This window comes from Numenius arquata, chromosome 2 (genome assembly GCF_964106895.1).
Source record: "Numenius arquata chromosome 2, bNumArq3.hap1.1, whole genome shotgun sequence".
In the NCBI taxonomy this organism is placed as follows: domain Eukaryota; kingdom Metazoa; phylum Chordata; class Aves; order Charadriiformes; family Scolopacidae; genus Numenius; species Numenius arquata.
Genome location: NC_133577.1, coordinates 43,255,882 through 43,400,060, shown reverse-complemented (window position 1 = coordinate 43,400,060; position 144,179 = coordinate 43,255,882). Strand labels below are relative to the sequence as shown.

The 144,179-nt window shown below is 40.7% G+C and overlaps 2 protein-coding genes across 2 annotated transcripts; one reads left to right on the top strand and one right to left on the bottom strand.

Moving 5' to 3' along the window:
* The first annotated feature begins 35,397 nt into the window (after positions 1 to 35,397).
* Positions 35,398 to 107,420, top strand: PTPN14 (protein tyrosine phosphatase non-receptor type 14). The gene is made up of 18 exons (XM_074167942.1): positions 35,398 to 35,571; positions 43,241 to 43,410; positions 67,856 to 67,953; positions 70,192 to 70,259; positions 73,059 to 73,129; positions 74,850 to 74,937; positions 77,406 to 77,494; positions 79,159 to 79,246; positions 79,960 to 80,042; positions 82,336 to 82,393; positions 85,754 to 85,832; positions 87,475 to 88,964; positions 91,688 to 91,831; positions 92,875 to 93,093; positions 97,086 to 97,214; positions 98,143 to 98,377; positions 100,574 to 100,734; positions 105,628 to 107,420. Exons 1-18 carry the CDS (start codon positions 35,398 to 35,400, stop codon positions 105,754 to 105,756), a joined length of 3,573 nt encoding a protein of 1,190 aa, XP_074024043.1. The 3' UTR covers positions 105,757 to 107,420.
* Positions 107,421 to 113,689: 6,269 nt separating this feature from the next.
* On the bottom strand, positions 113,690 to 143,368 carry SMYD2 (SET and MYND domain containing 2). The gene is made up of 12 exons (XM_074168121.1): positions 143,038 to 143,368; positions 140,063 to 140,126; positions 132,556 to 132,666; positions 130,866 to 130,926; positions 128,577 to 128,701; positions 124,935 to 125,002; positions 123,052 to 123,154; positions 120,554 to 120,664; positions 118,677 to 118,797; positions 117,723 to 117,897; positions 116,199 to 116,307; positions 113,690 to 114,106 (listed from the first exon to the last, which is right to left on the bottom strand). The coding sequence occupies exons 1-12, from the start codon at positions 143,217 to 143,219 to the stop codon at positions 114,026 to 114,028; spliced, it is 1,311 nt and encodes a 436-aa protein (XP_074024222.1). The 5' UTR covers positions 143,220 to 143,368; the 3' UTR covers positions 113,690 to 114,025.
* Positions 143,369 to 144,179: the final 811 nt, after the last annotated feature.

Genomic DNA, 144,179 nt, shown 5'->3' with positions numbered 1-144,179 from the left:
ATTGATACTTATGTGCTGCTGCTTCCCACTTTGTTGTGGTTCTTTCAGAGAACAGAGAAAGGCAATGACAGGGTTCTCTTGCAAATTTTCTTCCATGTGTCCCTGTTCCTTTTGGTAGCTTGATGCCCCAGAATGCAGGAGAGCATTATTGACACAGGTTAGCACTTAGCATCCAAACTTTAAGTATGTTCCTTGCTAGAACTAATTGTAGATTTCACTTCCAAATTGTGTTTTATTAACTTTCTTACTGACAAGCTGGAAATAAAAACTGCCATTTAAAGATGGAAGTTATTTTTACTTCTTACATATTCTAGGGCTTTTGGTATGCAGTTTAATGCTTCAAACTACTTAATGTTATGTAGAGAAAAGTGTTTAAATAAATAGAATGCTGCATATGGAGAGTTAGATTTCATTTAATAATTAATGTTTTTTAATTCCTCTCTGCATTGCAGAATGTGCTGGGTGCTTTACAAATAGGAAAAGACATAATACGTGTCTTGAATTACAATCTAAGGAAGAAGAGAAGAAAAGGTTTGGTGCAATGGGCAAATAGTGTGTTTATCTGTGGATTTTGGTTTCTTTGGTCATAGCCTGTCCCCCTCTATAGTTGGTTCGTTTCTCAGAAGTTTTTCTGGTTTCTGTATTTAATTGTTAAATTGTCATAAACATGTGCATTTAAATATGCAAATTTAGGAAGGCACATTTCCTGCAAACTTACAATTCAGTAATTAGGAGACAGTTGTTTCGGAAGGGAGTTACTGACACTACCTCAGGATCTGACCTTATGAAGTGATGAGCTTTTCCCTGGAGCAGGAAAGGAGGGAGACAAATTCAAGGAGAATACAGCAGCTTGGATTATGAGATCTCTACTTGCATATGACTCTTCACTGCTGAAAGGGTACATGATTAATGTGGGTAGAATGTGCTTTCAAGAAACATTAAACCTTGCCTAATGACGGCCCAGTTGTTTCTTCTGGTGTACAAATGGGTTTATCCAGAGAGACTGATACATTCTTACAGTTTTCCTAGAACCTGATTTAGGTATGAAGATTGTCACCGATGCACTAATTAATTTGTCAAAACATCTGAGAAGGGGTGGGCACACATAGGAGACAATTAGTCATTTTGTTCTGTTAGTCAGTAGGTAAGGTTTCTTTCCTACTTTTGTATTTTCAGCTTGCGTTACAATAGAAGTTTGTTAACATGTAGCTTAATTTTGTTAGCTTTATGTGTTCAGTGTCCTTGACAAGTACCACTAACTCTCTGCATACAGCTGTGAAATTTTGCACTTCCTTCCCACCCCCTGCACTCTCTCAGAGAAATACGCTGAAATGGGCATGGCAGGCAATAAATACAGTAACTTCCATGCAAGTAAATCTGTTAAATGAATGGGGTATTCAGCTAACATCAGGCAACACTGCCCACTGTTAAATACCACTTAAGTTTGCTTTCTCTCTTCTCCTTAGTAGTGTGGATTTATAATGTAACTTAATTTATATTTTACTCGGGATGGAATCAGAGCAAATGCATTTCTCAGGCTCTTCGTGTTGTATGTTGCAATCAGACAGAGCGACAGAGGATATGACAATGACAGGGAAGGATATCCTCACTTATTCCAATATTTTCTTAGGATGAAAAAAATGGACTTGTGCATGTTTATCTTAAAAAGGCTTTTCCCCATAGCCTGAGAGCACTGTGGCTGCAGTTTTGGAAAGCAGACCATGTTAGTTTTTGTTGAGTGCCTTTTAAAAAGGTTAAAATATGGGAATGAAAATAAAATAACATAAAACTTACATGCTGAAAAAGACTCTTTGGTAATACAGTAATAAAATAATTTTATAAGATTATGGCAATTACTAGTTTGTTTATAGAGAAAAACTTCCCGGTAATAAGCTCTATGATTTATTGAATTAATCTCTCAGGAATAGTAGCTCTGATGTGGGGGGGACCATGTTAAAATAACACTAGACAGTCCACTAGAGCATTTGGTGAAGGGTCTAAGTCTCCATCAGAGAAACAGACAAGGTTCTGGTTTGTAATCAGGTAGGTCTCTTTATTCATTGTGGTTTGAAATAATAAAGTATTTTTTAAATTAAAAGCACGTGATATTAGCTCCACTAATTGTTATTTTTCTGCAGGTCTATTAAAAATGAAAATGAGCTGGGTTACTGAACTTGGGAAAAAGTTGGGGTGGTTTGGTTTGTTTGTTGTTTTTGGGTTGTTGGGTTGTTTTTTTTTTTTTTTTTCTTGGGCATTTAATGTGTGATTTTAGCAAAGAATCTGGTAAAACAGTAGTATGAAAACAATCCAGAGATCTTTAAGTAAGTTGTTTTGAGAGTGTAGTATTTTGGGGCTTTCATGAACAAAGTGATCGCCTTTCCAATATTTCATACCTTTGTATCTGTACTTTGATACGTGCTTCATTTGCTTTGTCCTGGGGCATTTGACAGGCCATATGTACGTTCACCCGCATATATTCCTGCCCTGGCTATGGCTGTCTTGTGGTGTGATGTCTGAGCTAGTTTTACGCTAGCTATGCTGGGTGCTTTGTATGCTGGGTTTCATCAGACATCATTAGACCTGCTCTACACAACATGCTTTAAACAAGGTGGTAAATTCATCTCATGGAGAACCAGTGTGGATAGGAACTGCTTGTGTAATGACTTAAATGTAGATTTCCTCCAGTGCTGTCTCAGTGAAGTTATTTTACTGGCATGTGTGGCTATCTTTGTGTACAGGGGTCAAATCAAAAAGAATATGATCAGTGTTACAAACTGATAATGCTGGGTATCAAGTGCTAACTGCAGTGGAAGGGACTGTGCACCAAACAGTGCAGAATCTGTTCTGGATGATGTTGTCGGTGTCGGCTGTTTTATTAAGTCTTTATGCAGTGATTCTTTTGGCTGTTAGGAAAAGAGAATGAGGAGAGCTTGAAATGCTATATTTTTGTTTTGTTTTGTTTCTTTAAAACGTAATGTATTTCTCGTCCCTATAATGGTAGAGAAATACAGGAAAGGCAGATGAAGTTTATAAAATATCAAAGGTATATGGCTTAAGAGTAGTTCTGTCAACTGAGGAAAACCATTCATCTGCAGTCTTCCAAACGTGATGTGCTTTATTACAGGCTATGTGTGATTGCATTGTGTGTTGCCTATCACCACAACCGTTGTGGCATTTTGCATTGGAAAAGTGATGTCTAGACATGGCCGTAAGCGTTATTACCTCTGCAGTTTATATCTCTCAGGAGTTAGAAATGTGTCAGACAATGAAAAGTCCCCTTTGTATTTAAGCGGCTTTGAAATACTGGAATCAATTACAGTATTATATCGCAGTATTTATCTGTATATGCCTTTAAAGAATATGTGTCAAATCTTTTGTATTATATTTTCAGTGATTTGTATACTTTCATCTCTTCTTAAGAAATATGGCAATGAATGGTGGTTCTGATGATCTGGTGGAAGTGTAAGCAGAAGACTTTATTGAGTATGTGGAAGGAGTTCGTGTACTGAGTTTGTTTAAACACAGATGCGTTAGCTCACGAACAGTGAGAACTTTAGAAGCTTTAGAAGGACAAACTGCAAGGTCAGAGGAAATTAAAAACAAAAGAACACCCAATTGCTATGTCTGGTAAGACTGAGCACTGATTACTCTATCCTTGTCCTGCTAGGATCATGATGATGACAACTGCGTTGTACGTCATCTGACCAGGTAGACTATAAGGCATAGGTAATTGAGATTTGGTCAGCTTAAATTCAGATCTCTTCCTGGAGGTAGTTACGGAGCAGCATAATTAGACAGAAGGGGCTCAGAGTCTTATGCAAGAGAAGCCAGTACAATCCAGGAGGATTCTAAGGTGCGGAAGGTTAAGTGTTGCAGTTGGGTACATACTGGCATTGTAACACACCTCGCGTCGTTATGTTACATGCTAGGAGAGCGGAAAATTACAACTCAGTTATTCAAGACTGTAGTAAATCTAGTTAATAACTCATACTTCTGACACATCTGTCAATGTGGTATGGTGATTATTTACCTTGGCACTGTAAGCTCCAAGCAGGAAGTCCAGTTGGTGAGCGCTGCATCCCAAAGCCTCCAGCACATGCTTATCGGCACCGCTGCTGCCAGCGTAACCTGCTGCCCACTGACCAAACCAGAGCGCTCCTGTGAACAGGGCTTTGCAGGATCAGGGCATCAGCTTCTAACAGGAAATTACATTTCCAAAGGTGAGTGTGTGAAAAGGGTCAGTAACTCCTGACAGCTCGTTGCAAAGTAAGTTCTCTTGTATTAAACCTGGGGGATTATTACTTGTGAAGTCAACTGTTGTGGTTTTATTTTAAAACAAAAAGCTGCAGTGGTGAGACTGATGTGCTTAACCTGAATTCCTTTAGCACACACTTTTTAGCTAGATCTGGGAATAAGTAAACGCCTAAAATAATCTCTGGTTTTGTCATCTTTTTGGTAGCGTGCTTGCTTCCTGTGTTACGAAAGTCATCATTAGATTAGCTGAGTTTGAGCTTCCTGTCTCACCAGGGTTTTTTCCATTATTTTTAAAGTCTTTTTCAGGAGGTACCGATATCATGTTTCTGTAATAGAAGTTTCACTTAAATTATGCCTGTTGGAATTATTAATTTTTTTCTCTCCACTCTCTTTGTCTAAAATAACTTTCTAACTCGGATACTTTCTTAGATATTTTTTTTTTAATGGCAGATGCTATTGTAATAACATGCAGGCTAGGGAAGCATAATACTAGTTCTATCTGCAATTGGTGCTCTTTAATAATTTGTACAAAAATCTGAACAACCTACTTAGCTGTATTACTTCTTATTCTCGCTCCGTGAAATACCACAGGCTTTTAAATGAACTTTTAAGTATGATGTATGTGGTGTAGGAGCAGTGTCCTTCACTGTGCCAGAGACTGATGACTCCAGTTTGCGTGAGTCAAACGAGGTCCTTAGCATATGGCATCATGGTGTGGGCATTTTGGTTGCTTGCTTTCCGTTTGTTAAAATGTCTGTGTGTCAGGAAGAGGGGTAAACTCACCTGTGCAATATCTCAGGTTGGAAAATAAAAATGGCATGAACTGTGTTGCTTACCTACTCTAAGCAACCATTATGCTACTTTTCTTGGCCTCTTGTGGGGAAAGTGCTGCTGTTTAATGATGACCCTTCAACTGTGAACTCTGGCTGAAAAAATAAGTACCTGAGATGCACAGTGTCATGTTTGGTTCATCTAGGGTAGGGTTACTGAAATGCTCATTTACTTATCAAAGCAAAAGGTATAGATCATTACCTGCTCTAGTGGGAGGTGTCCCTGCCCATGGCAGGGGGGTTGTAACAAGATGATCTTTAAGGTCCCTTCCAACCCAAACCATTCTATATAGACATGAAATCTTACAGCAAAAAGCCACGCTCAGTTTTCAGAATAGTGGAGTAGAACTCGTCCAGGACAGTCCCACCTTAGTTAAACCACAGGCAAACATTTTGCCTTTGCTGCATACCCTGCTTGACCTTCTGTATGTCCCTTATGGTTAAGTCTCAGTTTCCTTTAATAGATGCCGTTTGCTTGCCAGGGTGTATATTTGCCTATACTGTTGGTGAAATTGCAACTTTTAGTGTAGGTAATGATTGAAGTAACACTTGAATGTGAAGGTCTTTAGGCTTGTCTTGAGGTTTTACCCCTTTGATTAACCTTTTTTGGCTTTGCAAATGCAGCTGCGGCCTTGCCAATTGATGTTTCTTTGTGGATTTCACATCAACTCTTGTGTTACTGCTGTAGAGGATGCATTACCTCCTTTTGTGTTCTTTTGCCTTAAAATGTAATACTGAATTTGGGAGTTATCAGGATAATATTTAGGTTTCTTTTTTTCATATTTTATTTTTTTGGATGCTAAATAGTTTCTTGATTCATTGTGTGCTAATTAATTGTTACCTACAATTTCCCATAATGGTTTCTGTCTGTGTTGATTGATTCCTTTATTGTATCATCTAGTCTCTTTCTAGATATGACGCTTGTGGTAAAGTTGGATGGGAGAGTTTGCCCCAATTGGACACCAGCATTCACGTTAATCCACTAACTCAAGTCTATGTTTTCCTAAGCTGTGACAGCAGCACTGTGGTATAAAATCTTGAACTTGCTTCATAATGACACTTCTTCTTTGTAGTTACTAACTCGCATTTAATTTATTTGCTTTTGAAAGCTACATATTATTTTAGTAAGTGCCAGGTTTGTGTTTTGCATTTTTAGTCTATGACCACAGTAAGAAGTAGCCCTTTCCTTTCCCTTAAAAGATAGTTTCAGGGTCATCCTAATTGATTGCTTTCACTCACTTGCTTATGTTGTGCTCTTCATTTGAGCATCATTGTCTAGATGGTAATGAAACAAAAGCCCAATTAAGTCTTACGCTATACTGGGAAGCAGCTTGCCAGAATTTGACAGTAGAACAAAGGACAATTCATGGACAAATTTCTTCAGAGGCAAATGTCTCAGTGGAGGTCTGTAAAGCAGCACACGTGATTTTAGGCACTTACCAGCTATCACTTTTGAATTACTTTAAATCTGTGTCTGAGCCTTCTGCTCTACTCCGAAGGTGTAACTCAGAACACTACTTGTGCTGGAGAGCTAATTTCCTTCCACCAGCAATGTGAGAGCCTCCTCAAAATGTTGTCTTCCCAAAGTAGGCGAGATGAAAGTAAGTGATCTCTTAGCTTCTTAGAATATTTCAATACAGAGCTATATGATAAAAATTAATTTAATCTTTGGGTTTAAAATTTTCTTTTTTTATCCAAAATATAACCCTGTAAAACCCACTAAACTGAAGCTGTCGTAGTTATTACTCTTAATATTTTTGTTTTAAAAGCTGTAAATCTGAAGAGTCACTTTAGGAGTGGAAAGAGAAGAATAAAATAGAACAATATTTTTTCCAAGCTCTGCCTTGTATGGCTCTTGGCGCTTGTCCTGCTGAGTAAAGTGGTTTGAGAAAAGGGAGGGAACACACAAGATGAAGAGGAAAATGGCCCAGAAGAGCCTGCTTCAACAGGACTCTTTAGAATAGTTACAGGACCACTGCCTTATTGCATGAAAACTTGTAAAATGTATGAAAACAGAATTTCAGTTGGGTCTCCAGCTTTCTCTCTCATTTACCGTTAACTTTTTTATTTGAATGCCATAGCTCTGTATCACTGTATTTCAAAACCAAGACAATAATTGTCAACAGTTCCAAGTACGTGTGTACATTATTATGTTTGATTTCCACTGAGCCATAAACACTCTTTGTCCTTTGCCTTTTACTAGATATTGGCTTGGCTATTCCTTGTGGACAGGAAAGCCATGTTTAATGCTTTGTGAAGTGGCCATCAGTTCCTTGCTTTTATCTCTATTCAGCATAAATTATTTTCCGCAAGGCCACAGAACTGTGTTGGCCAAGATTTGCAGGTGTCCCTCGTGGAGAGCTATTTCAGGATAAAGGCTTAATCTTACTGTTTCTTTCCTCCCCTTCTCTCTATTTCATCTCTCCTTGAAGAACGCTAATCCTGAACGATAGGAGCCCATGGTTGGTCTCCTCCCTCCTCCATGGCTCACTTTTGTTATTGTTTTTTGTCATGTTCAGAATTAACCCTCTACTGGAGAAGCTGAAGCATATTCTTTTACCCTTAAGCTTGGAAACTTGGTGTGCGCTGCCATTGCAATATTTCTACGGGGAAATTCAGCCTCTAATTATCAAATTAGATGCACATTCTGGTTCTTTGGCATGACTTTACTTCTGCCCATCTGTTAGGTTGGCACTCTGCCCTCTCAGAAAGTAGCCGACCAGTTTCAGCTGAGCAGAGGAGCCAACCAAAGATGGGTTAAGAGAGGCAGCCCGCAGAACACTTTATGTTCGATTCCTCGTGCCAAAAGCTCTTCCTGTTTGCAAACAATGTCAGCTTAAGCCCATATGCTTCATTACATGGGATGACATCTGTGGAGACAGATGCAGAGATGGCAATACAAATGACATTTGATAAGGAAGGGCATATGTTATGAAACCAGACACCGCTATGAGTTTAAGACCCTGTCTGTGCTGCACGTGTGTACACAGAAATATAGATTGCTTGTATATTTTGTTGTGTGAGTGCATTCATTGGCCAGGGTTGGGCCTTTGAAGAACATCAATGAAGTGCATCGATGTTTAAGGTTTGTGGTAGGTGTAACGGCAGTGGTATGAGTCGGTTGTTGCAAATTATTAGCCTAGGCCAGTATTTTGCTTTCAGTACCCTTTGAATGGTAACATGCATTAAAGGTCTGGTACTTTGCACCATGTAAGGAAACACGTTTGGATAATGCTAATGAAAGAGGAGTCTGTTGTAGACAAAGGATTCTGCTGTGGACTGCTTTCCTGAAGGATTTCTGTGGTATCCTTCAAAATGGCTTTTAGGGAATTCACTGATTTCAGTGTTTAGCTTTACATTATTTGGATGTGAATTTTCCATGTCTGAGCAGAAGAGCAGTAAAAAAACCTCCTTTTGGAGCAATCTCTTTGTTCCTTTGCTAGATCATGCTGCTTTTTCACCAGAGGTCAGGTTTGTATCTAAAGCTAAATCTCTAAATCTATCTAAATTTCATTTAAAAAACAGAAAGTTGATTTTAGTTATTGGAGACTTTTAAAGAGATACCATCAAATCAAGATCTAGTTAACTCTTTTAAACTGATTTTGATATTCTAAGCATGTCTGAGGCAGAGTAATTTATTTTTCTCCTTCAAAAATGTTTTCTGTTGTTGCTATGTGTATGGTACAGCAACATATGTGCAAACAACAAGAGGTGTGGTGTTGTTCTTGGAGCATTCCAGACCAGTCATGTCAAAGATGTGATGCAAAGTTACAGGAGAGAAGAAGGGAGCACAAGCAGTGGCCCTGGCACAGTGACCGGGGTGGGGGGCAATTGTCTATCCCGAAGGTGGGAGGACGTCAATGAGAAGTCATTTCAGAGAGCCCCCAGAGAATAGGAAAGGAAAGAAAGGGGTTCTCCATTACAGTGATTTTGTTTGCCTGTGCCACGGCTTCCAGAAAGTCCTGGATTACATTTAGCGGATGAGTGATTTTTGCAGTGACAATAAGGAAGCAGAAGAGTTATTAGTAGATGCAGAGAGAGTTGGCCTTAGTCACAACAGCACCAAGTAGGAAGGGGAAACAGCAAGTGAGGGTTCCCATCGGTTTGTGGCAAAATAGAGAGACCTTAGTGTATGTGGGAAAAGTGCCCTTCTCTGACTATGACATATCCTCACGTTGAGGGTATCGGTCAGTTATTAGATTCAGACCTTGAAGAATTAGCACCCTTGTTCTGTTCTCCAAATTGCTACGGCTGATGGAAAAGGAAGCAAGTTGTTCGTAAATAAACATTGTATATAATCCATTTTAACAAGCTGAAGAAAAAATATTTTTAAACGTTTTTGCTTTGATTTCTATGGCCAGCAAAGTGTTAATCAGAACAATCCCAAGCAAAATGTTTTGATTCTGAGGTGTAACATAATGCAATATTTGTGACATTCACGGGGGAGTTTATTTCTCTCTGCCAGATTTTAGTGTGAAATACTATTAACTTGGTATTTAATTTAAAAATTTCACATTGAGTAAATATATTCTGTTGGTTTAGAGCACAAGCAAAAAAACCCATGTGCAGTCTTTAGAATATAGGCCTCATTGGCCATACTTGAAAACTAAATTTTCAGTATTTGGGTCAATGGAAAACACACCTGTCAAAGAAGACGAAAAGGTACTAGCAAAGTGAATCCTTCCATTAAAAAATCAAAATAACTTGCAGATGGGTATGTTTTCCATATCCCTTTAATGGAGTTAATACTTGGTGTTCACAAAACTGAGAATGCTTTTTTGTCATTTTGTCTGGCTTTTTATTGAAAAGATTTATCCAAGTGAAATAATGTATTTATATATTTAGGTACGTAGGACTGTAATGAATAGTTGCAGAAATTGACCTCATTTCTCTAACAAGCTGTTTTGATAGTTTCGTATACATTAAAATCTTTTTGCCTTATTTGAGGAACTTGCTGTATTTTCCAAATCACGTCTGGTAATTTTGGAGAGTGGGTGGCTTCTAGTTTTTCATTCATGGAGGTTTATTTTTGGAGCATTTCGTGGAATGATGACACTCTTTCCTTGATAGCTTAAGGACAATGTTATATTTGCTATCTAAAAGAGCTCCTGAAGTGTATAGAGCTGTTAAACGCTTGGACCAAATGTGGTTTGTTGAATTTGCAGTGTTGTGGTGGGGAGACCAATCTGGAAGAAGAGGATTTCCTTAATCATACTGATACAATCACTTTCTCTGCACAGTGTTTTTTTGTGTACTTCCAGAAGGATAATTTCACTTCCAGTTTGGATCAGACAAAGGAATTCTCCAAAGTGTTGAGGGGTGTCAGTTTTTCTGGTTGGTTGGAGTTATTAAGAAACCTTGAATGCCTCCTTTCCACCTCTTACACATCTCTGTTGTTTTATATATAATAAAGGTTTAATGATAATAATAATGAGGATGGTGATAATAATATCTGATTTTTATTTCCCTCTCCCCCAAAGTACTACATCACCATGGTAGAAAAGATATTGTCAAGTATCTTTTTCAGTATCTTTTTCTATATACTGTAAGGTATTACTCACGTTACTTTCATTAACTCTTTCCTTAAAGTGCCTCCATCCAAAAGGTACAAATAAACACTTCACTATTTCATTTTGAAACTGGTTTAGTAGCTGCAAAATGAGATTTCTGATAGCTGTTCAGTCTAGATGAAAATTCAGTGCAAGTAACAGAGATGAAATTGCGGAGACTAAGATGTGTACTGGCATTTCTTTTTCTCGCTGTGTTAAGCTGCTAAAAATTGCATCTATTTGTAAAATGTTCATATTTAAATTAAATTATCCGGGTTTGCAGAAATACAGTGCTTCCGGTATGTTTAATGTCAGTGGATTTTATACAGTTTGCAGAAAAGTTGGCCTTATTTTGCAAGCGGTGGAGGATACTCTTATAATTCACTGGTACATTTTTTGGTACATAAAGCGTGGCTTACGTCTGCAGGGCTTTCAGTTATCAATGGATCCCTTTGTATTTACATCTACATGTACTTTTTCCTATTGAAGGATCAAAAAAGCTTTTTATTTATTTGGTTACGTGATGAATTGCATTAAGTTATTGCTTAGGCAAAGTAGCCAGAGGAAAGGCTTTGGCTTTGCTTGGCCTACGCAGTATTTAAACGGCACCATCGCTGGAGACAACAGGCACTACTAAAATGGAAGAAACTTGCTTGACTTTCCCCTTGTTTTGTCCTTTGTGGATTGATGGTCAGCGTCACTGCGCCTTCTGTATTTAAATGTTGCTACAGAGAGATATTCTGGGCTGCTTTTTTTTTTTTTTTTTTTTTTTGTGTGGCTTTTGAGGTTGGCTTGAGTTGGTGGGACAGGAAGAGGACTGCGAGGCACATGAGACATGGCCCATGGTGCTTTAGTAATGGGAATAGTCTCTTCTTTAGTATTTACTTTTAGACAATTGCTCTTCTTGCCTCCTTGTGTTGCTGTTAAGTGTTTTCAGTGTGTTGATTTTTCCATGCTAGCTCTGACATTCTGCCAGCCGCAGGATCAAGCTTTCCTGTTCAAGCCAACCATATAGGCCATTTGCTGCAGTTTTAGGATCAGCATGCAGAGAGTTCTGAGGGAATCCATTGCCTGGTGCTACCAGCCCAGCAGCTGCATTAGACTTCAAAGCTCTAGTCTGACACACTGAAGAAATAGTTTTCATTTGCAAGAACTCTCCTGTCAGTGCTCATTAGAGAGTTTAGATGTTATGAACTTCCTTAGGTAGATCATCTCCAGTAGTGATGGCTTGCTTTGAAAAGCCTGTTTGCTTGCCCCTCTGGTACAGTAGTGGCAGCTATCTCAAAAGGAGGAGTCGGACAACTCTGAGATACCATCTGGACCAACCTGGGGATCAAAACAATTCTGTTTTAGAGAAGCGCTGAAAGGAATTCCAAAACTTGAAGACTGCCACATCTTGCTAACCAGATGCTCTATGAGTGCTGAATACATTGACACCTGCCAGAAATAGGGGAAACAGTGAGGTGTACAACTTGGTACTTTTTTGAAATGTGCTAAATTAAAATGACAGATCTACTTCAAATAGATAGCACTATTGAATTTAGTTTTTTTAAAAAATAGGATAATGATGATTCCTGCATTGTAGTGGCTGGATAACAGAGCAGCAGGGCATTACTAGAAAAACGGGATTTCCAATAATCTTGGAAATTCTATTCCCTTAATTATTTTCTTTACAGAGACAACTTGCAGCTTAGCCCATTGTTGCTACAAGATTCAGAGTGGTTATGGCATCACAGATCTCTCGTAATGATATTAATCCTCACCATGATAACTAATGATATTAATCCTCTGATGCAAATTTTCTGCTACTGTGATCATTTGTGCACAATGCTTTGGAGACAGGGGAGAAAAAATGTCAGCAGCGAGAGGGTTACTTGAGGAACATGCGAGTTAAACACCTGACATCTGATGAGTCACCCTCCAAGTATGTGTGATTGAATGATGGTTAACCGATTGCCGCAGTTGATTAAGACCAAATGTATCTGAAACGTGAAACACTTTATTTTTGTAGGTAGTAAGAAGTGCACTGTAAACACCCATGGTTTACAGACCTTACTACAATTCAACTGTCTGCGAAAACCCCCACAGTTGTCCTCAGGAATGGGTTTGTGCATGAAGTAAGTGTCTGTTGTTGCCAAGCAATAATTGCTAACATTTTTAACACACTTTTAAAGTGTTGTTGTTTTTAATTGTTTTCTAATGATAATGAGCGTCGACGAGAATTGCTACACCTGGTTGTTTTCTGGTTGATTCCTTTTTAATGAAGCAACTTGCCTGTTTAGAAGTGTCTACATTATCTTGACTTAAAACTGTATCCGGGCTCTGATTATAAAAGCAAAATGTAAATGTTGTACCAACATTTTTTTATGGTCCACATGTTCAGCAAGACAATGAAAAGTTCGGTCTTCTGGCACAGACACTAAGCAGGTAAGATATTAGCATAAATCATGTTGAGATACATTCTGTAATGTACATGTGTTGGGAACACACAGAGTAGGGACTGAAGAAGTTTTGACCTATCTGATGCAATGGCTAAAGGCAGAGGTTGTTCATCACAAAGTTTCATTTAGCTGTATCAGCTTTTAAGAGAGAACAGAATAGCATCTAGTAAGCCTCGAACAACTGTTGTAAATAGTGAATCATTTCAAAATGTGATTATGGTTGTAATCCTGCAGGATGCAAGTTGGGCATTGACAAATAGGCATATTGGAAAGGCAGAATGCCACTTTGCCTCCTGCAGCTGTGTTGTCACTGACCATTAGTTGTACAAGTAGCTGGTCATTCAAGTGCTTAAATATAGATGGAGGAGCTTAGTAGTAAATAGCTATTTAAACGATCAGTGTTTCTAGTACAATAGGAAAGCCCAGATTTACTGTTGCAAAAGATGTCTGAGCAAACAGTAACGATACTGTGGATTAAAAAAAAATAATTAAATGAAAAGACAAATAGTGACAAAAGACAAATTTTGTGCTGAATTCACCAGCAGTAACTCATTGCTGGAATGTGAAACAGTAGTCCAAAATTAGTTAAAGTTTTTATAGATGGATTATTGAAATGATGAAGCTGTTTGGAATGTGGAGTTTTGAAACAACTAATCCAGGGCTGTGCTTTTGTTTTGATAGTTTTGTAGATGCTTTTGTATCTTTGGAAGGAGTTATGACCATTGTTTCTGGTATTGTACATACTTAGTGCACAAGCTTTTAGTAAATTACCATTGTTAGACTCGCATCTTGTTAAACAAACATAGATTGAAACAGATTCCATGCTGTAAAAACAACCGCATGCAAGCCAACTTCTTTGTGCGTGTGGGTTATGTATCATTTCCCCTCAGGAATTAACAACATACCTTGAACTCCGCTTCTTAATTTGATTGAAAGAGAGAGCCTTGCACACAGAAGAATAAAAACTCTTGGACTCTAATCTCTTAATCTCCATAAAATGCTTGAATGTTTAGCTTTGATAACATACGAAACAAATCTGGTGGTCCATAACATTTCTGATGTGCATTCCCTTTTTTTTTCAGCAAAAAGAAATCAAAGCAGATATAAACCAATATATGACAGATGAGTAGCTGTTGGTAAAAGTTAGCCCTCAAGCATGAAGAAATTCCAGTTTTAACTCTCCCTTCTAATATGCTAGTGGAAAGTCATTTTGGTGGCCTGATGATCATCCCTTTGCCAACGTAACATGGTCTTCCTGCCAGTGGGATTACCATGCACTTTGTGGTCTTCTGTATTAGGCCTTTCAATGCTAGAGAAGAGACTATCAAGAAATTGAACTTTTTTGGCTAACGAGCTTTTGCACTTGGAGGCAGATCTTCTGAAAAACATGTGGTATCTTCCTCATGCTTGGAATCAGGAATTGGTTGAGATTCAAAATGGGGCAACTGAAATGAGAAGATGCACATAGCAGTCCCAGCTCTAGCATAGCATTTACAGTCAAAGAAACAGCTTTACAAAAATAATCTAGGCAAGGGAGAGGAAGATTTTTCAACTCTGTTTCCTACATATCTTTCCAAAGGGAGATACTTCATGGGGTCCTGCAGGATCCAAAATGGAAGTTACTTCCTGAGCCCTGTTTTTGGCACATACTCATAGGTGAGGTGATCTCCAAACGTGTTGTAACTACTCTGCTATAATTAGTCCTAGTGCAAGGAGGTTCAGCTTCTGGATTTTAAGTCTCTGGGGCTGGAAGAGTGGTTTTTTGTTGTTGGTTGGTTGGGGTTTTTTTTAGTAGGTGCAGTGGTTTGATCTTTCCATTGTAAATATCTCATACAATGAGCATGTCCTGGTTTTCTAAATGGCAAAATATACATGTTTTAGAAGTGCTTTTAGCTCTTAAAGTACTTAAAGCTCTTAAATACAAATCTGCCCTTTGTATTGAACCACCTGTCCCTGACATTTTTCTAACCTATGGAATCTTACACTGGGATTTAAAAAAAATAAGTAAAATGGCCTCAGAGGAGGATTGCCTGCTTGAAAAGTCTGCTCCAGAAATGCTTGTAGGACCTAATCGGAATAAAAAGCAAAGAAAATACTGGTGTTACGTGATGTGTGGATTAGCTTGGCAGGAAACTGGACCATGGTTAACTTCACTCGTGTGTACTGAAAACAAACCGAACCCCACACCCACACTGTTGGTCTTAGTCTTTAAAGTTTTGTTGGCAAAGCTCTGCCTTTTAGGAGTGGGAAAACAAGTCATACCCACAATAGACATAGTTATGCTGGCAAAAAGCTCAGTGTAGTCTCTGCCAGTTGAATGAAATCCTTTGGCATATGTATTTTATTCCATTCAAGGAAGAGGCTTGGCTACCCCTTCCCTGCCCCCCCATCCCTTTTTCTCCAGCCCAGCACAAATTGTGTCTCCGCTAGTGGGATTCACAGAGGTAACGCTGCCGGTGCAGTCCCTTTTAAGTGTTGGTAAGCCATTAGAAGAAGCTGCCACAATCTCAGATCTTAATTTGTTTCGGTAGATAAAGAGAAAAATGGTATCAGAGGTGATAGAGAGATCACTTGGGTGTGGAAATTGCATGAAAAGAGTAACGCAAGTCCTGTCAGAAGTACCAAAGCCTCTGATGAGATTCCCTGGGACTTGTCAGTCTTAGTGCACCAACTTAACTTTCTCAGTGACATGGTTTTGCCTGGAGGCAGCAGTAAACCATCAAAATATAACAGGATATCCTGGCATGACAGGGAGAAGATCTCAGGGATCTAGGTGTCCCAAGGCTGTGACTGGCTGATGTAAACTATTACCAAGTGGAAGCTCCAGTTTTGGAGTGATTTTTACTTGTTTGTTTGTTTTCTTTTTTAAAAAGAAAAAGTTGCGTGTTTTTTTGCACACCAACAACTGCTCATGGAAGATAAGAAATTGCAGCAGCCAAAGCTTTAGATTTATTACTCTGGTCAATTTCCTGTTATTTTTAATAGGATACAGCCCCTCCACTTCTGAACTAGTGAGCTGTATCAAAGAGACTGTATCGTGTTTCAGTCCACTCTGGCTGTCGGTTCTTGAAAACATGCTCATGACTGGGGTTCAGGCTCCCTAAGCAACGTTTTATCTGGTTTAACTTTTTTGGTGTGTGTTCATGGACGTGTTTCAGTTCCTTGTAACAGGGATTCTTAGGGGCCTTTGTTTGGTTTGTTTTAAAGCCATATTTTTTTGAAAAGAAGAATTTGTGTCGAGGTTTGCTAAGCACAGACAGTGGAAAACAAGGACTACCTGATTGTCAGGGTACCTCTGGCCTAGCACTCCAGCCTGGGTCACTGCATGGGTCAGAAATTAGGGAATTCTTGGCTGGCTGCTGGGAGAGAGACTCAGACACTTTGCAGTGCCTGAGTGGCTGGGACAGGGGGAGGAAATCTGGCTGGTAAACTTTTAGCAGATAAAATTTGGGTTAAAAAGCAAGGTTTTAACAGAGGGAAACCAGTGTCATGTATCATTATTTTCCCTTGATTAATTTTATTTGGATTCTTTTGGCTATTTTCATTCAGAAACATTTTGAACACTGTAAGTAGTCAAAATATCCCAATGTTCTCATCTGTGATAAAAATAAGGAAACAGAAAATTGAGGCAGGCATTAACAAAGGACCACAGAGAGAGTTAGAGAAGGGAGATCAACTGCTCTGTAATTTATAAGGTCTTGGTAGGACTTTGAGAGGGGAGTGTTAGTACCCTGCATGGGATCCAGCGTAACTTGCTAAAATTGCGCAATGCGGTTGTGATTTGGCAAGCTAAATTCATAATTGTTCAGTGGTCATTTCTAGACTTCATAGTAAATTTCAAATCTGCTCATTAAAAGATGCTTTGTTATTTTGTTTTTCAGTTGGATTTCCTACAGAATTTTAGTTTTTTGGTGGCTGTGGGTGATTACTTTGTCCTTAGACCATCTACTTAAATGAAATTCATTTTAATTTTGTATACTTTAATGTTTTTATTAATCAAGATAATTAAACTCAAATCACATTGAACAGTAGGTGCATCTCTGACCAATATTTTACCAAACTTGAGGACAGGGTATATATCTCTTGGGATTTAGCATTAGGAGCTTCTTGGTTTGAACAATGAATTTTCAGTGTCCATCCTTAGAAAGTCATGAGTCTTGTCATACTTTTGATATCATGATAATCCTATTATTTTTCCCTTCTCTGTCCTTCTGGATGCTTTTGCCTTCTGTTAATGATATTTTCAACAAACAAAAACAAGCATTTAAGATCATCTGAAGATTGCTAATTTGATTTCTTGGGATAAATATTTGTAATTGGTACAATTCTGTGGAGAGTTTCTATGTACAAGAGCTGAGGAAGCAAAATAAACATGATTTTCAAGTCCGGGTGACCTGTAATGTTTAAATAGAATTCAGCATGCATTGAGGACTGGTAAACTTTTGTCTGCTGATTCTGGATAAAAGATCAGAAATGCAAGGCAGGTTTCACCTCTGAAGGTGAGATAGCTATTCTTGTTTTCAAGGATCTACTTAATACTGCATTTAAAGAATGAAAGTGTTTTATAAATTGCATAATGCTACCTGAAGGTATATCTGAATTATAAAGCTTGTTCATAATTGAAACTAGCTAACTCGGTTGCTAATTAGACAGTTTGTAATTCTGAGCAACCTTATTCTGTTGACAGGAATAAATTTTCCTAGTAGTGGAGACAAGTGATTCTTAGTAAGGAGAGCGTTACTACCTTTTACAGCTTCTTAAGGTAAATATAAGGGCTTTTTCATGTAGTTTTGGCACCAGTTTTCCATCATTGATACTCCATTTGTAGAGAGAGTCCAGCCTCCTGCTCCAGACCCCGTAACATATTGGGTTTTATCCGTTTTCACTTTTTAGGTGCTTGCCTTTAGTGTTTACTGGTACCTCTTTGTACAGAAACAATGTGTCCTATAGGGAACATAAATATTTTCCTTTAACGGTTTCAATATGTTTATTATGTTGTCTAAAACTAAAGTAGGAAATAAAGTTTAAAATTTAAGCACGCATGATTTGTTTTTACAATTAGAATAGGAGCGAATTTATACTCAGCGTCCAAAATATTTTGAAACAGCGTATCTCCAAAGGTTTTCTGTAGCTTTGTGTCAATAGAAAATGCATTCTCCACAGAAGCTTTTCTGTTGCTAGTTCTTATTTTTTTTAAAAAAAAAAAGCTACTTAAAAAAAAACCCAACTCTTTACTAGTGGTATTCTATGTTTCCTGTCTAGTTTTCTTGCTCAAGCAGATCTGTTGGCTGCTTGTAGTGTTCCAGACCATCTACATGTATATCTAGGTATTTGTTTTGAGAAATGTAACTTTCTTTCTTAGAAAAGAATCAAACTTCTGCTGGTTCTTGGAAGTGTTTTGTTTTGTGTTTCAGTCTGTATGCCCTTTGGGATGTTCATAGTACATTTCAGATGCTGAGTTTTACTCCTTTTTGGTTGCAAGAACTATAATATGTGATGAAGGTGTATTTGCATGCAATAAAACTATCTAGATGCTCTCTGCTTCAGATTCTAGATATGAAAATCTCCCAGCTAAGTTTCTGAGGACTTCTGCCCAGATTCTGTAAGCCAAAACCACAATGACTTTGGGAAAAAATGCAGATTTTGCAGTTCCCTTCATGGAGTTGTAATAATGCCAATCTTGGTGGTTACCAATATAGTATGGGGCTTCAGAGGCTGTAAAGGCATCATCCTTCTCAAAGCTTTTCCATTTTGGAAAAATTAGTTTATCAAGCTGGCAATAAGATGTGATGGCTTTGACTGTAGTTAGTCCATTTCAGATGCAGAGCCCATAGAAGCCTTGTTTCCCTCGTGGGCACTTGCCCAGCTCAGTCCTTTCTACCTTCTGCACACGTCATGTACTGTCATAGTTCCTTTCCATATGACTTGTAATAACTATTTGTTTCTTACCATCTTTTTCCCCACTGCTGGAGCAGGAGAACTGTTTGTCTTTCTAAAATTAGATATCCATGGATACATATAATATTTTTCTCTGTTTAAACTTGGCAGTTTAAATTGCGTATGGAAAAGAAAAGTGTGTTCCACTACAGGAAGTCTGTATGCTGTATTCTTCATTTACAGGAGAAGAAAATGTTACATGGAATATTTCACTCTTTGTTCTGTAGGAGGAAAACAAGACTTATAAAAGCAAGTTTATATTAATGTGTGTAGCCAAACTCTTCCTCGGTTTTCATTGTGCAGTATTCAGGGTACCACCCTATGAAGGGGAGCTAACTATATATGGGATATTGCTAAGGCATGTAATTTTAATACCACTTTAGAGTTTTTATGTTGTTCCTGTCTTGTTTCTCCAGCTGAAAGAGGATGTTCAAACCTCCTCAACTGTGTGGACCATTCTTTAATGTAGGTCTTCTTTCCAGAACACTTCCCTTCAATTCTCAAGATCCCAGACAAACTTGTCTTGTGTTTGTAATTTCTTAAGACTCCACAGGTAGCTGTAGTAGTGATAGGAAATTATGTAGTACGTTATTACTTTTCTTGGCTATAAAAGTAGTTAATTTTGTTTCTAGAACCCCTTAAGATGCATAAAGACTGTTCCAAGGTAAAGCAAAGTGAGGAACCAGGAGGCTATTTGAAGTCCAGGGTGGCAAGCAGTCTTGATTTCACAGTGGGCTGGCTTCACCATGTTAACTTCTTGAAACTAACATAATATTTTTCACATCTGTACACAAATAGATCATGCTCACTTCTGTGAGGTACTAGATTAACGGAAGTGAACCTTCAGGAGTCGAAAGTTCAGATAGTTGTGAACTTATTTTCATGGAGTGGTATAATTGCTCTCTTCCGCTCTCTGAATAATAACACGCATAAATGGATTAGCATCTTGAAAATGGGTAATGAGTAGTTGTGTTGGACCTCTGTACTGAAGAAGCTAAAAGATAAATTAGGGTTGAGGTGGTTTCTAGCTTTGTTTTTGGTCAATGGTATAAGTCCCAGATTTTTGTGCAGTTTTTTTTTAGAGCATAAGTTAGGTGAGTGAGAGTTGCTTTTTACTAGCTCACTACAAAAAAAAGGTAGATGAGCTTGGGCTGCAGTGGAAAAAAAACATACAGCCTGAACAGGCAAAGGAGCTTAGGAGAAGGGTCTAGCCTTCTAAATTATGTATGTTACATGGGATTCATGCCATCTGCTGTTTTATTTCTTCAGAACACTTTTGAAACTTATAAAAATTGGCCAACAGCTGGAAAGTTTTTTGCCCTTTCCTATCTGCGCTGAAGAAATGTTTTCTCTATGTTCTTTGCTTATCTTTGCCAACCTTTATTTTCCCTCCCCGTTCTCTCTCCACTTTGTGCCAGTGATGGCTTGGTTTGTTTTTTTTTTTCTCCTGTAAGGCTAAATACTTTCATACCTCATGGTAAGGAGAGGGTGCTGTTTGAGTCTTACTAGCAGGCAAAACATTGTTTAGCCCAGTGACGTGAAGAAAGATCCTGCAATATGAACTTGGTCTTGTGGCTCTACTAATTAATTTGTTTTAAGTTCAGTTGTGAAAACACGGTAGAAGAATTTGTGCTGCCCTTGTCACTGTCAGAAGATGCATATCTGTCGTGCATGCATCCTACTGCCAGTTAAAGTGACTGGTTTAATTGAGTGTTTAGAGGTAGTGACGAAGGACTTCGAAATCTGTCTGTCATGAGTAGCTGGTGTCAGGATGCTACATCTCCCAAGCTGGTGCACGCTTGCTCCAGTAAGAACGGAAGATACCTGTTGCATTTCAGAGTTTCATTCGCTGCCGGTTCTTGATGGTGCAGCTGGGTTACCAGTTTCGATAGCGGTGAACAGCTAATACTGTGTCCTGAAGAAGCTGGTTGTTCAGACGGGCTAACATGGTTAGAAAGGGGAACAAATCCGTTCATAGCATAGCGTTTAATGGTCCTCAGTGACACTTTATTGGGAAATTAATGATGATTGGTTTTCTCTACCAGAACACCTGATGGAGTAGAAGGATCACAAGAAACAGGTTCTTGGACTCTCTTTTAGATTTTCTTTCTGTGACCTTTTGAGATTTCCTGTCAGGATTCCCTGTCAGTTATCTATCTGTAAGAGTTTGTTGTTTGGTTTGATTTGGGTTTAATTTATTTTTTACCTATTAGCTTTTCTTCAAAACTCCACTTTTTTTTTTCCTTACTCTTTCTTGATGTAATGTTTATGCTTGGATATTTTGCAATATTCTTTTTCCAATTCTAGGCTTTGTGACTAATAGTTTAATATTATTTTTGGCATAAACTGTAGTATTACGAGCCAGCTATATTTTACTATGAAAACTTTATATATCAAAGTTTAGAAAAAAGACTGAAAAAATATAGCAGCTTGATTTTGGGATATGTAATCAATGGTTGCCAATGAAAACTGAAGTTATGAAATCTCATAAGAATATGGCCATATTCCTTCAAATCATCTTGGCTTGTGACTGAAGAGAAACACACAGGTATACGAGTAGTCATTTAGGTACATTTCTTGCTTCTAGAAACTTCATAAAAATAGCCGGGTACAGTAACAATACATTCATTATTCTTACAAGGGTGTCCTGAATTTGACATGCCGGTATATGACTTTGAACTTTAGTCTTACATAGAAATGGCAGTTATTTTGAAGATAGCCCTTCAGAAGGATTCTCCTATTTATGCTATGTGAATGCCTGTGTTATATTTAGGCACTGAAAATACTTTTGGACTGAGTGTCCTGTATTCTGCAGTGGGGGGAGAGTGGCTGGGGAAGATACGATGATACTTAAAACTCTTTTCCAGCACCTGTTCCATCTTAGAGAGTCAAGGCTGAACTCTGCTGCCTCCACTCTCCCTCCCAGAACAGCAGGTTATAAACTCTCCTTATGTTGAGGTGCGGGACAGTGGATTGTACTGCAAAGGTAGCCTTTATTTAGCTGAAAGGGAATACTTGAATTCTATCATAATTGAGCTGAATACCTTTCCAAACCAAAACAAGACAATGTCACTTCTTCATGAAATCTACCGTGTGGTGGGCTTGATTTCTTAATTTTTTTCTTCTTAAGTATCTCCAGTGTGAACTTGGAAATGGAGAACTGAAGGTCTTAAGTCAAATTTTGTATTGTCATTATAGTCTATCAGTATCAAGAGGGAAGAGCAGAGCTGATGCTATCTCTCAGCCGAATCAGACTTCACAGGGATTGTCAACAAATTGTGGGAGTTTCTCATTCCTTACTCTGCATGGTCTTTGTAATGGCTTTATCTGTTGCTTCATTCCTGGCATCAGTTCTGTAAATAATTACCCTGTGACCCTTTGGTCCTTAGTAACTCTTTCAAAAGCACAGCTAATCATTTAATAAAAAAGGCAAAGTGGTTAATTCTTGGCAAGTTTGTCTCAGAGCCTTGTCTCTGCAAATGGAAATGATGAACTTCAGCAGTAATAAACAGCTGGGATGGAATTGCAGCGCCCCGGCTGCTTGGCGGGGAGCGCTCCTCTTTCCCTTCCGCTGATACTGTTGCCCTGTAGGCAGTAGATGTTGCTGTAAGACAGCATCATACATGGTTTTGTCTGCTGTGTTTTTTTCATCCCATACAGCAGCTCACTATTCCATGAGTTTGTGTTACCACAGATTGGTCTTTTGAATAAAATGCACGCTAGTATCACATCTTGGTCTGCAGTTTGATTCCTGTCCAACCTGTTGCCATTCAGCCACTGGTTCTAGAAGGGCTGTGGTTGGAGACATGTCTTGCTCCTGCGCTCTGTAGGTACGGCTAAATTGACTTCACAGGAGTGGTGGCGGTACTTAACAGCACTTGAGTAGGCATGAGTGTCTTCACAACTGTGAAGGACAGACTTTACTCTCTTTTGTTTAATGCAACCAGTACATCCATATGGCATTGCCTACTTCTGCAGTAGAACTGGGGATTATGAAATTTGATTTCCTTTTTCTTCAGAGTGGACGTAAACATAAGGTTTCTTGCTATCCATCTCAGAGCTTGTGGGCTTGCTGTGCTAAATCATTTAGCTCCTTTAAGATGCGAGTGTGATCTTCTGTCAATGTCCACATTAAGCTGCAGAGGAATGTGAGTATCAGGCTTCAAGTTAAAGAGATGAGATGCTTCCAACTTGCTAACCAGAGACGGAATTACAGGAAGGGCTGTACCTCATGGGCTTTCTCCACTCATTTTATTTTTGTTTCTTGTTTCTTCTCTTCCTTCTTCCTGCATTCCAGTTAATGCTGTGTGTTACAGATATCTCATCTCCTTAGATTTCTGCAAGTCAAATTATGTGATGCCAAACAGGATAAAATGATACATACAAGAGAGATTGTTTAACCATTTCTTATTTTACTCTACCTTTTTCTGTTCTGTTATTCTTTATAAATAAGAAAATAAACTTAGATAATCTATATATAATATTTGTCTTTGCTTGCATTCAGTAGCACTTCAATGGCCAAAGGCCTGTTTGTGCCACCTTGATATGTATGTGCAACAAATACACTTACCTGTGGTCATACAGAAGATGTTTCGATTTTGTGCAAGTTGTGCTTAGATCTAGGTTTCTTTCATAAATCGTGCAAATTTGGAGTAACCTTACTGTTTTTCATATGAGAACTAGAAGTAAGACTAACTTCTCAGTTTTAAATCTGAATTTCTTGTAAAGAACAGCAAAATAAGAACATGTTAACATTAGATGATAATGTTTGTCTCCATTTTAATATACAAAGTCTATTTTGTGAGCTAGGGAGGGTCACAAGCTTACAACTCATTTTTAGCCTTTGTTACTCCAGTTGTATACTAGAACGTTAACATAAAAGGATTAATCTGAACAAGGAATAAATCTGTTTTATTATCTTCTCAGCTCATGAGCGAGTAAAAGTTTCTGGAAAGCATTTTTTCCCTCTGAAGTGGTTCAAAGAAACTACCTTTTCCAATAGGGTCAGTTATTAAGAATTAGGCTTTAATCTCATTAAAAGCTGATAACCTCAAGTATGATTCCAAATAAAACTATCATCATATGTAAAGGGTGAATATTTTGTCCAGACTTATGGGGAAAGGTAGTAAAGCATTTATTGTAGCACTACTGTGAAGCTGAGCAAAGAATGGCATGCCGCAGTTTTTAGAATTTATTACAGTGGTTTTGTGTATAAAGCTGCAACCTGCATTTTACACTCCAAAACTAATACAGTTTTACTAGCCTTCAGTGCAAACCTGTTCTCTTGAGTAGAACTGCAAATTGTATGTTAAAAGAAATAAGCAGCCAGTCTAAACCTATCTATTATAGTACTAAGTAAAAAAGAAAAATTATACTTTTGTACAATGAAAAAATATGGGATTATAGTTTTACAATTCCTTCCTTTGAATGCAATTAGCAGCACTTACTGGAGTTCTGTGGAAGTAAATTAATAATTTTTATCCAAAGCTCCTTTGAAAACTTTTGAAAAACTTACTAGTGCTGAAGGATTCATATTGATGGCTTGAGCGGTATTTGAGGTGTAAGAGTTTGCCTGTTAAGAATTATTAGAAGGAAACCATGACATCTGTTGTTAATAATAACTCAGTTCCTATGTGCTATCCAGCTCTGTGATAACCAGGTAATTGTTTTCAAATCTTGTTTATCAATACAGTCTGCAACAGAGATGAAGGAAGAACGCAGAGGGCTGCTCACAGAGAGGGGTCCTTTTGTAGCCTTGTAATTCTGAGACAACGGTCAAAGAAGTCAGTCGCTTCAAAGGTTCCCCCTAACCAACTCCTCTCCCCTCCCGCCTTTAGCCATAAATCTTACTTCTAAGTATTTTGACTGTTTCAGGCTAGTGTTTAAGCCCACACAGCGGGCACTGGAAAATAATCCTTTAATACAGAAAGAAAAGTACCATTAGCTCATTTCCGGCAGCTATTCTGTGTTTCAGATGAGGTGTTTTGCTGTCGAAACAAATGTAGTTATTCATAGACTGTGAATGCGTGATTTACATCAAGGCCTATATTCAGTAAAGATAACAGATTTACTTTCTTCATGCATGTTCCCACAATATAATCGTCCTTTGATAGAATTTGAAGGAATTTTTTCAGCATTTTTTAGCATCACTGCTTTAATGCATTGAGTAGTGCAGAAGCTTTTTTCCATTCAAGTTCAAAAGTTCATGTTATGATCTTGTATGAAATATCTACTTATGTAACTAAATGCGCCCAGTTATGGGTTAGGATGTACAGCGTGCATGTTTTTTTAATATTATTTTTCCTCTCTCTCTCTCCCTTCCCTCCCTTTCTCCTCCACCCCATCACACTTGCCCCTCATTGCTTATCTGCAGCCACACTTTCTCCACTGCATTATCCCGGTTTATTATCTAATACCTGAACGGGATTAATTGAGCCTGTCTTGGGAAGTAGACCATTCAGACTTCATGACACTTGACAAATTTTTATTCTTACTGTAAGCCTGCAGGTATGGTCTTGCTTTGCTTGGTGTCAGTCTGTGGCAGCAACACCAGATCTCATTCCCATAAGGAAAAGGGCAGACTTGCAGTTTGGAGGGGCCACCACGCGGTTTACATTTGATTTGTTGCAAGCTGAATGCTTCTTGCTGATCTTTCCCCTTTCCCCAAGTTGTACATGTGATTCTTTGGGTTTTACAAGACAGATTTTTTTTTTTTTTTTAAGAAAACATTTTCTTTCCCGATCAGCCAAGGAATCCCAGTGTGTGGGAACCTCCTTACATTAAATAGGTACCTTTTTGACTATTGCAATCTTTAGAGTTAGAGGTACTGTGGTGCATACTGGAAATTTGTAGTTACTTGAAAGACTTTATAATCTTATATGTGTACATATATATATTAAAGAAAGTGAAGGAGAATGGGAGGTAGACAGGCATGACCGCTGTTTGAGTAGAAATTGTAGAAACTCAGTTGTATGAGCTGTATTAGAATCAGAAGAAAGGCAGAAACAGATATGTCACACCGTTATTAAGTGCACAGGACCATATTTTGCCGGGGTAACGTACCTTTGCTGGCAGGGTCTCAGCTGAGAGCAGCATTGTGTGAACGCAGGTGGGCAGCTTCTAGTCTTCATCTGACTCCGGAGCAGTTGTACCTGTGTAAGAAGCTGCAGGCAGATGGTGCAGTCTCGCAAGCGTTGTGGCTATTTGCTGCTTAATCGCCAAGTGCTCTCTTGTCACCGTCCCATTGCAAAATCCCAATATGGGTGTGAAACTGCAGCCAGCTCTTGAGAAGAGGTACTTTTTTCATTAAAGCCAGATAGGTCATGTTTGAACTTTTTTGTCTTTATTTTTAACAAACTTTTTATTGCATCATTTGAAATTATAGAACAACTGGCACTAGTTTGTGCTAGTGGATGTTTAGCTAGTGTGAATGCACTGGGGGTGCATAATTTTACTCTGTATCTGATACTTGCCTGTATTAGAACTATTGCTTCTACTTTTCATGTTACCCTGTGTTTAGAACTTTTATTTTAGTTTTACTCATGTCTTTGTAACATGAGAGAATAATGAAAACACGCTGTAAGAAGTTTTTCTGTGGTTTTTACTATGCATATCTTTCACTGTTTTTTAGTGGTTTTGCATGCCTATCAATCACATTTAGCAGGAAGTGTAATCTCTTAAAATCACTAGAGCTCCGGCAAGTCTGAAGGAGTTGAAAACCTTTCACAAAGATGACTAACTGAGCGGAAAAGTAAATGGCACTGATACTATGTTGTTGAAGGATGTGCCAAAATACCAAAATGCCGGTCTCATTCTCTTCTGCATAGTTTGTCCATGTAGAAAACATAACCCATCTAGGTTTTGCAATATTAACTCCTCTTATGGACATTCAATTACAGAATAAATTGCTTTATTTTGAAAAAAATAAAATATATTGGTGTGATTTAAATCAACTGTCTATTTCAGAGAAAGTAGCATTTACTCTAAGGTAGTTTTGCCATACAGGAAGAATGGGAATGTGTTCTGGGGAGTTCCCTTGCCTGCTGAGACCAGGAGCCTTCCTTGGGCTGTGATTTCACAAACTGCTGAGCTGACCTGACCGAATGCTGTCAATTAAGGCAGAATTGCTCTTATTCTTCCTTCTCTGAGCTGAGTGGGTTTTCTCTCTTCCCTGTGTCAGGGCTCATGCTGGGCTCCACCATGGGCTATTTAAACTCACTAACCAAGCTGAAAAGGATCCTGTTCTTTTACTAAGTTAGGGAGGTGAAGTGGCTCAACCAGGAGGAGGTCCCAGCAGGTTTCCAGAGCTGGCCTAAGGCAAGCTGTGGCAATGTGCTCTGGAATTAAGGGGGTGGGGGGAAGAGCAGGACCTCCCTCCCATTCCTGGCAGTAGTCAGCTCTTAGATGAGACTGCCCCAGGTACAAAACTGCATCCTTGGACAGGTGCCATCCAGGCACCGATCACTCTTGGCTGTGTCTAATTTGAGGTCTTGCAATAACGTAGCCAAGGGGTGAGAAGGCTGTAAATGGTTAACTGCTGCACCCCAAACCCTGCCATACCAGAGAGGTGGAGCTGCTGCAGACACCTGGCATGGACAGACAGGCAGCATTTCCACTCCGGAAGGAAAACTACTGGGGTCTGGCATTTTGTTTTGTTTTGTTTTTAACTTTAGAACACAAAGTTCTACAAGGTGTACAAGTGAGGTGTAAAAACTCCAGCTTCATTACTCGTATTCTTATGGGTTAAAACTGATCAGACTGGCAACCCAGGCACCATTTAGGTATGTTACTTTATGCAAATGTTACTCCTAATGTGAAGGCTTATAGTAACTCAAAAGGAGTCCTTAATCAGTAGTTGCATTAGAAAGACCTGTTGGATTGTTGAGGGTATTCTGTATCAGTGAGTAAGGAAGTAATGGATAAGGTGCTAATTTCTAGTTTGGGAAGTTCACATCTGTGATAGAGACTCTTTGTCGGACACTGGCTTAGTGAGATATGCAAAAATACTTGGTACTCGTGCACCTAAACACAGATGAGTTATTAGGTGTCTGCCTGATAGATTTGTATCCATAAAACTCTATAGTTCTGTGGATGCACAAAAAAGGTGTTTTTACACAAAAAGAGTCGTGCTTTAGCAGGGGAGGAGGGATTAACAAAGGGTGCACCTACTAACATTTGTACACTTCAGAGTTAGTGAGTACGTACTCTTGCAGATATTGCAACAAAAGAGAAGAAAGAAAGGGTATAATTTTAACTGGTCTGAATTGGAGTGATTCTTTTGACTTCATTTAAACTTCTCTATATGTTTTTACTTGGACTATTGAAAGTAAAATCTGACCCAAGTGGGATACAGTGAAAACACAAAACTTAGATTAGGAAAAAATATCTGTTACAGCAAAGCTGGATCTGATGGGAAACAGAAATTTTCCCAGAAAGAGAAAGCTGTGATGCAATTGGGAAAGTAGAAATGTCTTTAGCCACTGTATATTGGTGTCTGGTGATACACAGTAGAAGTAACAGTACCAGTTGTCTTCTGCTTTGAACATCCTAGAGTCCTTGGCATCCACTCATGCACACAGGTACTGGATCTCTAGCTGCTTAGAGGCTTTAAAATTTCTACATAGGTTATTGTAATAGTTATAAAAATGAAATGAAAGTATAATTTGACTTTTTCCAGAATGTAGAAGTGAGAATGTTATTGGTTTTATTACTATTTGGATTAGGTTAATACTTAAATCCCCCTAGGAATTTTTAAAGATTTAAGTGCCTGAGGATGAGGTCCATGTCTTGCCAGGGACCGCATAAACAAGTAGTTGAAAACAGTGGCCTTGCAGCAGAAGGCTTATATTACATAAGGGTTAAAAAACCCTTTCATCTGTCTAGAGATGAATTTGACTTCTGAGAGTTTACCAGCTTTATGGGAATTCCACCCATAACTGGGTGGGATACAGAACCTTGTTAGGCACAGAAATAGTCCTTGCCATGCTCTACCTGCATGAAACTCTCCCATGAGAGCAATCACAGGAGAGAAAGCTATTTCACAGGGAGAGAACTCAACTAGATGGAGATGGACTGTGCCAGACGTCCTGTCTCCTGTACACTGTTATTTTTATTCTTCCCTAAAAATGTAGGCTCGCGCACCACTAGCAGCTTACATCCAATGCTGCGGTCTCAGCCCAGCCCAGGGTTACATACTTCTGCGAGGTGTGCTGCTGCTGCTCCCGCCGTGCTAGGAATGCTGGAGGGGTGCCACGCGCTGTTGGTAAATACAGGCTGCAGTTTGACAGTAATTGCTTTCTTCCTGGAGTTTCAGAAATTACATACAAAAGCAAATGAAGTGAGAGAAAGCATTCTGCTTTAAGTGCATTTCATATCAGATGGTTGGTTTTTTTTTTTTTTTTAATGCTCCTTTGAATGTGGTACAGTTAAATATATGAAGTCTGTAATAAAGGAGCAAGTCACATACTTGGAAATGTCCTGAGAGTTATTATTTATAAGCCTTTCTTCTCTCCTGCCCTTTAAATAAATTTAAGGAAGCAGGAGAATGCTCCATGACTGCAACGGTACCCTTCATCACGCAAAGCATCTTCTGCTGTATTGCCTCTTTCTCATGAAACACCTAGTAGCTTCCCTTGCTGCTTTCAGTCTGTCTTTTAAAACTACTAACAAAAAATTTGGCCAGCCCCAGCTGACTTTGGGAGAGTGAAGGAAGAGTTTTTCATATTTCTGGCTTCTTTTGGCTTTAGGTTTGGAAAAGGTGTAAAATATTCATTTATTTTTATGCACTTTTTGTGTACTAGTGGTTTGACCTAGTTTTGCTATAATGTCTCATAAAGAAAAAAAAATACTGTTTTGGAAAGGCACAGATTTTTATCTGCATCATGTAATTTAAACCCCTCAGGAGATTTCTGTATTTTATATAGACACTAAATAAATTTTCTTAAAAATCAGAAGCAATTCTGAGTTACGTATCACAGTGTGAATCTGACCTAGTTCTTTATGCAGAACTGGCCAGTGGAGAAGGCTGGTTGCTAATAGGTAGCGTTACTGCTCCGGGTCATGATAAGGCTTTTTCTCCCTAAACCACTACAGCTGTGCAATCTGCGGCTTGAAGGTGTTTCAGTTTGGTGCCCAGCTTTGTGCTTGGAAGATAATCTTGGTTATACAAGATATGTGTGTTTTTCTACCTCTGTGTATGTGAAAAACAGTATTCTGTTGCGAGACGATGGGGGAGTGGTACCTCTTGAAACCTCTTTAGTACAGGGAAGGATTTCTTGCAAGAATGCTCTGTGACTTCTCATCTCTCCCCTTGCAAGATGCAGTGGGGTTGTGGGGGAATCAAATGCTATTGGGAGAGATGATCCATCCATATCTGCTGCCTCTCTGCAGGCAATTTGCTGGTGAGGCTTCCACATGTAGTATCGAGTGAGGTAAGCAGGTCTTGAGCTGAGACATAGATGGTTTATATCAGGCTCCATCTTTAAGCTGGTTTCTAGTGAACGCAGTTAAGAGAACTTACGTTGTGCTTGGAATGAGATGGTGGGTTAAAGGTCTAGTTTTATTTTGTGTCAAATCTGGTTTGATTCTTTATCCTCTTTTGCCATCTTCAGTCTTCCCCGTGTTCCCCACAGCCATTGACTTTATCCATGTGGCGTCTTGAAGTAAATAATGTAAGAAATAGGATTCCAATGTCTATGAATGCAAAGGCATTGGCTCGTTCAGTTTTTTTTCTTGGTTTACTGAAACAGGAGACTATTATAACCTTTACCAAGAATTCACTAAGACATGGTATCTCTTCATCTTTGTACTGCTGAAACTGCATTTGGGATAGATGCTTTTTCAAAAAGCTGTTTTGATTTTACATTTTGTACGCAATGTTTGTCATCAAACTGTTTCAGACTAAACTTCATTCTGCAAAATATTTAGCTTTGAAATGAGCATGATTTCAAAGGAGTTAAAGGTTTAAAATGCAGTTAGAGTACTCAGCTGGCCTGGTCCTGCACCTGGAAATAATGTTGGGTGTGGGGACTGCGAGCATGCCAGTATGCCTTAATGGCCCTGATCAGCCTCACCTGGGGCTTCTCCCAATCCTCTGCCCACAGGTCTGGGACCACCATTTTAGATCAGCCCAGGGCTGTCAGTCCCTGTCTGAGCTCTGTGGTTGGTAGTCTCCAGCCCTGTTTCCTGCTGGGTGGCCCCTGGACCTGGTTCAACTGGGGCCGTGCCTGGGGCTGTCAATGGACCCATTTCTAGCACCCAGCTCCGCTTGTCCGGCTCATCTGCTGAAGGACTGTGCCGCAGCGGGTGAGTACAGTGCCCTGCTGGGGTCACCCTCGGGTCCCAGCTCATCACCCCTCACGGGCCAGGATGCTCCTGCTGCTCCCTGGCAGTGTTTGTGCTTTGGTACTGAACTGTCATAGGCGCACACCTGCCGAAGCTTTAGAAAGTCTTAAGTCTCTCAGGCCATTACTTTCTGAGGTACTTCAGAGATTTAATGCCAGGCTTTTGCTTTTTAGAGGGACCTTATTTCAACTTCTGATTTTGAGGTTTTACTTCTGAATTGGTATTCATATCAGGTATTATTGATGGCTCACTTATAGATGAGTGGTTAGATGGGAAGGTAAATTGTGTGTCTGCAAAGCCTTTCTTTTTTTCTTTTTTTTTTTGTAATTATGGTTCCCGGGACCTGGTTGGGGGACATATTTTTTTTGTTTTATATGCTTACAAAGTATGTACTTTAAACAAAGGGAATTTTTATTTAGCAGAATGTTTAAATTCCCCAGCTTATGCTCCTGCTAAAACCCCTGTTTAGTTTGGCACACTTGTTAGAGTAAGCTTGACTCACAGAGAGTAATTAATACATAAATTTGAAGTATGATGGTGGGGAGGAGAAGAAAGAATCCAAAATAATCAAAACATGGAACAAAAACAAAAAAGGAAAAATACCCAAGGTTCGTAAGAGTCTAGTTTCTTTCCAGAAAAATTAGTCCTTAAATAGAAGTCGTCAGTTTAAAAGATGTCACATCTGTCTCTCTCACACCTGAAATATTCTGAAAAGAAATCCTTTTTTAAAAGCCGAATGAGTTCATGGTTATCTGATGAGCTTTTTATAGGCTTGCTTTCATTTCATTTTTTTGTTGTTTTGTTTTAATTATAGTGAAAGTGTTAGTTTGAGGAGGGGAGTGTTGTGAATGCCTGCATAGTTTGGTTAACTTGGTTAGGGACATTGCTGCTCCTTGGCAGCCCTTTAATCAGGAAAGGAGATCCTGTAATGTAATAATCCTTCATTTGGAAGACCAAAACTCTTCTATCTGTAGTCTTTGCTTTTTTTAGTTGTCTACAAAGTAGCTGTGAATAAAAATGGATGGTCTGGTCCTGATGCTTTTAAGACTATACAAATGTAAAGAAGCTAAATACTCTGTTTCCTTTAGGAACCTGTACGCAACCAGGGCCTTTGAGATCTTATTTAGAAAGCTTACCAGAAGCTTTCTGAGTGTCAACTTAACAGAAGACCCAAGTGGGAAGTTGGTCAAACATCCAGAAGATGTATAAACAGAAAAGTTAGACATGTGCATTGAATTGAGAATTAATATAGTTGTTACAGGCTGGACCAATCGGAGCTGATTTAAACTGTCCCTGCCTCACCATCCCTATGCATTCTTTTATTGGAAACTAATTGAAGTGTGACACATCATGTAAAAAAGCCGTCATTGGGCATCCGTATATATTTAAGTGGAATAAAAAAGTAACTCAAACCCTGTTACACAAAGCACATCTGTTAACCCGTTTGTATGTCTGCATCTTTAGAAAATGGTCCTGATTGATTGCCCTTGGCAGAACTCCTTTTATTTTACTGCTTCTTGAAAAATGGAGGAAATATTGGCCTTGTTTACCTGAGCATATTATATAACTTGGAGCAATTCATTTGCAATCCATGTCCACATTTCTCTTACAGAGGGATCGGTGGGTTTATTCCAGAGGAGCATGTTTGCACACAAGTGTTCTGGGATGGCTTATCCTGCCGTAGCTGTAGTGTTCAGTGTGCCTGGTGAGCAAGGCCAAGCACTCTTTTACTAATCTTGATTTCATCTTTAGGCTACTATTAACTATACAATTACTTTATAGTAATATAGGCTCATGTTCTGTGAGGAAATATGTGCAACTAACAGTAATGCAAGATAAGATTTATTATTTTGTTTAATTAAATTGGCTAGCTAAAATTCTCCGTGTGTCTGACTTAGAATAATCTGCAAAGCTAGAAACTGAACAAAAATGCTATTCTTGATAAGACTTAGTCCTCCACACCCTTCCTTCTTTGTAATTTCCTTCCATTCTTCCCACTTTCAACTTTGTGCTGTAGTTTTGGATAGGTTGGTAGGCAAGGTAATTACCAAATAGTTGGCTAGGGGTTAAAGCACTAGCCTGGCCTGTGCGTTTTAGTACATAGATCTGCTGCCATTCTCCATAGTGATTCTGGACAAGCTGGCTAGTGTTTGTTTCAGTTCCTCTTCGGTGAGTCATGGGTAGCATGTCCCTGCCTCATCAGATTGTTGTGAGGATGTATTTATGTGTCTTTGATGGCTTCTGATATTACAGTGATGCAAGGTATAACAGCGCTCTCGTGCAGTCACGTGAAAATAATACGTTATGTCTGTACCCATGAAAGTTAGAAATGGAAGACTATCAAATTAACTGCTGTAGTTTAGGTTCTTTTAAACTTCAGTCAAATAGCATGTGCCTCTTCTCCAAGTCTCTAGGCTTTTCTCTGGTAAGGCTAGTAGACTATCAGGGTAGCTGCACACCTAAGCAGTGAGAGGTTGCTTGTGGTTTTCTGTTTGTGTGTGTTTTTTATTTTAAGTTGCTTTAACCCCCTAATAAATGGCAAGATATGCTGTCTTTAGAAAATACACTTTCTCAACTACGTGAGTTAGGCTTCTAGCATAATGATAATCACTGTAGTCAATCGGTCTGCTTCTAATAATCTCCATAGCAACTACATTCAGTAAAAAGTGAAAATAACTGATTCATGCAGTTCTGTGCCAAATGATACATGTGAGCAATGAACTATCTGTTTGAAATGTCACATCCAGCTAAATGATGCATACTCTGCTGGCAGTCCTTTCCATTGCTTCTCTTAAGAAGCAAGGAAATGGGAGCTAGTTTTTGTTTACAGTACTATTTGTTAAGAGAAATGGACTTTTAAATGTCAGTGTTGGTGTCCATCTCTTTCTCCAGAATATTCAAACAAAACCAGGAAGGCTTGGTAGCAAGTAATTTGCTTTTTATTTCATTCCTGTCTGCATGTGGACAGTGACATTTTAAAGCTGGTTATGCCACTGCAAATGCTTTGTTTTGGTTTAGCTTGAACCTGCTCCTAACTAAACTTTATTTTTTTAAAAAAGAAGTGGATTGCGCAGGTGAGGATCATAGCTTCTTAAATGTCATTATTTCTGCATCTCTAGTTCTTTTGTCTACTTTGGGTTTTGGCTTAACAGTTGCATGTGTCCCCGATAAGTTTTAGGAGTAGTAATTAGAAACAACATGTATAATATGTGTTCTCTTCCTCCCACGCGGTTTTATCCTGTTCTCTGACAGCTGCTCCTGCAGTTACTCATTCCACCTGAAAGGCTGAAATGCAGAATCGCTTTGGAGCGGAAAGTGAGCAAAATGTCAGGGATTGCCTCAGAGGAGCCTTCTCTGAAATGGCTGGGATGCTTCTTGCCTTTCACATGCATACTTTAGGTTTGATTTTTCAGAGGTGCTGAGCGCCTGCATTTCCTGCTGACTGCAGCCAGCCTTTCTTCTTTCAAAATCGCACCTCTTTTAAATGCCTCTATTCCTTAGCTTTTTAAGCTAGCTTTCAAAGCTGGCCTGAGGGCACAAAAACTTAACTTGAAGATTATGTTATAGACCCCTGTGGTGGGGGTAATGGTGGGAGAGTTAGCACCTCTGGATGCGTGCCCTGTAGAGTTGCTGTTTGTACCCAGCTTCTAAAAGAACGGCTTTGCAATTAAATCCGTGCTTTAAATTCAGCGCCAAAATAGAATTTGGAAAGATTTGTTGTGTAAGGTGTTCTTCTGGGAGATGTAGTAAGTGCTTGGCAATCCTGCGTGTAGAGGTGTTTATTTTCTGGTTTTAAATGTGACTCTTTCCCTTTAAGCTTTTTTCTTTTCCACTGATCTTTGGGAACATCTTATTTCACACTTAACTCTACTTTTTTGTATGTATTTTGCAGGAATCCCTTGAAGCCCGCCCTGGGAATGGACAGCTACCTCCATTTCTGGAGGAGAGTAGTGCCAACTGAAGAAGCCTTCAAGGCAAGTCGACAAGTGTGCTGATAAGTCTCAGAAGAGTACAGGAAAGGGGCGACCTTCCAGGCCATCAGCCATGCCTTTCGGGCTGAAACTGCGACGGACCAGACGCTACAACGTCTTGAGCAAGAACTGCTTTGTGACAAGGATCCGTCTGCTGGACAACAATGTGATCGAGTGCACCCTCTCTGTGGAGAGCACGGGGCAGGAGTGCTTGGAAGCTGTCGCTCAGAGGCTGGAATTACGTGAGGTAAGAGTAACCCGGGAAAGACCATCTGTCACTGTATAATTTGACACATTTTTAGCTCGGGCAGTCTGTTCGTTTGAATCATGTTATTCTCGGAGCTGGCCAGATATGATCAGCAGCTGGAGCTTGGACAAACATGTTCTGGTTGCATGAAAACCGAAGGCAGAACGGCACTCGGGGTTTTGTGCTGTTGCTCATTCATCATAGCTTTGAGAGTTCTTTGTAATACGAAGATGAGGTTTGTTCTTTTCTTAGAAAGCGACGGGTGTTACTTTCTGAGCCGGGATGCCAAGGGCCAAGTTACAGTAACTTTTATCTGACCATAACCCTGGTTTCACCAGCACTGCTGGCTGAATTATGCCAGTGGGAAGGAGACCACCGGCTTTTTAACATCCACCTTCATATAAATATATTCTTGGTAGTAACATCTTGAAAGAGGCAACAGTTGTGTTAATAGCAGGAACAATTAGTAACAGTTTGAGGATGGTGGGGTTTTTTCTTCCTTTTGTTTAACTGAAATATTTCACATCTGAAAGTCTGAAAGGCTTCTCTTACATTCTTAATGCTTCTGAAAAGGCTGAAGAAACCCAGTCTTACTTTATTAGTCTGAAATCCTTTATTTTCTACTTGTTGCTGTAGAGTTTAGTGTTTCAGTGTGGAGACCCTTTTAGAAATCTCTCTCCAATGTGCACGGGACAAATGAACTGTCTTTTCTTACTTACCTTCCGTGGACTCCTTACACATATCCTGCATGCTTCTAGGCTTTTGCAAATCACAAACTGAAAACCATTGCCTGGAAATTGCTGCGTTATCATCTGGCTATCCTGGCTGACACTTTCTGTAAGCACAGCTGGGAAACTTTAATAATCATGCAGTGTCTTACATTTGTTGGTCCATGGCCCTTTGTAACAGTGGCAACTGGAAGGTAGCATACAAATAACTAGTGCAGATGAAAACAAAACAAAACCTCCTTTTTGTACATCAATAATGATAAAGAATGAGAGAAGAATCTCACTGTGTGTGTGTGCAGAACAGTCAGGACAATATGCAGGCAGGAATAGGGCAGAGTCAGAGTATTGCATAGTGATTTTTCATACGGATTTTGGTAGAATCATCTTCCCCCTCCCCTTCTGGAGATGAAGATTTCCCAGTACTTACTTTTTTTCTTTTTTTTTTTTTTCTTTCTTTCTGTTGATGATGCTTTAAGGTGTCCTTACAGAGAGGTTAGGTCCTTCTCTTTCCTTCCATTGCAGAAAGGACTGAAATGAATGAAGTGATTCTCCTCGTATTCCTTCTGGGCTTATCTAATTGGTGCAGCAGAAGTCTGGGGCTTAATGATTCTCTCTGGAGGTCCACCTGTGTTTCTGAACAATAGCCATGTCAGTGGGTTAGCATTCTTTTCCAGAAAGAATTTTGTGATTTCAGAATGTGTTTTGTTCCACTTTGGAACAAAGCCTGAAGTTTCTAAATTTTCCAGAGAAAAGAGATTGGACAGTGGAGTAGCAAAAGAAGTTGCTTTGGTCAGTGTTCAATTTCATAGGGCTTTTTCTGTACTTTGGTTTTTTTCAATTTCAGAATTATTTGTATCATGCCAAAAGAAGTATGTCAGCACAAAAAGTTTGTGTTTCAAGATAAATATTTTAACACAGAAGAGAATGCTTTGATGTTGTTGGAACACTTTCCCCTTCTTTCATCACCCTCCCCACTTTTTTTCTAAACAAAGTTTTGGCAACGTTGAACCAATTTTGTAAAGTTCAGATTTCAACAGTACAGCATTTTTTGACAGAAGTTGGTTTTTTTTAGTCTCTCTTTCTGATTGATTCTGGTAGCATCCATTGCTGCTTTAAATGTTTAGGAGAGAAAAGAATTACTGACCTCTTTCAACTCTGAGACAGTCTTCCTCTATCCTTTTCTGCTATATATATTGGAGCTAGCATAGCTAGAATAATTGGAGCTAGCAAGATTGGAGGTGCCTGGTGCTGGGTGCTGTCCTTTCCCTCAGACCCAAAAAGTCTTCCTCCCCTCTAGTCTTCCTGTCATGGTCTGTAGGGAAACAAGGGCAATGCAGTTTTTGGTGACTGTCCCCTTCACTCTCTAGTCTTACCACTATTTTTGAACTTGCTGGCCGATCAAATTCTACAGAAGGGGTAAAAATACTTTGACAAAGCTCAGATTTCTGTAAGATTTGTGCAACTGGAGAGCTGAGTAGAGGAGAGAAGCCCATTAAGTGTACCGAGAAGAAAATCCTTGGAAGTGTTCGTACTGGAGAGAGACCTTTTAAATTCCCTAAATGCAGCAAAAACTTCAGCTGGAATATTTCTAAGCCTTTTCTTAGTGATCCTGATCAGCAAACTATCATGTGCAAGTAAGGAAGAAACTAAGTTTCATTAAATTCCACGCTCACAAAACAGTACTAGCATCCTGTTTGCCGCTCCCATGCAGTCTCAGGTAAGAATATGTGTTTTCTTAAAAGTAAAGATCAATTTTTGTTTGATACTTTAGTTTGGTCTTAAGTTTAAATAAATCCCAGGTGTAACTTTTACCTTTGTGTTAGGAATACATCCATGTTTCAATCAAGCCGATTTCTTAGAAATAAACAAAAAACCTGTCTAAACCCCCCCTGCTAAAAAGCAAAGTTGAGATGACTGTATGTATTGTTGTGAAGGTCTGTCGATCATTATACTACACATGACTGAAAAACAGTATCTAATGGATTATGCATATTTCTATTTGATCTCTGGGGAATGCAGCTCCCTCCCTGACTGACTCAGAGTTCAGGAATAGGTCAGTAGAAAGTGTAGCCATATAACTACTGTAAAATCTGGTTTTATCCTTTTCAGCAAAGCTTTTGACAAAGCATGAGGTCTTCTAGTTGAACAGTTACTGGGTCCAATAAAACAAGCTCTTATGCCATCATTATGTAAAAAGTGAAGACGAGAAGAGGGGAGGAAGGGAAAGAGGAGAAACAAGGTCAGAAATGTTGTTTTATAATCTTGTATGTATGTGCACAGATTAAAAAAAGGGATTTTTTTTTTTTCCCCAATATAATGGCATTTTTCCCTTCAAGTGAGACTAATTGAACCTGCTTGAAACAAGAGTAATCTCTACAAATTTGCTGTGAGACTTCATGTCTCTTTTCTCCTTTTTGTTCTCCTTAATTCACTTTATAAAATGGTAAGAAGTTTAAAGATGGAATTTTCTGATGTATTGTATGGTGGAGGGTTGGGTGGGTGATAGAGGGCAAGAAGGTCCTTTCCAACCAAAATTACTCTTCCGAGCTGAATTTCACAATGGTATCTCCAGCACTACCATGCTGCAAAACCCAAACCAAAATGGGAGGATGGCGGGTCAAGCACTGCAGGTGGGTGCTGACCACTGTGCAGGGGTGGCCATTTGCTGCCATTCTGACCTTTTTTTTTGTGCCCTAGAAGGTGTCCCCTCCTTGTACCTGTGTTTGGCAGCCAGGTTGCCTCAAAGTTTGGCTTGGTTTGACTCATCTTGCCAGCAAAGTTGGGATGGAATTCAGGCAGCGCTTAGACAGGAGACCTTCTAGGAACAATTGGCTGCTATAAATGATGCCTTCCTCTCTGGGAGAGTGCCCCGGGACACGGGGTTTAATGCTTTTTGCCTGGAGGAGCTGGAACTCTGCCTCTTCCTCAAGGATAAATATTTAGTTGGCCGCTTAACCAGATGCTTTAATAAACACCAAGCCTGTCTCATTGGATCCTTTTGAATGAGATTGGCTGGTTTAGTAAGCGTCTGTCACCTCCTGTTGTTGACAATGCTACTCTTTTTGCCCGACATAAAGGCAGGGGGTAGTTCTAGACTTGGGAATATAGCTAAGTCCAACTTTCAAATGAATACGTTGCCTCCTGAACTGGCAGCTGTAATTGTAGTCTTTTTTGAAGACTTCTCAGCACAGGTTTTGTATATCCAGTTTTCTGGCTCCCCGTATGTGGAGGATTGCCTTTCCATGTAGTGTCGTTGGGGCATGCAGGTGCTCTGGTTCTTGTCCGCTGCTTTAGCAGAGGACTGCAGTTCCTGGAGGAGCGTAAGCCAGTTTCAATTATGTAAACTCTCTTCTAACAGAGCATTTCGTGCATTTGCAAATTAGGCAGAGTAAAACCACTAGCAACTGAAGGTCTTTGTCTGCAGAATGGATGTGTGTGCATACGTTCAGCATTATGAAAAGCTTTCCTTCAGTGTGTATCAGCAGTCTGTCAGCTGTGGCTGGAAGAAAGATTTTTTTTTTTTTTTTTTTTTATTTTTTATTTTTCTTTTAGAAGTGAAAGCATCATTCGCTTTCTTTGCCCCTTTGACTGCTGATGTACCTGCTAGAGCAGCCCATGTTCAGAGGCTGCCAGGTGTAGGTGTAGATATTTACTCCATGTCAGTGGCTCACTTTGTAGAGAGAGACAAACAGACCAACTTTTGGAATCAACCTAGTTTTCAAACAGCTGCTGCTTATAGAGAAAAAGATCCAATTTTTATATCCCCTCATCTAATTTGTATGGTGTCTGTATTATAAAAATGTTTTTTGGGCTGGAGTGTATGGCAGCACACGACTCGGGTTCTGTAAGGCCTTCTGGACAGTCATATGCCTGGTCTTATCTTACTGAACTCGGTCGTCCAGCCATTTCCAATCCCTCATTCCTCCGTTCCTGTTTGGGGAATTACTACTGTTCCTAGGGGAGAGGGCGTCTCTTCAGACAATTGCAGTAGTGGCAATAGAAGTTCTTCCCCACTGTGGGTTGTTAAAAAATGCTAACGTTTTCAAGTAGTAAAGTTCCTGGCGACAGCGAGCTGATACTTGGATAACTGTTTGTTGTCTCTCCAAAGTGCATGTGTTTCTGACTTGAGCTCTGGTCTGCAGTCCCTGTGCTTCATCCGCAATTGCTCCATCCTCTCCAGGCTGCTTTCCAGGAAAACAGTCGTCTTTTAGTTGTGTGAGATGCACGGTCGGTCCGCTGTGTCTGCTGTAGTCTAGAAGCTTAAATGCTGCCTTCTCTTCACTTATTCTTGGAAGTGATTCAGGATTCTGGATTTGGTACTTGAAGAGCCTTTCTACTGTAGCAAATCTAAATTTTTTGTTGTCTCCTTTCCCCTGTTCAAAGGGGAGAGGCTATGCTCATTTGAGCTGTTTAATTGCAATACCCTTAATCCCTTGAATAACTCTTTTAGACTTCAGACCCCAAATCATCTTAGTTGCTAGATGTCTTACAAGTACTTAGCACTGCAAATTTAAAGTCCTAGATGATGTGAATGTTTACTTTTTAAAATAATATGGAAGATCTGTTTTCATAGCTCTGCACTGTTTCTTGCTGAGGGTGAGCTACCCTGCAGTGATTTTCAAGAGTTTGTGCATTAAAGGATTTCCCTTATGAGGTGGTAAAATCACTGTGCTTTTTCGGCCTTCACATGAATTTCTTCCCTTTGCTGTCTCCACTGTCCCTCCCTCTTTCATTTTAATCTAATTACTGTCATGGTGAGCTCATCAGAAAGAACATTTTATCCAGTGATGACTACGGTGGGAGAGCAGACATGTATCAGTGAATTGTTAGTTTTAAGTTTATTCTGTTGGAGGATGCTAACTCCTTGATTTATTTGTGCACTGCATTGATTGATTTGTTGAAGATACCTTTAAATTCTAGAAGGAAACACTACATTGATTCTCTTCAAAGAAAGAACTAGCTTGCGTCACTGTACCTAAGCTTAAAGAGAAAGGACTGAGCAGTGTTCAAGCTATACTGCAGGTTTGCCAGGCTCAATTGAGGAATCAAGTTGAATTAGTTATGACCGTAGTTAAATGCTAGTTTGGATGTTCTCCAAAGTTGAAAATATGTACATAATGAGACCCTAAAGTAAATACACCTGCACCTCAATTAAGAGTTTTTGCATATAATTCTCTCTTGCGTGCCCTGTAAAATAGTTGGAGCAGCATTGCCCCTGCTGACTTGTTGTCATTTCTAAGCGTTTTAATTTTTCAATATTGCATTAGGTGTCCTTGTATTGTATGCTAAGTCATGGTTATGTGCAATGGTGTTTAAAGAAGTATCCTGATCAAAGTGAAATAGGCTGTAGATGGTGGATTTTGCAAAGTGTAATGGTGGCCATTTTTCTGCTACTTTTGAAGACGACTTATTTAAAAGCACATTTGGCCATCTGCGAAATCCAGTTGGTGAAATCTTGATGGCTGATTTATAGGCAAAACTTTTTGAACATATTATAAGTAATTTCAAATGAAAGCTTTATAAAACAACAAACAGGGTTTTTTCTATTCTTTGTCTCAATTATTTAAAATGTGGTGCTGTGTACAAAGAATTGTCACTGCCTGTGGAAGGATTGTTGTCCAGGTAAGTTAAGCTATAACAACAAAATAAGTATTTTATTTGTTTTAGGGTTAAGGTAATCTAGTGGAAACTACTGGAAAGTTTTCATTGAATATGGAGTCAGTTGGATTAAACACGAAGAAAATTTATTGAAATAAAATGAAATACATAGAAATAGGAATGATGCAGCTTTCAGATCCTAAATCTGCTTGGTGTCTACAAAAGTTTATTTCACAGTTTCTATTTCATTCATTGCAGTGTTAGTACAGAGTAGTATTTTATATTGAAGGCGTTGCTGGAAATCTCCAGATACTGTCAGCTGAAATACTGAATAAAAAGATGTTGATACAAACTTCACAGTTAGGGCTACAGTCAGATTTTCAAGCAACTGATGTTGCTTTGCTAGATAGTTTCTTTGCTAAACATAAAACCCTTTTCTTTGCCTTCAGCTCTGTAGTCGTAGTACTTGCTGTTATTTATAGTATGTATTTGCCTGCAGTAGTAGATCAGTGTGTTTAATACAGTAGTGATTTAAGGGCTTTTCGATAGAATCCTTCATGATGGGCTATTCCTTCAGCTGCTTATTACCAGTGTGTACTATTTGAAGCTCTAGTTCTGAACACTGTTCCTTGTTAATTACTCTCCACCAGCAACAGTTCTATGTGGCTTGTATAGGAGGTACTATAGCCATTGAGATTTATACAGGATGGGAAATTGCTGAGGTTTTCAGTTTGGTATTTCTGTAAGAGCCTAGAGCAAACAACTTGTGTGTGTGATGCACATTTTAAGTGTAATACTTCTCCATCATAAAACCTTGTTGAGTGCATTTTAAAAAATAAGTAAACATGTTCTGTATTGGGTAAACGGTAGATATATTTTCACATATGCGTGTGGGTTTGCATTCTTTTTTATAGTTGGAAGGGTTCTTGTTCTTTGACTGCAGTGGGCCTGATACAAAGTCTCATGAAGCCTTTGTGCTTTGATTCAGACTTAGTGTTTGCTTTCTGTTCACAAGGCAGAGGTGTAAAAGAAAACAAAGACTCAGACACTTTCTGTAAATAATTTATGTTACCTGTGCCATCTCAGATAGATCTCTTTAATATGCATTAGGGAGAGATAGCAAGGGGCAGATAGTACTCCATGAAGCATATTACATTGCAGTATTAATTTCTCATTGTCTTCAAGATTGTCCTAAAAATTAAAAAGGACAGTAAAAAAGAAACTATTCTGATTTTGCATATGGAAAAAATTGCACAATGCCATCTGTTCTTATTTGCATTTGTGTCATTGATTGTGATCTATCTGAAAAAGGTAAACTGACACTATTTTGTTTCTTTGTCTAGACACACTACTTCGGCCTTTGGTTTCTCAGCAAGAGCCAGCAAACCCGCTGGGTTGAACTGGAAAAGCCTCTGAAGAAGCAGCTGGACAAATTTGCCAATGAGCCTTTGCTTTTCTTTGGGGTAATGTTCTATGTGCCCAGTGTTTCCCGACTGCAGCAGGAGGTAACAAGGTATGTGATTTCCCTCTGTTCACACTATTGTGATATAACTGGGAGGGAACGGACAGTTGCTCTCTTGCTGGCATTCAATATTTGCTCAGGTATCACCTGGTTCTTTACTTTCCTGATGATCGCTCAAATGGGGGAAAGTGAGAGAAGTCACCACTTGTTTATATGTGCTTGGAAAAAGAAAAGAAAAAAAAGCAGTATTGGTGAATGATTATACATGACCAACTGCAGAAACAAAAAGGGAATAATAGATACATGTTTAAAAACCTGACATAAATTTTAAAAGGGACCATGATGGCCATACTCTTTTTCTGTAACTTTCTACTGATTAAAAGGAAGCCATAGGCAAAGGACCTCTATATAGAGTTTTAGATTATTATTTTTATGTCTACCTCTGTTTTGCTGAAAGTGAACTTTGGCATCTTTTCTGGGATGGGTTTTGCCCATCCCACTCCTGATTTTTCCCCTTATGCTTCACAAAAGGATTAAAATTGTTAGAGGGCATTAGTACTTTAATTATGATCAAGGTGCACCTTTGCAAACAACTTCAGCGGGAATTACTCTTTTATTCAGAGCCCTGTGCTGCAGTTGTAATAATGCAACTGTTTTGAGGGGCTATTCTTGTAAACCACATCACTGTGTGGTTTTTGCACATCTGTGCTGTATTTAAATTAAAAAAAAAAAAGAGGAAAAAAAGCCCATGTCACCCAAAAAGGGGTGGGCTTGTTTTCTTTTTAACCAAAATTAGTTCATTTATCTGGTCTAGAGTAAAGTTGCATCAACACTGCTAGAGGTAAAGCCTGGAATAAGTGAGTGAGAGCTACAGAGTGGGAGAAGCCTTTCCACTGAAAATAACGTTCTGTTGCTGCAAACCTGAAATTCACCATGTGATCATCATGTCAAAAAAAGATGTATAAATAGTGGAGAAAGAGTAGCTTTAATTCTAGAAGGTGTGCAAGATGTGAAGTGTTTTTTATACTGCAGATTGTGTATTTTAAAGTATTTTTTTCTTAGCGTTGAACTGGAGAATCGACTTTGGTAGGATGCAAAAGATTTAATTTTTAAAATGGCAGCTGTCAAGAAGTCCCTTGACTACTGTATATGCAGAACTCTTGCCAAACGGTGGATCGAAAGCATTACAAAACTTAAATTTCCCTGGGAATAGACTGAACATCGATGCTTGTCTGTGTGTTCCTGCTTTGTACACATTGGGAGAGGGAAGCCTCATAGCTTTTCCTTCAGAATTATTTAACATGCAGTCAGAATGTCTGAAATGTTCTGTTGCTCACTTTTGTCAGCCCAGTCCTGGCCTAGTTGTGCGCAAGGAAGCATTGTAGCTACTTGGATGCTATTATCTCTTCAAGCTGCAGCCTGCAGTGCTGATTGCTCATTCATGGCTCACCTGCAGAGGTGTATTTGCTCATTCTGCCCAGGTTGGTAATAACAAAACATTTCAGTGACAATTGAACTTCACAGCACTCTCAGCTGGAGGGGCTGCTGAATTGTTTTTCTTTCTGAAGTGATTGATAATGTAAGCTGCAGAGTCTTACAAGTGCCTCTTAATGTTTCTTTAAATGTCTGTAGCTTACTAATGGATCTCAGATACAGAATAGCCTGTTAGGAGATGGTTTTATTTTTTTTTCTGTGTGTGTGTTTGAAGTGGAATTGCTTCACTGTAGATGCTGGCAGCAAACCTTCAACTGCAATTCTAGGTTGATGCAGCAAATCTCATGTTTGAAGCAATGAGTGGTGGGGACATGGAGGACTCTTCTGAAATGAATGGCGGAGAAAGGCTTAGTCCAAAGTGTGATTAGATGGACAGATGGCGATTTTTTTGTAGGTTTTTTTGGCTTTGTTTGCTCTTGGTAAACTGACTAAACATTTGTTTTGAAATTGAGACTGGCTGCTTTTAGGATTAGGCTTGATCATGATATGATTACCTGTGATGGTGAGGTAGGCACTAGACTCACCCACTCAGTGCATATGTATTTGACTTATATTTATGTACAAATGACAAATCTGTCTTAAACCCAAAACTCGTGATCAGACATTTTATCTCCTCCTGGGAAGCTGCAGAACCACCACAAGTAAACCCAACCCCAAAGCAAAACCATCAGCCAAAGGCTGTAGCTGCAAAGGTTGTGACAGCACTGCTAGCAGTGAACCTGTTACCTCTGTAACCTTCTCTTGGTGGAAACATCTCCAGCCCTGAGCTTACTTGTCCGTGTTTGGAGCTGTCTGCTCAGAGCAGGGTCAACTAGAGGAGATTGCTCTAGGACTGCCCCCCATTGGGTTTTGAATATCTCCATGGATGGAGAGACTCCACGGCTTTTTTGGGAAACCTGTTCCAGTGTTCAATCCCCCTTTCAATAAAGAAGGGGGTTTTATGTTCAGAAGGAATCTCTTGTGTTTCAGTTTGTGCCCAAATGACCTTATCATTTCAAAGGTGTGGATGGGTATGGAGTGACTGAGTGGGTGAATGGGTTACCTGGGTTAGCCACGTAACTGGTTATTGAGGACTTGTAGAGCTGCAGGCGCCTGTCATATAAACGTAAGCACAGCCATGATTAATGTGGGATGCCTGTAGTTAATTTGTAAGAGGTATTTCTGATAATATGAAAAAGAAGGGCCTGTGGGATCCTTGGGAAAGAAAATGAAAAGCCAAGACTGCCAGAGCAGTTTGTTCAGCTAACAGCTCTTTGAAGTCAGTCTCTGAGGCCTGCAAGAAAAAATGAGGCAAGGAGTACTCTGGGGGGACACATTAATCATTTTCGTAGATCAGATCTGACTCTGTGGCTTGCAGTTCTTCACTTCTTTTTTTTTTTTTTTTTTTTTTTACAAAATTGATGCTTGCTTAAAGATGCAAACATTAGCGGTGTGGGGTTTTTTTGCTCCTGAGACAAAGTTAAATGGAGCATTGGGACAGGGTAAGAAGCAGCTGCAGGACATTGTCAATCTTGTTTGGTTTGTGATTTTGAGTGCAAAAGGTGAAGCTTCTCAGGACAGCCGTGTTTCTTGACCTGTGACAGAAGCATCCTGCGGATGTCCTAGGGAAATGTTGGAAAGCAGCCCCCAGTTGTGGAGTACCTGTCTCTTCTTTCTGGTAATGACAATGAAATAAATGTTATTGCTATGCCTTCCTTTCAACGTAATACCATTGTGCTCTTGGCATTGGGCCCTCTCCTAAGGAGATCTATTTCCTACCCTCTAGTCCTTTTATTTCCCTACTCTTTCTACTCTCTTTCTTTTGTCTTGGGTTGAGACTCTTATTTGTACATAGCCCCTGATCTTAATCCTGACTCCTCCAAGATTTCAGTGATTCCAGCATCTCCCCCACCTCTAGTCCTAACATTCTACCTGTACCCAGTCCCACAAACGTCTTCCAGGAGGAATTATGAATTACAGCCCCATTATAATTTCTTAAGGTGTCAGTAGGAGTTTCACCATGTTGTAATTGCTATAATTTGAAATTTTCTAGAAGAATTTGTGATAAACGAAGTTAAAAAAAAAAACCAACCAACCAACCAAAACAACCCTCTCCAGGCCTGATGGCAGCTACAGCCGGAGCCATTTGGGTAGGAGTATGGGGGCTGGCACATTAGCAAAAGGCATTTTTCATGGGAGGCTACTTAAACAACCTCTTTTTAGTCATCCAGCTGTTCTCAGAGTAAGCAGCCATTGCAGGTGGAGATGCTGTGCAAGCTTTTGGCATATTTAAAGCACCTGGGATCTGCATACTGTCTGATATAAAGCAGTCTTTGTGATGCCCTGTAGAGTAGATATTTGCATATATTAGAAATATAAATCTACGTTTTGTTTTCTACTAACTCCTCAGAGGGGAGGCATCCTTTCAACCCATTCATTTTAAAAAAATAAGTCTTTGTACAGTGTCTAAAGTAAACAAGCTTGCTTTCACTGTGCTCTTGTTCCAAAAACAGAGAACCCACACACTTTCATGGCTTTTTGAAAATGTGGGTGCGATGCTGCTCTCTGCACAAGTATCAGACAATCCATGGCCTTCTTTTTTCTTGCAGTTCTAAGCGAAAACTGAAGTTATGTTTTGTTCCCCACAGCATCTTCACACGTGATACTGCTGTGCCTCCTGTGAAGGAACGAAGGTGTGCTTTCATCTGGTTTTCTTTTTTTCTGTCTTGGAAGAAGCTTTCATTATCTTACTATGTGGTCTGCACCCAGTAATATCCGATGGTGTTTGTGCTGTTGCAGGCTGGGGCATAATCCTGCAAAAGGAGAGCAGTTCCTTGTTTGGGTGCCTCCAGTGGGGCTGGGTCCCCATGGTGCTGTGCACGGTAGGCCTGGTAGGCACGACTCCATAGGGAGGGACATATTCCAGCATCTGCACTGGGCTGCATTGGGCTTCTGCCCCAAGTTCAGCTGTCAGCTCTTCATTTTTCCTGCAGAACGTGCTGTACAGCTTTCCTGTGAAAGAAAACACAGAGTGTTTGGAATGGGATAGCTGCACCTGCAAAGTGTGGGAATGAACGTGTTTGCAGGTGGAAAATTAGAGCCTGTGGCTGCCAGGCCTCTTTTCTGGAGGCCCTGTGAAAAATCAGCCTCAAACTTAGGCTTCTTTAACTAAGTGAACATTTATTTCCTCTGATGTTTTGCTGCCTTACCCTTTTCTTCACCATTTCTTGTAGCTGTTTTTTTCTGTTTGTCTTTTAAGGAAATATTTCTTCTTCACAATTCCCTGCCTTTCCCTTTCTTTATTTTCCTTCAAGTGTTAGGTGAAGAACTTTTAAACAGATGTTCTTCTAAAACATACAGAGCTACAGACTCTTAGGACTCTTACGAATTTTTAAATCATGTGAGGATAAAGTAGGGGGAAAAAAATTGTGTTTGACTGCTTCATATTTACAGGGGAAAATGTTCTGGCAAATCTCCTTTTTTCAATAAATGGTAGACTTTTCCTTCCCCTCAAAAAAGTTCTCTAAATGTCTCGCCTACTTGAGCTTATCTTTGCTTTTAGTCTGCTTTGCTTTACTCTTTTTTTCTGAGCAAGCTAAAGTTTCACATCCTCCTGTGTTGCTAGCTTTTAATACAAGTCCAATCAGCTGGAGTTTTATACCAGTCACTGATGTCTTTACATGGTGTTTTTAATTGCTGTGTTAAGGCAGGATATCACATATCCTCCTGTGCCAGCCTGGTTTTGTGGCAAGCTCGGTGATGTGGAACTCTTCTGGCTGTTAAGGTTGTAAGGTACATGAGGCTGCTTTGCTTTTCATGCTTGGTCACACCTGCAGCTTGTGGCTGCCTGAGAAGTCTCTGTGTGTACCTTTGAGTTCATGGTAGTTGATTTGACCACTGTGGTGGCTTCATTGTCCAAAATTTTGTATATCACAGTGTGTCAGAAAAAACAGCAAGATGTGTACCATCTGATTTTTTTCAGCACTGTGCTTGCCTGAAGTGACGGGTTGTGACAGGTTGTGCTTGTTAATACACCTCTGGTAGACCCATAGGATTTTTGTTATGCCAGTGGTTCTTAAAAATTCAGCAACACTAAAAAACCCAACTTCCTGTGAAAGTACAGAGAAAGATCATGCAGGATGGAAGAAGGAGAGAGATGTGTGGTTAAATTGGATTGGTTGGCAAATGAGCAAGAACTGAGTGATATATAGCAAGTGGGAAGATGGAGTATTTAAAAAACAGAAGGCCAGAGCTTGGTCTGTCACACCTGGAGATTTAAGTCAGGATTTCATCATTCAGTATTACTGGTGTAACTGAGCGGAAAATTCAGGTGGCGGATGAGTAACTGGCTTGCCCAAATTTGTCTCTTCTCAAGAACCTTCATCATTTTGTGTTTATGATGTACTTCCCAGCACATGTTTTAAGAGCATGCCTGCTCTCTTGGAAAGATAGTATCCAGGAGCAGGCTATGTAGCTTCCAGAGAAGTAAAGGCGACAAGTTTCTCATTGCCCTCTTTTCTGGGAAATGTCATGGCTACTGTGCCTCTGCCAATCGCTGTGCCTTGCTTATGGAGCAGCTCTGCCCACACCATGCAGGAAAGGCCATGACATATAGCCCTCTCTTGGCCCTAGAAAGAGTTGTGTGGCTTGCCCAACTGGGAAGATGATGCACATCTTCATGAAGAAGCAAGACCATTCTCTTCAACGCAAATATGATATTAATGATCCGAACAGTCCTGTGTTTTTAACTATTTCCAGTCAAAAAGTCTCTGTCAGTTCTCTTTGTCTATTTCTTATATTGGGCTGGATCCTTCTCCTTTCTTCTAACAGAGTATTTCCAACTTTATGATTATATATATTTTATATATCTCATATTTCTCTCTTACAGAAAGCTATACGTCAATGGACTGTATAGATTAGGGATGGATCTTCTGGAAAGCACTACTGAGGAAAAGGATCTGGGAGTCCTGGTGGGTAGCAAACTTTCCATGAGCCAGCAATGTGCCCTTGTTGCCAAGAGGGCCAGTGGGATCCTGGGCTGCATAGGGAAGAGTGTGGCCAGTAGGTCGAGGGAGGTCATTCTCCCCCTCTACTCTGCACTGGTGAGGCCACAACTGGAATACTATGCCTAGTTCTGGGCTCCTCAGTTCAAGAGAGACAGGGAATTACTGGAGAGAGTCCAACGTAGGGCAACTAAGATGATTAGGGATTGGAGCATCTCCCTTATGAGGAAAGGCTCAAAGAGCTGGGGCTCTTTAGCCTGGAGAAGAGAAGGCTGAGGGGAGACCTTATGTATGTTTACAAGTACCTAAAGGGTGGGTTGAAGGATGATGGAGCTGGACTCTTTTCAGTGGTTTCCAGCAATACGATGAGGGGCAGCAGGCACAAGCTGGAACATAGGAAGTTCCGTTTAAATATAAGGAGAAACTTCTTTACGGTGAGGGTGACAGAGCCATGGAACAGGCTGCCCAGGGAGGTTGTGGAGTCCCCTTCTCTGGAGATTTTCAAGACCCGCCTTCATGCAGTCCTGAGTAATGTGCTCTAGGAAATCCTGCTTTAGCAGGGGAGTTGGGCTAGATGATCTCTAGAGGTCCCTTCCAACTCTGACAATTCCGTGATTCCGTGTAATTTTAAATTATTCACATGAATTAAGACAATCACTGCTATACATGGAAGTCGTATCAAAGGAACAGAAAAGAACAGGATGTTCTGTCAGAATGGCAGACCTTAGAAATGGAAGATAATTTTATCCCATGAATCCTCTCAAACCTTTTGTTCTCAGTTCTGAATAATTTTTACAGGGGAATGGTGGGGGAATAACTGTGAAGTGGCATGGGGTGCCAACTGACCTATATGTGGTGGTACCAATCCTTTCTTTTTTAACTGAAGAATTAATATGCAGTGTTGTAGGTAGGTGCTGTGTTGTGAAACACAGTAAAAGAAGAGTTAGGACAAGTACCAATGTACATGTCTTATCCATGAGAATGTTCCTGAGACATTGTGGTGGGGTCTCCCAGAGGAAGCAGCGGGAACTTTGGAGCTCAAATTTTATAAATCGATGGGAAGCTAAGAAATTTCTGCTGCAACAGAATCCTAATTTGGTTTAGTCTGCAGTTGCCAGCCTGCCTGACCCTACAGGTCCCAGTCCTGATCATGGTCCCGGTGCTGATCATCTTATGACTGGAACTGCAGTGTATCTTCCAAGGCTGGGAGAAAGGCAAGCTCTGGGATTCATGGCTAGGTGGAGGAAGTCATGAAACCCCGGGGAATTCTAAGTCCCAGCTCTCTTCTGTTGGACAAGGCTGTGGATGGTAATGTCGGCCATTTTTGTCTTCTCTCCCACCTCTTCCCCCTTTCTTCCAGCTGTAGGAACTTGGAACTAAACAGCAATGCTCTCAGCCACCCCAGCTACTGTCTAGGAGCCTGTGTAGCCCAGGCAGGGGAGCAGCTCTGGAACTGCTCGCAAGCTGGATGAGTCTTAAGAGCCCTGGGTGGCCACCCAGGCTTAGACAGTCTGGGGTATTTGCATTTTGGTGCGCCTTTGATGGTTTTATTGTTTTGTTTTAATTATTAAACTTTTTTAATATTAGTGGCTACTGCAGCATAAAAAACACACATTAGGCTTGTAGCTTGCCTTGTCGTAAACAAGCTGATACTTAATTAGCTTTCATGTTGTTTTTAGAGGACAGCAACAACAAATAATGTGCAGTATTTGCTTGGGTCGTCTTATGTTCATATTATTGCAGCATATGCATTGTTTTGCTTTTCAGTAATATTCCTGAGTTGGTTCTTTTTGGATCTGTATTTTAGTGGATGTTTAAACTTTGACTTAAAAATAAGAACTCCTTCAAGGCAAACTTTAGATTCAACATTAATTCCCTGTTTATAAAATAATTTGCTGAGGAGGGCAAACCCATCTCCCAGCTGACTTTCTTTAGTGAATGGGGAGCTTGTTCTCTGTGTGTTGCTTATTGAAAGCTGAGCTCTTTGTGCCAGATATTTTAAGAAACTGTTGACGCTTAGATCTAATCTATTACATTATACTGTGCTTTCAGAACAGAAAGTGAATATGTTTTCATGTGTATGGTTGGGCAGTACATATGTAGCAATTCTAAAAAATAGTGTTGCATAACTATAAATACAGTGTTGGATACTTCAGCCTGCATTCATGTTTTAGTGTGCTTTGAAGGCAGTGGCTGTGATGGTTAGAAATGTTGCAAGAGGAACGTCTTCGCATTAGGCAGTATCATATTTACATCTGATCATGAGGAAATAATACTTATTTTATGTTCTGGGGCTTAGTCACGTGTTCTTACATATCACCGTCCTGATGGAACTATGTATGTTTAGTTTTAGTAGAACAGATACTTCTGGAGTACTCCAGACTTTTTAATTGGGCCCTTTTAAATGGCAGTAAAGGTTACATTTTGAGTTTCTGCTCTTCTCATAGGATAAAGATGCCTTTACACACAGTGCCAGAGCCTCTTCTCTGGTCTTAGGCAGACCAGCTTAAATCCTTCCATGCCAGTCATGGCGGTAGAGGCGTTTGAGCTTGGGAAAAGGCACTTTGTATCGTCCTTTCCTGTCCACCTGGGCACGTGTGCTGTTGGAGACACTTGCTGAACCTGTGCGTTGGTTGGGTGACCTGAGCTTGCATTGAATGCTGAGCAGCTCTTGCTGACTCCTGCTTAGGGGGTGAAGAACACGGATGGCTTTTACCATTGTTGGGAACCATAAATTATTCAGAATTTTTTGAAAAGTTCTGCACCTGGGTAGAATGATGTAACATAAGGATCACTGAGTCCAACTCCCTGCTCTTTTCAGGACTTCCTAAAACTAAACCATATGACTAAGAGCTTTGTCCAGGTGCTCCTTGAACTCTGACACGCTTGGTACAATGACCACTTCCCTGGGGAGCCTGTTGCAGTGACTGACCACCCTCTTAGTGAAGAACCATTTCCTAATGTCCAGTCTGAACTTCCCCTGACGTAGCTTCATTCCATTTCCTCGTGTCCTATCGTTGGTCACCAGAGGAAGCGACTGTTTATGATTAGGATGTGGCTGTAAACCACCATGTTAAAAATGTGTCTTGAATTGCATAGAGCAGTCAAGATTGAACGTTAATTCCAGAAGGAAGAGATGAAGGTCCATGAAACTGTTTGAACCTGGTACTTAAGACATTTTATGGTCCTTAAAGAGAAGGAAATAAATGAAGCATTTTGAAAGTTGCTTTGGAGATCTAACCAACTTCTGATGCAGGAGAGAGTCTTCTGCCTTCCTACAAGTAAACAAAAGCCTTTAGAGTAGCCTATATCTTTATTCTTTGATATCTCACAGTTGAAATGGTGCTGAGGCTAGAAATCTGGCCTTCTGTTTTTGTCAGTGAAGAGCTTGCTTTGTATATGAAGCTGTGTGCTTGGATGAGTCACACCTACTGCTTCTTGTTTCTCAGCCCCCAAGGAAGCTGTCCTCACTGCTGCTGGCGATAAACACTTGTGTTATATGGATAACTTGGAGCATCAGTTCTCTTTTATTTAAATGCTGCCCTTCTTGGCCCTTGGCTTTTCCCTGTTAGATTTCCAGTGTCACACACACATACGGTTGCATATTCTTAGCTATATTGTTAACGGTACCCATTTCATGTGTGTGTGTTTATGGAAAACTGGTTGATAGTCTGCTTGTATGATCTGAACATGTCCCCCTGCTACTGTTTTGTGTTTGTAGCAGGTAATCTTAAATAGTGCCAAAAAGTGATTTTAAATCTTGCTGTAATTGGCAGTAGAAAAACCTCCTGAAAACTGAACTTAATTTTTGGAATGAAGTGGAAAGTTGCATCCTGCTTTCTTTGAACTGCAGACTGTCTCAGGTGAGAGGGTGAGCGTATGGATAGCGAGCTGCTTACACAGCTGAAGGATTTGTCAGAAGTTGTATTTAACAATATGGCCCAGCTAGATCTACTCACACTTGAAGACTCTAGGTATTGGTCTTCAGCCTAGGTATTTACTCTCAAGGACTGTCAGGCTTAAGATAGAATATAGAGATACAAAATGACAAACAAAAAACAGACTTTGTTTTATTATAGTTAACAGAAATAATATTCTGTAGACTTGAAATTCAGGTCTAGTATTTCCTGACAGACAGGAGCATGCTGCCATCACCACGATGGACAAGGGGGTTCCCTGCTGCCTTCGTTGCCTTTTCTCTGAAGCAAATACTGAGCTTCGGTCAGGAGGTTTCTATAAACTTAGTGAAGAAGCTTCTGCTGTGGTGGCTGTTAGAATGACTCTCAATAGGATCAGTTTTGATGGATTTTGTTCCCCGAGGGTTTTTAATGTATTGTCTTCTTAAACCAGACAGACACAACTAAAAGCATGTAGAGGGATTTTTTCCTTTCCTGTAAGGCAGAATTGCTCCTTTCATTTAGTCTTCATGACATTCAGCATTGCATGAAGAGAAAAGATAACTTGAACTGAATTAAGTGTCACTAAATCTGGGGACGAAGTAGCTTTTTTATTTCTTGGTGCACATACACAAACAGTAAACTTCTTTAAAGCTAAGATACCTCTTTTTAAAAGAACTTTTCTCTTTGTTTCATTTACTACTGGCATCAGGAAGAGATTACAGTAGTTGATGAGGTTTTCCTGTACCTTAAAAATGAAACAGCAGCAGAGGCGGGAGGATGTAGTTCCTTGGCTTTGCTATGCAGCAGTTACAACATTTCAAAAATTTGTAAGGACTATATCGTTTTCAAATGGGAATGCTACTGCATGCTGGAAAACTGGCAGTGTTTCAGGGCATCTGTTACGTTGTCTTTTCAGTGTTTCCAGTGGTCTCAAACTCCATCAAAGGGCTTGATTCTGAGCTGCTGGGTGGTGTTAGTCATGTTTTCCGTTGGGATTGGCCACAGGTAAGAACACTTAGGGTCTTGGAAGCACTTGGTTAAGTGTGATAGTGGATGCAGTTCAGTTTTGTGGGTGTGTTGTTACATCAGTATAAATGTTGTATATACAGGCATCCCTCTGAACTGGTAGGTTGCACAGAGCAGAGGACTTGGTTTGCAGCAGCATGGAAGAGATGTAAGAAGCAATTTGCTAGCCTAAAAATAGCCCATATTTTAATACACTTTAATGAAAATAAACAAGCTTACAGAGTTCTGGTATCAAACAAGTGACATGCTGGTACTTGAACTGTCTTCTTTTCCTTCCTTAATTGAGGAGAAGAAAGGGAAAAAGAAAATAAAGTCTTGGTGCCCATAAACTAGAAAGAACATTTGCATAAAATGAGACAGTTTCAAGTAAAGGCTAAATGATGCTTGGTTACCTCTGAAAGAGGAACAGATTATCGTCCACGTCACTTGCTATTTCCCTACCAAGGCCCTGCCCAACTTTTCAGAGCTTGGTTCTGACCTGCTACGTTACTAAGCAAAGCTTTTTTGGGAGAAGGCATTGCACATGTTTATGAATATCTGTCACGTTTTTAGGCAGGAGAAAGGAGTGAGTTATTTCAGCAAATAGCTATTTCTAATTTCTCACATGTGGCTAACAGTGTTAGAGTTTGAGAGTTATTCTGAAAATTACTGAATACATAATGTCTGTTCTCTTCCTCTTCTGTGAAATTTTAGTACAATAGGTATAGAGATAGTTATGGTCGCGGAGTGATTTTGCTTTCCCTAGGAAAAAAATATTCTCTTCAATTTTTTGGTTTACAGGAGAAAGGATAAGAAAAGTGAAAAAATAGAAAACACTTGTCAACCCTAGCTGCTTGAGTCACAGAAGTGCCCATCAGCCTTTATGCATCTCCTTAAAAGAAGATGAAAGGGATCATTCCTCCTCTAATCTATGAATTGTGTTGCTCACTGCCTTTGTCATTTAGACTATTGCAAAGTGCTTGGCTGCCTTTTTTGCCCCTTAAGGTGTACTAGCAATGTATATCATGGCAGAGAGAGGTTGCCCGTTCATTAAGGAGCACAGTGTAGACAGTGAATACTATGGTGTACCTCATAAACTGGTATGCTGCTTCTGACTTGTCTCCCGGTGTAGTTAAGGCACTGTTTTTGACAGATGAATATGTTACCTAGATTGGGTCTAGTATTCTCCTGTTTATCTTCCCATGTGATGCCGTAGCAGTGACCGGCAGTTTCTCCTTAGGGAAATGCAGACTGCTATGGGATATACTAATTAAAGTTTTCATGACTCGGACTGATCCTACTTCAGTCATGTAGCATCCCTGGATGAAGCTTCAAGAATGAAGGTTGCTCTAGACTTCCAGTGTAACCAGTGAGGAGAAATGGGCATTTCCACCACATGATTCAGGATTCCTCTGCTGTGCATCGCTTTCTGCAGGTGATTCTTTCTCTCTTTGTTACTGCATGTTTTGAAAAGGGAACTGCGGCTCACTGGTCTTCTCTTTAGAAGTCCCAGATAGGTGTTTGAAACTTGGCTACACCTTCAGAAAGAGAGTCAAGCCAGTAGCAGCAACCTGTGAGCAAGCAGACTTGTGCTTTTTGATTGGGATTTCTAACTGCTTTTTAAATTTTGAGAGTTCAATAGGCAGTGGAAATCTTGGTTACAGTCCACTGTCAGTCTTCAGTTACATTTATTGAATTTTGATGTTTGCACTGCAGGCTAGAGCAAAGTTTTTGCCTTTTCTTACAGCTGAGACACAAACCACGAAAACTAGCCCTAAACATACCCCTTTTCAGGGAGCTGAATACCTTTAATTTTTTTTGCCTTGCTAGCAGGGAATAAAGCTAAAGGAGCTGCAATTGGATGTCAGTACAATCCTGAAGTCTCTGAATGTGTTTAAAAGAAGCATTTGTGTGGAGGCCCTTATGCAGCTGAAAATCTCAACAAGAATTTGGCAGAAATCTCAGTGTCGGAAGATGGCAGATTCCTGTGCAGTGAGATGTTTACTGGTTCACTGTTTTATCTTTGGCAGCTGCTTTTGCACTTGATATCTTCAGCTGTTTTTGAAGCTTTTACAAAGAATAATTATTCATTTCATGAAATGGATCTACTTTACCCACCCAACAGGGCACTGATTCACATATTTCTCTGGCAACATCCCGTTGTTATCAGAGCTGTATTCACTTTTGCAAGGTTACGTTCACTGGGATGTTAGAACTTCCTGGGCTATGGTTTTATTGCATGATTTACTGATGCCTGAGGTGCCTGTTTTCAATGTTTCCTGTGAAAACACTAGGGTCACCAAGCTCTTTGGGAGGTAGAAACAACCTGAGTTTTCCTGTTTTCTGCTGGCAGTGAGTACTTATGTAGGCTCTTCAACAATCTTTTCACAGCAATATGAGTTATTTTACTGACAACCTGTAGGCAACTTCATCATGTCACATTTCAAGCAATGTTTTCTTATTACCAGGGCAGATTACTGTAAAAAGCAGTAGCGAATGGACTGGATTTTAGCTTCCTACAATGTAAAATTCCACTAAATCAGTAGAGCTTTTTCAGACCTTGATTATGTGAGGTTGGGATACTACCTAAAGGTTTTACTGATAGAGTTTTTTAATGAGTTCCATGAATTCATGAAGAAGGTTTCACTGCAGACTACTGGAGCTCTTTTTTTTCGCCCCCAAAGTTCAGGTTAAGCACGCATTCTGTAAGTTTAAACATGTCCCCTTGCTCTTTGATAAAGTACCTCATGAATACACTTCACAATACCAATACAATACCAATCATTTTGTGATGTGCTTCTGGATGCTTACATATGCATACCGGTTGTCCACTGGTATATATGTCCACTCTCTTCAACTTTTGCATCAGTGCACAGTGGTACCTTTAAACAGAAAAGGCTGGTGGACGTCATTCCAGAGTTTAGAGCCCTAGTGGAGGAGAATATTTAAAGTATTTATTGAAAAATGAGATAGCATTTATGAGGTGTATATAATGTTTTATTACTCCAACTGGCATAATGGAAGGGGGGAGCATGGGGCAATCAGAACTCTTCATGTTTGTTTTTTGTCCAAAGAATAGTTTAGAGTTATGCCTGTGCTTAGCCCATTTTTAAAAAAGGGTTATCTCTTTATTTTCAGTGTTGCAGAGTATGAGCTAGAGTATACATATGTTCTAGTTAACTCACCACATTTTTTTAGCATGATATTCCAACCTGCTTGGCCATTAACCTGGCTGGCTACCAGCAGAATTTTCAAACTGTTGACTCATATTGCTTCCATATGTAACTTTAAACCACCTTTTCCCACAGTGGAGACAGCTTGAAGGTTAGCTACATTTTCTTTTCAGGGCAGGGAACAGCATAATTTGAACTGAGTCAACATATGAGTAGAGGAAGTAAATCTAAGCTATTATTATCTTTTTGGGGTCTAATCTCATTTTTGCTGAAATCTTTACTGGTTCCAAATCAGGAAATACCAACATGCTTTTTTTGTGCTCCTGTTGCCCATGAGGTTTAGTAATCTTCAGCATATATAGCCATGGCTCACCTTTTCATTTTTGCAACTTTGTGAGGATGGACCCTCACAGCTGCCATTACTTTTATGCCATCTAAGGATTTGGGGGCATGAGTTGCTCTCTGTGCGTGGGACCTGATGTTTTGAGGATGTGACTAATTAAGTGGCAAATGACACGTAGGCTGCATGCCATACCATATTATTGAGCACCTATGTATAGGTGGAACCTGTATGTGGTTGGAGTTCCTGTTCGTAGTTGGAGCCCATGTTTTGTGTCATGCAGCAAAAGAGGGGTGATGGCTAGTACAACCACTCTGCAAAGTGATAGAGTTGTCCCTCTGATTTTGCAGGTGAGCCAGATGGTGGCTTTGCACACAAAAGCCCCGCACCAGAGCAATAGCTGCCTCTGGCACACACAGCCCAGGGCAAGAAGAAAGGGCCCCAGGACCTCATATGGGAATGGGGGAGACAATGTTAATAGGAAAGTGAAGATGGAGGCAGCAGTTGTGTGACACATTGTGGGTTTGCACTCAGAAAAAAATCCTGTTGAATACTGATATATTTTTTTCTTGCAAACTGCACAAAACAGCTGAAGGAAGTTTAGCAAGAGGGATTTTTCTCATAGGCTTTGATATCCGTCTGACTTGTGGACCCTACCGAGGAAGAGGCGATCTGGGTTTAGTTCCAGTTCCAGGTTTTGGTTGGTTTTTGGTTTGGATTTTTTTTTTTTTTTGGCGATAGGGTTGGAGAATGAGAAAATTCATTTTCCTCTACAGTATTTAAGATTTTACATGGCCTTGCTGCAATTCACCTACCTGACTCAGTTCTCATTATTTTTTTTTTTTTTAAACATCAAAAATGAAAGTAAAGCTAACAAGAAAAAATAAAGTCTACTGTACTGTAACCTTTGGATCTCTGTAGCCAAATTCAAGTGTTTTGCTCAGTTCAGGAGACATGAGCTCATAGTTGAGCGTGTATTTAGGCTTAACTGTGTGAGTAATGTGAAGTCAATAGGACTGCCATGTTGAACAATAACATGTTTAGCATGTGCCTAAAACCCAAACCAGATGGATACCTGGCTTTTTTCAAAGAGGTGTGGCTAACAGACTCTTCAGTCCCAAATTCTAGTGTTTCTGTGTAATATTTCTGCTTGCATTGAATGTTGTTTTTCAGCTGAAAATGCTAAACTACAGATTTCTGAGCATTACATGATTTTGATTGTTTTGCTTTAAATCCCACTCCAGCTTTTATAAGGATGAATGCTTTGATGGGGTCACCAGGGCCTGGTTTTGCTGGACTCCAGCTTGCTGACACCAAACGTAGCCATTGCTGAGAGAGGGGGCTTGGAAGACAAGAGAATCTGGCTTCCTTCATTTTTTTACTCTAAAAGGCATGTTGGAGTTTTGTGCTGTATAATTCTTTAGGTATTTGGATTAACTCTGATAAAATTATAGGTGGTTGTAAGGGAGTATATTGGGCTTATAAATTGTTGTAGGGCTCCCTGTAATTTGTTATAATTAATTCAAGAGTTCAAGGGCAGAAAATCAGGATCAGGTTGTGGCATGCCTTCCTTTCTTGCTAAAGCATGCCATTACTGGCCTTTTTATTTAAGGTTTAACTTTGTGTTTGTGGGTTTATTTGAACTTGGAGTATCCAAAAAGTAGAATACGTTCTTGAAAAAAGTACAAGTCCAGGGGATGGGCCTGTTGTGGTTGGGGGGTTCCTTTTTAAACATAGCGAAATTGGTGGATACTGTAAAGCTGCATCTGCTGGCTAAGCCTCTCATGGAAAGAGTGTGTGTTTTGGAAGGCTTGTGTCATGTCTGCGGGCTGCAACAAGGCCTGGGTGCATGTCCCTGCTTGTGGCCCGTCAGAAATGGCAGGAAAAGAAAAACACTCACGGAGCACTTCTTCACAATCCAAGCTCAGTCTTTTGCTGCCAGCGAGAAGGCTGAGTGTGATGCTGTTATCCCATGTCTTAACTGCGCAGGGTTTCACTAGCCATCCATTTAACGTTGGACACCATGGTGCCACAACACTTTGATACCAGGCTATGCTGGAAGCAGCTGCTTATATGTGAGAGGTTGTAAGGGGTGTGTTACCTTCCTAAACGGTCCCATGTCTGTTTGTAATACATATATTCTTTTCTTTTTGAATGATCAATTTTGCTGCAGGAATTTGACTTCATTGGCTGATTCATGACAGAAAGAAAGCTTACTGCTCTTAAAATGCTCATACTTTTCATTTACATTTGAAATCTTCTGCCAGCTGTGTAAAGAATTGGTGGAGGTGGAGATCTGAAATTTTAATAGACTGTCTTTTGGGGTATGTATGCAAACAAACATCCTTTCAGTAGTAAACTGATGAAATAGAGATGGCAAGCAACAACTAAGCAGTGCAAAATTCTGATCAGACTGTTTTCAGGTGTGCAAAGGTTTTAATGTTCTAATATGCATAAGCAGGAGTTGACTGTGTAGCTGGACCTTAACCTTTGGGAGACATTGGCCTTTGGTAGGAACTTTGCTGGTCAGGTGCAGTAGCTTACCTTTCACTGTGTGCCTCATTGCAGCTCATAGAGCAAGTCAGCCATCGAGACTGTCTGTTGTTTGTCCTTATGCTCACAAGTTACATATCAAAACAAATGGAAAGTGACCGTCATTGTGAAATTAGCCTGTTTTAGCTAAATTCCCTTTTCCTCCCCTCCAGCTATAAACTGTTGCTTTTCAAGAGGGAGACTGAGTGATGTGGAAGTAGATGATGTAAGCTGTGTTTTGATCTGTCCTCCTTTTTCATTCCTACATGTGAAAATGACGCTAACCTAGCGTTGTTCGGCCTCATTAGGAAGGGGAAAAGGAATGACACAAATCTTTCCATGTATTTAATTTATTTTACTTTTAGTTTCAGTCATATTTTCCATCCATCTGCTGGAGGAAACCAGGATGTAGACAGTTGGATGCTGCTTTTGAACAACCTCATTTCTCAGTTACCTGAAGCTAACCTTGACCTACCTACCTTATGACTGGTTATTATCAAGGAATTCCTACCCAAGAAACTGTTACAATGGTGTTTTCACTATTGGCATTGATAGTTTGAGCTTCTGAAGGAATTTCCTCCTGCATGTGTGACAAAGGCTCTATCCTCTCCTTCCTTTTTTTTTTTTCTGGCAAGTCTGCTGATCTTTCTGAAGGTCTGTGACAGGGTGTGGTAGACTTGTTCTCAATAATACCTTTCTAAAAATATTACCCTTCAGTAGTGGAAGCACAGCCATTGCTTTTTATATTCTACCACAAATCCCAGATAAATGGCTATTTTCTAGTACTGCGAGACATCAGGCTTTCGCTGCGAGAGAAGTTGATGAAATTCCAGAGGAGCGAGCTGGAGATGTTCTGTTTATCAACACCATCTAAGTTTTTTACAATGGCAAAGACAAGGCCTCAGCAGTGAGTTACTTACAATGACATCATCCATGTATGTACCTCTTTTTTTTTTTTTTTTTTTTTTAAGTGCCTTTAGATTAAGATGTGCTGATTGAATCCTTGCATCTAAAATGTGTTTCAGCACGCTCAGGGCCAGAAATCATAACACATCATCTTTGCCAATATACTTACGTTGTATCTGAAAAGACGAGTCTTGTCTGCCTGCCTGCCTTCCTTTCCTGCCATGTAAAATCCGATGCAGGTTTGCAGTCAGTTTTGTTGCAGGTTATATTGAGTGACCCACATGAAATAAGCAGCATCCAGGAAGTTATACTCTGGATTGAGACTTGGGGACAAAAGCTGGATCTTCCAAATCTGCCTTGGTTTCCTGCCTAAGTTTACTTGAGTAACTTTACCAGCCCTGTGCTTCAGATACTCTTATTTATAAAATTAGGCTAGTGATCATTAGTACTATCTTAAGCATGTTTTTCTCAGAAAAGCAACGAGTACGAGTTCAGTATTATCATCATCGCCTTGAATATGTAATAAATAAATAAAAATAACCTTTTGGTCAATATCAATTAGTTCCTTTGCCCATTGGATACCTGAGTCATTGGCTCATCTAACTCAAAGGCTGAGAAACTACAAAAGACTCTGTGTTTAAAATAAAAAATGGGTTTCTCTTTAAAATGTAGCATATAGGTATCTGTGGAATCCTGTTGCTAAATAGTATCAAAGCCAAGATCATGGCAGATTTTAAGGTGCGAGATGAACAATAGACACATCAATAGCAAAGCTAATGCTTAAAATAATTTTAGTAAATGATAAAAGGCCTCTCTTCTGGAGAAACTGCTTCCCCTGTGGGCAGATTATTGCATAAGTGTACATTGCAGCGTCTCTGCTCAGAAGTATATTACCATACTAAGGTAAACCCAAATGAGCTGAGTCGGACTGTTGTTGTGATTCAATGAGACTTAATTTATTGTGTTCCTAATTTTAGAAGATAATATTGTACTTTAATTGCAATTTTTTTTTGAAGTTGGAAAAGAGATTAAGGTCTTGAGCTAAACCACTTGTGGGCCAATCTGTTTCTCCTTTGAGTCTTAAAGACTTCTTATTTTGGAGAAAGCAGTTCTCTTTTTCCTCCAGAGAAGAAGTTAAACTACATAGCTATGCAGTTATCCAATAGATAGGCTTGACGCCAAAAAGGTACCTAATGAGTTATAAAAAAGTTAGTCATGCCAGTAATTGCATCATTAGGAACAGTTTTAAAGGAATTGTACCTCTTGGGTAACTAATACATGTTTTGTAGTACTTTGTGTATTTTCAGATACAGTTTCAGTACCAATAAATATTTACCTTGAGTGTAATGTATTTATTCATACCAGCTTGAAATTTCCAGAAAAACACACTGACTGATAAAAATTTTTTTAAAAGTGTTTCCTGCTGCACTAGAGATAATGTGTATGTTCCAAACCCTTCCTGTCCTGATGTACAGAGAACGAAAATAAAACCAGGGGAAAATAACATTTTCAAACAGTATTAATCCTTATTATCTTGATCATATCACCTTTTTGTATAAATGTATAGATGTATGTATGTGTATGAAATATATATTTAGATTGTAAATCCCTGGGGTAATAAGCATTTTTTTTGTTCTGTTATTGAACATTTCCTAGTAGACTTGGATGCTGCTAAGGCTACCAGGTCTGATAATATTGAATAATTATTAACGAAGTATTTGCCTTGTGGTTCTTTGGAAGACACTAGTAGGAAAATTGTGAAGATGCAGTGCACCAGTGCAATTACTCTGCAAAACTAACCCATATTCTTACCTTTGTAAACACTCCTTTAACTTCTCTACAAAGATCTCGCTTCCAATATTGACCAGGCCAGGTTCTGCATGCCTTTATGGTATCTGAAACATTAGTTGTTGAAGAGAACGGAAATCAGTAAAATTAATTGAGCTATTTTCTGCATATATAAAGCAGCAACAGAAGTTATACATCAGATAAACAGTGGTGATGGAAGGGTACAATGAATTCAGTGACACTATACAAACACCCACGTTCTTTTTTGATGTGACAGGAGAACAAACATGAATCCTGATCTTGGGAGGTCTATGCAGAATTGTATGGGCAAATGGAGTTACACAGGTGTAGCCAAGTCTGAATCTGGGTGTTGCAATTAAATTTTAAACCAGTATTCTTATCTCCTGCTTACTAATACTATTTGGGGTTTATTTTTCTCTGATGTAGTAAGGATTGCTAAAATGCAGTTGTTGATACTGGAGTTCAGATGTTGTCCAGTTGCAGGTTATTTACTTTATAAAAAGAGTGCTTTTTGATGCAATAGATGCAAATATGTTTTTAATGTTTTCTGTGTTGGCTAAATAGAGTTGTGGGAAATGATACGCTTATAATTATGGCTTTGTTCAGACTTGTTGTCCACTCCCATTCCCCTTGGAATTAGCTACAGGCTGGCAAACTGTAGTAGCCTTTATTATATTGAATACACAACGGCTCTGCTAAAAATGTTTAATTCAAAATGAGCAATGAAGGTGAGAGATTTCAACTCCCAGCCCACTTGGCTGTGGTGGTGTTTCTTCTGTCCTGCACTCCCTTGGTATGCCAAAATGGCTCTGTGATTAAAGCTTTGTAAGTCTTAATTTTGAATTTCTTGCCTTTTATTATTTGGGGGTGCAGACTGCAAACTTCTCTTTTTGTTCAGTTTCCGTATGCTTTCCCAACTAAACCACCTAATAGGAGGCGCATAAAATGCATGTTTTTATCTGCTGTTCTGGAACAGCTTTCCTCAGTGAATCTATAGCTGAATCATTTTTAAAATGTTTGATATCCCTCAAATTATAGATCTAGTTTTGCAATCCAAGTGAACAAAGAGCAGTCTCAGCTAGCACAGTGACATAATAACAGCATTTAACGTAATTTCAGATGGAGGAGCCTCAAATCCTTGACAGAATATGGGCCAATTTCTCCTCTCCGTTGGCTGGGCAGAGAGCCTGACCACAGTTTTGCAGCACAGCTGAGCCATGAGTCTGTGGCTGGTAGAGCTATTATAATCTTCTAGCAGAGCTTCCTCCAGGGTATGCTCCTCCTCTTCCTTGACATTGGAATTAGTTACTCCAGTTCATGACTTGTGAAAGGAGATGTCCCAGTTCATGCCTTATGTGGCCACAGTGAAAGATGTCAGGGGACACCTTAGGTGGGTGACCCTTGTCACCATTGGTCCCGGGGTAAAGATGAAGCTGGTACAGACCACACATTTCTCCCTCAGTTGCCTTCAGTTTATCTTGGCATTTCCATTGAAAAAGATGTCAGAGCCACAGCAGATGATCGCTTTTCAGTGCGGTTGCCTGAAAGGTGACAACTTTCTCCGTGAGGTTTTTCCTAATGGATACTCTAGTTATCAGAGAGCTAATTAGATACATCTTTCAAATTTTTACTGCATGTCAATCTACACTACGTAATAAATCCTAAACTTTTATTCTGCTAGTGTTAGTAGATGCAATGCTGTACCATAATATCGTAGAATATTCCTATTAAGGTTTTTAAATGTGACCTGTTTTTAACAATCAGGGTGAAACACCTGCAAATGAGCAGCTTTATCATAAAGTGGGTGCTGACTGCTGTCTTAAAACATTTTTTCTGAAGTATTGGCAACTAAAATTGCAACTAAAACCCCACATCACTTTCTTTTGAAGGTCTTGGTTCATAATATTTGATACTGCAGTAACTGCATTGACATTGTATTTTTGATGATGCTTACCTAAATAATCCTTTCTATGGTTTGTCTATAGTTTTGTGGGCACTGTGGTTGAAATCATGGCTCCGCTAAACCTGGTGACATTCTTGGCTTCTGTAGCCCGAGGATGTCACTATAAGATTTTACATTGTTTTGACTTTAATGTAGTCTCTTAACTTTTAACAGGGCTCCAGCTGAGAAGCTGTATGCTTTTTACACTGCCTCTCTCAATCAAATTTCAAAATCCCCTGAAGTTTTACTCTTCATTAGGCTGCGTGAAAGCCAAAGCTAGGCATTTTAAATGAGATTATATTGTTCCTGTTTGAAAATATTCTACTGCCTTTTGTAGGGGAGAGGGGAAGAGGAAGCCTAAAACCAGTAACCCAACTGTTACTTTTTAAGCACACATAACAATTGTGAACTCTGAAGGGAACTTCTCAGACACGAAGAATATGTGCAGCTCCCTTCCCTGAGAGGATTTCTCTGCCCTGCCGTGCTTGTAGCCTCTAAGCACCTCGACGCCTTGAGAGTACGGGTCTGATCAGAGCATTGGTGCTGTCTAGTGGCAAGTTACTGCATCTCACATCGCTGGCAGAAGAGCTAACTGACAAAAAATGTAAAATGCTGCCTTTGATTAATAGCCCTCAGAGCAGGGCTTGGGTTATGCTGGTTTTGAAGCATGTAGGTATTTTCTAATGCCTCCATGCAGAATTAAATGGTAACATTTTCCAGTGTAGTTAAGGCAGTGCAGTCCCCCCTAACATGGGTTACGGTCATTCTCCTTTCCAAGAAGGAAAGGTTAATTGCATTCGCACTGGGAAGGACTTATACACACACAGGTGTCTGAAATCATTAAAACAAGACTAGAACAGTTCCTTTGCTATTCCCAAAAGTTTAAAGATAAGGTCAGATGTGGTGTGCTGGTTGTAGCCAAGTCCATTTAGGAGTTTACAGCACCCCATCCTTTCTGTGACAGCTCTTTGCTGTCTGCCCTGCAGAGGTTGCAGCCTCCGAGGCTGGCTAGCATGCTTGTCTACCGTTTCTTTCTAACTTGGTTTATCTCAAGCAATCATTTTTTAAATCCATACCATTTTGAGGGGATGCCCTTTGTCTTAGGGGGGTGAGCAGGGATGCAGCTGAAGGGAGCAGTGACCTCCTAACCTGATGCAGCTGCAGTGAGACCAGAATGTCTGGTCACAGCCTGAGAAACCCCTTTGTTGGTTTTTTTTGGGCTTTCCTAGCTTGGGTCACCCGGGCGCATCAGTTACTATCAGCAGGCCTGGGGGCTGGGTGCATGAGGCTGGGTGTACATGTGGGCTGCTGGGCTCAGACGTGGTGAGCTGTTGTGTGTTGGCTGAGAAGGAATTGTGTTTCAACTCAGTTGGAACAGGTTACATATGTCTGCACCAAAAGTTGAAGCTGATGGACATGAGATCATTATATCGCTGTAGCTCAACTGTATTTGAATATTGGCACATCAATGGCCGATGTGGTGTCCTTGCAATTGTGGCTGTAATTTCTTCAGCTGCCTGTCTTGCCCCTGCTTGGTTTTACTGCCCATGCCATAGAGGTAGCTTGAGGGAACATGTGCTGGTGCCTACAGAATAAAAAGTGGTGGCCTGTTAACAAAGCTGTCTCCACCAGGCTTTAACCTGATATGCGAGAGGGACTAGTACATATCCCTGCTGCTTTGGCCAGCTCTGCTGTGGGTCTGGTCCAGCTCAGTGGATGCGGAGGGACGCACAGATGGGGACAGTAACTTGTTAAGCTTTTTGTGGAAAGCTTCTTGTTTGTCCTTATCTACTCTATTGCAAATGTAAGGTGAAACGTGTGAGTTCTGTCACTGCAGTTAAAACTAAAATCGTTTTTCTTGTGATTAGCTACTGCAGATCAGCAAGTGCATGATATTAGAAGCTGGTTTTGCTTGATTTGTGTGTCTAAATCATTCTTACAGAGGAGAGATGTCAATTTAAAAAACTTCTATGTGGGCTGTAATTAAAGTTACTTCAGTAGGCCAAAGTATACTGATAAAATTCTCTTCCCTCTATCAAAATGGGAACACTGGAGCAAAAACAATAGAAGAAATAGGGAACAGCCTCTTTTTGTATTGGTGATTGCTCGGTCTTCAGTAACCTCCACAAAATTTATGGAGGAAGTAATCTCAGCAGACGTCCCTCTTCTATGTGGTCTAGGGAACACAGATTAGAACTTTTTATTTTTCCTTTTCATCCATCTGGAAGCATTGCACGTATAGGGATCATATTGGTTTCTTTTGGTGATGTGGAACTTCCAAAGCCAGGTACAGACTAATGTTTAACAGCCTGACCTGTTTGTGGTGAGTTTTTCTTGCTTTCAGCGGTCTTTTGGTCTGTAGAAAATATACAAACATATAGATGTTCTAATTTGTGCTCTTTTTTGGTTTGTAGATATCAGTATTATCTACAAGTGAAAAAGGATGTTCTTGATGGCCGATTACTTCCTTCATTGGAGCAGGGAATTCGACTAGCTGGTTTGGCAGTGCAAGGTAAGATGATATGACCTGATAGCCCCTTTCCAACATTAGGGTTTTTTTGATTTGTTCTGTATGTTGACTGGGCACTAACTGAGGCCTTGTATGACTCCTACTCACAACAGCTGGGTTTTCTATTGATTTAAAAGTGCATAGGTGGACTGCCGCTGATGGAACACTCACACCCTCAGGGAGGGAATGATGGACCACATCACAGTGTTCAACTTTCCTGTTTCTAAAATCCACGTTAGTGAATCTGAACAAAACTCCAGTTCTTCCAACCCCAACCACGGAGCACTTTGCAGAATGAATTTGCTTCACATTCTCTGGTTTGAAGTGCAATTACATCAAAGAGCATAGCAGCAGCTTTAATTTTGCCTTTAATTAAAAACTCGTTTTGCTGTATAGTGTTATCTGAAGTATGAAAGAACACATAACCATAATTGTTATGTGAGTTATAAAGTATTAATAAAATACTTCTTACAATGTGATTTTTATTCTGAGCCTCCTAAGGACATCAATATGGGCAGAGGAAGAAGCCCTGTGTTTGGAGAAAGTATGTTTCAGTCCATCCATGACTGACTGTGAGAACCTAAGGTAGAGTTTTAGCAATCATGCTCTGGGCTTGTCCTCTGATGAGAGGGAAGGGGGAAGTATGTATATAAATAGCAAACGTGAAGATCTGATTCTTGAAAATTAAAGGTTCAATGGAGAGTATTGCTAATATGATCTTTCTTAGAGCAATAGAAATTCTGTTCTACTATCTTATTTCTTGGTTAAAAATTGAAGAAAAATGTTTCCTGTAAAATCTTGAAATGTTTTATTAATAAAGGAAAATATATGTATAAGATTCCATTCTGAATCTTGCAGTTTAAGTAAATTAAGTTTTTCCAGTGTGTGAGTTAGAGCTCAATAGAAACTGAATATGTTTCACTGGTCCTATGTTTTTGGAGCTTTTTTGCTAACTTTGAGAGTGAGTCAGTCTTTGTAATCAGTTTGAAGTAATCACTTTTATTCTGAATTTTCTACATAATCTATTATATTTCCAAGACCATTGCATCAGAGTGCTGCACCTAATCTTGTTTGCTTTATTCCTGACCTTGTATTACTCCCTTTGTCCTTTGCATGTGATGCAACCAAAGATATTTGAAATACTTATTTCTTTTAAACTTACGGACTCTGTTTCATGTCCATTTTGATTTCTTTCTGTTTATGTTAAAACATAACTCTGAGGTGAAAACAAAATGAAACTGCAATTTTGGCATCCTGCAATACGTGAAATTGTCTAGAAGCTTTGAAAGAATGTTTAGCTAGTATGATTTATGGTGGGAATTTCCAACTTCTATAATATGAGGATCTTGTAGATGGTGTTTGATCCAGTTCAATTAATATAAAATAAAAACCTCCTGGCAAGGTACTCTTTTGATATAAGCTGTTGTGTATTTAACAGATAGATAAATATAAGCTTTGTTTTGTTTTGTTTTGTTTTTTAATGTAGTTTAGCCTTTAGGAAGCATTTTCAAAACTCCATGATTGCAAGGACATTTAGACAAGAATCTGCAGCCCAACATGTGAGTGAATATGAGCATTGAGATGAATACCTCTTAAAGACATGGGAGAAGTAGAAAAATAAGTAGAAAAGTGCGAGTCAGGCAGTTACACTGACACAGCGCCTGTGCTGTTATATTGGCTGCAGAAAGATAGAACCTCCCTGCCCTCTCCCCCTCTCCAACCACCTTGATTGTTGACAATTTTTAATAGAATTGGCTAGTGGATTTTAACCTTCTAGGCTGTAAAATTAAACATATTTTATAGAATTGTAGCACAGGTAGATTAAGGTTGGAAACACTGGAGAAGTTGCACTGTAGCACAGGTAGATTAAGGTTGGAAACACTGTGCACCGTTTTTACAGAGGCTGAGAATCCCAGCCTTGTTAGATGGTGGTATTAGTTCATGAAGGCTACAGAAAAAGAAACTCTTCCACTCCTGATGGTTAAGCATTGCAAATGGTCATAACATTAGGGATCAAAAGAGAGAAATTACTTGTTGGCTATTATTTGATCTCTAGTAATAACACTATTATTTTCAGACCTCCATGTTAAAAGCTAAAGTACAAGCAGAAGTCTTTGTGCTGGATTGTGGCTTCAGAGAGAACTCACCCACCTGAAATTGAGCATCTGTGCAAAGGTTGAGTGTGGTCTTAACATGTGTGGAAAGTGCTAAAATGAGTAATTGTGTTGTTTTTTTTCCCAGCGGATTTTGGAGACTATAATCAGTTTGAATCTCATGACTTCCTCAGAGAATATGTCTTATTCCCTATGGTGAGTTCCTTATCCCCCTTTTTTGTGGTCTTCTATGAATAATTTTTCCATGCCTCAGAGATGGCTTTGTTGATAACAGAGTAAAAGCACCAGTGCTGAATTAGTAAAAGTGGAAATAAACTTTGCTCCCCCAAACCTGCAATATACTTGATTGTATCTGAATGAACATATGCTATGGAAATTTAGCCCTTTTTAAAGTTCCTGTTAAGCCTCCACTAGGAATAGGTGTCAACAAAAGAAACTTACTTCTTTGAATCAAAAAAGAATTTGCAGCTATTTAGGTGGTGTATATTAGCAGTACTGTGGTATTAGTAACATGGCGTAACAAGGGGACATGAGGGCTGCTGATGTAGTAAATGTTGTGTCACAGGAAAAATCGTGCAGCCTTGCCTCATGAGAATGTGAATTTACACAACTGACTACTAGACTGAAGTGAAGCATGAATCGGGTCTTCTCAAAATGTTCTCTAGGGACTGTACTGTAAATTTGTTTTAAATTTAGATTGGAAACTAGCAAGTAATTTGAATGCTGAGGGAAGTGTTTTAGGTCACTAATGATGTTAGAAACTCTGGTGACAATGCCAAGCACTTGCAATCCATGACATTGAGCCTCTCTGGGAGGATGAATTAGAGAGGAAAAAAAAAAAAAGCTTACTGAAGTTAAGGCTGGCTTTATTTTAGATGAACAAGTCCATCAGCACAAGTCTGAAGTGTAAGCTTCATAAAATGTAAAAGATCTTGGAATTCTTTCTAACTGGAAAAAAAATTGGAAGTGGGGTGGGGTTCCCATGCCCTGAGTGTAGCTGCCTAGAAGTTAAGGCATCTGGTTTCCCTCTGCAATTAGTGGAGCGGTAGAGGGAGAATGATTCATCTCACTGTAATTTGAAGGCTTGAGAAAGGCACTTCCAGAAGCGTTTCATCCCATTTACTGGCACTCTTTGTACAGGAACTGCAGCGGATAGTCCATTCTCAAATCCAAAAAGGTGACAGCTGCACAGCGTCTTGAAGTGAACGTGCAATTTTGAGCTGGCAGACAGAGTTCAATACCACCTGAAAGAGAAAGTCATCAGGAAGAAGGGGAAATAAATGAATATATAGACATCTGAATGTGCTTTGTATAGCTAGAATGTGGCTTCAGCATTGACCTTTCACTAAGAAACTTCTGTTAGCCTGACTAGGGGAGCAGGATTTCTTTGGTAGGCCACCTTGATGATCTTGTGTATAGTTGATGGCTTAGGCTATTGTACACAGCTTCCCAAGTGGGAAAGAAGATGGCTACAAATATAGACAGAGAAATACATTGTCAAGCTGTCACTTTGCAAATTACAGAACTTCTGAAAAATAACTGATATTTTTTTTCTATTAAAAAAAAAATAAATAGGAGAGGGTTTAGGCCTCTAGCTGAGCTTTCAGATCGTTAATCTCTATGTGGTTCAGCAGTTTACTCTTTGGGCTTGTCTCCTAGAACTTCCATGCTTGAGTCAGCTGCCTAAATGGTGGTGTCATCTAGTTCTGCATGTGCTCACTTTGTGGTATCTTGCCTTTCATCCGTGCTACTATTGCTAAATTTAACAAAATCAGCAAAGCGTCTGCTTCCTACAGTCTTCAGAAGCCTGCTCTTAAATCAACTGTTTCTCTGGACATTTCTTTAACTGTTTGTCTCTGCCCTTCTGGGGAGGAGTGGATAACGTAATAGTAAATGTTTCACTGTAAGTTCAGCGACAGTTGCTAAGCGCTGCAGATATAAACTAGTCTTGAAGCAAGTGGGCGGATTTGAGCGAATCTCGGGCGCAGAAAGAACCTCCAACAAGAACGTTGCTGCAAATTCATTAGTGGAGTGAGCTGGTGGATGAGGGAGGGGCAGCTACGTTTGTACTGTTTGATCTTTTGAGGCTACAATGTGTGTCAAATGGCATTTCTTCAGCAGGGAAAAGAACAAAGTTATGTACACAGTACACCCCACAGGTGTGTAGCTGTGCATAGGCATGTACCATGCCATTTTTCATTAGCTCGCTACCACTTTCACATTTTTTTGTGGCAGAAGCAAATATCAGAGGGAGGGACCCATTGAGCAAGAAGCAGGCAGTGTATTTAAGTACATTACATGCAGCCTTAAGGCTTTTTAAAATAAAAATAAGAACTTTGAGGTTTTGCAAGAAAGTTTTTCAGCTTCCTTTTTTTTTAGCCTTGAGTTTATGAGCAGACTTCCTTTATTAAATTGCTCCCAACTAGTTCAGAATTCTTTCTTCCACACATTGTTACATTTGCAAAGATAAAAATTTCTGCTCAGAAATGTGTTGCAAGCATAAAGTACATTTTATTACATATTTGAAGAAGTAGCAAAACTTTCAATCCCTTTTAACATGGTGAAAGGAGTACCTGTAGGTTGCAGGACAGAAAGTAACCATGACTGGGTTTTCCATGGTCTATGCATTATTTTGGGCTGTTTTAAAAGGTATATGTTAATTTGTAGACTTCCAAGTGTTTTTAAAGACTTGTTTGGTCCTTATCCAGGAAAAGATCCCTTATCTGTGCTCTATACTCTGTTCTCTATTTTGGAATAATAAGCACTTTACCCCTAATTTTTAACAGTATTTTTTTATCCACCCACCTCCCACCACCGCCATCCAAAAAAGATATAAAAACTCCAGATCCTTGGTGATAGATTCTCTCTGTAACTACCTGGGAGAGTGTGAACAGGAAACAATCCTGAAACATCTGCCATCATAATTCCTGTCTTGCATTTTGTCATCTGTCTCTTTGGATAACTAGTTTTTGATGCTGCTTCATCTTTTTACAGGATTGGACCCAGGATGAAGCTGTCTTGGAGGAGCTGACTCAAAAGGTTGCTCAGGAGCATCGAACTCACAGGTGAGCTTGATACGTTGAGATTTAGATTGTGTTTTTTTTATTGTCATCATCTTCCTAGGACTTCCCTTCCTCCCCATGCTTTTCTGGCAGGGGTTAACTAGCCTATCTTCATGTTACTATTATGCTATGTCTAGCTGGATTTTTAATTAGTCTGTTACAAAAGATTATCTGCCTCTTGTGAAGACTAAATGGCCAAGGAACTGAATCCCAAATAAATGAGCATTTGCACCATAAGGTTTAAGAAGCATGTGTAACACTAATTGCATTATGTAGTAGACATCTTTGTCTTCTTGGTTTCACTTAAATCCTCTACAGTGAAAGACCCTGTGACTTGATCGGACATGGTCCGAGAACCTGTCCAAGGGTTCAAGATTCAAGAGAGGGGGGGATATACACACTTTCAATGTGATGGAAATGAAAAATAACAGGATTTGGGTTTTAAGTCTAGTTGTGGAAAAGATACAATATGCTGTTACTAGTTAATGAGCTACGTGTGTATGTATTAGTGCTTCAGTACAAATACCTTCTTTGTAAGCAGGCTTCTTTCATGTCATCTAGATGTTTTGGTGGCAGAAGTATTCAAACCTCTAGGGTGCTGTTCTTAGAAAAATGGCAGTGCCTTCTGCGTCATTGGAAATAATCTTTCATTATATTATGAATTTGCGTTTAAAGTTTTCTCACATGAAATGCAATAGGAATGTGATGTGAAGGGTGTAGCACTCCCATTATATGACAGAAAATTTTTGTAAATGGGCAAATACCAATCTCTGAGCCAAAAGCCATTCTCAGTCTGAGTTTCCATGCAAGCTTGGGCCTTTGCTGTAACCAGCTTCCAAGCTAGCCATGAACAGGCCCGGTTCTTCTCTCTCTGCCACAGGCTGCTTGTGTGATCTTGGTTAACTCAGACTTGAAAGATTTCCCTCCCCTGCTGTGCTCTTTAGTGCTATTTCTGCAACATAAAAAACAAATACTTATCCTCACTTCAGCAGGTAGATCACATTCCACCTGCTTTCTCTCCCTCTTTCTCCTAAGTATTTGTCTGGTTCCTATTTTTCTGTTTGTAAGCTGTGGTGAGGAGGAGCAAAGAGGAGAAACATTAATAGTAGCCTACTTTTGGAGTAACCTGCAATCTATTCTGACCTGCTGTTGAGAACTGAATTGTCTGAATTCCTGAGCTTTGACAGCAGCATGTGTAGACACATGTGTAAAAAATTTTCAGGTGATTTGTTCTCTATTATGAAAGAGAATTTGCTCAACATTTGGTTTAGTGTCTGTGTTTTTGAACAGCCAATATGAAAATGTCAGTCTTCCCTTTTAAGTCATTTTAAGCAACTTCAGTTTATTTGTATACTATTTATGCAAATTAGGACCCCTACGGCTCAAATTGGCCATCCAGAACTAGACACAACCTAATGCAATGTCCTGATGTTTTAATAAAGCCTGGAAAATATTTGATGTATGCAAAAGAAACTGAGTAACGTGATCAGTTCCTTCCTCCTGTAATTTGAATTTGCTTTGTACTTTACCTTAGCAACATTCAATAAAATTCCTCCCCCTGCTGATTATGATCCTGATGTAGAAAGTTTTGCCTTGTGCATTTCTAGGCAGCATCTCCAAAGTGTTTTCTAAAGCGATTTGTGAACATCCCATTTTTTCACGAATAGTTTTTATGTGTATATAATATTGAACCATTTGCGGCCTTCTGTTACTCTAATTGCAGTGGCATTACAGCAGCAGAAGCTGAGCTAATGTACATCAATGAAGTGGAACGCCTTGATGGGTTTGGACAGGAAACTTTCCCTGTGAAGGTATGTTGGTGCATATTATAAAAGAACCTCTGAAATCAAACAATGCAGGAGTCTGCAGTGACCTTTGGAATGCATGCAAGTTGTGTTTGTCCAAAAGAGTCAGGACTTGTTTCACTGTTCTGGAGGGTGAAATGACTGCTAGTGGTTTGAATGGCCATTGCAGCATGATAGTATCTTAGGCCTGTAGTGTTACTTCTCTTCCACCAAAATCCTTTTTGTAGAAGAGGTTGCCATGTGCTAGGGTCTGCTCACTTGGGATGCTCCCAAGATGAGATGCTCCTTGCTTTTCTTTGAGTGCTGTCTGAGGGAGAGTGGCTGGGGCAGATGAACCTCAACTCTGGTCTCCTTTAACAAGATAGGAAGATGAGACCTGTTCATATCTTTCCTAGTTGCTATTTACCAAGCATTAACTTTACCTATCCTTGTTTTCTTACACGTGCACACAGTCTGCCACACGTTTAAAATTGAGGGGAAGTTTCAAGGCTTATTTTGCATTTGTAGTCACTTTGCCTTTGCTGGAAGCCCCTATCTGCCTAGCCTTATGGAGCACATGCCACCAGGATAGAGTTGGGCTGAGAAACTGAAAACAGCTGTTACCAGTTATATGACCCGTTTCTCTTTGCTAAGCAACCCAGCCACCATAAATGGTGGTCTGCTAGCAGTTTTTTCTGCTAGTTAAAGTTGACTTGAAATTTAAAAGCAAACCAACCAAACAAAACCCCACACCAAACAAAAAGCCTTCTGCTGAGGTCAAAATCGATCCTTTGGCCAGTCTCAAAATGGGCCTGCAGGGGAGGAACTGGGTGGCAAAAAAGCAAACCCCTACCCAGCAACAAAAGTTGTGGCATGTTTATTGCCAGTGAATGAAATCAGTGTTTTCCTCAAATTAATTCGGATTAATGCTGCGTGCTGCTGCAAAGGATTTCGGTGTTGGAATTGTTCTTAGATATTCTTCAATGTCAGTAAGGTAAGTATGAACAGTGGACTTGGGTGCTCTACAAAATTGCAGGAAGATGTTACCCTTGTATCAAAGAGCAGTGGGCTGGCCTTGTAGACAAATAGAATTGCATTCAAAGGGAAAAATGAAAAATTTCTCTTTTGTTCCTGTTAGGAAATGCTATTAGAAATATGTTTTTTCTTTCTGTACAGATATTTGTGTGTATACACACATACATACATGTACAAATACATACATTTTCCCCAACGTTTTCCCAATCTCTCTGTCTCCTAAAGCTGCCTCTGGGACAAGGCAGAGGAATGTGTGGTCCTCTAATCAAACTAAACTGAAGACTGTCAGCCGTAGGACCTCTGCTGACTTGCAGTACATGTGGAAGAATGCTGGTGTATGCGATGCTGAGAACCTATGCATAGGCTGGGGCTTGAAAATTGGCATCCATCGCTTTTTTGCAAAAGGCCTAACGCTTAGTTAGAAACAGATGCAGATACTCCATTGTTGCCTTCTGTGGATCAAGTACAGCAAGGTCAGGAGAGCAGCTCTAATCTGATCTAGTAAAATGCGGGGATGCCTGATGTTTTCTAGAATTTGCTCATGTATAGCGCATTGACTTCTCTCATATCCTTTTTTCTAGCAATTTTTACCCACGCTCTTTCTGTTAGCATGATTTTTATTTACCACTTTAAAGTCTGAATCGATTACTATGTATGCAGCTGCAGGAGGCTTGTTTTTGTTGATAAATGTTAGAAAAACTGCTTTTCCACAGCATTAGGCTTTTGTAGCAAAAAATAAAAAGCATTTTTAAGAAAACAACTGATTGCAAAATGGAACAGAAACACATGATATTCAGACAGGAGACATGGGTATGCACAAACCCAATAGAACGTCTGAAAAACAATGCAAGAAGGGTGGACGTTTATGTGGTGCATGCAGATGAATATTTAACCCAATAATTGAAAAACAGTGGAGGATATATCTGCATAGAGATACAAATACTTTCTAGAGTGACATGCTGTGAATTTCTATATGGAGAACTTAAAGGAGGAACCGCGAAGGGTATAGCTTTTGAGAGGAATTCCATCTCCAGGTGTGGTTTTCTGAAATCTCAACATGTTTTAACAGGTGACTGGAGAAATGCTGTGAATGTGAGAGAGGACTATTTCTTTTGGTAGTCATATGGGCTCTAGATAGCTAAAATCACGATGACAGGGCATGTGGGATATTATACAATGAATACCAGTTTGTGGTGTGTGTGTTGTTTGATAGAGGAGAACCTTGGGCTCGTTTAGCCTTCATCTGTTCTAACTAATCAACAGAATGAATCCAGTTAAGTGCTAACTGCTTTGAAGTAATGAAAATCAGAGTCCGATCAAGCTGCTGCTTGATAGATTAGTCAAGGGTTGGTCCTGCATTTATCCTGAAGAAGGGCTTCTTTTTGGTAGCTCAACATGCATTCATATGTATGTATGGGCCAGTTTCTCTATTAAACTAAATATATATCCTTTCTCTGCAGGATAATCATGGAAATGACATACACCTCGGTATTTTCTTCATGGGAATCTTCATAAAAAACAGAATTGGAAGGAAAACTGTGATTTATAGGTAAAAACTAGGGTCTTCTGTATTTAAAGAGAGTTTCTTTTCAGAGCTCCACGTGTGGGGCTTTTTCCTTACTTACATATGTGACTTCAATAGGGCCGATCCTCTAACTAAGGAGTAGTCACTTCGCTGTTTTCAGGATTGGCCTCTTGGCTGTAAGAGATGTGATAAAGAATAATTTCTGATGTCTGTGAATGGGTTTGACGGCAAGGAAGATGTAGTTGTCTGTCATGTATCTTGTTCTACTTACAAGGCTTTGATCCCTTTTCTTTTCTTGCCTTTATGTCTGCCTCTTTGATGCTTCTGCATGCAAATCTGTTAAACCTCACGGTTGGCAGCCTAGGCACTCAGCATTTCTGAAAATCTGGTTGCCATATTTAGGTGCCCCACTAAAAAAAAGCTGAACTCTCTCATTCCGTAATTTTGAAAATTCTGTGTCACTTGTTTATTTGTTCTGCTGTTTATTTTGGTTATTAAGAATCGCTTAAGCCTTTCCATTAACTTCCTTTTGTGGGTTTCGTTACTTCTTATAAAAGTTTGTTCTATATTAAATGCTGCTAGAAATCTCCATGATTCCAGGGAGGATAGGGTTTCGCTCACTCCTTTTTGCTGCTGTTCTGGTGGGTATTTCCATCACTGTCAGTGTTACCTTGAAGTGGATTTTTGCTAGTCCCTGTTATTAAAATATGAACATTTGTGGAGCCAAAAAAATATGTTTTATGAGAACTAATTTTTAGTCAGTAGCTAAGGCTTGTGTCAGACTTAAGCTGGAATGTTGGCGTTCTTTTGCCTTAAAAGGGCTTGCAGTGGTCATCTTCAAAAATCTTAGGGCTCCCTTTTCCACATAGCTGATGTTTTGTGTATTAAATTTTAAGCAGAAATTAGATAATACTTCAAGTGTGCCAGATGATAAAAGCAAGAAGTTTCTTTACATGTAGAAGTGGTAGTTGGTGCTGAGATCCTTACTGTTTGGAAATATGCGCTTTGAGCATCCTGCCATGACATGAAGAGGAATGCATGCTGCAAACAGAACGAACAAGTCCTTTCCATCCACATGGATTGCATGCAATGTACGCAAATGTCTGTCAGCTATTTGTAAGAAGATTATAACTCTGATCTTGGGTAACCTGACAGTTACTTGGAAAAAAAAAAAAAAAAAAGATTGCAAACATAAAACCAGAGTATTAACATGGTATGCATAGTCTACATTACCATGTTGTCAACTTACCCTTCTTTAGGAAGAATTGGCACTGGAGGAAAGTTGGAAACAGCATTTGGAGAGGAATGGCACTATTAAAAAAAGAAACCAAAAATTTCTATTAAATGTGGCTAAAATCAATCAGTTCAAAAATGCCACAGTTCAATGTAATGTTTATCATTAATGTATTTTCAATGTGTCTTCTATTGTGAGTCTTTAAATTTGTGGTTTTAAAGAGAGCTTTTAACTCTCCTGCTTTGGGTTAAGAGCTGAATATCTGTTTCTCCTTTAATCAGAGCATGATTATCCTTATTCTTTTCATATTTTCCTGACCATGTTTCTTCACCAAACAGCTACTGAAAAGCTTTCCCATAAAATGAGACTAATGTTGACTAAGAGATTCTTAATGTGTTTGTGAAATGTATGAATGTATGTGTTGGCAAACTCTACACATTTTTTTACTCTACAGGTGGAATGACATTGGGAATATAGCACATAACAAGTCTTCAATTGTTCTAGAGTTGATCAACAAAGAAGAGAATGTGCTCTTTCACACAGTAAGAAAAAGATCTAATCAGTGTCATCAAGAAAGCTGCTGATATAAAAAATAAACTTTTAAAATTCCACTTTCGCAAAGGGGCCTACTCACCATAAGCCCTCCCCACCTCAAAGTTCACACTTTACTTTATGTGGAGAGTTAAATTAACTTTGTTTAGCTACCAATAGTTGTATTCTCTTCCAAGCATCCCACAGTATACTATGCTGGGAAGTCAGCAAAAATATGAACTGCTTGTTGGATGAAACACCCTCAGTGCCACACTTATCTTTCATGCTGGCGTAAATATAGCAGCATAAGCAGTTGTAGAAACTGGGCATAAGCCACCATGTGTACACATACTGGAACTCAGAGGGCTTCTCTGCTGTTCTGTGCTATTTAAAAACACTCCGCATCTCCCTGAACCAAGGCCAGTATAGAAACTGGACCAGCAAGCTTAAGCCATTTTTTCTGTCGTCCCTCCTTCCCTCCCACTGTGACTTAGCAGTGAAGTGGCAGCATGTAAAGGCATGCCACTGTATTTCAGTAATTCAATGCCTTGAATGCTCTTGAGGGCACTAGACGTGTTCTTGGCAGCCAGATTCTGTACATGATGGACCTTACCAAGCATTACTGCAACTGGATTTGTAAAACTCTTCTTTGTTACTTCTTGGTAAGAATAACAAAATGAATTATTAGATTATTTTTTTCCCCTGTGTTTTCTTCTGTTTAAAGGATGATCTTGAAAATGCCAAATATATTTCACGCCTGTTTGCAGCAAGACACAAGTTTTACAAACAGAACAAAATCTGCACAGAGTGAGTACTCTGAAGAAAGAGTTGTTTTCTGACACCCTGCTTTGGAATTGCTCTGAGTTTTGGCGTGTCTGGTTTTGTTTGGTTTTTTTCTAGTCACTTGTGTCATTCTTTTTCCCCTCTCTCTTTTTCTCATCTTGTTTTAACCACTAGCCAGAACAGACAATTGAGAGTGAAATTTTATTCTGACCCTTGTGAGGCTTGATACTCCCTCAAGCAGCCAAATCTGACAGAGAATCTTAAATTGAAGCCCTTGGTCTCTGTCGTTCATAACCCCAGAGTATTAGTATAAACAGGAGTGAAAGGTGACGTGTGTTAACATGCCAAAAGTGAATTGCAGTAGCATTTTGAAGATGCATTACCCATCTAGCAGCTAAGGTTGGTGGAAAACATAGGTTGTCATCTTCTAATTTGGGCAATATAATTTATCTGCTTCTTATGTGCACCAAACAAGGGAGGACATTTGGGAACGTTAACCTGCTAGCTGTACTAGCACGACATGGCAGAGACTGTAATTTCGACCCCGAATTCTCCTTTAGGCTCTACTTTGAGCACTTATTAAGGAACTGACCTTGAGCTAGTGCTCTCACACAAGTGGATTCATCCTAACTGAAGGAGGAATTCAGGAGGCTTTAGTTATAAGTCAAAAGTGAGTTTATTAGCTGAGTATGTTTCATTTATATCAGCGCACAGAAATTTTAATTTGAGATAAATTTTGCTTTGAGAAGTTTAGTTTTGAGAAATTTTCATGATGTGCAGGGTTTGTATAGCAATAAAAACATGAATCCCTTGCAAAACTTACCAGCTTAGTTAGCTGGAAAGATATGAAGAAGTTCATTTCTATCAACAGCTCTAGTTAGAGCTGGACATCCCATCTGTTTAGCTGGGTAATGCCATCTGTTGGAAAATAAAGCCAAAATGATGAAGGGAAGATTGGAAGGTCTAGCTTTCTAACATTACATAGGCACACAATATATTAACATGCAGTGAGTTAGAGTATTGGAGAGACCAATGAGATGAACTGCATAGGGTAATCTTTTCACTGATAGAAAAAAGATGTTGATAAAATTTCAGCTGGCGTTTACACTTCTTAGGAGGTGAGTGGAAGACCAGAAAAGACATGTCATAGCATATAATGCATTTCAATAGTCCAATACTAAATTTAATTTTAATGGTTTCAGAGGAATTGAGTTCAAAGGAAGCTCCTGATTTTTCTCCCCTGTGACACTCAAGAAAGAAAACAAAATACCATAGTCTGTCATCTTGGAATATTTCCCCTTTGAAGTTGTATATTGGGGTCAACAGAGAAGACTGTTCTATTACTGTTCATAATCCAGACCACAGAAGCAATAGCCTTTGATCATGTTTATTTCTAAATATGGTGGGTTCATGTGGGTATCATGAACTGGGTGTATGTAGCGACTTCATATACAACTTAAAAATATTTGGACTAATAAAAATAGGGAATGTCATGAGATCACTGAGTGAAATAACTGGAATTTAAATGTATTTTTGCCATTAGAACAGCTCTCCTTCTTAACACAGCTTCTGTGTCACAGCCACAGATATTGATGACATATGCCAGTGTGTGTTTTCTAGCCAAATAATTTTCCTGCCCTCTGTTAAAATGATAGTTGTTTGTTTTCCTGTGTGCATTTCCTCTAACGCACATAACATCATTCACCAGATCAGAAACTGTAAGAGGACAAATTCCACCTTTCCTCTCTTCACGTAAGCACTATATTTCTGCCTCCTTCAACTTGTTTCTTTCCCTTCCTCATTTTTTTTCTTCCTCCTATACTCCTTGTGCTGTCCACTGCACGTGGCTACTCTAATATTGTATGTGGCTCTGCTAGTATTATCTAACCAGTTGCTTTTTTTTTTTTACCTCTCCTGATCTGTTCACATTGCTTTGGAGTGATTGCTATGAATTTCATAAAGTTGTCATTGTTTTAATGTTCACCTTAAGTCACCTGAGACTGTGCCTTTGTGCCATGTTCAGGTTTTATTGCTTAAGAGACTTGTTTGTTTGATTCATTTTTAAACCAGAGTTTTTCTTTCTTGTGTTTCCAAGTAAGACAAATAGGTTAATGAACAAAAGGCATGTATGTTTTGGAACTGGAATACTTTATGTATTTTGAGAAGGACATGAATTATTTTCATTTATTCGTATTTTTTTAAATCTCATTAATGAGCAATACTTTACAGATTCTTAGTCTCGTTTTTCCCATTAATTCTTGAATCAGAATTGAAATATTATAGTTTCTAGTATTTCTCTTTGCTTTTTCTTCCACAGACAATCAAGTTCTCCTCCTCCTATCCGACGACGGCCCACTTGGAGTAGGTCATCCTTGGTATGTGGCTTGGTGGGGTCTTTAAGAATGTGTATGCCGTTTCTATTGGGATGGGGCATTGTGTAAGATGGAATACTTTCTAAATTTCAAATAAGCACATTAACTCATTTGTTGTAGGCAATATGATTGGAATGAATTTCAGGGGTGTGACCACCCAGGTTGATTAGTTTAACTGGATAATATCACCATTGAGTATTAAAAATTACAGTCTTCAAGGCATTATATTTTTATTTGCCCTGCAGAAACTGAGCATTTTTTCTACTGGATTGAGATTATATTCGATGTGTAAAGAAAATAATCCTCTAGAATTTGAACTGTCTTGTGCTATATACATGAAAACCTAGTCCTCACATAATTTTACAGCTGTTCCTTTTGTGTTTCTTCCATTCTTCACGTTTTTGTTGAAAGTGTACTTACGGTTTATCGACTTCTCGGGTTAAGAGCCTATTTTCTGTGTTAAGTTCCTCTGCAAGTAAAACTACTATAATCAGTACAGGATTGTGATTCAGAATCTTTCTTAAACTGTATTTGTTCCCATTTAACTAATCTCCATAAATACTGTAAATCTGACAAAACTAGATAACTTTTTGCTGAAAACTTTACCAAAAACATCCGTGGGAATCTTTTTTTCCCCGTCAGCTCTAAGGACACGTTTCTGGATCCAATTTTAACATCTAGTATGTCAGTATTTCTTAGAGTAATTCAGAAGGCCTTAAATAAGAGTAGCAACAGCACTGCTGGTCCCTTAGACAGAGGGCAATATCAGCTTTATGCAGGTTGCTAGTTTTCATTTGTGAAATAGGTTATACCTGCTTTGTAGACCTTCTCAAAGTCATAACTCCACTAGCATTCTGCCTCACAGCAATAGGCTAATGTGGGCAGGAGTGTTTTCTTGACATATACCCATGGTGTGGTTACATCTTGTGAAAATGTTCTAAAAATTTATCTTAAGCAGGTACTGATATTAGGAGAGCTTTATCTTCGCAGATTTCAGCACAGACTGTTTTCCTGTGTGCATATGTACTGTCCATTAGATCTAAAAGTTGCATTCTGTGTTTCTTAGCCATTGGCAGGAAAACTGTTGTAACTGGCTCCGGATTTCTTTGTCCTTTCATTCTTAGCATGTTTCTAAGGTGTCACGATGCAATACACAGGCTGCCTACTACTTTCTCTGAGGCATATTTACAGTATTTTTGGTATCTCCTAGTTTGGTCCCTAGAGATTACTGAAAAACTGAAGGTGAAGAAATGAAATGTGCTTTGCGTTCTTATGCTATGGCCTCAGATGTATCACAAGAGGGAAAAGAGAGCTTCCTTCTATATTAGATATGAAAAATAGAAATCTACTTTTTCAAAGGAAAAACAAATCCTGCTGCCTCTTTCTGTTTTGAACATAAGCGTGCAACAAGCTTTAAAGAAACACCCCAAAGTCTTAGCAAGATCAAGAGGAGGAATGTGTGCTCATCAATTAAAAAGTGAACTGGGCTGCTAACCACTCACGTTGAACTTTCAACTGCTTTTCTCATAGTTGTTTTGTTAACTTGTTGAAACAGTTCTCTTTGAGGAGAAAAAAAAAAAAAAAACCAACCTTCCTGACTGTTGTCTGCACTGTACATACCTTTATACACCTACCTATTCATTTGTCTTGTAGGGTAATAAATCAGTAGGCATAAATGGGAAGTGAAGTGGGATCTTTGGGTTGAGGCTCTGCCACTTTACTGAGGATCATATTCATTCCTTTCAGATTAAGACCCTTTATATGGTTTTGGCATCATGGTGAACCTGTATTTTATTATTACTTTAAAGCCATTTTATGCTGTTTCTTTCTTCTGTCAGGCCACCCAGTGATGATGGTTTTCTAGCAAAACCTCCACAGTGTAAGAGATCTAAATATGATGATAGTTTAATTAGCTTATTAAAAAAAAAAATAAATTCAAAGTGATCCTTAAGTTGCATATTGATGTTCTGCAGACCTCAAGCTTCTCCTGTTTCTTCAGAAGAGGCAGATGGGCTGTCAAAAAAACCAAACCAAAAAACCTCACAACAGAATAGTCCCTAATTTCTTGCAGATATCTTCCATAACATCTATCACAAAGCAGATGGGCTGTTGTACATTCTGAGTAGAAGTAACTTCTTCCTTGCACTTTTCCTCTGCCCCCCTCACTCCCAATTGGTTAAGCTTTCCAACATCTTGGTTTGTTCCAGGCTAAGCTCTGCTACTTGAGTTGTCAGCAGCAGGGTCCTTTGCCCAGAGTGTTCAGTGGGAATAGGGTTTTATACCCTTGAAAGTAATTGTTGTAGCAGAAATTTTCTGTCTTCTTCCAGCTCTGGCTTAACACGACCATTTTGTATGCAAGAATTCATATGTGTGCTCATTTTCTTTGATTCTCATTCCTTCTCTGCATTTACATAGAAAATGTAAATTTAACCCCTTCCCCACCACCTCTTCAGTAGCTAACTTGCATGTTGTTCATTTTGTGCATGTACATGCAAAGGCAAATTATTTGGTGTTTCTTTTTTGCCTTGGGCATCCACAGTATTCCTTAGTAGTTTGAACTACTTGAATCAGCCTAGATGAAAAGCCCTTATTCCGCTGTTAAGGAAGACATATTCACAAGACAAGAGTGTCTTCCTTCTCTTTCTGCTTACTCTGTACATCAAAATATGTGTCATAAACTTTTCTCAGCGACGCCAGACAGGACGTTACATTGCAAGCGGTAAAATGTGATTGCAAAGCACATTGGTTTACCAATGGACAAGGCTGGTGAATACAATATTAACTGTGATTTATTTCGCTGTAAATGATCTTGCTGATTTAATACTGAATTGCCCCCTGTGATACTTGTGTTAAAATCTTCTTGCAGTGCAGATTGTTGGAGGAAGGCTCCAATTCATTATCTAGGGAATCTGATATTCATATAATATGCAGAGTTATTTTAAGTCCAGATGTGCTCCTTTTGCTTGTATAACAATGTTCTAGGACCTTGAATTTGTTCCATCTGCTGCTTTTGTCCTGATTAGGTGCTTGTTTTGTTTTCTTTTAATTCTTCAAGGGCAAAGGCTTTTAATAAACTTCTGAAAAGTTTGAAGTGAGCTGGAAGCCTGGATGTTGTTTTCTGAAGTGGTTGAGCTTAAAGGAGTCTTAACCGGTCAGCTTTGAGCTCTGTAACAAAATCTAGCAAACAATTTACAAAACGTTATTCTCTGTTCTATAAAGAAATGCCAAACCATGTGTCTTTGGCTGAGTTAGAAAGAGCAGTATTCAATGGAAAGGGCATAGAACCATTTTTCCTGTTTCAGCCTCAAAAATTGTAGCAGACAAAGTTCCTAATGCTTCTTTTTCCTTGTGCTTCTATTCCAGCCAAGACAACACCCATTTATACTGCCTCCTATGCATGTCCAGTGTGGAGAACACTACACTGAAACACATAATTCACAAGGTACTTAGAGCATGTATTTTTCCTTTAGTGGATATCCATGTGTATGCAAAGAAGCTCCTACCCCTTATGTCTAGATTTCTAATGCCGTCATGGTCAAATGGGAGTTGCTGCTGGGGGAGAGCTAGCAGTTTTATAGTTAATGTTGCAGTAAGTCTTCTGTTTAAAGTCCAATTTCAGTTTTCAAATTTCTCTGAAATGTCTGTGCATGATTATATGGACCTTAAACTTGGTATTCCAGTTCAGTGAGCTGAAAAAATAATTTCTAAAGGAAGTATGATGGCTGTACTCAAAGGCATTGCCAGCTGGGGCCAGGGAGAGGAATGGAGTGAGGAAAAAGGAGACAGCAAATATCTTCTACTGCAGGAGAAATCATAGTGTCCTGTTCATGAAACTGTATATTTAGATAATCTTTTCTGCTGATTTTTCACCAACGTCTGCCTGCATTGTTGGTGTTACGGACTTAAGGAAGGTTAGCTATTTTTACCCCAGCTTTTGACGAATAAATTCTCTAACAGGTTGTACCAGGTTACTTCAGTCAATGCTGGGAATGGAGCCCAGCCCCTAAACACCTTAAGTCTCACACCCTTAACACCCTCACACCACCTTTTGGAATACACGTAGCCAGGTCTGTTAGGCTGTGTTCTTTGCAGTTCACGAGAGGTACAGCTGAAGTGCTCTCACGGGCAGAGGAGCTCTTAGTCATACTTGATAATGTTTTAGAGTTGTGGTGGTCTGACTCATTTTAAGGTACAACTTGGCAAGTTTTGAAAGGAGCCTTTCAGGATAGTTCCTTGCATACAGTAGAAGGTGTGACTTAGTGGCTACTACTGTGAAGCTGAGGCTCTGAAGGGAGCTATTCTCAATTTTAGAAGAACTGTAAAGTTCCCTTAGTTTTACCACAGGCTTCTCTATATTGTTGAAGAACTAGCCGATTTCAGAATTTTGGGAGCTGCTACTCTTTTCTTCCAAGACACAGACAGTCTTGCAGTAAAGTTGTGATCAAGGACATCGTCTTTACCGTCTTGATTCCCTCTCAAATATCCTTTGCTGAAGATTTTAATGTTCTTTAGCACATCTGAAGAGTGGTGGTTTTGGTTTTTTGGTTGTTCCCTCACCCCCGAGTCTTGATCCACCCTGCTATGTTATACTTAAGATCCTCAGAACTGTTGGTTGGTCTGAAGTAGGATTTCTAATTGCACAGTCCTCTGCTACTTTGAAGCACAGACAGCAGTACATCATCAGAAAAGACAAGAGAATGTTTAGGATTACCATAGGCTAGCAGCACTGAGTTTTTAAGGTGATAGCAGCAGTGGATTCTTCCAGGATGCTGAGGGAGGAGTTGCCCCGTTATTCTTCCTTGCCACCCTGGGCAAAAACACTTCCTGTCTTTCCCCTTTCATGTCTCCCACAAGGATCTGAACTACCATATTTTGCTAACTGTTTGGAGTGTTTACGGGAATAGCTTTGTTTTAGTTCTATTTCAATGAACCAAGGATGTTCCCAAGACCAAATGTTACCCGCAGTTGTTGTACACTAAGCTATCTCTGTAATTGTTGGTGCAGACTGCATCTGAAGTTTTGTTAACGTTGAATGAGTCCTTGTATGTTAACATTGTCGACATCTTTATCTCTGCCCTACACAGATAGCATTTTCCATGGAAATGAAGAAACCTTCTACTGTAGGTCTCAGACCAGTTTGGACAGGTGTCCCGTGGACTTCAGCTACTTGAATGGTAATGGACCCAATGGGAGCGTATGCAGTGCCCACAGCATGAACTCCCTCAATCGCTCACAGAACTTCATCCAGGCATCTCCAATGTCCTCAAATCTGAGCATCCCTGGAAGCGACATCATGAGAGCAGACTATATCCCCAGCCACAGACATAGTGCAATCATAGTACCATCTTACCGGCCAACTCCAGATTATGAAACTGTCATGAGGCAAATGAAGAGAGGAGTGATCCAGATGGATAGCCAAAGTCAGTCTCTGAGGAATCTCAATATTGGAAACACACATGCTTATAACCAGCCGGAAGACCTAGTTTACAGTCAGCCTGAGATTCAAGAGAGGCATCCTTACACGATTACGTACGGGCCCCAGGGTGGCAGCTATAACAAGCCTGTCGCCCCATCTGACCAAATGAACCCTAATAATGCTGTGCAAAATAAGACAGCAGCCAGTGCCATATCCCACACCGTCAGCACACCAGAACTGGCTAACATGCAGCTGCAGAGCAGCCAGAGTTACAACACCGCTCACATGTTAAAGAACTATCTCTTCAGACCCCCACCTCCATACCCGCGCCCACGTCCTGCCACTAGCACACCAGACCTGGCAAGCCACCGGCACAAGTATGTCAGCGGGAGCAGTCCTGACTTGGTCACTCGCAAAGTCCAGCTCTCAGTGAAGACCTTCCAAGAGGACAGCTCACCGGTCGTCCGTCAGTCACTGCAGGAGGTCAGCGAGCCCCTTATGGCAGTGAAGCATCATGCAGCTGTGAACAAGCGCCATAGTTTGGAGGTCATCAGCAATATGGTACGTGGTATAGAAGCCATGGCATTAAAAACTTTAAATGCCCCTCTGCCACGCAGGAACACTTTGCGAGAGCAGGTGCAGCCAGAAGAGTCGGTTCAGATGGGGCATGAAGTTCAGCAGGTTCCTCATTATCATCACAAAAAGACATTCTCTGATGCCACGATGCTGATACACAGCAGTGAAAGCGAAGAGGAAGAAGAAACCCCAGAATCTGTGTCACGAATAACAGCCCTCCATGAGAACATGGAATATAGTGCTCAGCTGCAAGCTGCCTTGGCTAGAATACCAAATAAACCTCCTCCCGAGTATCCTGGGCCTCGTAAAAGTGTCAGCAATGGAGCCCTGAGGCAGGACCATGTTAGCATTTCTGTGGCTGTAGCCAGGGCCAAGGCCATGAGGCCAGGGCCTTCCAAAGCCATTAGTGTCTCTCGAACTGACCAAATGGCAATAAACGGGTCTTCACTTGGGCCCTCTATCTCGGAGCCTGACCTCACGAGTGTGAAGGAGAGGGTCAAGAAAGAACCTGTCAAGGAAAGGCCTGTGTCTGAAATGTTTTCTATTGAGGACAGCATTATAGAAAGAGAAATCATGATGAGGGTAAGTGTCTTCCTCTGTTGCAGTGGCTTCTTGGAAATTAGTAATCATACAAGTCTGTTTCCATACCAGAAAACTGTTGGATCGGGAAATGGTGGGGAACACAAAGGTGGGAAGATGTCGATTTGCTTAAAGTTAGGAAATGTTATATGAAGTGTCACATACAATTTGGTTTCGGGGGTCTGTCTGTATGGCCACCAAAGGGGCTGATCCCATCCACTTCTTTTGGGCTTGTCTGCTTCCTCCGCTGTGGCTATCCGGCTGCTGGCCAGATCCATGTCTGGTCCAGCTGATGATGCCCCCACCCTGGCAGCAGTGCCAGCCCGAGGTGGGTGGCAGAGCACGCAGCTGGGTGACGAGGAGGCTGACCGCAAAGGCCCCCTCAGTGGCTGCTCGGGCTTCTAAACCCTGTGGGTTTGAGGGCGGGATGAGTCTGAAATGTGTTTGCTGAGATGGGCAGATCATCGTGTTTCAGCACTAGCATTTTATTCCTCCTTCGCAGGGATGTCAAATTAAGTATCACAAAATATATACATTAATGCAAACACTGAGTTTTTCAAATGATCTCCTTGCCTTTCCTGCCACTTTATATGACATAGTTATCTGAATAAAACACTGGTAGCTGTAGAGTATGGATCGCAGGTTTTGCCAATACCTAAATGAGTGATTGGATATCTAATTACAGAAGCTGCAGATGTAAAGGCTGGGTGGTTGAGGATCTGGATTGTTTATTTTTTTAAAAAATGTACTCAAGTATGAGAAATAGGGTACTATGAAATTTGCAATTAATTTAGAAAAAAAAAAAAGTATTTAAAGGCTTCAGTGTTGCTGCAAGCAATGGTGCAAATATGAGGGGTGCTTACCACTCCGTGACTTCCGTGTGTGCTTGATGGAACACTCTGGGAAGTGCAGCTGCAGTCACAGAAAGCAAAGCGTGTGCCATGGTTCTTTTTTTTCAAAGTTGAGGTCTGAAACACAAACGATTCCTGAAACAAGTTAATGTAGCACCCAAATGGTCCAGAGCAGAAAAGAGGTTGTAATGTACTAGGTCAGTAACTAGTTAGATTTAAATACTACTGTGTATTAAAAAAAGTTTTCTAAACATATGTATAGTGCTTCTTGTTCACTGGTGATCCTTACACTGATGTTATGGTTAGGAATCAAACTTGGGCTGCTAAGTTGTGTCATGAAGACTGAATTTACTCCTTGCAGAATCTTATATTTCAGACGTAAAATAGATACTTGACTATAAAACACAGTCTTTCATGAATGAATACTGTAGACATTGGTATAACAACAAGCATAGGTATGCGCCTTTGATCTGCTGAGGAAAGAAAACATATTGAGAAGCAGGAACCCAAAGGATTTTAGGGTGGAAATGAAGGTAAGAAGAGAGCTTGAAGGTGGTGTTTGAGTACTCTTCCTCTGAATAATTATTCAAATCATCGTTTGGTCAAAAGGTGCTGCTGCTGTTGTTGTTTTGAAAGTGAAGGGGTGGTCTTAGCATTAAGCTTTTAAGGTGGTTTCAGCCTAGTTCAGCAATCTTAACACATGTAGACTGTCCTTTTGTCATAGGAATCATATATTACGGTCATTTGATGACCTTGATCTTTCAAATACAGGCTTTTCTTTTTTACCTTGCAAGTAGTAGTAATAATAAAATCCCCAAACAAAGAAAAAATACTTGTGTTCTCCTGCTTTCTGGAAGTAAGAAAAGAAAGCGGAGAGGTTTTGGAGTTCTGGTTTGCTTTTTTGTTTGTTTTTTACTTAGTGCTCTGGAGGAGCCCAGTGGTGAGGAAAAAGCCGACAGGCTTTTGAAAAATCAAGCCATTTACATAAGTCTGAGGACATGTAGGTTCAGTAGTGTGTCTCCGGGAGCTGAGCTTGGCCTGTGTGGTGACCACAGTTTCCATACGTGTGCTGAGAACCAGGCTTCCCTTGTGCTCATCTCTCCTTCCAAATCTGGCAGAAAGAACTGTTAAGGAAATGGAATAAAATGTACATAATTCGGCTCCTTCTAGAGATGGTCTGTCTGCTTGTTTCAGCTCCCGGTGGCATAAGGAGGGCAGTAGGATGAATTTAAAAATCCATACTTGGGTTCTCCATGTTGCAACGTAATAAGATGCACGACTATGATAAACGATAGCCCTCCCTGGCGGCGCTTCTGTTCGGTTTCTAGGATTTGTGAGCTCAGTTTTTAGTCTGAAAAATATCGTGGGTGCTATTTGAATCACCATAATAGCTTAGTGCATCAGAAGACTTCTCATTTTAAGTATTATCATCACAGAAGAGAAACAACTGTTCTGTGTTTTACTGTTTGTTATAATAGATTGAAATTATTGCTTTTTAAAAGATGCCCCAGGTATCTTGGCTTTGGTAGCGCTGCTTTAACGTAACAGGATGATGCTTTGTGTGTCCTACATTCAGAATAATGTTTGCAGAAAAATGCTCGAGATTGTATTTGTATGTCTTTTGATGGCACGTAAACTGTATTATACGCTGGGATTGCTTCTTTGAAATTAAAATTCTGTGCTCATGTAGGAGCAGGCCTTTGAGGAATAACAGGAAGAATAGAGGTTGTATTTGAATTTACGATGCTAATGGTGATCATCTGCATTCCTTGGCCAGAGAGTTGCAGATTTTGGAGATTAAAAAAACATTCCAGCATTTTACTGGCATTATAAATAATCACACAGAGATGAAAACGTGCCTTTTCTTGCCAAAAGAATCTAGAAAAGCAGAAGATGGCAGGCCTGGAGGCCCAGAAGAGGCCCTTGATGTTGGCAGCACTGAACGGACTCTCAGTTGCTAGGGTTCCAGTGCCGGAGGACAGCCAGGATGAAGTCGCCAAGGTGCCAATGGATGAGAGGGTAAGATGGAGGCTCATGAAATGTTGCTCGCTCCCTTTGTTCCCAGCAGCATGAAGTTTCTCAAACAATAAAATTTGTTTTAAAATGTGAAAATAATTCTCTTGAAAGTTTTCAGAGCCATTAATGAAACACTGGTGTGTCTTTGGATGCTGATAAAGTGTTAAATGTCTCAAACGTTTACTGAAGTTGGTGAAAATTGACACTGTTCACCATTTCACATGGCCATACAGTGTCATACAAGATCAAGCTGTAAATCTAACATTTTGTGCATTTTTCAGTTGATCAGGCAGTCTTTCTACAGTGATCATCCATAGATACCATCTTGCATGTTCTGATACAACCAGGGAGTTCAGTTAACGTCTCTAACAGGATTAAATTAAAAAAAACCAAACACCAAAACAGCAAAAGAGTTGTTTGCCTCTTGATGTTTGCACATGCGGGTGTATGCATGTATATGGAATTTCAGCAATTAAAAACTGTTGCTGCCATTAAGATTTGAGAGACATATTTGCAAAAAAATCTTTCTGGCTTTCTAGATAAAAATTTGCAGCCTTGTGTTGTCTGGTATGCAGATGACAGAACTTAACTTCTGCCTGTATGTATGTGGGGTTTTGTTCAACCACCGAAATTGCATGAGTGCAAATTAGGGAGTATTTTGAAATATGGACCACATCACACTTCTCGCAGTGTAATCTTCTTCCTAAAAATAGTTGTAAAAATATTTTAAATTTATATCTGTTGTGGTGAAATCACATACAAATTCAGGTTGAACCAAGATTGTATTTAATATGGCTTTGCTTTTTATGGTATCAGGCTTAAAATGTGGAGGTGGAATGTACAAATGTAAAATTTGCTTGTGGGTTCACTCAGTAGAAATAGGAGTGTGTCATGTTTCCTCAGATAACTGCAACTGAAAAAAAGAAATGAATGGGAGAATGCTATGGCTATATGTTGAAATTCAAAGAGCTAGTTGGATGGGTCTAGTGGTAAACGCTCTTCCAGGAGAAATTAATGGATCATTGTTCCTTTTTGTTAAATCTTAGTGCAAAATCTTGAAGAGGAAGTTGGAGGAAGGGATGGTGTTTACAGAATATGAGCAGATTCCAAAGAAAAAGGCAGATGGGATCTTCACCACAGCTGCCTTGCCTGAAAACACTGAGCGCAACCGCATCAGGGAGGTTGTTCCTTATGAGGAGAACCGAGTAGAGCTGGTGCCGACCAAAGAAAATAATACAGGCTACATCAACGCTTCACACATAAAGGTAAAAGCTTTCTTGAACTTTACTTTGCAAATGAAGGTATGCTAAAGCTTTGCATTTCTGGATGCACAGCAGCATTTTCTGTAACCCTGGAAATTCTGAAAAGGTAGCCTAGTCAAAATGCATCATTGAACCTTTGTGTCAGTGTGGGCATCTCTAAAGGTCCCCTATCAACTAACATGCCTGAGTTGATTTATTTGCTAGAGACTGGCAAGTCATTTTAGAGAGGCACCGTTACTTTTTTATGCCCATCTCTGCCAGGTGGCTGTGTAATGTCTCAATATATTGGTTAATGTAGAAAGAGATGCCGTGTTTCTTAAACCCCATGAAAATGCATGACATCAGCCCCAATACCTCCAATGTGATGGGGTTGTCGTGACCCTGTACCTAAAAGAAAGAGCAGCTAAGTGCAGGGCAAGGAGATGTGACTCCTACAGAGGAATATATTCAGAGTTTCCACCAGCAGAAGTTTTCAAGAGACACAAACAGCTGCAGGCAAACTTCGTCTACTCGGTCAGTATGTGTTCTGATTTGTCAGTCCCAATAGCCCTGTAGGCCACCGCGGGACTACAACAAACCATGCAGAATCAGTCCCTGCGACTGACTGGTGCAGTCTGAAAGAAACACTGCACACGGTTTGACTGAAACATTTTTTCCATTTACTAGCATATAGGATACGATTTTTAAAAAGGATGTAGTTCCATGTATGCAGTTCCATGTCCAAAGAAAAAGTATTTAGTTATGAGTAATGCAAGTTCACGTAGATATCATGATTACATGTGAATAACACCTTTCTTCCTTTTGTCATAACAGATGAGTGATTATTTTTTAAAAAGTTTTAAATATGCATTGATAAAGGGAAATCCTTATGTCTCTGATTGGATACTGCATTTGACTTCTGTGTTTCAAAATAAGTTTTTTATCAAGATGCTTCAGATTTCTTCTTGTAATTCAATGTAGAAATAACTTAAAATACGATCTGACTCTGTTACTTACAAACGTGGCCAGTTTTAACAGTGAACCATCCTGCAGTGGCTGCAGATGCTTGTTTTTCTTTAAGCTTCCAGTACTATTTGCAAAGTCCTTTGTTGGCTTTTACTCTACCCTGAGAGAAGTAACAGCACTCGGCTCCCTCAGATGACAGATTCTCTTGTTGTCAGAGAGGGCTGTCTGCTTTTTCTCATTGTCAAAATCCAAATTAAAAAAAAAAAAATTCAAAAATAATAAATAACACATCCTGTTAAATTAATATTTTCCTGGAGTAAAAGCCTTTTAAAAGTTTAAAGAGACTTGCTGGCCTCCTTGGTTGTGATTTACAGTGTTAAATCCTGAGTCAAAACAATTTCTGAACCAGGATCCTGGCAGGTTGTCACTTTTCTACATAGCCTGGTAGGTAGCAGATACTGAGTTTTTGCATAATCAGACGTTGCTATAATGATGATGGACTTCTGAGCCCAAAATTTTTCATCTACTTTGTTAGGAGGCCCAAAACCAAAGAGATTCCTAACATAAATTATGCCCACAATGCAATACTAGCCAGAAAAGAATTTTCCCTGCCCAGTTTTGAGTCTACGTTTTTTACCTTTGTGTCAGCGTTGGACACTTACGCATCTCACATTCATAGAGCACCCAGGAACACGCACAAATGTTTTAGCACATGACAGTGGTCCTTGCCAGTATTTTCCTCTCGCGCTCGCAGTGGCGCGTACAAAAGCCAAGCAGATGTGCTTTTGCTTAGAAGGTGAAATCGCATCTGCGAAATTTACCTCAGTAGCACAGCATGCGTGTGTGTTTGCAGCCCAATATTCAATTTTTAATATCCTGCAGTCAGGGCATTAGAATGCAGTAAACATTCCAGGCATCCCATTCCCTCCAGACTATTTATGGTCCTTTCATATCATGTGCCAGGAGGCTGGATATTTGGACCAGAAGTCAGTAGACAAAGAAAACTCCTATATCATCCTGATAAGATCCATGCCTGGAGGATTCCAGCTCAGTCTGCAAGCCCCACAGTTTTACAGTATTTCTCTACTTATTTACCATTGACCTTTTGCTGCTAAGATACTAAGATCGTTCTCTGTACCAGAGAGACAAATTGTAATTAAATGTATGGATTAAGCAAAAAAGTTCTTAAGACCACTTCATCTGGCTGTTTGGCTCAGGTCGGCATTAACTTAAAAAGCTCAGTAATACCGTACCAGCGCTTAGGACTGCAGACGAGCCTGCAAGCGCAAGACCAGTCCAAGCAGCGGCTGGTGCTGGGCAGTTTCTCTTCGTTCCCACCTGGTACGAGGAGTTGGGGGGTTTACCTGCACTGGTCTTGCAGATTTTAACCCTCATTCACAGAGGAGAATGCTGCATAGTATGAAATAAGAAAATGAGGTGGTGCACAGGTTTGGAAACCATTGTTATCATACAAACACCGTGTTAGTTACAGGTGTAAAAACCCAAGTAACTGAGCTTAGTGGACAGCTGTTTGAGTAGCAAATAAATTGATTCTATTTCTGAAAATGCATTCAAAGACCTGTACCTCAAACGCAGTATATGCTTAAACCTGTCAGAGTTACTGATTGTTCCTTGTAGCGTTGTCCCCCAGCACCTTGATATTTATGGATGTGTCAGCATTTCTGTTGTAAATCTTCTCCTCTGGGATTTATAACTTTGTTGTGAGAAGTGGCTCTGGGCTAACATGTAGAATTAAGAGGTCTTAGCCTGAGAAGGAAAAATATTTTAATTTTCCAAAATAATTAGTTCATCTGGGTTTGCTTTTTGCTGGGAAGCACATTTTAAAATAAAATCTAGTAGCTCTAGAAGTGGTTTGGCTTTTTACCTAAAATGTTGGAAAAAAAATTTTTTTATAAACCTTTCCTGATGTTTAGCAAATAATCTGTCAAAAAATAATTTTTTTACACACAAGTGATTTTTTTTTTTTTTTTTTTTTTTTAAATTGCCTAAGTATGAAGATCTGCCCCAGTCAAGTAAATGATGCAGTGTGTTATACTGGTTAACTCTGAGGTACTGTTGGGTCTATTTAGGGCACTACATAATTTATAGTGTGTAAATCTCTGTGTTAGTGCCTTAAAAATAATTTCATTACGTGTTGTGATGCAAATACACAAATATTTCTATAAGATGTGGTTGGTAATCCAGTTATGTATTGGGAAATCGACTTACATGACTACAGCTTTAGATAATTTTAAATTTCACATGGTATATGAAAGCCAGTAGTTTGTAGCTTATGAACTGAAAAACCTAAGATGAGTGAGGAAGAGGAACATGAAATGAAGCCGTCATTGATCCCATCACTAGCTGGCAACAGGCCTATCTGAGCTCTCTGTAATGTACAGTGTGGGGGCACAACTGCTTCTTCTGGGGACAGCTTGGCCACATCTTTGGCAGTGATCAGTGTAGTAAGAATCTGTTTAAGAAATTATTTTTTGCCTGAGTGGAAGGTATTGGAGGGAGGTCTAACCAGCAGAGGCCTCTAGCTTTCTTCCTGCAAAATGTCATTTGCATTCAGGCTTTTTACACCACTGTGTGTTCATTTCCAGCAACATGATGCCTTTTTAACACTTCCTCTGGTGCTCAGTTTTTCTTTCACCATGGGCCTGTCACTAAGCCCAGGGCAGTCAGTCAGCTGCTTATTTGTACTTAAGCCATATCAGAAACAGGGCCTCAAAAAACAAAAAAAAAAATTTCTTTTTTCATCTGTACAATCCAGATGCCGTGGCAAGAAAAATAGATGACGTTTTGCTCGGAGCTTTATGTTTATGGGCATCAAGAAAGGACTTGGAAGCACCAAAGATTGTGTTTTGCCAGATTTACTCTTATCAAAAGCATGATTCTTGTTCAGAATTTTGGAAAACAGTGGAAGAACAAAGAAGTAAAGGTTTCATTATGGTCTCCTTTATTAAAAGGGCAGTTCTGGCCAAGATGCTGCTGAGAATTTGGGCACTCGCTGTATTTTTATTTTATTTTTTTTTCTTTACTCCCAGGTTACTGTAGGTGGAGAGGAGTGGCACTACATTGCTACCCAAGGGCCACTGCCACATACGTGCCATGACTTCTGGCAGATGGTGTGGGAACAGGGGGTGAATGTTATAGCCATGGTCACAGCTGAAGAGGTACGTAAAATCTCAGAATACAGTTCTTTCTGATGTGAGCGAATCTCCTCTTATCATCACTTCCCACTCCAGTAACCTGCTTTTTCTATCAACAACCCTTTTTCCTCTTACTCTGTTTGGCTGTGCGCTTGTAGTGCTATAATACTATACTCTGTAACTTTCTGATACTTGGTTTGGCAAGCACTAAAGTGAAACAAGCAGAGCCCCCTCTTCCCCCTGCTGTACTTCAGTTTGGCCAAAGCAAACAAAGATGTTTCCATTGGAATGTGAGAGCGCAGAACTGCTCCTGGTTAAAATGACACAGACTTCCACCCCATCCAAGGCCAGTTCTGCATACCATCACTCTTATCAGCTGAAAAGAGACCAGAAGCTGTTGTTTCTGTAGAAGTGTCCATTTAAAAAGAAAAAAAAAAAATCTTTTTATTCTTCTGCCAAGCACAACATTTTTTTCTACTGTAATCCAAGAACTATGTGCTATGTTATAAAAACTGGCACACGTTGCTAACTAACACTGCGTTCTGCTTTATGCCTGGTTGCTTTTAGCAAACACAGGGAGTGCCACAGCACATCAGGTCACTGTCCAGTCCCCAAGGCTGAGCAACAACAGATACTTAGAAGCTGCTGAAGAGAATCTCCTTCCGTTTAAAAGGGAGGCTTCCCCAGGAGGAGAATATTTACTGAGGTGGTGTAGGCAGTAGCTGGCTTTTGCCACGAGACGAGTTAGCTCTTCAAACATTTTTACACTTAGAAGTATTATATGGCTGAGTTTTAATGATATTTTCTTTACTTTGTGGGATGCTCCTTGCTCTTCCGGTAATTTGAAATAAGAATACTTGGCTTATCTGCAGAGTTTTATACCCTCTGTTCGTAGAGAATTATAACTGCAGGAACTAATGGCTATTTGTTTGTTTGTTTGTTGATTATTAAGGAGGGAGGAAGAAGTAAGAGTCATCGTTATTGGCCTAAACTGGGCTCTAAGCACAGCTCAGCCACTTATGGGAAGTTCAAGGTTACAACTAAGTTCCGCACAGACTCCGGCTGCTATGCAACTACTGGTCTGAAGGTCAAGCATCTTCTCTCTGGACAAGAGAGGACAGTGTGGCATTTGCAGTATACTGACTGGCCAGACCACGGGTGTCCAGAAGAAGTCCAAGGCTTTTTATGTAAGATTTCTTTGACTTGCATGATAAAAATACACCAAGGAAAAGGTTGCTGATGCTGGATTCAGTTCACTGCACCCAGTTAGAGCTGGGGTTGATATTAAATGGTTATTGCTGTGCCATATAAAGGCCTCAACTAGGTTGTACTTCGCTGCGATTTCGAGAAAAGAAGTGGGATTCAAGAGGTAGGAGCTAAGGTGATTGAGGACTTTGTGCCTGAAAGACCTGACATAACAGGAGAAGAAAATCAGAGGCAGCAGCAGTGCTAAAGACCTGAGAAGTCTGAAATAATAGGATACCTCCGCTGGCTGCTGTGTCAGTATAAGTTATTGCCACTTCCCACCTACCTAATGAGCGTAGGAGATACCGGGCTGCACACAAATGCAATTAGAGAGGTCTGGGTGAGAGTGGTTCAGATGTTAGAGAAATATGGCACAACTCCTCCAGTTTCATAGGAAGCCCTTATTGCTGACAGCCAGCGTTTAGTAGTCCAGAGGCACTGGACTTGTTGCAAAAGAGCAGAGGGCCACATCACGTGTGCACTAAGTCTGAACTCGCTGCCACTCTTCTCACCACAGGTTCCCAGGCAATGCTAGGGGCCTTCCCAATTAAATATGGTCCTGGTTCATGCATTTCTGAAAATACAGCCATTATATTCATCTGTAAGGAGTTAATAGTGCTTCCTCGTTCTTACCAAGAAATAAACACTACCATATTAAGTAATAGGAATTCAACCATTATTTAACTGAAGCCACATCTCTGGCATTACAGTGGAACGTGATGCAGAGATCTTTAAGTTACCACTGAAGGAGTCCGCACATGGTGTACTGATGCGTTGGAGATGCCTGCCCTCTTCGTTCCTGAAAGCTTTGCAGCTGCAGCAGCGTAGCTCTGTTGCAGCTAAGTCCTCTCTCAGCAAGGCCCGACAGATCCACTTCGGTCTTGACACAGCTACAGTCCCTTAGTGATCCACTCTCCTTTGTGAGATACAAGCTTAATGTAAATAACATGTTCTCTTTTCCCAGTTCTGTCATCAGGGCAGAAAAAAAAAGATGGCATTTCAGCTTTGGCAAAAGAGTGCCATGGAATCTGTCTTTTAAGGCAACGCTATTGCCCAATTCCTAGGGTTTTTTTTTTTTACTGTTTCGCCTACCAACCCATGTAGCTGTGGTTGGGCATGGCAGTAATTGGAACCTGATTCTCCCCATTTCCTCTGTCCCATTGTTTGCCACCACAAACAGTCCCATTTCACTGCGTGCATTAAAATGCAGCTTTTCTGATGTTGGTCGCCCTCCAGCCACAGCCTGCTTGTGTGGAAAGGACTGCTCAGGCTGTGGTGCCATGACACCGAGAGTCAGGGCAGGAGAGTTCAGCTCGGATCTCACTTCCCCCTCTGACTGGTGGGAAGCTAAGTGTCTTAAGAGTTGTGCATCTGGATGTGTCTTTCTAGGTGAGGCCCATCATTTTTGTCATGCTTCTAGACTATGCTGGAATGATGTTTAGAGGTCAGAGTTGTATTTTAGGGCGTGTTTATCTAACCAGGTTGAGCTTCCAGTATGTATGGTTCTCGGTGTGGTTTGACAGTAGAATGCACTGAACAGCACTAGGGTAGCCACACAGGACAACAGTTCTTGGTTCCCGCATTTTTTCTAGAAATGGCTTCAGAGAAAACAAAGACAGTGAGCTCCCAGAAGAGCTCCTAGCTATTGAGAAACAACCCTGAGCAGAGAGGTGGGTGGGATTTTGTCTCACTCTAGAAGAGAGAAGGGAGGGAGGGGGAACCAGGGCAGATGGATGCTCGCTTCCCATCTGATATTGGCTTTGACAGGCAGTGGTTTCAATGGGACTTAGCTGTTGTTTTGATCCCAGCCTGTTAATAGCAGGAATTGCTGTAAGTAATGTCTAGAATCATCTGCTTAGGGGACCTGGAGATTTGCAGAGGGGAAAACAGAATTTAATTTTTTAAAAGAACTATTTAATTTAAAGGAGTAGACTCCCAAGTAATAATTGACACCCAGCTGGTACTTGCTGGATTCAGTGCTGTTCAGTGCACCCTGGCCAAGATAATTAGTATGTTGTAAAAAAAATGTAAATTATTGCCACTTTGACAAAGAATGACTTTTCCATATTCTTTTTTCCCCCAATTTTTACATTTAGATGTATAGGTGTTTGCAACCTTGTCTACATTTTGCCTTGCAGCTTACCTAGAGGAGATACAGTCGGTGCGTCGCCACACCAACAGCGTGTCCGACAGCAGCAACTGCAACCCTCCCATCGTGGTTCACTGCAGCGCAGGGGTGGGCAGGACCGGGGTGGTGATCCTCACAGAGCTGATGATTGGGTGCTTGGAACATAATGAAGTAAGTCAGCTTCTCTCTCAAGACAAACCCTGAGCTCCCTTCTTGACTAACCAGCTACGTTTCTGAGGTTAAAATTAAAAGGCATTGAAGTGCTTTCTGTTACCTTTGTGAGACAAGGGCTTTAAATGCAACAGGCAGAGATTTCCCATGGCAGGTTACTTGTTGTAGTTCTCTGTTGAGTTGATATTACACATTTTTTATTAGTATTATTTTAATACATTCAAAAATAGGGCTTTTTTCTCTCTTTTAAGAATTTAATCTAATTCATACCTGTATTTAATTAACAGTTTAAAGACAGTGTGTTTACAAGGATTACATGAGAGAGGCAAGAGAATAATGTCAGCTTCCCTGCTCTTTTAACTAAAGTTTTCTGCTCTATAAATTCACTCCTTGGACTCCCTGCTCTCTCTTGTATTGTCTCTAATCTCACCTGGAACGAAACTTAGCTGTGTCTTAAGAAAAAGATGTGTTTATGTTGGGGAACAGGGCTTTAGGAACTGCAGCCAATATTACACAACCAGTAATACAGTCTGGAGTTCAGAGTAAGAGCACCAGCAGAGGAACCATGTATAGCATCTTGCTTTTCCTCTGTGTCCTGTGTCACTGGGGAACTAACTGTCCAGGAAGAACACCACGTCTTGAATAGCAATGTGCCACACAGTTTCAGCATGATGGCTATTGAAACTGGGGATTTCTGTTGCCAAAGAAACTGCTCAAAGACCAAAACCTCTCGTAGAGATAAGAACGGAGCAAGAGTGGCAAATAGGCATATATCATCTGCTCCTCCTGTTAATCATCCACTGGATGAGTTGCTCAAAATTCAGGGAAGACTGGATGTACGCATCTGAAATGCTCAGCCACTTCCCATGTTACCAGAGGGAGTTACAGATTGGAGCCTTTCTGTGCAAGGCGCTATGCAAAGTGCAGCTTTCTGGCTCATTCAGAAATACAGGTCCTAAAGCAGGCAAGTACCAGTGCCCTTTCCCCTTCATCACTATTTTAACAAAAGTTGATGCAAGAAGTCATTTTTTTATTCTCTCCTCTGTTGTCCCCCTCCACCAGCTCATCATCCTGTAGTTGCAATATCCCCTAGAGGTCGTGGGGCTCAGCTCAGGTGAACCTCAGATGAACCTCTTCCAACTCTGGTTGGGCCTTACTAGAGGTGAAGCTGGCCTGTAGATGTGTGTCACAGTTTGCACTTTCTCCTTTTTATTTGGGGATGGGGGAGGAAAGGGAAGGAGGAGCTGGCTCAGACACAATGAACCCACAGGTATGTAATTTGGGAATCCCACAGCCTTCCTGTGCCGGCTGCTGTTCACGCTGCTCTTGTGTGGGGCATTGGCTCTGACTCTTGAGCCGAATTGACTTCTTTCCTTACACAGCGGCATCTGGAAATGACGGCTTCTGTTGTTCACACGGCAGCCATGAAATTTCTGCACGCCGGAGGAAATCCGGATAGTTACAAGAGCCATACCCGAATTGGTGGTGAGCACCAGTGTAGCTGTGGCTGCTTTATAGTAACCTCTATATGCTCATGGCGTGCCAGGAACAAACACTAACAGTTGCGCAACACGTTCTGGCCACCTCGGTTTGTCTGCGGTTTACAGAAGTCATCTGGTTGGCAAAGAGTAGCAAGTGAAGATAAAGGCGGTACCTCAACATCTGAGCACAGGGGTGAGCCTTGACATTCGGAAGAATTCTCATCAACTTCACTAGGAGCTGATGGTAGCGCTCAATAATAAGGGATTTCTCTGATGTCCCTTAATTAAAGCATTCTTTTGTCTTGATTAATGGTGGAAATCATCATTAATATTAAAGACAATTTTCCTTAAGGGCTTTGTTGCTCTAGATTGTGCTAAGTTAATATTTTTGGCTTGTTAAAATCTATTTTAAAAAAAAAAAAAAGATGAAAAAAATCTTAATGTTTTGTTATTAGTTAAGCAGTATGTTTTCAGTTTGTGACAGATACTGCATTCTACACGGAGAGGTTCTTTTTTCATGCAGCAATTTTACTTTTTAATTTTGAAGTAAGATTAATTGGGTTTTTTTCTGAAATAAGATGACTAATAAGTCATAAAACTTAAAATGTTTCAGTCTTATGAATTGGTTGATTTCTTATGATTGGTTGACTCAGAAGTGTCCTAATAAGTAGGTGTATGAATGTTAACGTTTTAGTGGTGAAGGAAAAAAGGCGAGGGAAGCTGAAAATCCTGATACAGACCATCTTGGAAAGTCTGCAGCAGTGCTGGAACCAAAACCAGAACTTCCGATTTTGTTTTTTTCCGGGTTAAGTAAAAAGTCATGTTTAATCAAATTCTATACAGGTTCAGTCAGTGTGGCTTCTGGGCAATTGCTGGTTGAATCTAAAGCAGTGGAGCTCATTACAGGGATATAGTTTCAGTAACTTGCTATATAGTAAGTAATATGTCACGTTATTCCATCCTTACTGATATAGTCACTTAGAACAAGAAAGTAGTTGTGATCCTGCTCTACCAATTTCCAGTTTGGACTTGGCACTGGGCCGTTAACTCATGATTGCAGCTGCAGTGCGTTTTCATAGGGGAAATCTTTTAGTTTGGGAGTCGGAAACGAGTAGTGTTATTGTTTGTTCTTTTTGCAAATGCCACCTTAGCAAAGCATTGCGTGTCTTTGACTTGTGCGTTGTGATGAAGGTGAAGATTCTGCTTCCCTGGAGTGGCATGCTGAGTTGGCTACAAATCGTGAGGTCGAATGGGGAGGACGGGGTTTTCTTTCATTTCTGAGATAAGTCAAAGCCTAGTCCGTTTTGAGGAGGTGTGTGGGTCACTGCATGCTCGGTAAAAATCAACGAGCTGTCAAGCACTGAGCCGCTGAGAGGGGAAGGTGGCTGTGCGGGTCACAGCTGGCCTGCATTTCTCTTGCAGTTTTTCAGGTGAGATCGGTTTCCGCGGGGACTCAGCGCAGCAGGGACTGCGTGGCTTTCGTAAGCACCCGAGCCCGCGGGGAGGCTTTCTCGGAGTTAGCCAAGTTAACTGCAAAGAGCTTACGTTTCCCTTTGCGCTCGCTTGAAAATAATATGCCATTACTCATCACAAACCTTTACGCTTGGTGACTCTCTAGAGGTGTCCTTTTATAACAGCTTGTTGGGGTACGTGGCAGAATATTTAGCCTTGTTTTCAGAAAGCGATAGCTTACGGGTTAGGGCTTGTTTACACAGAATGGAGATTCTGAGTTTTATATATACGGACAGAAATGGATATGCAGCAGGATTTTATTTTAAACTTTCCAGAAAACTTCCAATGTGCATGGAAGCAGACTCCATGATCAGTTGCACTTCCAAGGGTTAGCAGGGTTCATTTCTTTCTCTGTCCATTTGTCCAGGCACCGTGCTTGTAACATTTCTCAGCTCAGCCAAAAGACTTGCTAAGTTCCTTTTTGTTTCTGGAATGGCAAACTGGCATTACAAAGTGCAGTTTGTGTTGCCTGACAGAGCAACCGTTCTTCTGTTTTATATCTTGCACTGCTTAAGAGCTCCCTCAAAAATAGCGTGTATCTTAGTGCTTGCATTTACTGCTGCCGTAGAAAATTTGTATCCCTCATCTTAGGTCATACTACACACTCTCTGAATTTGAGCCTGGCAGGCTGTGCTTCGTGGCTCAATGACTCCTGAATGGCTCCTCATGTACCCATTTTAACAGATAAAACACAACAAATGCTGGAGATACAATGGTAACACCTGAGAAAATTTGCAGTGATTTCTAATGCTTTAGTGGCTCAGCCCAAACCACGACAACCTCATGGGCCTCTGTTTCACACAGCTCATTTGGGTTTTGATTCAGACCATTATAGGGTGCCTGTGCCCCAGGGTGCTCAGTGAGTTTAAGGATGTTCTTTCACAGTGGATCTCCTGATCCGTCCCCACTTACTGTGCTTTAGTTCCTGTTCCAGAGCGTTTTCAGGGCACAGGAGTGAATTTCTTTTGGATGAAACTAATCTGGAAAATGCCTTCTTGGAGAACACCTAATGTGTCCCAGCTGCTAGTGGAAGTTCAGTAGATGGCAACAGACCAATTCTGGCTTGAAGACTGAAAAAATACATATTGTGGATACGATACTGGGTCCTCATTTCACTTCACAGATGTGCTTCTTCTGGAGTGTTATTCTAGCATAGACCTGGCTGTGGGGAGGTAGGGTGTCACAGTTTCTGGAACTTTTGGTGGCAATGAGTTCCTTTCTCTTTTAGTGGAAGGGTTGGTATATTTGCTTGCACCTTAATTTTGTCTAAAGAACCTTTGTAGTGATGCTGATGCCTGCTTGCTGTTTGAAAAATCTCTCAGATCCTCCCTCGATGAATGAGTTTGACCATGGATCAGAGCGCAGTATGCAAGTGGCCGCAGGGCCTCTTGATGCACTCAGTGGTAGAGTCTGAATTGAGCTATAGAATCTTGGTTGTTTAAATTTTGTACTAGACCTTCCTGATATATCAAGCCTTTAACCTGATATATTAGATTTATTTTACTGAGTTGAAAATAGGTATGCCAAAACAGGAAAAACTCCAAAGAGAAGCAGCCCTTTATTCTGTATTCAATTAATGATCCGCTGGGAGGTAATCAGTGGTACACAACTGGAAGACAAGTCTTTGGTCATCTGTCCATTTACAATAGTTGAGAAATTCCCATAAACTTTATTGGGGAAAGCATTGGACGCACAGTGACCTGTATATACTATTGTAATACTCCTTGAAATGAAAGTTGGTGGGGGAAAAAAATGTAGTATTTCCCTACAGTTAGTTATAATGCATTACATTATATAACTACAATACAGTTCCCTGTGTCAGATAACTGGTGAGACAATGATTCTTTGATTTAGTGAATCTACATCTTTATGGCTTTTTTTTTTCTCCTTTGCTTTACAGAAAGTGGATGTTCCTGTGATGCTGAGGCACCTACGGGAGCAGAGAATGTTTATGATCCAGACCATAGCCCAGTACAAGTTTGTCTACCAAGTGCTCATCCAGTTCCTGCAAAACTCCAGACTTATTTAATCTTTTCAGACATCCCAGACCCAGCTTTGTGGATCTGACTGAACCTTACTGATGAACAAGGGGAACTGCCTTGACAACACTGTGTGCATATATTGCACTTTTTAAAGTTGTCTTGAAAGTAAGGAATGATTGTTCTTTGCTAGAGTCTCCCGTGGATTATTTTATACAAGATATAATTTATTTTTCTTGGAATAACTTGTGAATTACTTTAATAACTTGTAAAACTTATAGTGACCTTCAAATTGAACCACATTTGACATGACTGGTCTGCATTGTAACGTGTCCGTAAGGAAAGCAATCCTTTGTAAAGGTAGTTTACTGGCTTTTATTTCGCTACACAGCTTCTGAAATGAACAGTTACTTAGAAGTGGACTTTTTCTCACATAAGAACATTTTAGACCCAGGTATGTGGCTTCCATGGTAAAAACAAGACCTGCTAGATGTCAGTTATGGCTCTGTACCAGTGGAAGCTGAGGGGACACACTCCTGGGACGGGGAGACCAGAGCCTCTGCACATGCAGCAGAGCATTTACAGAGGGCTCAGACACAGGCCATTGTGAGGGCAGAGAGTTTTGGGTGCTGAACTGTTCAAATTCCACAGGAATTACAGTTTCGGATTAGTCCTTGAAGAAAGCAATATTGGATCTTTTAAACAAGGCCTGTGCTACCGTCTGCAGTCCTTGAGGGATTCCCAAGAGCTGAAGCAGCGCTGGGTGAAGCGCAGTGACCCAGAGCAGGCCGAAGTCAGTGAATGAGTCTTTCTGGTAGCTGTGGCGGGCTGTGAGTTGAACAGCAGAATTTCAACTAAATGCAGCTGAAAACAACTCAAATCAAGCACCTTCTCATGAATTACCCTGGAAGTTTATTGCCTTCAGGCTCACCTCCTGTAGAAAAGGAATCTCATTTTAAGTTAGGCATCTCCAGTTGCCTTAGTTTCCCCTGTGAAATACTGTCTTTAGCACTGTTATCATTTTACTTTCTGTTTATTTCAACTTTGTCAAAATCATCAGTATGGTCTTTCCTTCGTATCCGAGTTCTCCAAATAGTGACCCTTGAGAGCTTTAACTCGGAGTCTGCCTTGATTCTTCCCCCATCACTGTCTTGTGGTTTATGAACGCATGGAGCAGCTTTCCTTCCAGTATTGGCAAACCTCACTTTGTTAGGGTCTTTTTTGCGTTAAATTGCATGGATCATCTCTGTTCTCTGCCTGGTCACTTTGGACTCTCCCTCCTAGATATTATTACTGGTTTATCCTGGTAGCATTCAAGGGTTCCAGTTAGGCTTAGGAGGATGTTGTATAAATACATAAAGGAGAAACAGTCCTTGCCTGAAGTTTACAATCGGAACAGAAAAGGGAAACAGACCTCCTCCACTGCAAAACTAGGGCACAGATCCTTAACTGGCTCTCGCTAGGCCAACAGTGAAATCTACGACAGAGCTAAGAACAAATCCACGTGTCTTCTAAGTATCTCAGCAGTGAGGCCTGTCCTCTCTCTTCCTCATCCTCTGCCCCTCGGCACTGGCTAGCTGTTTTGCACAACCTAGTGTGTATTCCTTTCTCCAAACTTTATTTCATTGGATTAAATCATGTTATGGATTATGTTTTAGTGTGCACATGGTAGCATTTACTTACAGTTAGAAGAGAGAGTAACTGCACTTTTTAAAAATTTAAAAAGGAAAAAAAAAAAAAAGCTTTAGCAAGTTGTGGTGGGACTCCCCCAGTTGTTTCCGCTGTAAGAGACGGAAAGTTCTGTTCCTGCACTGAGGCTGCACTCCTCCTCACACTGACTCCTCTTTCCCTCCTGTGGGCAGCCCAGCCCTGCTTGGGCTCGGTGGTCTGTCGGATTGCTGGAGAGGACCCTTGGAGGTCTCTGGCCCTATCCCTTTTACAGCTGGATAGGCTTGCCCAGGATCACGTCCAGTTTCAAATATCTCCAATGGTGGAGATCTCGCAGCCTCTCAGAGCACCTGATGCAATGCAGTTACTCTGTCACAGTAAAATTATCTTTCTCGGTATCCCTTTCTCAGATAAATTTCATCTTTTAGTCCCATCATTGCTTTTTCCGTTGCATCCCCATCTCTGAACTCCTCGTCAATGTACGAAGGCCCAAGCCTACAAGAGCCTACAAGCACTCTCAGCTTCAGCACCCAAGGGACCTACACACCTGCCTTCCCTAAAATCAGTGGGAGCTTAATCTAAGGCTCTGTACCAGAATGTTTCTTAAATGTATTTACAACAGCACTGTGATTATTTGGTACCCTGCACTACAGGCCTGACGAGGTGACAGGGATTCTGGTGGAGACTTCAAGCTACCAAGAAATGGTAAGGAGTTATTTAGCTGTAATATCTTGACCATGTTCCTTTTAGGGATCAGTTGAGTTTTCAGTCAACTTCAGTTTTCCTCTAATTTCTCCTGCCAATGCCAACATATCTCTTGTTAAATTAGCAGCAACCATTTAAAGTCTTTTCAGCGGCATCTGCATGATAATTACACAGAGATGCTTTATATCTGGGAAGCAAGCCAAGAAATAAACCTTGAAGCAAAGTGCATTAAATTAGTTATCTCGTTATAGCTTTTTGAATAATTTCCTAATGATGAATTAAGTTTGAACTCAGAGCTGTCAAGTCTCATTGCTCCACTTGGATGTGAGAAGTAGAAAATCAGGAGGGAAAAGAATCTGTTCCTGTGTCTTACTGTTCAGCCCTTCTTGGCTGAATTGCGTACTTCTGTTTCTACAGTCAGCAGAGGGAAGTTACTGCATACGAGAATGTAAAGAGCCGGGTTTGAAAGGAAGAAAATTAAGCCAATGTTTTTTATGCAAAGAAGCATCATAGGTGTCTTAGAAAAGTATTAATTACAAAATGGCATCAAAAATCCTTTCCAAATTAAGTCAGTGCCTATTAATGAGCCAAATAAGTGGCCACATAGTAAACAGTCATTTCCAATTAACTCCTAACGTGGCTGGTATGGTAGATAGAGGCCGATGTGACTCACTTTTTCCCTTTCATTGTCAAAGAATCGTAACTTAAAATTTTTCCTTTCATCTGACTTCAATGTAAGTTTTTTCCTGCTAGATTTTATCTTGGCTAGATCTGCTAATATCGTAAGTGGATTGGGCTGGTGCATGTCTTCAGAGGTTCCTTTCCACCCCAGCTTGCAACCAAACCTCAGCGTGCCGATGGTTTATGACTGAAATGTGATACAGTTTTGTAGGGGAAAAACCGAAACCTGACTTTGAACCTGCTGTCGTTTTATCAGGCCCGAATTGCTTGGGCAGTATTTCCTAACCTTTAGGGAGTGACAGGAAAATGCGTTTTGCATCCAATTTCATTAGTCATAGCAGGAACGAACGCGTGAGACTTAAAGCAACAGTCCTGTTTCGTCTCTGTCCCGCAGGCTTTAACAGCAGAGTCCCTCAGTAGAAAGGGAGGACAGTTTGGGGTTGCCCTCCGTTGTGTTGCGTGTTTTTTTAACATCAAAGCACAGCAGCGGGTAGGTTCTAAGAGACCGGTTTCATCCATTCGGAGTAAAGTTTTCATGGAAAATCTCGCAAAGATGTATCATGGGTCAATGAAAGGAGCTGCACCCTAAAGTGTGACACAAGCAGTCGTCTTCCAGGGCGCCCACGTTGCAGTCTGGCACGTTTAGCTTACACTCCCTCTTTCTAAAGAGAGAATTTGGAGTGGATGAGTAAGTCTGACTTAGGAATCCATTGTGTTTGTTCTCCTCTTTGTGCACTCTTCATCTCTATTCAACACCCTTTTCTTTTTTTTCCTTTAAACTCTTACCAATGGTAGTATTGAAGTTGCTGGCATCAAATTTTTAGTTAAAAGTTATGGTCTGAGCATTTCATGCCTAACATTGTAACATTGTCCGATCAGGGATAAGAGAGATGGTGGCTGAGCTCTGATGCTGCTCAGTGCTATTCAGGTCCTGTTTCTGTCCTCCACAGGCTGCTCTGGAGGATGGTGGGCGTTAGCTGTTCAGGTCCTAATTGTTCCAGCTCCTCCGCAGGCCTGCTCTGCCACCTCTCGTCCTTGATTGCCCAAGTAAAGATGAAGCTTGCTCCCACAAACTTTCTCCTATGTAGGTATATAGGGACCCTGAACGCTCAGCCTTATTGGAAATGCCTTTTCCCTAAACTAGTTTCAGCTACCAGGAGACACATCTGTGAGAACTTACTCAACCTACTGCTCATGCAGTCCTTTATAAAAAGTATATTGAAGGGCATTTCTGATCCACTGATTTAAGTAAGTTGCCTCAGTTATAAATATGATTAAATATCTGCATGATTTCAAGAGCTTTCTTTTAAAAATTACTTTCTTGTAAACAGCCAGAAATGCAAATGGCAAAATGTAGGTTGGAAAGGCATGAGTAAGTCTCGGTGCCTCAACAGAGATGGTCATTTTAAGCTAATACATTATTTTTTTTATCCAATACCTGCTCTGTCTGTGTAGCCCACAAATGACCCTAAAGTAAATGCTGATGGGCAATCTCCTACTTGGATATAGCACACAAATAAATCTATGGGCAGAATTCCGCAGCTACTGACCATGCTGCATTCTCAACAGCTGATGTCCCACTGGTCTCCTGGGGGGAGATGATGACTGAATTAGCTGCTGTCAGTCTTGTTAGCAGTTTGTGAAGTGTGTGCTCAGAAAGTGGAAGCATCAGTATGGCTGATATCTGCTGTAGCAGCTCTCAAGCATCACTGAGAGAAGTCACAGTTCCATTTTGCTGCTTGTCTTTATGGAAAAGAATGCTTTACATTCAGAGAGGTAGGGAGGCCCCCACTGCGTGAAATAAAGGATGCACCATCTTGAAGGAGCAAATACCCAGAACTGAAAACATCATTTGGCCACCCCTCTATAAAAATGGATGTAAATCTGCTGATGGATAGTCCAAGTATACAGAGTTTGGAGATGGGTTTTGATGCCAACAAGAGAAAGGTGGCAAGTCCAAAACCCTAAAGGCAATTGTCCCCAGCTCGTTCTTAACCTTCTGGAGAGGTTTTCTTGTAGAATCTGGTGCTACGGGAACTACAGATGCCACCCGAGTCTTCAGAGAGGAGGACACTAGCGATACAGCTGCATGCAGCCGTGGCTGGGGATTGTCACCTGAGGAAGGGAACAGTGAGTGGGCTGTTGGGTGAACAACAGAAGATGGAGGTCTTAACCATAGATAAATTACTGTTAGCTTGTGAAACAAAACCTTTAGCGCACAGGTGTAAAAACTGGCAACGTTTATGTAAATATTTAAAGTAAATAGATTTTGTCAGCATTTTTAGAGTACCTGAGACTACAGTTCCCTTGGATCCTCTCAGCCATTTTTTGGCTGATGTTCCTTTGCAGTTTTGATGCCTGTGCTTTATGTGCACCCTCGCTGAGAGTTCCACGCATGCTATATCAGCAGGACCTTTGCCTTTGGAGGGTGAACTGGAAGTCAGCAGTAAAATAGCAGCTTTCACTGAAGAATCCCGGTACTATTTAGCAGCAAGGGAAAGACTAATACTTCAGATGATCCCTGAAATGAATATAGTGCTTAATAGTTTTACTATTCCAAATCACCTGGGTGAGGACTCAGTGTTTTGGACACAGCTCCGTATGTTTCAGGGGCAGTGTTCCCCGGTGAGGCAAGCAGGAATAAAAGAGGAAGGCTTCCTACAAAATACTTCCATGGCAGGCTGGAGGTCACATCCTGTCTTGGACACTTAAGAAAGAAACATGAATGTGCCTAGAAGAGGGTGCTCAACCCCTCCAGCACACCCAGCAACCGGGCCTTTAGAGGCTTCCTGAGGAGAAAGTCACATCCCGCTCACTGTGTTTAATACCTACTGAGGGCTCCATCTTCCATGAACAGCATTATCTTTTCTTCAGAACCCATTTCCTCTGGCCTTCACAATGATGTCCTGTGTTGGTGAGTTCCACAACTTAATTATACTTTTACTTAACATACACAAAAAAGGAAGTTCTTATAGATGTAATGTATTTTCTTGCTGCTACTCGATCTTTAAAAGAAAATGAATCTTTAGTGCCAGAAACACTGTTAATAGGTTGTTTATCCTGTTGAGATTGCTCCATATGGAAAACATGTTTTCCTCATTAGTAAAATACCTTTCTTTGGCTATTTTACAAAGGAAAAAAGTTTACACATGCAGATGACTGTAATATTCTCCCATATATAACTGTGTGGGAAGTGTTAAATGAAATAATGTGTTTAAGTTAGTTTTATGTCACTGGATTTTCCTGTCCTGTTTTACTTCAGTATTTTGATGCTTCCTGTTTTATTTGTTCTGTACTTGACAGTTTAGCACAAAACAGTGATCTGAATCTCACCACCTCATTGTATGTACACATTTTGTAGAGAAATGAGACATCAGTTACATGCCCTTCCTGCCCCCCACTCCCTCCTGTTAGGGCTGAATAGCGGAACTATTCTGTGCTATTGAAAGCCTTTAAAAAAAAAATAAATCTATGCATGCTATTTTATATTCTAATGTATTATTCATATCAGTACATAAGCTTATGCTTGTCAGTTTTATCTTGTGTATAGAACTGATTACTTTTGACAGTATTTTTGCACTGTTTCTTTTCTTTCTCTTTTTATAAAGTTCTATTCAGCATTAATTGACTGCAATAATTTTTTACCCCTTTCACTGCCTTTGTGTAAATAGTTTCTTATATGCTTTTGCAAATATGAGAATGTCTTCAGTCACTAAGGTTTTTTTTTTTGGTAAGGCTGTCCTTCATATTCACAGTATACAATAAACCATTTTTTTTTTCAAGGAAAACTACGCTCACGTTCTTTCCTTTACCAGCTTCAGGTTCTGTATTTGCACCTACCATGTTTGTGTTCGTTGCCCATGTTAATCTGGGAGGCGCAGCCAGAGCCACAGTGAGCTTTGAAGAACCTTCTGTGATCCAGGCTTCCTGGGGTGCATGTGCCAGGCTCGTCCCAGGCTTTTGTGCTGAAGTGTATACTCTGCACAGGCTTCCTGAAACGAAGGTGCTATTTCCCTGGACAAAGGGTTTGCTTAACAAGATAAAGTTAGGATAAAAACAGTCAGCTAGTGCCCTCTTCCTAGGCTTGGCTGTAGTTAAGTGGCCTGGGCTTTCTGGAATAATAAGCTCTGGTGCAGTTTTACGTACTCCAGCAACAATTGCTGGCTGGAGAGCAATGACAGCTTTCAGCAAAATGAGCTGACAAACCATTCTTCTCCAGCAGTTTTATTTTCAGAGCAGCACTTACAAGAAAGAAAATATGATGAAGTTAACTAAACAATGGCGATGTGTTCTCACTCTCATACCTTAAAGGCTCCTCTTCCTCCTTCCACCACTAAAACCAATCTCCTGACATGGGGGGATTCTCAATTGAGACCCAAAGTCATATATGGGCAGAGAAAGCAGTCCTGCATTTTTTAACTTGGAAAAATATTCTTGTTCCTCTATTAAAAGTAACTGCTAACATAGTAATAGTAGAACAGTTTTAATGCAGTGAAGGCAAAGGTATGGCTATGAGGAAATACGAGCTCTGCAATAAATTTACCTTAACTCATAAAGGGGATTAAAAAGCCAGAACCTGCACAGTTTGAGTCCTGTGTGAGCTCCGAGGTAGGTGCCAGCGTTCTCTGAACGGCACCTGTTGAGGTCCAGGGCCTTACAACGCTGAATCCCCACCAGCCAGGAGCAGTGATGGGCCTGCAGATTCCCCAGCTGAGGGAACGGTGGTGGCTTTCCCGCACAATGCGCAGGATTCATCATCCCCCATTTTCGCCTTCTCTCAGCTAAGCAGCTGCAAAGAAAACTGATTTGTGAGAAGAGGAACTGGATACTAAACTAAACAAAAAAGTACAGCTTTTGCTAATTAATTTGTCAGATTAAGTGAAATTACTTAGGCAAAAGTAGATGTCACAAAACTATTGCACTCATGTAACTGCACAAGTGGAATCAAGAGGGGTCAAGACCACTTTATTTACTTTACACAAATAAGACACACATTAAAATCCATAAGGAAAAAATGGCCATTTTTGCACAGGTGCTGTCAAAAGGCATAACCTTTAAGAAACCATGGGTGTTTCCTTAAAAAAAAAAAAAAAAAAAAAAGAAGGCAATTGTAGATGTGTGGAAGCCAGGAACATTTTACAAGGTCTAAGTGTGTTTGTCATTCCAATTATAGGACATACTCTACCGCTTTTCAAAGCGCTCCAGAAGGTTTCCATAACAAGGCTTTTTAAATAAAGGTTTGAAGGATTGCATAGATTCAAAGGCTCAGTGGTCCTCTAATTCCTTTTTGATCTCTGAAATGTATGGATGATCTTTCCCGTGTGCTACTTCCATGATAGCAATTGCCTATGAAAAGAAAAAAATATTCACACAATTGATTCATATATAACACCAGGCTATAAATACTCTCTTTAGAGGTTTGAAACAGTCTGACACCTCTAGCTACTTTTTGTCCCCTTGTAGTCATAAACCCAGTAGGAAATAAAATGAAATTCAAAACTAAGTAATAAAGGTTTTGTATTCTCTGAATGTATCTTTCATCTTAAAGGATCCCAAAGCACCTTTCAAAACGAGATTCCTGACAAAACTACTTTGAATGCATCCAGCTCCAGGACAGAAAACTGCACGTGAGGTGGGTAATATTCTGGCAGAGGACTTAACCGGTATCAGACAGAGCTCTGTTCCTACCCATTTATCCTTCTTCAGCTGTCAGACTGATGAGCAGGCCTATTCCAGAAGTTACGTTAAGGCACTTCAGACTTCATTCTGTAAAACCTCAACCGGTTCCGGGGGCTACCACTGCTTTCCGGAGGAAGCAATCGTTCAGGCAACCACCGAGGCAAAAACCCAGATCTTGTCAGATTCAGACAGATGCTGCTGTGCCCAAACTCCCTGCCGTTTCAGCCCGGTCCTCAGTCCTGCCCTAAGAGTGAAGGTTTCAGGCAGCCAAACCCACCGACTTGCACTTTCCTGTCAACCGTCTGCACTGCACTGGAGAGTGGGTGTAGAGGCAAGATTGCCGCTTGAGCAAAAATCAGCAGTGGCCGCAAATATATGTAATAAAAGGCAGCAGTAGATAGGGCTGAAAGAAGCAAGTTTGGAATAAGTCTGAGAATATTAAAAGACCACAGTGCTAAGATAAAGCGAGGAATTGCAGCATCACAGCATTTAGTCATTTTCTCCTGTGGAAACTTTTATCGAATTATGTCCTTGTATTTCTTAAGTCAGTAGGAGAAGAGCCTTTGGTTCCACCTCAGCAGCAGTGAGAAATCACTCCATTCCCCCTCCTGCCTGGAAGAAGAAAGGAGGGCCTTCTGGATGAGCTGCTTGCAAACTGACAGGGAACAATGGCTTTGTTTTTCCACTAAATCCCAAACATCAGGGGCTGGGATAACTTTGGGCAGTTCCTGTAGGCAGCTTTTGGAAGTGAGTCATTAGAAAGTGTTTGTGTTAGGAAGCTAACTATGCCAACAAACCTACCTACAGTTCCCAGCCCCCCATCCCATGTTCCTACTGGCCCAAATCCCAGTTTTGGTCAAAGCTTTAACACCACAGCGAAACACCACAGCGAAGGAAAAACCTATGCTAATTTTAAACCAGGTAACAGTTAAATTTTAGAGCATATATTCTCGTAGTATCTTTCACCATGGCTGGATGGCTCTGTTATTACTGGCTAAAAACCTGCCAGCATCTAAACAGGAAGGAAAAAAAAAAAAAATGAATCGTGACATTCCACACCAAGTCATTATATGCTACAGTAGTCACTGATGCTTAAGAAAGTAAAGTAAACTTCTGTCCAACAACAGTAGGGGAATAAATTTAAGAAACATGGTACAGACTAATAAAAAATAATAAGAATAAAAACCTAAGAATAAGGAACAGACTAATAAAAAGGAGTGAAGAAAAATTTAAAACTAAACGCTGTATTTGCCAATTTCAGCATTACCAGATGCATTGAATTCCCTTCAGCTATTTAAAAATCAACGGGTTCCAGAACAAATAACCACCAAAAGCATGCCTAGTTTAACTTGGATATAGAAATCACAGACTTCAATGAAACACTATGTGCCTTTTATAAGAGCCAAGCATTTTTTCTGTCCTTACCTAGCAAGTGAGGAGCAGCTGGAGTGCTGCTTCATTTATAACATATAGTACAGCCCTAGCTGGGCGAAGAATGTATAGCAAATGGTTAAGCACACTGCTCACTCCAGCTGCTGCAGCAAAAGTCCACTGTGAAAAGGTAAGACCCCTTGTATGCGAGAACAGACCTACACCGCATCTTCGGAAAAATCAAAACTGAGCCAAAAATCCAGTAACCAAACATATAAACACATTAATTTCTTAACCAAGCCAGGCTTACTGAGAGAGAAGCACATAGTGTTTCAGTGACCCCATGCCTGAACTGGTATTATTAATGAAGAAACCAGGAAATAAATACCCTCTTCAAGGCTTTGACTCCAGCCGGTCTGTTCTCCAGCGCCATATACAGTCTCCCTAATTTCAGCCACATGGAGGCAACGTTCAGCGAGTAGGAGGGATAATGTTTACTGCAAGAGAGACAGAAATTGGGCTTTATCAAACCTGGCAGTTTCATAGCATTTTCCCAGCCCCCTCCCAGGGGGCAAGAAGCTGCCTCTCGCTGCCCCTGCCCATTCACCGCTCATCCCCTCTGCCGTGACTGCCAAGAGTCAGTGCCAATTGTGTCTGGGATGGGGACGCCTGTCAATTGGGAATTGAACTGAAACTACCATATGCCTCTGAACAGCTGTCAGATGGCAATGACTTTCTGCCACTAGTTTTAATCTAGCCGGCTACAGAGAGAGACCGCATTGTTAGGAGTTTTTGGAGCCACCCTGCACCCGCAGAAGTAACTGCCTGTTCCACAATAGTTGGTCTTTAACGGAAAGCGAGGGGCCCTCGGCAGTGCGTACGGCACACATGCCATTCTCAACTCGCACACACTGAGCTAGCACAGTCCAGTTCAGCAGAGCTGACCTGGAATGCCAGGCTCGGAGCCAGAGGAGCTGGGCAAGTCCCAGGGAAGATAAATAGTACTGAGCCCCCAGGGGGGGAATGTTGGCTCCTTCTTTGTATCGCTGCTCTCTGCCAAGTGATCTGTGACTTTACGTTGGCATCTGCTCCAAAGAGAGAGCTTTACTTGCCCTTCCCCCAGCTGGCAAGAAAGTCACATCTCAAGATGAGAATCTGCTTGGGAGATTCGTGGCAGAATCAAACACAGTGCGTAACCGCCTGGCTCTAATGAACAAGATCACTACTATAAAAACACAGAAAAATTTATCAGGGAGAGTATTAATTTTTTCCTGCAGAGGCTGCCTTGCCCTACACAAGGGCTTCAGCCTGCACATTCTCCCACGCCTCCAGCTCTGGGGCAGCGGAGATCAGGGATATCAGGGCACCCACGGCCTCCGAGCACAGGAGCTGAGCTCAGCTCCAGCTCCCTCTGCTGCTCAGCCCCAGCCCCGGGACAGGGCTCCGCTCTCCTGCAGCCAGGACCACTGTGCTACCGGGGAGAGAAAGGACTGGGAGAGGGCGGGAGGCTGACAGCAACAGCGGGCTTTGCCTCCATTACCTTATAGAAAATACTGACTGCAGATGCAATTCAAAGCTCTGCTCTAGAAAAGTATTAGGATATTAAAAAAACCCAGTATTTAGCTAGCTAAGCAGAACTAGAACAGTACCGATGGTGGTACAAACTTATTTTGAGAACTCAAAGCAAGGACCTCAGTCACCTTCTGCTATATATTGCACATCACATTTTGACAGTAACAAAATCTGTCCCAGCATTTAAACATTCCTTTTTGAGCAGTGATGTCATGTGTCACGGGTAGCGTGTTTATACAATACGTACTGAGAGAAGTGATCTCTGCCCAAACGTGTCTTAATTGTTCAGATTACTGAATGAGAGAACTAAAAAAAATTAAAAATAAAGTCTCATATTTACCTGTATGGTCTGATAATTTTTTGCCCATAACGCAGTGCACCTTCCCAGTCTTGCACATAGAGACAGACACCCATGGCCTGGTACATCATATGTAACATGTAAACATTACTGTCTTCAAACACCGCACCCATCTTGTCCAGGCTGAGTTCACAGATCTCCAGTAATTCACTAGGAGGTATGAAGAAGTCAAGGAACCCAATAAATAAACGGTCTGTGATTAGATAACTACCTGGTAATGCTGAAGAAGAATCTACTTAAGCTTGTTCACAATAGTTCAGAGAAGTCCTCTTTTCTCCCAAATAGCATCAAAGTATCTGTGCGACAACCCCAGAGCTACTCTGAGAGATAGTCTACACTCAGAGGTATTCTGATCATGAGATTATTCCCCCTCCTACTCAGATATTATACAAAACTATCTTTCTGATTTAAAAAGCAGCTTTCCTGAATCACTACCATACCAGCAATGTGTCAGAAGAAGGGGGAGCGAAATTCCCCACACAGTGGGTACGGAATGAGGCGTGAGATAGCCTGGTCCGCTTCTGGCCCAATGAATCTTGCATTTTTGTCTGCACGGCACTGCTGTTACAACAGGTAGGCTCGTCACCATCAGCAATAGCTGCAGCCTCACACGCAGTCCCTCAGAACGGGGCAATATTAGAGCAGACTAACACCTACACTCGCTCTAGTCCCTGCCTTGTCGTGTGGAGACAGCCAGATGCTGCACTCTCAGAAACTGAGAGCCGCACAAGAAGGAACAAACACAGGGTCTCACAATGCCACAACACCTGCAAGGTTAAACTGCCCCTTGTCTCCAGGGACAACTCTTCAGACACAGAGAGGACAGACGTATGTTTAACTTCTAATGGTCATAGTATTTCTCCTGAAGCAATCCAGCAGGTAAGATTTTTAGGTCACACACCAAGCCAGTGGAGTCAGGGTTGAGACAAAGGATATATTTGTAGTGTTTGGCTCGCCTGAATTCCTCAATCACGTTCCTGGCGTATTTGATCATGTCCCGTACTGTCTCTGCTGATGGAGGATCATTCAGCTTGCGGATTTCCAGTTTATCTTTATCCTGAAGGAAACACAATGAACATTATAAGTGCAGGTTCCAAGCCCTACAAATAAAGGTGCACCTGCTACACAAAATTACTCTAATAAAAAGACACAGATGGGAACTTAAGCTCTTCAAAGAATGTAAAAACAAAGGTAGAATGTGCACCTGCAATTTCTCCCTAAAGCCTTGGCTGGGAATCCTAGAATCCTCTGCACCTTACAGTTCATCTGCCATTCTCTACTTGCATAAAGTCTCCTTCTTTTGAAAGACCCAAGAGCTTTTCGATTTTGTGATGAAAGCAGTTTTACATAGGAAATCTCACTGCTTCCGAGAGATTAGAGATTAAAACAAATTTAATTTTAAGGCTAGAAAAGCCCAAATACCTTAGGCCTAGTACCAAGTGACAGCTCAGTGGAAAATAAGACGGTATTAAATACAGAAAAGGATCCTTCGTATCTATAGACAAAACCCCATTCCCACCTATTTTGTTATTTCTGCTGGACCACTCCACTTACTCTTATCTTTCTGTCTAATTTACTACTTCATGAAGAGTCAGCTTCAATGTGGAGACAATCTTTTGATGTTTAAGCCTCACGCTGTTGCTAGATTTCTTTTTCCTTTATTATTTCGTCTGCCAGCTGAGAGGGCTATAGGGGACTCTCTCCAGAGCTGAAGGAGGCCAAGTGACAGGTGATTCCACGTTGTTGGAAATCACAGATGAAATCCTGGCTTTGTTAAACTCAGTGGCAAAATTATCAAGGTAACTGTAGGGAAAAACACAACTAGGGTATCAACAGAATAGCCTCAAACAAGAATATTGGGTACTATTTAGAAAAAGTTACAAAAGATGACACCATTTAGAGGAAGGAGTTGATTGTCTGGTCAGTTTGGGAAATAGCTCTCAGAAGGACACCTCTGTGAAAATGGGGGGGATAAATGATCTGGAATTTAAGGATCAGATTATGCCAGCCAGACTAATCTTGGCTGGAATGACAGATGAGCTACACAAAGCTCAATCCTCCTAGGACCTCCAGTGAAGGCACAGTTGTTTCAGTATCTGTTGGGTTTGGGTACCTTTTTTCTCTCCATACGTGCTTTTCTTCAAAATAACTAATCCCTTGTTTTAAGGAACACTGTCTGGACATCTGCCTTTGCCCTTTGAAGGGCAACAGGTGATGTCTAATGAACATAAATCTGGCCTGCACATCACAAGGGGCTGTGACCCTGGACCACCTTGTCCATGAGAAGATCGATAGGATGCCATTGCAGGAAAGCCCACTTCACAGATTCTGCTGGGTCTCCAAACCATCCAGCAGTGTCATGCAACGTCACCTAGACTTGAGTGAGATGTCCCAACAAGGAACTGCTGCAGGACCCTATCCTGGAACAGGACCCCAGAAATGCCCCAAGCCAGATTCACTTGCTGGGAGCTGGTAGAAAACATACAGTTAACAAAAAAAAAAACGAGTTCTGGGCTAAATTCTTTTGGCCAGGTAGTGCAGACACAGTATAATTATCTACCTTTAACAATGTTTTCATCTCTGCTTTGTAGCTCAACTTTAAATAGACCTCTACATCAGGAAAGTTCCTATTGTATCACAATTACAGTGGAAAGAATGAGTACCAGAAATTCTTCCGGACAGAAAAACAAAACCACCTCCCCCCTCTACTATCCTACTTTCCAAAATGTAATTAAACCAGACAGAATATTACATCTAAGGATATGGGTAGGTGCCCTGGCAGTCAGAAGCATATTTCACACCGATTTTATTACCTTTTCTTTTGTCATGCACTCCCTGCAATCACAATTAAAGAAATATGAGTCTCTTAACCGGTCATTTCTGTCTTCTGTGGGATACAACAGGTCAATATAGCTGGTAAAAACCTATACAGTAAAAAACACACCAGTCAGTGAAAAGCAGCGTAACTATACATATTTACCATGACTAGTTCTGGTATATGTCTGGTAACGTCATACGTAGTATGATGACTACATATTCACACAACTTGTGGATCCCTGCAGCCACATCACCTGCCTGTTCCCTCACATTCCAAGCCTCTCGGCAGCATCAGAAGTTGCCATTTGTGAATGCAACCTGACAGAGAAGTGTTTCCTTTCCGATTCATTACGGAATTTCCCTCAAATATTACCCTGGCTTAAACCCAGGAGAGAGATTCAGGTGTGGATAAGGAAACTATCACAGCATAAATCTCAGGCTCCTGTCAGACTACAAAGAGATGCCTACTTTTCAGAAGTAAAATAATGATTTCAGGTATCCAGCTTCGGATAAATTACAGTGGCCTGGTTTTTTGGAGGCTGGAATATCAAATTTTTTCTTTCAGAAAACCTACGAAAATTGGGGCAACAGCAGTCACTAGTAGCTTTAGAAACTTAGGAAAAGACCTTTAGATCTCTGAAAAGAAGAGAGGCCCAGTGCTCCAGTTCTAGAAGAATGAATATCAGATTTACTTCAGCAGCGATATTTTAAAGCAAAGAAAACCTGCGTCTGAACATTTTAAAGGCCCTTCACATGCACTATTCTTAAGTTTTCCTCTACTTCAATGGTCTTTAGAAAAGAACCCCTGCAACTACCTTTAATGCTCTGTTTTTAAAATGACATCTCCCCCAAGAAACATGTCATATGCACAGCACAGACCAAGGAACAGCTTTAATTCCATTTCCTCATTTATAGTTATTTGAAATGCTTTACTCAGTCTTTACACGTAAGGTTTCTTTCTTCTTTAAAGTAAAATGTACATGTAATGTCATACAGTACATGTGCTTCTTAATCTGTGTGATCTCACACTTTCCCTGACGCTCTTCTCCTCCCTTCCCTATTTTCAATGAATGTAAAATGCAGGAACCGCATTTACAGCAAAAAATGTTGTGATGCAATGGCTACATTGAACCTGAAGATGGAGACACAGGCCATAAAACCACACAGAGTCCAAGCAAAACCACGAGCTCACATTTATAAAATTCTTAGAAGTATCAGAGAAGCAAACACGCCAAAGCCAGGAGGTCCTGGAGAACTGACACAGCTTCTAAGACACAACTCAATCAAAAGAAGATGCCAAGCAAGATAAATCCTCCACATCTCTACCTCTCACAGTAAACCCTCCCCAAATATGCTGAAAATCTCCACGATTCCACAGTAAACTTCCTAAACCAGGATCAGTTATTGTCCATTACCACAATGCATTTGCAGTGACTGCCAACATCACATGCAAATCATCATTAGTAAATGGCATAAAAAGAAGTTGCTCACCTGAGTCATTCACTCTTGGCTTCAGCAGCTAAACTCGCTTTGTTCACAAGGGTGAACAGCTGTAACCCACAAAAATAACCTCTCCCCCCTTCTTCAAAATTGGTATCACGTACTTCAGAAAGCGGTAGGAGTTATCAAAATCAAACCTGAACTTATTTTGATCAGCATTAACCTTGCCCACCATATTAATAAATGAGCCATTGAAACTCTATGCAAACTCCATCCCCAGAGAGAATGTTCTGTATTTTCATCCCCTGCAGATATTTGAACATCCACCTCAACTCTGCTTAACATCTTTTTTCTTTTTTTTTGTTTTTTTTTTTTTTAAAGCAAAAAGCAGTTCTGCTCCTGCAGACTCCCTGCCAAGTTCATTATCTGATTGAGAAAGTTTCAAGGTAAAGCCAGAGCCTTAATCAATTTCACAGCATTTTATCCATCGCTGTTCAGCTTCACTCCACCTAAACACACACTCTTGTTCTTCTGTGACTTCCCAGCAAACGCTGCTGAGGTGATATGACCGAGTCCCATGTTTTCTGTATGCTCTGTCCAAACAGAAGTCAGAGGACTTATCTGTACCCATTTACCTTGTTTATTCTGGCTTCAATTTCGATACATTACTATTAAACTGGGAACTATTATAGCAGTAATAATTTGCTTTGATCTTGGAATTTCAAAGCACCAGCCAAACATCAGTAAACTCAGCCTCATTTTACAGATGGGTAAATGGAGACAGAGGGTAGCAGATACACAGTGACTGCTGCAGGTGCCCTTCCCTTCTTTTAGTACAAAATAGGACACTGCCTCTGAGAATCACTTCAGCCCTCCAGAGCCACCCCAATTTTTCCAAAGCAACATCTTACACTTCTGTGAAAAACAAGAGATCCTTCCTCCCTATCATTAAATTGTTATCTAATTCAAACGAATCCTGAAAAGCAGAATGGATCCTACTTTTCAGATGCATGTGCACAGAGTACACTAGTACACTCAAACACAGTGCATTTACCTCTTCTCCAGGCTCAATCTCTTTAACAGCTCTGACTTCAGCCAAGGTCCCCTTGTAAGTTACAATCACATTTGGGCAACAGCTATGGTTCATCAATGCAACGCTGTAGAAGTAGAAAAGTAAATTTTTTCCACCACCACCAAAACAACAGGCAAGAAGTTAAGCACCACTTCCCAAAACAAGTAAATCTGAAAGACTGAGTCAGTCTCTGTAAGCTGTTTTTATTCTGAGGCTTAACTTGAAGGTAACCTTGGGAAAATCTGTTGTACTGTTATTTATTCTAATGATATGGAGAATGGCTGTGCTAATGAATCATTACAATTTTTAAATCCTATTGTTGCAGGACTAGGCAAGTCATTATTTTCCTATTCTTAGAGTGATACGGACAGCTGACCTTAACTATCAACATCCTATTTAGGCACCTATGACTGACAGACTATTTTCCTCAGAGGAGAAAGAGAAACACATTTAACCTAAAGGAAACAAACAAGTACAGGAAAACAGAAGTAATTTGTTGCATTGCAATTTAAGATGGGCATTAAAATTTTAGCTGTTTTCTGTGCAAATGTAAACAGCTTCCATGTTTGAAGTGGGAGGGAAGAGATCTGTCTGTTGTATCAGCACACAACTTACACAAGAACTTGGACTGATAGAGAAAAGCATTCGCCCTTAATATCGAACTTCGAGAAAGTGCAATCAGCTGCTTATTTGAGATAAAATGTCTAAGTTTAATTCTTTCTCTTCCAATCTAGCAAAATAATAATTGTCTCTTCAGTCTTTTTAGCTCACAGGCATAACTGTTAAGTAGGAAAGATCTGGCTCTTGCATGCTGAGCATTTACAAACAAAGGATGGTGACGGACATGTTTCCGGAACATCCTGGTTTAATACTCTCCTCTCCCTACCATGACTCTGATCCTGGGTATTTCAAGACCTTAATTCCCAGTCTGCAGATCAGGGATATGGACTTCAGACTGACCTGACTGAGGAAGGAGAATCTGTGAAGCAAGGACTATCTGCTATTGTCTGTATGCAGCACTTAGCAAAATTAGGTCCTGCTTTAATCGGGCATGTGTGAGTTTCAGATTACTTTGACATAGATAAGCTACTAGAAATCTATGCCTCACAAGAAAGTCAACCTAAGCAGACAGTGATAATACTTTCAGTATGGGGTTTGCAAAGAACAGGGGCAGAAAATATCCTCCTTTGCTACAACATTAAGTGGGAAGGACAGACTTAAATAGCAGAAATGTTCCTCAGCCTTAAAGAGAGCTGTGCTCCCCCGTCCTCAAAATGCAGTTAACACTTAACATCTGCAGTTTATCTGCAAAGCTAAGAAGCTTGTACATGTTTTTTCCACTCTCAGCAACATAAAGCATCGCAGTTTTTAAAACATCTGAAGAGATTGAAAGAAGTTATGAAAGGGATTTACTGTTTGCCAAGGAACAAAGGTAGAAGGGATGCTGTTCAGGGAACACCAGGTGAAGGATTATACCCAGCCAAAACAGAAAGTTGTGAATAGAGCAAGTCACCTGCAATCCTTTTCATTTCACTTTGATCATTACATGACGTGCCTGTCCAGAACCTGCTAGCCAAGTAAGCAATTGTTTCCACCCAACTTGCATACAGTTCACAATCTAAACTTAAAAACAACTTTCAAGTGCAATTTTACCAAAATGATCTATTTTTTTAAAAAGCTGCTGCAAATCACTGGCCACACTTTAAGAGCTAATTAAAGAGCTAATTAAAGATATTTAAAACAAGACATACGAAGTCTTTAATTAAATTTCTTTCAGTAGAGATCTACTTCCATACATGTGCAAGAACCTTTGTTTGGTTTTAAATAAGTTAATTTTATTTTAAAAAACATTAAAATCAACCTACTCGGGAAATATGGCTGATCCCAAATGAGAGAGTTCTTCATCTTCAATTGTGAAGCCATTACAGTTAACCTAAGGAAAAAGAAAGACACTAGATCAGCTTCTGGTCAGCTAAGTACTCCACACTCACATGTCACATTCTCATACTTCAAAGTCAATTGCATCAATTTGCTTACAGTTTTATTTCCACCTCATCAGTACTCACAGGGAGGAGCTACATTAAATCTCAAAAAGTGGAGGACAAAGTTTCTATCCAAAGGAAGGTGCAGGACGCTACAGAACTGACAGTCCCACACTTACCCCTGCTCAGGTCACAACATCTTGGGGATTGGTCCTTAGAAGGGCAACCAAGAGAAATGGGGCTTGAAAAGAGGGCTAGAAAGCGTCAGAGAAAGCAAGACCTTTGCAAACACAAAGCTAAGCCTGACACTGACAGGGCAGAGAGACTTCACTTGGATATGACGAGTAAAGGGCCAAAGCAGGAGCAAGGAGCAATGCAGGGATAAACAATGGCAAACTCAGCCAGGCTGGGGCAGTACAGAGCTTTAATGGAGCATATGTTAGAGAGACCTGTTACAGTCACATCTGTCACCAAGGGCTGCACATATCAGCTACAGCTAAAGCACATAGAAAGAACAACAAAGGCAGTGAGAAAGACTTGAAACTAATAAAGACATAGAACAGGAGGGGACAGAAAAAAGACAGAGTATGAGGGGAAGTCTATTCCTAATTTAAACAGACACAGGATCAAAAGAGGTGGTTCACTAACCTTCCTTACAGAATAGATTCAAGTAGGTTTTAAAACCTTCTCCCTCTTTTATTCTCACTAAACAAGGGAATCTTACAGGAGCTTCAGCTTTGTTTCATGTGGTTTGTGTGACTAAGTGACCAAAACAGACCTCCATCAAGTACTTTATTCCACTTTCACTGCAAGTCACATAAATGCCAACAAAAAGAGAACCCTCTCCACATTCATCAACCTCTCCCTACAATCACCAAAATGTCAAAACCACTAAAACAACTCCTGTCACAGGGCCAAGTGCAGCTGAAGCTACAATGGGCACAGGAACAGTCAATCAAGTACAGTGTAAGTATTTGTTCTGGAAAGGTAAGAGTTGATGACAAAAGCTACCAACAATAGTATGTCCCACAAGCTGGAATGCAGCTCGGACTGGATTTTGGAAATACACAGATACTTTCCAAAGCAACTCCTCAGGTATGAACTGTTCAGGATGAGTTCATGATTAAGGAAAGTGGCCTCTTTCTCTGATTCACTCACTGGTATCTTTCTATCTTTGCTTGATCTTTATCCTGCTATTTTTAGCAAGGTAGCATCCAAAGGCTCCCTGTCTCTCAAGATGAGCATGCTACTGCACTAGCCAATGTATGAGCATACCTGAACCAAAACCAAAATGTAATTGCTGAATACAAAAACAATAGAAGGGAAAGATTATATCAACAGCAAGTAAGAACATAAGGCTACAAAGGCTGACATCAAGAACAGCTTGATGATTCTGAATCACAGGGAAATACGTAGTGACCTATCATCAACTCCCCTCCATTAAGCCAGAGACAACCCACTTCTTGAATGCATCATACCAGAAATGACACAAGAGGAAGAATTAGAAGGGATGAGATACTACTGGTTTCTCCAGATGAACACATGGCTAAAAAAGGCAACATGGAGGGAGTAAAGAGACAAAAGCAAAGAAAATTAGAGCTCCATGTTTTTTCCAATGGTAGAAAAGAGAACACATGCAAAGGGAGGCACAAAATTATGCAAGATCTTCAAGGACAGAATGAGGTGCTGGAACTTGAGGCAAGAGACACTGTTTGAAGAGCATGACAAGGTGAGACTGAGGAGGCAGAGCTCCGGACTCAACAGCTAAGTTCCACAGGCACAAAAAAAGAGTGGAATGATGCCAACAGTTGGGGAAGAGAGTGGTGAAAGGCAAGAATGGTTTGGACAAAAATCTTTGTTCCACTCAAAAGGAACAATTACACCTTAGCTGTGTTAAGTAAGAATCAAGATCAGACAAAGCCCACAAAAAGCAGTGAGCAAGCAGCTGGAGGTATCCAAGGCCCAAATGACTGCCCTGAGCCATAGAGAGAAAGAATGCTGAATGGAGGAGCAGAACAGACACAGAAAGTATTGAAGCAAAACAAAGGAGCAGCAGCGTATCCATACTATTGGTTTTAGGTCAAGTTAATTAATTATTAGGAAGCAAGTACAGACATGCCTCCTTCTAGAAAGGTTTGTGCTAGAGCTAAAACCTTAAAAGATCATGTCCCATAAAACACTTCTGAGGAGCATCCAGATGACCTTTGGAGATTTTAGTTCAAAGAACTGCTATGTCCGCAGTGGCAAATAGTTGTCAGATGATCAAAATGTGCTTAAGGTGACACCTAAAGGTGACAACAGACATCTACAGAGAAGATTGGAAGGAATATCAGATTTGGGAGTCAGCACTTCACAGAAGTCAATTAAAGTACCATGATCTGGTGGAACTGGTCCAGGACAGGACACGCAGGGAATGTCATTATAGCCAAAAATAATGTAATCTTTGGGGATTCTGGCTACATTCTAAGAAAAACATTCAGAAACACCACAAGAAACTGGATGTACTGATGTTTTTAAAGGATCCCTCTGACAAACGTAAATTATAAAGTCTTCAAAACAGAAAAAAACTTCCATTGAAGGTAAAAGTATAATTAGGAACAACAGAATGGATGATGAGCAGATGCTAAACATGCTGAAGAATCATTTCCCTCCAGAGTAACAGTACCTTTGTATTAAGGTAATAGTAACTGTGCCTCCTTGTCAGTAGATGCTGAGCTCCACCAACCAGGGTATTACCATCTCAGCCTTCACCACAGCAGTCAACGTTTGTCCCCATCTCAAAAAAATTAAACTTTTTACTCAGATGTTTAAGTTTAAACCAGCTTATTTTGAAGCACAGGAGGAAAAAGAAGAAAATGGATCTTTCAATATTCCACTGGTGTGTTACTCCATCCACTACAATGCATTCAATTTAGATGCATATGAAAAGCAAGTGAGAAAAAAGACGCGACACATTTCAGAAGTTATCTAACAAGACATCCTGCCTTTCCTTCATCTCTCCAGATGACCAAACTACCTGACTGCATTTAAAAGCCAAACACCAGATAAAAGTTTCAGACTGCTCTTTCTGCTTCTCTGAAGTTTACTCCCTGTGAAGGTCAAACACAACGATGACCTGACCAGCAAGGATTTCTACAAGTTTGAAGCCTGAATGAAGGATTTTGCCTCTGCAGGGTCTCAGACCAGCAGCCTGCTTTGTAAGACCAACAACAGCTGCACTATGCTTGGCCCACAAGAAGCCTAACTTTGACAGATCTAATACAGGCTGTTTCCCATTTTCTTCTGTGTTTGAGAAGCACCTCATAAAAAGTCTGCAGACAAGAGTCTCTCCCCTCACCACTGAAACGGGGCATGGCCAGCCTCTTCTGCTCGAAGAAGTGGATCTTCTCCATCAAGCACACTCACCTCTCTCTAAGGTAAACACAGAGCTACCATTTGCGTTGCCATTATCATTTTTCCCCTTTCACAAAGGCTAAAATCCTACAGCACCATTCACCTAAGCAGGCTGTGTTCTAGCCAACTTACTTGTGCAAAGAGAACTACAAGGGCAGCATTGTCAGGGTACTCCAAGTGCTTTGAGTAAAAGTGATGAAGAGCAGCAATGTCGTTCTGAATCAGCTCTCTCTTTTCATTGTCTAGTTTGTCAAGGTCTGTGGACAAAGAATACATTCCATTTCAGTAACAGGAACACTCCCCCGTGAACTGCAGCTAGACTTAGGTTAGAACAGGCCCAGACTTAAAACAGAAACCCCTCAAGGAACAGCTACTTGGAAGTACTGCAAGAAGTGCCTGTTCTTAATGCTGCTTCAGCCAAAGCCACACGTGTGCTACAAAACATGCAGGATTAAAAAGCATTTTCTAATATCTTTACATTAGCAGCTAATTGTACGCAAATTTCCCTTTCTTGGGAGAAGGGTTACAGTGTTTAAAATGCATCTGTTAATGCTGGCAAACAGACCAGCCACCCCTGGCCCTCTAGAAGCCTATCAACTGTGGGTAGCTACCCTCAGCTGTCTAACACGACCTTACGAGCTACCTGAGAATGCCCATGTCTCCATGGGCTGGAGAGTGACCATCAACAGAGATGTGTTTAAGCTGCAGATATTTGAGGATAATAGGAGACAGCAGGAACATCAGCAGAAATGTCCTGGCACACCTGCCAGTCGTACTCCCTTATGGGTTTGTTCAGAGATCTACTCTCAGGCCCATGACAGGTTGTAGCCAAAGCTGTGGCCACTGAACCTTTTTCTGCCTGGTCCACGCAGAGCAAGCTAGGTGACTGACCATATACTCCTGGTCCCTTCTCTTTCCTCAAGAGCAGAGTGTTGGAAAATGTTTCCTAATCCTCTCAAAGTGGCAGCGTCACCAACTCATTCCTGCTCCAAGAGTCCCAGCAACTCATCAGTTTCCCCTCTCCAACTCAAAATAATAGTGGAGAGAAAAACATGCAGGAAGAGAAAAGGCTGCACAACAGTGGAAGAAGCAGGGAAATTATCTGTAAGAGCAGACGTGAATGACAGGAGAGTCATAAAAAAATACTGCAGAAAATTAAATAGGATAATTTCATGAGAAAAAGTCAGAAATTTTGAGGTCCAACTGACAACCAGGCGCCTTTTCCTCTCCTCTGCAGGGTGCTGCAAAGAGTAAGGCAACTGCTGAACACAGCAAAGCTGTGCTGAGAGATGGGGAGAGTTAACAAGGCAGAAGGAACAAGGGATTCTTACTAAGAAAACCAGAAACGAAACAGGGACTCCTAGAGGAGAAGGGGGACACTGCAACATAGAAACATTTCAGCCTTTTAGCTCCCAAAATAATAAATTATTGAATACAAGCTGCAATGCAGAAGAATATATAGAAATTACTTCAACACCTACCCAACCTCCTCAACCTCAATCCTACTAACCTACCTGTAAAATCCTTACCTTAGGCAAAGTCAAATGGCGTTTTTCCCCCCTTATTTCCCCAGTTGCCCCAACAGCTGTGACAGGAGCTTTTGTCCAGGAAGCAACTAAGACCGTAATCTTGCTGTGCTTGGTTGCTCTGCTACCTCAAGTCCTAGCAACGACGGCATTTATTCAGCATTTTATAAAGAGTTTTGGAAGCCATCAGAGTGAGAAATGTGAATATACAAACCTATTGCCTTGTTGCATATTATCACCAGCACCAAGAAAGAGAAACAACAGACCAGTGAAAACTATGCCAGGATGATTACTAGTCCCCTAGTTGCTGAATTTCTAACTCTGCCTCACCAGACATAAGCAGTAGCCTTCTAGTTAAAAGCAAGCCATTGCTTCATCTCCTTCCTTGGATTATTTTGGAGCATTTAGGACACGGAATTTCAACACAATCATATATAACATGTCAGATTTGACTGGCAGTGACAGATACTGAAGCACAGTCCAGAGGGTTCTGCAATTAGCCCCTTAGTCGCTGTCACCATCAAGCAACTGTGCTGTCTCTGATTTTATGCCTCCTGGTAACAAATACCAGCTATTTTAATTTTACAACATTACAACTCTCAAAAGACACTAGAGTACCAGAAAAGACATGAGATGGATGTATGCTACATAATTAATTCTGTCTAGGTTTTCACCCTTGTTTTGCAGCCCCCATAAGCAACCAAGAAAAAAAAAAAAAAAAAAGATATGAGCGCACAGCACTTTCAAAAAATGAGGAAGCACAATTCTCTTTGTTTACTCCCTTCCTCCAACAGGAGTGGGATGCTCTGAAAGGTTTTGATGGAGGGGGCCAGGTGGGAGCAAATCATGAATATAGATAATTGCCTCTGTTTACCTGCAAGCCTTTTTTACTTACGTGATTCGAACTCTTTTACAGCAAGCAGCTTCTCCGACCGTGTTCTTTCAGGGTGAGTTTTCTAGCAATAAGGGGAAATAAACAACAAGAAAATAATTTAATGTTTTAAATTGGCAGTTTTGTCTACTCGTTCATAAGCTAGGAACTCCTACCTGTAAAGCAAACCCAAATCCACACTGTATGGAATTTACAGAAGTTGATGAACAGCAATGAGTTAAACTGACTGCCCTTAGTAAAGCCACAGAAATATTCTCTCTGCACCAAATTAGGCAGCCAAAGATTAACTCCTATCAAATTTATATACATAAACTGAACAGTATTTTAAATATGTCATTTGCTTTGTTCTAGACACTCAGAAAGCTGCTAACAATAGCAAGCAGGCAGGAGACAGGCTTTGCTTTGAGGAAAGTGAATAAACTGACTGTTGACAGAGTTCAAAAGCAATGCTCCAGTGTTGGCCTAAGGCCACTTCTTTGTAATCTTGGCCATTAAATATGGCTTTGCAGGTGGCCCAGCAGCTGAGGTTCAGGGACTATGGTTTGCATATTTAGCTTTTATATGACATGTAGGGTTCTCCCCCCTCCCTGTAAGCGATAAAAGCACAAATTTATTCCAATGACTTTTTGTCATTAAACATTCGATTTTGTTTGTGGATCACCACTGAACCACACTTTAATTAAGTCAGAGACACACACATTCACACACACACACATCTACACACACAGCAAGTATGCAGCTACCTTCCCAGCAGGCCACCAAAATCCTCACTACATACAGTATCCAGGTTGCCCTTGTCACATAAGCAGACCTCAATCACACAAATATGCTTCAAAGAGGATTTGTTTTTGTGGAGAGAGTTAAGAGCTCTACAGAGATACACAGCATAATAACCTTGAAATTCATGAATCCCATCCCCTCGCTGCAAGCACTTGTGTTATCCTCAGTATCCATATAGTTAGGAAACACTGAAATGAAGGTTGACATTGCAATCTTATTTCCTTACTAATAATATTCTTTTTCACCAAAGACCAAGGGCCTGAGATTTCTCTCTCTGTCTCTGTTTTTCACCAGTTAACTCCAGCAATCGCAAACATTTACACCTGAATACCTCAGAGGTGTTCTTGACTCACAAATGTACTGGGCATTATATACTACACAATGCTACGCAGATATAGCTGAAAAATAGTACCACAGGCAACTGCTTCATAAAGGCATCAGTGCCTGCAGACAGACAACACTAGGAGCATTCCTCAGAACTTAGCCACGTATACCAAGTCTCATTCTTTCTCTTCACCAACGTGGCCTTGGTGCTAGCCCACACATGTAACCAAGAGCTCCAATCTACCAGAACTGAGGCCGAAACACCATGGATATTACGAAACTGTCAGTAAACTTTTCCAGACTCTGTTCAGCAGTACCTCGGCCTTAAGTTGCAGCTACTCAGCTTATAACTCGCTAGTCTTTTACCATCTTCCCCGAGAAATGTCCAGCTGGACTATGGTGGCCCTGACACTGTGGTCTGATGGTCAGTTTATTCAGCTGTTCATGCTCTGTATTGCACCCGTCTGTACACAGGAAGCCAGTATGTATGTGCTTTGCAGGGACAGTTACTGTCGGTCAATTTTCATTTTCCTGCCTTCCCTGGCACCCAGAGTAGGAACGTACCTCCCAAGTCTAGCCTCCTGCTCACCTGTTTGGCAAGGATCCTCGCCGTTAGCCTCACCGTCTCCGAGGGATTCCAGTTCTGCCCAAAAGCGCACATGGCAGAACACTCCAGTTTGTGCATTGGCCAGTCTTCCTTCTGAAAATGCAGAATAATATATATAAAAAAAATAAGCCATGAAGATAAAGGGATGAAAAAGAGGATGCAGCAAGTCCTGCCAGATCCTAGAGGTCAAGTGAAACGTGTTTCCTTTAAAAAAATAAGATGACGCTCACTAAATCTGAACAAAAGCTCGAGTCACATTTAAGGGGTACAGCTATCCTGCTTTTTTCAAACAAATTCACAAGGGATGAGTTAAGGTCAAAACATCTTCATTTAGTCAACGGAAAAAAAAGAATTAAATGACAAAGAAGCAAACAGACAACATGATTTATAAATCACCAGTTCTTATTGTTCAGATCAAGCACGTGAGGACAGAGTAGGTCTGAGCTTGATGGCTTTATTGGCTTCATTTCCATTTAATACCTTGGCCCCTCATTATGATACAACCCTGGTGTAATCAGGAGTAATGCGTCTGAAGTCAATGGATTCACAATCACTGTAAGAATCAGTAGATGTAAGGTCAAAACCAGACCTACTGGATAGAATTGCCAGATTTTTTCCTTTAATGTTGTAGAATAAGAGTACAGCTAGGCAATGAAAACACACTAATTAAGGCAAACACATTTTAGGTAAGAATATATAGCATATTCCTAACTCAACAAACAATAACACTTGGAGTAACGGCAGAAGCCACTGGCTTTTGGCACTCTACAGAATTTCCCCCAAAGCAACAGAATCTTTCAGAGATGAGCACAGAATCACAGATTAACACTTTGCATTGGCACAGAGAACCTGGCATTGGCTGTCCTCAGACTGCATCAAATTTCATTTATTTATTCAAACATGAAAATATTCTTATTCCTAATTTTGAGCAATGCACAGTTATTTATTTCTATATCTCATCCCAGACACACATCTATAGTACTGTGTTAAAACAGACATATGGTGTTCTGCATCAAGTTTTGTTTTCAGATCAGATTTAAAATGGTCGCAAATGGTAGCAGAGGGAAGAAATCACAACAAATCCCACAAATTTATAATTGTTGAAAGTGAACGCTTAAAAAACTTTTTGCAGCCTCCAGGAAGTTCTTATTTCCCCTTAATGTGATTCACCCAGTACCACAGACCCTGTGTTAGCCCCCTTAAAGAAAAAAACAAAAATCATTTAAGAAAAACCCCACCAATACAGCCCATCAGAATGACTGAGTGGCAGGAACAGAAGAAATGAGTTTCCCTCAGCTGGCAAGAGCCATTTGAGACACCCTAGGCTATCTAAAACATCTACTTAGGACCAGTAGATATGACACAGATCTACTGGGAGATGTATTCCTTGTGGGAAGTACAGCTGGAGGCCACACAGGACAACCCAAGGCACCTCAAACAGCCAGATGAATCAGGACTCTCAGTGTTTCCTGCTTTGGCAGGTCCACTTATTTACAGGTTTTGCAGATCAAAACAAAAGCCGAGATCACTAACTTCAGAGTTAGTACACCAAAAATTCCTCCACTGAAAATGGCCATTTAAATTGCCCTCGGCATGGACAGCTTTAGGAGTTTATTTTATTAGGAAAAAAAAAGGTGAACATCTGCCCTAGCCTCATGCAGGATTTGAAGCAGTGCAACACTGGCAAGGGTATTCAACCCCTCACAATGTCAACTTCATTGTCCTTGGTATCTCAGTGCTGTACTTCCAAAAAGACCTACATACAGGCTGCTTGAAATAAGCTCCAGTGTAAGCACTCTAAGAGGATGCAGCAACACAGACCAAGATAACCAAAATAGTATATTACACTGTAACCATGTCATGTGCAATTACACTCCCAACTCTCCTACAGCTGTCACACTACAAAATGCATCCCCCAAGGGGACTGTTTCCTATGTATGCCCCAAGACCTTTTTCTGGAAAATTCCCGATAGCCTTTGCTTAGGAGTCCACAGGCTAAAGGCTAAGAAGAGAGACAGAGTGAAACCTCATCTCTCACCCCTTCGTGCACACCCACGACGCCCACCAACTTCAGCGTGACTGCTGGGTGTGCTAGAAGCAAAGGCATGGAACCCGGAGTTTTGTAGGACAAGCATCCATACACAACAGTTAAATAAACAGGAGAGATTACCTGATAAAACAAAAAAAAAAAAAATCAAGACGCAAAATCACGTGCCTGTCTCAAAGCAGTTTTTTTAAAAATACGTTTGTTCCCTTTATTCTTTACCCATTGTTAATTAAAATCTTTCCCCAGGCAGAATCACACTGAGTTGTATGAACTAGTAGGGAGGTTAAAGGGACAAGATACGGCTGAATTGTGCAAAATGAGATAAAAGACTGAAACACCACAAGAAGAGAGAGTACTGATGACTGAGTAATACCTGGGATGGAAACACTGTGACGGCAGCTTTCCCTGAGATCACAGCAGGACTGTATTTTGCATTCTTTTCCACGTTTTTCTCGAAGTAGTTTGAATTATGACAGGTAGCATTGTTCTAGTTGAATCCCTAATGCTACATTAATGATATTTTCTTCCTATTTTCATTACATCCGCAGTATTTTTCCCTTCATTTAGGACGGAGTGACAACATTTTTGGAAGGGAAGTTCTTTAAAGCTTATGCTTTTCACATCAAAGCATGGAAACAATCTTCTCCACCAAGTTCTTCAAAACGATTCCACCATCCAGGACTACTGGATTAACTCCTAAAACACTGTCATATAGCTCAGCATAAAAAAAACCACAACCAAACATATTTGAAAACCGTTTTTGAAATACTCAAAAAAGTAAGACTTAAGTCTAAACAAATGTCCTTGCACTTCCTTCCTCACATGGACTTTTTCTATAGGATGTAAAATTTCTGTTGCATTTTGTTTCACATGATTGAAAAGAAACATGCACAAATACCAGACAGAAACAGCGGGCAAGCCAGTGTAGGGCGTAAGCCCACTTCTTCAAACGCTTAAGGCCCAACTATGGTCAAATGGCATCCAGCTCTTGAATCGAATTTCAGTGAGGCAACTTCTGATGTCTGATATTATCTGGTAAAGTTCTCCAATACCTTCACTGCTTGGTGAAGGACTGTAAGAGTTTCACACACCTTCGCAGTCATCCTTCCCTACCATCATTTACCGAATGCTGGGCCAGAGTGGGTATTTGACTCCCATGGGTTAATGTTCAAAAGGTTCACAGGAGACATTTATCAAAGCAAATTACACAGAGAAAGTTTTTGAATAGGGGGACAGACACTTCCCCAAGGCAATCTTAAGCAGAGTCTTGCGGTGTCAGATTCCTCTCGCGCAGGATCATTAGAGCAAGAGTTTCATAGTTTTTCTACAGCTCATCAAAGTGGAGTAGGGAATTTCTACAAGGTCTCATTTAAAACACATCTGCTTGATGCTAATTCCAGGTCTACAAATACATTTTGAGGCTAACTGGTTAAAAATACATTTCCCTTACTCCAGAAATACCAAGTACAGCACTCTTTAACATGACATTTTAAGAAAAACGCATAAATATTTTGTTTGAAATATATTTCAAATATGGAAAGTCATGACAAAAACCTCTCTTTCTGCACTTTGGCTAGCTGATCTCTGCTCTGTCTGGGATAAATAATAGCTATGTGTAATAACAGAAAGAGGAGCTCCAGTAGCTGGTTCAAGTTCACCAGTTCCACAATTGCAACCACGTAACCCTCTTAAAACATTTCTCTTCAGAGCGTTTCAGCAGCTAATTTCTGAGGAGAAAAAATGAGCACAGGTCTCCTGCTGTTTGACTAAAATTATTATAATTTAAGAAGTCGAGACCCAAACAGCTGCAGATGGGGTCTGAAAGCCACCACTATAATAACAGGCCTGTGCTTCCAGGAGGCAATAGTGGAGAGCAGAACAGTATGAATCAGCTGGAAAGCACAAACCCTTTTAAAAGGAGAACTGGATTAGGGGCTGGGCAAAGAAAGACACAGCAAACCCAGGCTAGATCCTACCAACTCACAAAACATTCAAGGCAGCAACGACAGGCAGTGAAGACAACTTCCACTCTCACATGCCCTGCATCTAAGACTGAATCTATGCCTGTGCAAACATCCAGCTTACTATAGGTCATACTTAAAGTTATCTATCTTGAAAGCAAAATAATGAACCAAAACAAGCATGTTAGCATTAAGGGAACTGTGCCAGGGCCAGCATGCATGCCTATGCGTGCATACAGAGAGAGCCCTAAACAAATCAGCCACTCTATCACTGCAAGACTTCGTCTCCCCTGGGCTCAGTCCCTCACACTAGAGTGTGACACCTTTCCCCGTGACCAGGGCAAAGGGATTATACTGCAAAGCAGGGCTTGGACAACACATCAAACACCCGGCCACAGGGCAGGAGATGCACCGTTTTACCACCTGGGGGACCTTCAGCAAGTCAATGTATCTTTGCATACCTATACCTCATTTGCAAAAACAAATGCCACTAAGGCTGCTGTGAGGCTTCATTCATTAAATGCCTGTTAAGAACCTCAAAACAAGGACTATACAGCTCAACGGAGTGGGAAACACATGCAGTGTCACTAACCTTACTTTCAATAACCACGTTATTCTGACAGAGAAAAAAGAAACGCACTAGAGAGAGGAAGATGTCCGCACTTTTAAAATCTGTAATTCTGAAAAAGACCTCCAAAAAATTTGTTTCCTGCTGCACCCTTTTGGCACCTTTCTCTTGTCTCCTTCTAATCCATACGTCCCCACCACTAGAAAAAAATCCTATGAATTCTGGTACAGCAGGTCTTTAAGTAAGAAAAGAGTAAGCTCAAAAGATTTGATTTTCAATCCCACACAGTACACTTCATGTGATAAACAGCTGTCAAACTGAATTATATTGAGTAACAAGGTACTAGCCAACATATGAAATCACGCTGTGTCCTTGTTGGGTACATGTAATTTTTAGCTGAACTGAGCAAAGAAAACATGGATTTACACAGAAAATTAACTTAAAATCAAATCATATTAACAATGCCATGACAATTCTCAAGTACAGCCCTGCCCTTTTCTCAGTGTTGCACGAAGAAGTCCCACATCCATGGAGGCAAAAGGGACACATTTGCTGTACATTCCAGTGTTACAAGTTCAGTATCAAGGCACAGATGTCCTTTTTGGCTTTGACAAAGAATTGCTGAACTGCTGAAAAGTGCCTTTGAACAAGACAGGGATGAAGATGCAGTGCAGATCGTCTCTGCAGCACGTACAGTCAGTGGAGACCGGTTTCTAGAGAATACTATGCTTGAAGGTAACTTTGAAAGAATATCAAATAATTCAATCTCAGCAATGTTCATAAATTTCATCAGACTGACTCAGAAGGGCCCAAAACATGGAAGATAACATTATGCCAATTAGGAAGTCAAAAGCCATATGCATATTGCCAGTAAGAGTGAAGTACTGGTACCTGCCCTTGTCATACTATTGTCCAGACATCACAACATCTAAAAAATGCCTTTATATCTAAAGCATCATACTACACACAAACATGTAGAAAATATTTTAATTCATTAACTTATCAGACAGACAGGCTTCTGCTGAGCACCATCTCCCACAGTTTTAAGGACACTCAGTTTGAGCAGTTCACTTGCTATTCTCGGAATAAGCCCTGCTAGAGAAAGAATATTCTGACCACCCAAAAAAACCCCAAAACCTAACCCAAATTAAGAAAATAACACACATATAAGACTTTACCCAGGGTCTTAAATATAAAAGTATACACTTTGTCAAGGCTAGAAGTCAGGACACCGAGGGAAGGACTGAAGAAGGAACTTGGAGGTAAAAGCAAAGGAACTTGGAGGTAAAAGCAAAGGAACATGGCCCAGCAGAAGTTAAGTTTTACTGCTTCCATTGTGGTATCTACTTGCTATTTTCCCTGGCACAAATGACTGAACTTCCCTACTTCAGTAGATCTTGCTCACCTGCTTCATAAACCATTGTGAACTTTATATGGTAAGAGAAGAAACTCACAATCTCAGATAAAAAGCACTATTTGTTCAACAATTTCCTTCCCTTATCTAGTTAAAAGCTTCCTAAGAAATAATGCCATATGGAAACATTTCTTACAAATAAGTATTTCTCATTAATGAATCACGGGTCTTCTCTACACTGTCTTTAAAACTCATCCAGATTTCTCTCAAGAGTCTTAAGGATGCTCATGTAGTAAGCGTTTTCTCTCTTCCCAGGAACTGGTGGCTGTCAGTCTCTCAATATTCTGTGAACTATTGCAAATTTTTGTAAAAAAAATTTCTTTTAAGCGTTTTGAGTCCTCCTGGTGCTTCAAAACCAAAAGGCCATTTGATTCACCCACAATTCACCATGACACTGTGGGAAAGCAGGAATCTGGGGAAGCAACAGAAGGAAAACTAAGGGGAGGCCAGGCTCGCTTTGCAACTTGCACAACGGGAGAATAAGATACATCCTTGAAATAAAAGCAGTATTCTCCAAAGCGCTTGGGAACTGAATAGCACAAACCACAACATCTCTGTCCAGATAATGACAATAGAGAACACTTTGCATGCAACCCACGTGCTCAACAGCAGGCTACCATGTAGGAGAAAGTTTGGATTATTTATAGCTAACACATAGTTACATGCCAGACCTTTGGCGACTCAAATTCTTCACAAGCACTGTTCCATACTCTGTGCCCAGCGCCACAGATCTTCACATAGCTTACATTATTTAGCTAGCAGTCCAGTTCAGTTTTTCACATGCACACTGGATAATTCTTCCATATCAAGCTGAGAGCCCACAGAGGCTAGATACTAGTTCTGGCAAAAATTATTTTTTTGAAAGGTGTTTATTCTAGTTTGAAGTAAAAATGGAATTAAAACTGCACGCGATATGTTTCACATTGCTCTACTTTAGTGTATGCTTCTATTCTATTTTCAGGGGTTTCTATACAAAAAGAATAAAAGTTGCCAGAACGAGTAAGTTAGGGAGAAAGCATGGTAGGTTTCAAATAGTTATGACTACTGTCAGCTGTGGCCACCCAAAACATTTGCAAGGATTCTAAAAAAAAAAAAAGCAACAAAACCCCCTTAAGATAGCTATTTAGTGATTTGATTTTCCCATTAGACACAAACTCGCTTACCAGTTTAGCAAGCTAATGTTAAAATTATCTGGCTTGCACTTAAAGAGAGAAGTAATATAGACATAATTAGTGGGCTGACAGGCAGCTCTAACCAAAGTCTCAGTGGTACCAAGCCCTGGAGCTACTGATCTTGAAAGATTCATGCAGACCATGTCCAAATCCTGTAACTGTCCAATACACAACTCCATGGTCAGCATCTGTGGGATGCTGAAACTGACTGGACTACTATTAACCACAGCTACAATTGCAGACTATCAATGCCACACAAACAAAAAATAGAGATCAGCTACCCCCACCCTCCTTCCCCCTGCATCGTCACAAATTGCATTACCATACCTGACATTCCACATCGCAGTAAAAGGCCTGTTTACATCTTCCACACTTGGACAATCCTTCTTTCCTTAAAAACAAAACAGAAGTTATTCTATTATACAAATCTTAATGAAATACGAATGTATCCTATATCACTTTTTGCACCGTATTTTGGATTTCACAATGGAAACTGTATTTTCTTCAGAACACTGCAACTACAGCTTGAACCCAATCTTCCAATAGCAGACACTATTTTTATTTGTTTAGAGTTTCAAAAGAAAGTTTTTTCCTAACAACTGTTATTATGCAAAAGCACTCTATGGTCCTGATAAATTGATGGGTTTAGAAACATGTTATCCTATGCTGTTTGACAGACAGTGTTATTTTTTGCCACTATATGATGCACACTGATAGCTAACTTTTCCTTGTTTTCCAAATTTCCCAGTTGCTCTCTATACTTGCTCACCAATATTAACCCTTTGCTTCTGCTCTGACAGTTCCATTGCTTGTCTGGTTACAGAAAGCATGACTGTTGTTTCTTGAATAACCACCTCCCAACACCAAGTAATTATTAAATACACTGTTTGATCTCTTGTCACCACAAAGCCTCTTACTGTCCCAGTAACGCTTGCTCCGGTATCTGTGTGTTCTAAGCTGACTTAAGGCTTGCACTCTCCTCTTTTTATATTTGTATATATCCCAACACAGGGAACTGCCAAAAGGAAGGTCCTTTTCTGCTTCAAGGCACGTGCGTTGGAGCAGATCCCACCAAAAATAGAGCATGCTTTACCCAACACATGACATTTTGGTGTGACCAAAATAGGGATCTCTCCCTATCTTAAAGTCATTTTAACGACTTCAAAATGTCTACACACCCTCCCCAGTATAAGCGGCAAAAAAATTGTCTTAACCTGAGGTAAGTTCATTGGAGTAAAACAAGGGTGAGCGTCCTCATATAATATGACAGTGTACAACACTGCAGAGATCATTGGCATTTGGAGTCCTTAAAGCGTGGCAAGTCTTGACATCCTCTGATAGCTCTTGCGAAGTGGAAGGTGCAATGTGAGCGAGTCAGGCTAACATCATGACTCTGCTTGCTGACAGCATGTACCTCAAGCACAGCTGCGTATTTAAAGTAACAAATACTGTCAGATGCAAATACAATGTTCTATTCCATGACATCACCATTATCTCTACAATATTACTTCTTATCAATGCAGCATGAAAAGTATTCCTTGATCTTTTACAGATAGAAATCTTCTGGATGTGATAAAAAAACATCCAATTTCTTTGGCACAATGGCATTCATGGTTAGTCACAAGAGAAAAGAAACAAAACTCAGGGACTAGGAAAAGCCACAGGTGTGAAGAAGGAGAGGAAAACCACCTTAAGTTCTACAGTTCTTCAGATTAGTGGGATTCACTCCACTGACTTCACTAGAAACTATATTAGGTGCTCATATATAAAGAGAGGGGCGAATAAAGTGAATAAGTCATATAAGTAGATAACGTAATGAGGAAAGAAAAAGGACAAGGTCAAGAGAAAAGGGAAGAAAATGAAAAGCATAAGTGAGTTAAGATGACAAGACAAGAGATGAAAAGAGCTACTAGAGTGCAATAATTATATTATTCAGTCTGCCTCTCAGTCTACATACGCAAGCAATACTTACATACTGATAAAAATAGCAAAAGTACAACAGTTGTTTTCCTTTACTGAGGCAAAGACTAACATTTGCTCTGAGTTATAACCAGGTAAGCACTGCAATCCTTCAGTAAGCTGTCAGAAGCCAGGAAAGTACTATACCTTTTAAAAACGTGGTGTGGTGTGACATGGCACAGTATCACGTCCATGCCAAATTTTCTAACGATAACCCTAAACTTTTTTTTTTTCTGCAGCAGCTGACATTGAGAGGTTTATGGCAACCACAGGAATAACCGCAGCAGGTCAATTCACCCCTCCACAGGGCAGGGAGGAGGGCAGCTGCTGAGCCCCCAGAAAACTCAAGCACCCCGCAGCCTGACAGAACCGGGAGCCCTGGAATGCACCATGCTCCAGCTGAAATGCACACAGCAGCACGATAACCTCTCATGCTGCCCGTGCTTTGCCCTAGAAAAACTAGTTTTCCCAAGACCAAGGTTTCAACAAAGAAGCAGAAATATACAGATATTTCTGTATCATAGAATGGTTTGGGTTGAAAGGGACCTTAAAGGTCATCTAGTTCCAAACCCCCTGCGCGGGGCAGGGACATCTCCCACTAGACCAGGCTGCTCAAAGCCCCATCCAACTTGGTCTCGAACACGTCCAGGGACGGGGCATCCACAACTTCCCTGGGCAACCTGTTCCAGTATCTCACCACCCTCATAGTGAAAAATTTCTTCCTGAAATGTTTCATTACATATATATATATATTATTCCTTTCATATATATACCAGTTGCACCATGGAAGTGCAAAATGTGAAATCTGGCAACCTCAGTCCCTTTCTCTCCAGTCAAAACCCCACTAAAATCAGTGAATATAAGCTAGATGGATGGATGGAACTTGCCGTGACAGCACGGCTACACACGTGTCTACAGAACCGCAACAGCATATGAACATGGAGCAAAACTTTTTTGCCTTTCTCTCTTTTTCCTGAGCTGTTAAGCAAGGAGAACCAGTTCTGAGCTAACACCGGCTGCCGCCAGAGATCGACGAGCCGCGGAAGAGGGAAGTTTTGCAGAGAAGGGGCCCCCGCAGCCCGCTCGGCAACCCCTCCGCGGGGGCACCGCTGCCACGGCCAGTACCGGCGGGCCGAGGAGCGCGGCCGCCCGGCTGGCGGAGCAGCGGCCTGCACGCCGCTGACCGACACGGCCACGGCCGGGGGACGCGGGGCGTGGGCCGACCCGCCGCTGGCTTGGGGCGGGCCGCCGCCGGCCAAACGGCCAGATACCGCCCCGGGGCCGGCCCCACCGAGCGGCCACCGCCACCCCTCCCGCCCCGGGCCTCCCCCGGCCGGCCCTACCTGGCGAAGCAACCGTCGCAGTGGCTGCCGCGCTCGCTCACGGTCAGCACGGCGGTGTAGGCCGGGCAGCTGAAGAGCAGCTCCCCCACAGCGTAGCGCCGCCGCGCCCGCAGACCCCGGCCCTTGCCGGCGCTGGCGAACCTCTCCAGGCCGTCCGGCTGCGGCGCCGCCTCCGATCGCATCCCGCCGCGGGGAATGGAAGGGACGCGGGAGCAGGCCTCCACCAGGCTCCCCTCCCGGCCCGTCGGGGCAGGCCTCCGCCGGGCTCCCCTCCCGGGCCGCGTACACCGGTAGCGGGAGGCCGCCGCCGGGTCCTAGCGCGCCGCGGGGCGCCGTAGGGGCCGCTGCCGCTTGCCCCTGCCCGCCGAGCGGCGCGGGGAGCGCCTCCTCCGGGCGGCGGGGGATTAGCCGGCGGTGACCGGTGACTTCCCGCAGCTGCGCACCGGGGAAGTGGGCCCCGCCGGGCCCGGCTGGAAGTGGCCGGGGCACCTACGGCCCGCTGGGCCCCGAAACCTTGCCCGGCAGGCCTGCTCGGGGAGCCGCCCGGCCTTCCGCCCCCTCAATTCACCCGCCGTAGGCTGGCATCGTAGAGGGGGCTGCCCACACACGTCTCCACTCGCAGACGCGGTGGAAGCCTCCCAGAGACCTGGCTTCGAGCAGCAGGTATCCCCGGGAAGGGGCTCGCCCCACTGAACTCACAGCCCCTGTCTCAGCAAGGCCTCCCCAAGGCAAAGCGCTTCAGCCATGAGCAGTTTTGCCGTTCAGGTCACAGGGGGCTTCAGGTGTCATGACCTGCGTGATGACCAGGGCAGGAATCGGCTCATGCAAGTTCCATGGCATTCAGGTTCCCCTACTGCCCACAGCAGGGCTGTGAAGGCAGAGGGACCCCTGCACGACCCGTTTCTCTAGTCCTGTGAGGAAGCAAGGCCACTGAAGATGGTGGGGTGGGCAGGGAATCACAACGCATGAGGGGAAGGGGCCTCCGGAGGTGGCTGGCCCACTCCTGCCGCAGCTGGGCCAGCTTGAGAGTCAGGCCAGGGCCTCGGCCAGTCCAGACCAGTCCATCCACCAGGATGCCAGATGTGGTTACAGCTCAGAGGCTGGAAAGCTGACCATTTTCTCCTAGTATTTTACGATAATAT

Excerpts from the sequence above, each read along its gene's own strand:
- PTPN14 (XM_074167942.1), top strand. The coding sequence starts at position 35,398 with ATGCCTTTCGGGCTGAAACTGCGACGGACCAGACGCTACAACGTCTTG. Across the intron at positions 43,411-67,855 it reads CTGCAGCAGGAGGTAACAAG|ATATCAGTATTATCTACAAG; the intron begins GTATGTGATTTC and ends TTTGGTTTGTAG. Across the intron at positions 97,215-98,142 it reads CCATGGTCACAGCTGAAGAG|GAGGGAGGAAGAAGTAAGAG; the intron begins GTACGTAAAATC and ends TTGATTATTAAG.
- SMYD2 (XM_074168121.1), bottom strand. The coding sequence starts at position 143,219 with ATGCGATCGGAGGCGGCGCCGCAGCCGGACGGCCTGGAGAGGTTCGCC. Across the intron at positions 130,927-132,555 it reads CGAGGATCCTTGCCAAACAG|AAAACTCACCCTGAAAGAAC; the intron begins GTGAGCAGGAGG and ends CCTTATTGCTAG. Across the intron at positions 128,702-130,865 it reads TGTAAAAGAGTTCGAATCAC|ACCTTGACAAACTAGACAAT; the intron begins GTAAGTAAAAAA and ends CTTTGTCCACAG.